The sequence below is a fragment of the Lepisosteus oculatus genome, chromosome 8 (assembly GCF_040954835.1).
Source record: "Lepisosteus oculatus isolate fLepOcu1 chromosome 8, fLepOcu1.hap2, whole genome shotgun sequence".
In the NCBI taxonomy this organism is placed as follows: Eukaryota; Metazoa; Chordata; class Actinopteri; order Semionotiformes; family Lepisosteidae; genus Lepisosteus; species Lepisosteus oculatus.
The window spans coordinates 13757563-13887506 of record NC_090703.1 but is presented as its reverse complement, the minus strand read 5'-3'; the positions used below and the strand labels follow the sequence as shown (position 1 = coordinate 13887506).

The following is a 129944-nucleotide window of genomic DNA, read 5'->3' as shown; positions in this document are numbered from 1 at the left end:
TAAATATATTACAAAATAATCAAGCTATGCATCTCCGTCTTCATCTCATCTTGCTTGGAATACGATTGGGTTACAGAGATGGAAGGACACAGTTTCAATTGAAAGGGAGATAGCAGTGGTCCCAGCAGGTAACAGACACAAGGCAGGATATACCCTGTAGAGGGAAGGCAGACAAACACAGACATCAACACACTCACATTAGAGACATTTCCCAGGAGCCAATTAACCTACCAGTATGTCTTTCGACTGAGAGGAAACCAGGGCACCCTACACCTGGAATCAAACCCAGAACCCCAGCACTGCCAGGCAGCAGTGCTAACCACTGCACCACTGTGTCCAGATAGGTTAGTTAAATTTCTTTTTACAGCAATGACGTTCCATGAAATTAATCAGCCAGTCTGAAACAGTGGAGTCCCTGGCCTAATTAAAAACTCAGTCTTCCTATCACGTAAAAGCACATAAAGAAACTGATAAGCAATTGACATGGTTTTCAATTAGCCTTTCAGTCAAACCTCACCATAATTATATCTCCAATTATCATCACAAACTGTCTATTTCTGGAAGCTATTTCCCTTTTCTTCTCCAAAAGTATCATTACTATGTAGAACCTCTCAGGGCTATGAGCATTATAATTACAGTACGGTTTCATTTTCAGTTCTCCACATAATTTCCACGAAGTACTGTATTAACTGCAGCAATTCCTCCATTTGTCATGCGGTAAACTACTTTGCTATCACCTTTATTGTTTTGCAGGTAAATAACCTTCAGTGCTCACTAATTTACTGGATCAATAGCCAGTTGCCAGGAGGATTAAACTAAGCTAAAGATCCAATTCTATTTTTAACTCCAATTTAGTCTTTTTAATTCAAGGGAGGGCCAAGAGCAGTCTGCTGTAGAAATGACTGAGTATTTTTCTCACAACGACACTGCAGACATTAATATCGGGGGCAGTCTGAGTTTAGAGACAGCTAGTCAAAAAAGACATGAATAATGTGCAAACGAAATGCTGCCATATGTTACTGTTCTTGGTGCATGTAATTTTGTTTTGTTTTTTAACACTTCAGAGATGGAAAGGCTTCATAAACAAGCTTCAATGTAAATTCCTTTTGCAACTGGGAAAACAAAAACATTGTAACAGAAGCACAAAATTATACATGTTTGGGTTAATAAATTACCATGCAGTTGAGACACTTCTTATAGCGGCTTCTTTCTTCTCCATTTCCAAATAAAACAGTGGTACTGTGGAAAACTGTGAATATGAATCCATCCCTCTGTTTCATTAGTAGGCAAATATCTTAAATAGCCTAAATAATTCACTTGTGAATTCCTTGGGTCTTTTCTAGTCTTTAGAACATTTATTATGCAACAGTGTGTACTATGCTCAACTGTGATAGTAGAGAAGCTTGTGTACATACTGAATTATAATACTACAGTCCTAAGAGGCTGTATCCGGGTAAGACTTTAATGCATAGTATCATCTGTTCAAAGGATGGAGATCCAATTATTTTCAGTCCTGAAATGTACTAATGAAGACAACTCAATGCACTACTTCAGTTTTGACAATAAAACATGAACCCAAGGAAACAAGTAGAAATTAAGTGGAGCATTAAATTAAGGGTTGAAACAAGAGGAATGTCTTTACACAGTTTTGTGGCAGTAAGAATAAACCAGCCATATCATTGAAGTAGACCGATTCCAGGGGATCTTTCTAGAAATGGCCACATTGTGTCCATTTGGTTGTAGTCTTTTGGAAAAGTTCAGAAGTTGTTCTCCCCATTTTAAGTTTATCCTGTCAAAAATAAAGAACTTACACGATGATACTGATCGTGACAAACAATGTTCACTACAAACGTTATATAGTATGCCTCTTCTTCCAGGAATTGAAACATTGCAGAGCAATCATAACACATGGTTTATTACATGGATTCAAAATTTTGAATAGGAAATTCAGGTTTTGCTGTGAAAGCACACTGTTTAACATACAGTTCAAAGTATCTCTGGGTTTCCTGCTCAGAGAAAGACATATGGAAGCACCATAATAGTGATTGTAATTATCATAAACTTGTCTTTGCTGGCTTCTGGCACACTGAAGAATTCAGTTTCATGAATCTGCTCATTTACTGCTTGCAGAAACATGGGCATATCTATGCTATGACAACAAAGTGACAACGCCTCCATAATTTCTGTCAACATACCTACACTGCTGAAGAAATGAAGTGTGAAAATGTTTACCTGATTCAGTCTTGTAATCTGTGCAATGTGTCAGACTCTAATTGCTATTGTCGATCCTTACTAAAAGCACCAGAAACGACCTGAGCAAATGATGCATTCACAAGAGATTTCAGGGAGATAATAGCATTTTAAGGTGTTGAATATTTAAAGAAAGCAATTGTCACTATCTTGTTTATACATTTATGTTTTTTTAGTTTTTTTTCCATTTAAGTCTACATTGACAGCTCAAAATGGCTAGTGAATCAAATTTTCCTTCTCAAGCTAGAAATTGCAGAGCTTTGCTTTATGCATTCAATCCTGGAGAAATTCAGCTATAACTGAGACTTGCTATAGTTTTTTTAATATTCACTTTTATTGTGGACACATCCCTCTGCAGTCTGACAAGCTTTGTATTACTAACTTAATCACCAGTTTACTTTTATTGGAGGATGCAGTAGTTCCCAGCCATAATAATGATAGCCGGCACCCATCATCATCCTGCAACTTACAACTAGTAACCCCCTGAAGCTCAGCAGGTGTGAGCCTGGTCAGCACCTGGATGGGAGACCTCCCGCGAAAACTAAGGTTGCTGCTGGAAGAGGTGACAGTGGGGCCAGCAGGGGGTGCTGAAGTCCTGACTCTCTGTGGTCATTAAAAATCTCAGGATGTTTCTCGAAAAAAGTAGGAGTGTTACTCCAGTGTCATGTGTAAATTCTCCCTGGCCTTTACCGACCACGGCCTCCTAATAATCCCAATCAACTCTATGAATCGACTTCATCACTATGTTCTCCTCCCTATTGAGAGATGGTGTGGTGAGCATACTGGCACACTATGACTGCTGTTTCATCATCCAGGTGGGGCTGCATACTGGTGGTGGTGGAGGAGAGTCCCCATTAATTATAAAGAGCTTTGAGTGGAGTGTCCAGAAAAGCACTATATAACTGTAAGGAATGATTAATAACTATGGCCTATTATCACATATACTTATTTGCTGCAAAAGTGGTTTTCAATCCTAGTAAGAATTATAAGATGTTAACTGTGATGTAACAACACTGTTACAAAACTTTAAATAAAAATGTTTATTGAAATAATAAATTAGAAATAATGCATGCATGCTCAGTCTATAGCTTTCTTCTGAAAAGTAAACTTATACAGACTGTTGTTAAAATAATCCTTATGTCTACACTTGCAACATTTTTAAGTTTTAAGTTAAGTTTTAAGAACAAAAAGATTTCTTACAACCTTCTCACTATAAAACAGATGTTTTTTGGTGTGAATCTGAAAACACCAAGAGTATTTTTCCTCCAGTTTGTAACACTTTCTTATTTTAAAGCAAAGTCAACATGGTAAGTGCTGACTTACCCATATGATGTTCTATAACTTTTGTGATACTTAGCAGAGAACGAGAGACATGCAGTTCAGCAACCCAATCACCCAAACTTATTTCCAAGATGTTTTTTTTTTACCTTTTTAACCATGCAATTATATTTTCCTCTACATCTACAAATCTGTCCTGGTATGGGACTCCTCATTTGCATTTTCAAGATGCAGTGGTGGAGTAATTCTGAAACCTATCATTTAGCAGGTAAATGGGCCTCCTCTTCAGGGTGCTAAGTTGAAATTCAGTATCTGTGTTTGAGCTCAGTGCACTCTGAGTGAGAGCACACTGTCCTTTCCAAGAGATAGGAATATACAATGCCCTTTCAGGTTAAGATGATCTAGTATTAGAATAAATCCTTTATTACACATTAGGAATATCATGAATATACTGTGCCTAGGTCTGGGAAATATAGTCTGCCCTGTGCCTTTTTGTTTTAGCTCTTAAAGATCCCCAATTATGCAGTTCTAGGTGCTTGAAATATGAAAAGGGCAGTGTTTCCTTAAGCTGTTCTATATACCAACAAGAACAGTCAGGCTATAAGTGCATGCAGGGGAGATTCTAGCACAGCACCTAAAGAAATATATAAAACATGTAGCAAAGAAAAAAGGAGGTTACAGTATGTTAACTAGCACTTTGGCATCCCACGACTGAAGAATTATTTTGGAAATCTTTGAAGCAAAAGGGACTTTGTAATCTATATTGTTCCTCTATTACAATCGCGAGCAGCAGTTGGGATGTGGTCCTTATGAGTGGATTTTTTTTGTCAAAGTGCACATTTACACTACACTTTAGATACTGCAATTCACTCATTCCTCTAGTGCACATAGTGCATAGTGATCAATTATATTCTGTGGAAAAAATTAACCTAATTTTTGTAAGAGTTATGAACAAATTACAGTGATTGTGTTCTTTATAGAGCTAGATACATTCCATACTTTTTTCCACTGTTTGTTTTCTTACAATTGTAACTGCAGTCTTTGTATTCGCACAAGAGCATTAGAGTTTGTATTGTTAAGCTTCTCACTCAGATACTGAAAGAAAGCTACAGTCTTAAAGATCCTCTGCAAATATCTCTGGTTTCAGATTTGTTTGTGCTCCTAAATGGGGTACTGTACTGTACCCAGGGAAAAAATGGGTAAGATCCAAGCCTTTCTAGAAGTTGCAGTCATTTTTTCCTTTCTCAGTTGAGATAGTTACCACTTCAACCCTGAAGGCTTCACATTCCATATTGAACTTGTCTGTTAGAAGATTGGTAATCAATGGCTTTTTACAGATCCTAACTGCTTCCTCTAGTTTTAAAATGTTAAGAGGATGTGTAATGTCCAACCCAGTTTTCCTTTCTCTTAAAGCCAAAGTGATTTCCTTTTATACTTTAAATGTACATGCAGAATCAAAAATTCACTTAATTGTCTACAAGTCCAATTATATGCAGAAAATGTTGTGAATGCATTAGATTTTCAGGTACAGAATGTGGGAAATATCATATTGTTGCAAATAGAGGCTCTGAAAATAGTCCCCAGATTGCAAAGATTTTGCCAAGAATACACCAGAGTGGTTGGTATAATTAGAGGCAATAGAGTTCTTTGTTCTCTCGCAAGCCTTTGGTGAAAAGAGTAATAAGTCAGACACACTGGTTAAACAAATATTTATCAATAATGACACGCAACATGCAAGTTATGCCATTTACAAACAGGGCTTCCCAGAGGCCTATGTCCCGACCAACCAGAAAAACCCAAACTGCTTCCAAGTATTCAAATCATACGCAACACCTACACAATCCATCGAGAATTTTGGCTTCTGGACATAACAGAATACAATTAGGTTTCCCGTTCCTTTTATAGCATCTGGGTTTACCCATCTCCCACTACCAGGAGAGACCGTTTATAACCTAGGGATTCTCTAGACAGGAAATCAGTTTCCTAAGAAGAGAATGGCAAGCTTTCTTAAAGTTCAAATACTTAATGAAAATCTGGTCTTTAGGGATGATCTAGACAAAGTGTCTGCCAGGTGAGAGGTCCTTCTCCTCTATGTCCTCCTCTCGCTCCACTCCTTTTCTAATATCCTTCCTTTCTCTTTCCATGTCCTCCTTTCTCTGCCTGCCCACCTGTTTTTATTCTCTGTTCCTAATAATATTGATGACTTAACCACTAAGCCAGGTCCTAACTAACCAAGGTAAGCCAGGTAGTGAGACACTTTGATTAGTGTCTCAGACCCTCTTCCACTCAGTAGACACCCCAGTTACTTTTTTCGTCCTGAAGCTCTTGAGATTAAATGTTGATAGGCCAGGTGTTAATTGCCTCTAGATTAAGACTCTTCAATAGTCACTTTCAATATCTGTAACAATATTCTGGTCACATTTTCCTAGAGAGCCATAGTACTTCCAACACAAGTTGAAAATGTCCATGTTCAGTAAAAATATTTATTAATAAGGATACGTTATACCAATTTAAACCAAAATGCAATTGAAATTTAGGGAGGTTTAATTTTAAAAAAGCCTGAAAGAGAAGGTTAAGTATTGCTCAGTTTGGTTGAAGTAAAAAGATATATGAAAAAACAATAAATGATACAAATTTTACATGTAAAGCAGGCAGCTTCTAAGAATCTGCAGTCTAAGTAGAGCAAACAGTATATCATCTGGTATTTGCCAAGGAAACCTACTAACAGAAGGCAAGCATATGGCTCTGAGGTGTTAAAGTTTGAAAGTCCTCGGCTGTCTAAAAAAACTACTCTGACAGTAGCTCATTTTCTCCCTCCTGGCATAAATGTAACATTACATCAGCAGCTTCACATACAGAAGCAAGCCGACAAAAGCATTGAAAATTCATCTGCGTCACTTCCCAGTGCTTTTACTTGATGTAGCCATTTCACCCACACATCCATGCTGTCAAATTCCAAATCTAGTTAAGATCCCTCGCATCTCACGACTGGTATTGCGCCAAGACGCATTAGTATCAGAAGATAGTCTAATTAATTGTTTCAAATTGAAGTCAACAACAGACAGCTCTCTGGCAACTGAGCATGAGAGCTGGTTGGAGGGATTCAGCTGTGGCAAACACAAAAAAGGATCAAAAACAGAACTATCAAGCTTCATTTGCAAGCCTTTAATAGGAAGATTCCTTAAGAATTAATAGCTTCCTGTACAAAATCACCAGAAATCGGGTTTTGTCACTAGTAGAAGGTAACCAACATTTACTCAAGGCCTTTATATTCAGTCGTGAAGAAAAAAAACAGAAAACGAAGTGATGTGTCCCATAGTCATGACGGACAAATTTCCATTGGTTCATGAGACGACAGTGCTATTTAAACTGGAATCAGTTTAAACTCAATTACTGTAGGTGCTGAACACAGTGCTCTATGAAAAAAACAGTGAAAATGGCCTAGTCATTTGGGACAACCAGATGTATGTTTACTTAACACATTGAGATTGAACAGTGCTATTCCAAAATGGGATAGAAAACAGTGTTAATAAACACCTATAATCATGAAGACTTGTTACCCACCTAGTAAGTGATGAGAACGTTGGTCCCGGCACGTTTCCCCACCACAGACAAAACATGCAGAGTGTTGTAAAATGAAAGACCAACTGAAGGCAAATTATTGCAGAAGTTAAGAAACTTTTTATGCTTTTCTAACATCTTGTCAGCTGAAGATGTAAGCGTCAGGTCACAATGAAAACCATTTCAAAATGAACCATAAAAAATATACTATGACAAACTATTAAAGACTGCTGTTCTTCTACAATTGCTTAAGAATAAATGAAAGCAAGATGTCAAGATCTGAATGGAGCCCCCCCCCCCACTCAGACTGCTACTGCCAGGTGACTTATGTTGATTTTTCTTTTCTTCTGCACCTGCATTCTTTAAAGAGACCCAGAATTTACTATAGCATGTTCAGAGTAATAGTTATCAACTGGTTTAAATTTTCTTTTAATATCTAAAAACACCCCCCAAGATATTGTAGTAAGGGGATTCAAAATCATCAGCCTTGATCACAGGACCTTTTCCCTCTGATCTTGATTTAATTGAACTGATTAGGATAAGATGTCTCCTGTTACTTGAAACCTACAGGAATCCCATCCTCGGCGATAAGTTACCCATTTGTGTAATCATATTGGAATTGCTAAACCTCAATTTAATATAACAAGTTACAGGAAAAACAGGTTTTATACCAAAGGTAATGACTTATTGTTTAAGCCTTCCCTCCTGTTCTTTGAATTTTCTAAAAAATAGTTCTCAGATTTCATCATGACTCACATGGGGTGGTCTGGTGTTGAGAAATAGCAAGGCAGGTTGCAGCAAGTATCTCTACTAGCCACCTACAATGCCATGGTAATGGTACCAGGTCTAACACCTCCTAGATCTACCATATAAAGGAATATGACATCTCAGTATGCAGGACACAGAAGCCTCAAGGAACACACTGACCCCCCAAAACTATAAGGCATTAAGCAATAATATGAACAGGAGTTCCAAATAAAATCAGGAGTACTTAAAATAAGAGCTTCTGCCTTCAAGATGGTATTGATGACGCCATAGCACCCCAGCGTTCATAAATACACCCACCAATCCCTGGCAGAAATCCTTCAGCTGACAGCACACCACTGAAATCATACCTGGGTCTTCCATTGTAAGAGGATGGTTTGAAAGCAAAGGCTCTCAACGTGCTCTGATAATGCCAACAATCATTTGCAATAAGAATCCTCGCTTTTAACAAGAAGTGGAATCAAATGTGATACTAACAGCATTACAAAGTTAACAAATGCACAAATATTAATAGGAATTCAAGATCAACGTCGGGAGACTGAAGACGTAGGGCTTTCAGAGAGTCGTACGAACTGGTAAACGTACGCAGAGACTGCAAACAAAAACACTGTAAATGTTTCTCAAGTGCATCCTGCACAAAAGTTACTTTAAAAAAACTACTTCTTCCACAGCTCCACTTCTATCATTATTATAAAGGTCAGAGATTTACAGTTTTACAGGCAAAGCAATATTTCCTTATAAGGCTCTACAGTCATTCCACTGGGAAAACAGGACAATCGCATACTGCTCCCTGCTGGCTGAGAGTACCATTGCACAAAAAAGTCCTAGTATGAAAATGAATGACTCTTTAACCACATTCTAATAAGCTGTTTTGGACAATTCAGCCAGCACACCAATTCAATAACCAATTTAATTTTATTGTCAAATTATTCCATAGCAACAAACCACATTGAAAAAAAATGAATGTCGATTTCAGGGATTCTCTTGGCAGACTAATACTGTCTATGGCTCGATCACCCGTAATATTCAAAGGAGACTGCCTTGGTAAGATTAGTGCCATGTTAAGACACCACAAAAGCTTAATACTGTATTTCTGCATCTCAAAAATAAAGCACCTAAAACATAAATAAAAATTATTTTTTATTTTTTAAAATAATGCATTTTTACAGTCTAAAAACAGGCCATGCCTTACTGTCCTGAACATCCAAGGCACAAAACTAATGGGTTATAAAGAGGAAAACACTAAAGAGGCAAAGCTTGCAATTTTTTTACTTCATTCTATGGCATGAAGTCTCAAACTCCAGGGATAAACAAAAAAGCTCCTTCATGCTTTTGTATTCTGGTGAGCATACAGCTTCCAATAAAAAAAAAATGCTACCCAATGGTGCTATGAAAAAACAATGAACTGTCAGAGAATAAGGCAAGAGTGTTTGAACAAAAGGAGAAGCTTTTCTCAATTTAAAACACTTAGTTAGGAACAAGAGTGTGTGAGGAGGAATTATACAATTTGAGAGCCAAATGCAAGACATGCATACAATGAAGCCTGACATACTACGATCTCGAAGAGTAATGGAAGAGTAGGTGCCAGTTCCAGAATGCAAAGATAAATACAGATACCCTACATAAAAAAGTTATTATAAAAATATGGGGAAATATCTAGACCTGGAGTTTGAGACCAGCATTTTAATATATTTATATATACTTTAAAAAAAAAAACTTCATAAGACCTTAACATTGGCAGGCACAGAACTTCATATTACACAAAACCAAAGGCTACTCTTGTCCTCTGTGAAACTATACTTCAAAAAAAGACTGTACAATTATATAAAACTTGTGTTTTTACATTAGTTACACAAAACGAATACTTCATTTAGCGTTCCTTCATATAGAGAATAAAATGGACTTTGCATATTTCTTCTTAAAACTGGTGACACTGCTGGTGAGTAATACAATGATGTTGCATAATACTATACGGTGTAAAATAAGTATGGCTAGGAAAAATTAATAGGTCAACGAGCTTAAACAAAAAGAGAAACCCTTCACAATCCAGTTTGAGCAATGCTCTAATATTTGTAGTAACAGCCGCTTAGAACACACAACTGGGGAAGCATCTGAACCATAAATCTCTCAGACCACCACTGGAGACCTTTGGCATCTTCTCTAGGAGGACATCAGGGACGATGCCTGGTGGATATGGTAAGTAATCACTGTCCTAGAGATCCAAAGTCATGCAGATTTTTACATGCTTAGTGAAAAACCATTAGGGGAAGGAAAGAGGAAAACAAGACAAGTTCAGCTGAGGTCACAGAAGCTTGATGGAATGGACAAACTGGAATTGTAGTTGTTCTGACAAACATCAGTAACATTGTTGTGTTCGGGAATAACTGGTGACTCAGGTCCACTCATACCATCATCTCCAAAGTTAGGCTGATGTTTGCAGGTACACAGAAAGGTCTGGTCATTCATTAAAGGGCAGGGGTGGATTAAAAAAAGCTATTTAAAAGGCTAGAATCTCTACTGAGCTGTAGCAGAGCAACTGTGAAGCTAAATAAAGAACTCTGATGTTTATAGCTCACATTCTTAGAATACTCCTCTTTCCAAGATCCACTGTGACAAAGGCCTGGAAAATGTGGTAGTGATGTTTTTCAATTCGAACTGCTACAATGGGGTTTTAAGCCCATAGATTCCAAGCTACAGTTGTCAATTTCAACTAATCCCAATGAATATTAAAATTTTTAAATAGTTTTAGTATGTTTTTGACCTAAACAGAATGAGTTTAGAGCTTAAAAAGAGGATAGGGAGAAAAGCCTCAAGTGCAGGAACAATGGCCTGGAGAGAGAGGAATTTTTGCTGCCATAAATCAATGCAGACATTAAAACATAACCTGGAAAGATTCAACAATTTAACTGGACATGTGTAGTTACTTTATACAGGCAGTATAAAAAGCACTAACAAAACAAAAACACAGCCAAAAAGATATCTTTAACTAGCAGGGACTGGTTAATTTCTGGCTATATAAAGATATAAGAACAGTGAGATGGGTACTGGCAACATTTCTCTGTATTAATCTGTCATTTGGGCAAATAAATGTAATTATATAATGGTTGCAAATCAAATTAAACTGTCCTGCAAATCAAAGAACTGCGAATCAAAAAACGATGACAATTCTGGAGCACACAAGAGTTAACAGTTCTCCGACGTGTCACACAGCAGAAGCTTTGCCGAGAGCTGGCGAGAGGCTATTTTATTTTCAACAGCAGGCTCCACCTGTTGGTCAATCACTGCACCTGCTACTGAAACCATGGGAGGTCTGAGTATTCCCAGCTGTCATCTGTTCATCTGGACTGTGACAGAGTATGATTAGTGTTTAAATACATGTCAAGTTAACGCAATGGCTTCATTTTGAAGTGAATGGCCCAACCATGCCGGATCCTTCGCACGGTAGAACCCCACTTCCACTTCCACCCTGCTCCTCTTCCCTTAACCCTCCTGGATCAGACCCATCCGCTGGTGAGCTTGTAGAACATCTCCTCATCCAGGCTCTCGTTCTGATCCTTGGCACGCGTCGAGAGGAAGATGTACCCACCGATGAACTCGTGCACGACCTTGCAGTCCACCTCCGTGCAGATGAAAGAGAGGCTAGGCTCATCCGCAAACTCCACCGTCACCTGGGAACCAGGAAGAAACAACCGTTACAACAGAGGCACTCACTGCTCTGACTGACCTCACATCTGAATACGATGACAAAGCAAATGGAATCGTAAAAAAAAAAAGTGATTCACTACTGTAGATACCCAGATAATTCTAATATTTCAGTAATAGTGCTCAGGTACTGATGGCTATGTTCTAAACAGGCAGAAGGTGGAAACTCTGAGAAGTTTAGGTTCTGAAGAAAGTTTCATTTACACAGAAATAATATTTCTCCATGAAAAGCTTTTAGACAACCAAAATAAGCCCCTTTTAAGACATCTGGAAAATGTTGACATATGTTTGTACTCATTATAAACAGGATGTGAACTGTACTTCACTTTAAAAAAACTCTACACTAGCTGAAAATGAATACCACTGACAGTCTACTGAAGCTAAGCTGGTGTGAGCCTGGTCAGTACCTGGATGGGAGGCCTCCTGGGAAAGCTAAGGTTGTTGCTGGAAGAGGTGTTAGTGAAATCCCTAGAGAGGCATTCACCCTATGGACTGTGGGGGTCCGAATGCCCCAGTATAGTGACGGGAACATTATACTTTAAAAAAAGAGGTGCTGTCCTTGTTTGGATGGGATGTAAAACTAAGGCCCTGACACTCCGTGGTCATTCAAAATCCCAAGGAGGGTTTTTGGGGGAACGAGTACAGATGTTTTCCCTGCCAAATTTCCCCCTGCCTTTACCACTCATAGCCTCCTAATAATCTATGAACTGGCTTCATCACTCTGTTCTCCTCCAAACTGCTAGCTGGTGTGTGGGGAGCGTACTGGTGCATTATGGCTACCGTCAAATCATCCAGGTGGGGCTGCACATTGGTGGTGGAGGAGAGTCCTCATGTAAAGCGCTTTGAGTGAAGTGTCCAGAAAAGCACCTTAAACTTAAGTATAAGGATTATAATTACTTCAATTACTGGATATTTAGCCATAAGCACCAGTAACATACCATTTTTATCTCCCAGTTAACGTTCCACTGCTTCATGTTGCTGAATCGCCAAGTCTTGATGGCATCTCCCGTGCTCGCATCCATGCGGATCAGCCTGTTGTAGGTAATTCCTATCAGCTCCTCTCTCTTCCCACCCTGGAACCTGAGGCAGTGAGACATTTCCTTTTAAAGCCTAAACAAAAGCAGCACAAAACTCACAGCTATTTTATATGAACTGACTCTGAGACCAACCACCAAAATGTTGTTTGTGCATAAATTCTGCAAGATGTTCAGGTAGCATCCTATCGTAGTTAAAAACCGCCACAAATGTGAGAACTGGAATAGAGCAATTCAACGTGTTGACCTCAGACCGTTCATGTCTTCAGCTCACGGATGTTCTCTTTACAAACATACTCTTTCACAAAGCCTCATTTGGCAGAAACTTACTTAGCAAGGAAGTGCGTAATGCCAAATTCGGGAAGCGACTGCCAGGCTTGGATGAATCTCATTTTGGCTTCAATGAGGCTCATCTGGGCAACATTCTGGTGAGCCTCCAGGATCCTGGCAGATATCTGCAAAGGAAGCACAGGCAGCATCACAAACCCCTGCTCCGCAGCTGAGGGAACCCCCACATAGCCAATTCCAGCAAAGGAGCATCAAAGCTCAACTGTGAGGAATGTACACCGGTTTTCTCAGGATTGCAGTGTGGTGTCACAATAGGACAAGAAGGAACGGGTCTTTACAATATACCAAGACAGCGGCAATAGCAGCGTACCTATTAAAATACTATGGCCACACAAATAAGCACGTGAATCTCATAGTTCTCACACCTTCGGTTCTGAACCCATGGTAAACCACAGTGTCGCAGTCCCATTTTAATCGTTAAAATACCACAGAAGACTGCAGTTTTGGTCAGTTTACACTGACACCAAGTTCTGTGCAATGACTTAACACTATCTCATTTGAAGTTGCTCAAACTATAAACATTTTAACCCACGAAGCGGGTTTTTGGAACTGCTTCAATGGTGGCTTTTTGACAGTGCCACTTTAATCCGATGACTTCACTTACCAAGTCCCTTATATAGCCTGGCTGAAGATGGCAGGATGAGCAGAAAGGAGGGGAGGAGCAGAAAGAAAGAAAAAAGCAGTGAGAACAAGGCAATCAAGCAGAGAAACTGCTGCAAAACAAATAGCAGAAACAAAACAAGATGTTCAAGCCAGGACTCATGCATTTGATTTCAGCAAGAAAAGGAAGCAGCAAATATAGCCTACTGTGACCAAGCAGATTCCAACATGGCCATAGCCTAACCCACTTAACAGCTCAGAGTAGGACCTTCCCTGGAAATGCACTTGAAATACCCTTTTAACACTCATAACCCATGCTGTGCAAATTCTTTAAGGATGTCGGTACATCGATGTAGTCATTTGGTCCCTGAGATGGTCAGCCATTGAAGGCGCTTACCCGAGAACAGGTTAAGCTATATAATTCAGGCATCATGGGTTCAAGCGTGGATCATGTCACCTGCCAAATGTAACCTGAATTTCCCAAGCTTTGGAATAACTGGCCAATAGTGCAGAAGGGAAAGTGGGAATAGTTGGACATGACTCTGGTTTGGTTCCACCCAACACAAGGACCTCTGTGACTTCCCTGGCACTTTCAGGGTTGCAGTGTTGTCAGTGATGGATGTGCCTCTCCTCCTCTGAGCGCTGAGCCTCCTGCATGGAGCCATGTGGTCTGTGATGTGTCAAGAGCTGGATGGCTCGTATGTGGGCAAACTGGAGCAGTCTATCTGAAATTCCTCATTTTCCTGTGTGTGGTTTAAGAGCTCTTTGACGTGAGCCTAGAAAAAAATGTGAATTTGTGCAACGGTTTACAATTTAGTGATATGTTCTGAAAGAATATATAACATTTTAAAAAAGTGTAGCATGTTAAAACGATGAATCAATTGTTTTCTGGGTCAAAATTTTAAAACAAGCAATATATCGAAACAAGGAGCTCCCTGCTTACTTCCAGTATGACTCCATATTGCTTATTGTCCTCTAGTGAAATATAACACTCCAATCCACAGCTCATTTGATGGTCTAGTTCTTTACAAGTCTAATAATTGTGCTTCAGTGTTTTTAGAAAACAACACTAATGTGGACAAAATCAGAAACTTTCTCAGCCTTTAAACCACTTTGGTCAATGTTGTGATGCTATCTTCCAGCAGAGGGCAGTATGAACTAAGGCATCACAGACCTCTTAAGTGCACTGCAGTCTGAAGTGGGTATTTAAAAGTAAAGCTGTGAATACCCTATCTAGTTCATAAGGATGTTTGTTTAAGAACGTGATCTCAATGCTCCTGCTTCCTTTCTGGCATTGAAAGTAAAATCAATAGAAGACAGCAAGAACTAAGTAAATAATAGGACACTTTGCAGGCAGCTGATAGTTGCTGTTCATTTTCCCAGGCTAATTTGAAGAGCCACATTCCAAGAGCAGCTCATTTCCTGATGGTCTCCCCCTGCCCCCTTTGCAGTCCCCAGCATTCTACGATCTGATGTTTCCAGTGCTTTCATGTCGTGGCTGCATGCCCTCTCCAGAAGATCAACTGCAAATAAACCTGGAGCCGTGCCAACTGCACAGTACACTGACTGTACTTTACTCTGTTCTATAGCACTCAAAGGCAGGAAATGGAAAAACAGCCACAATTGTCCATTGGTTTTTTCTCAGATGTTAAGTGCTGACTAATCACTTTCCATTTGTTGCTGTGATATGGACACCAGACTATCAATTTTTTCTTTTGTGCAAAGACTCGGTCATTGTCTGTAAACTCATTACAATCTTCGTAGCAGCAGAAACACCGTTGTCCCACTGACTTACCATAAGTTTGCTCATTTAAAAACCCCACATTCCATCAACTACCAGTATTAACATCACTCAGAAGCAGTGCATAACAAAATTAAACCAATTTTTGTCTCTGTGTATAAAGTTTTGTTACATTAGCCAGCTAAAGGGTTTTGCTTTTGGTTTGACTAGTTGGTAAGTTATTTCCTCCCACAAAATTGGAGACCTTCAAATTTATTCATCTTTAGCTCGTTTCCCCATTTCAGGTTTTGTGAGAACCCTCCATGTTCTGTTGTGTTGGCCTGACAATTTATGATTTTATGCCCTGGTTACAGCTCAAAGGCTTAAAACCCTGTTTAAATTTCATTGAAATCCATGTATCAAAAAGAACATTCTAGAAGCTTAATCAGAAATGCTTCGGCTGAAATAAAATTGACCCTGTTACTCCTATCAGTTGAGCCAAGAACAAAAAGATCTGACTATATAAGCTTCCGTGTTGATCTCTGTCTTCATACTGTGTATACCAACACTAACAAACTTTCCGTAATTAACTGCTCTTGATCAGCAAGAACTATGCAAACCTTTCTGACCTGCAGGACACATTAGCCCTATGTCTTGCGTGGGACAAAACAAACCCAGCTGAGTTCTTAGGCACAGTGGGATTCCTCACTCCTCCCAGAAAATGGCATTTTTTGGCACTGCATTCTTTCAGAGGAGAGACAGATGTTACACATCCAAATATGATGGGGCGGCTGCAGCTGGGAGCCATCAAACAGACTCCAGTGTAAACAACTTCCCGCCTCACAGTCTTCATCGTCATGCTGACCTGCAGTCTTTCTTCAGAAAGACTGTGCAGTTACAGCAAGACGTACTTCACTCCTATATAAGGCTGCAGGACTCTGTGACCCTCTGGAGCTGGGGGGAAGAGAGTGGATTTATCAGCCTGTTTAAAAACTCAGTTCTTATGGCAATTCCCCTTACTCTCTTCAAACCTCAGTAGTTTAGGGATACCTGTGCGCCAAAGATCTCGAACAGCCGTGTATGAACGCTTGGTTAGCCAGGGTCACCTCTTTATACCCAGCGACGTTGTAGTGGCATCTCCATCCATGATTACCTGCTTGTTCTTGTACTTCTTGAGATAGCGTGGCGACACCAGGCACTCTGGATTGATGTCAGTGTTGATTGGTTCAGCAATCATCTGAGGGTCAGGATTCATATGCTGCATCTTGAGGAAGGACAGGATGTTCTGGACCTCCAGATTGTAAGAGCTGTCTGCCATCGTCTTCCCTTTAGATGCCAGTCGGCAAGCTGCCATCCAGCTGGCATACTGCTTTTCCTGTCATCAAACAGAACATTGTTTGAAGTTTAAAAACCATTATTCCAAACATTCCCTTCCTCGAGAGATGATGCCCTCATGCAGTTTACTGAAACCAAAACCAGAAACGTTTGGAGGAGTTTACAAGGCCAGGCCATCAAAACTGCAAAATGAGCACAAAATTGCGAAACCTGTGACTGTAATCAAGCAGGCAGCAAGGAGAGTCCAGAACAGCTCCGAGCAGCTCAAGATTACTGAAGTGAGATTACTGAAGTGTTATGCTCACATTGTCACAGCGCAGCCAAATCTCATTCATGCCGTCAGCCACAGGGATCAGCAGCTTGATGTTGAACTTCTGTCCAGAGATGTTGACATCTGGTGTCACCTCACAACCTGGGTAAATAAGGGAGAATATTAAACAAGGATGACGTGTAAAAGCTACTGACAATTCCACAGATAGCCAGTTAGTCAAGATACTAAACAGTTTTAAGAGCGAGAAATGGAGACCAAATGAAGAAGGATGCACTATGATGAAGCCTTAAACAAAACCCAGTACAGAACATATAACCATAAGATGTTTCCATTAATAATTATTGGGGAGAAGCTTATAGATGAGTGGTGTATAAAATTAACCACAACTACTGACGCTTTATATAACCGTCTACTTAAAATGGGAGGAAATGACTTTGACTGTCCACAAAACGTGGATTAGTCTAAAAAAACAGAAGAACATACAAAAATGGAAGTCTGACTGTAGATGCAACATGCAGGTTAGTTTAATCATGTAAATTAGCAGATCAAATGAAGACTGGTTGCAATGTGACCTTTTGCACTCACCTTAATGAATTTAATTTAAAAATGTAAAAACATTTGATTAACTAGAGGGGTGGAAACCACATAAATCTCCCGTATTTGAAGGTTTTAGACAACCACTCAGTAAGCCGACATGAATGGAGGATTCAAGTTGCGTTATATGGTTTCTCTACCATGCAAATAAGGTATATTCCACATTTCTCTGCCGTTCTAGATAATCAATATAGATCGATATTAAATTCACCACTCATTTGTGTTATTGCAGTAATTTGGCTCATCCACAAGTTGAATGGCTTGGAGTATGTGGATCTCTTGCTGATAAACTGCAAAAGTACAAGGTATGGGCTTCAATACTGCAATGGTGCCAGAAAAACGTGTCTCTTGGAGAAAACATTACTTCTATCTTCACAACTGCAAAAAGAGATGTTAGTACTAAATGCTTGTAGATTCTACTTTAAAAGGAGCAGCTAAATAGGCTTTTTCAGGATAGCCATGTACTTTGCATATAAGGTTTACCGAATACTCTATATAGAGTTCGTGGAAGCCAAGTTCTTGAACAGCCCCAAAACAAATTTGCTCTCACCTCTTAGATTCATTTGGTGTGCTGGTGTCCCATGAGCCTCCTCCCTGCTCTTATAACAGGAAATTGTAATGTCCTTAAAAGTGCACCAGTACTGTTTATAGCCTTTTAGTGTCAGCTTCTTTGGTCTGAAACGAAAAAAAAAAACCTATTAGGCCACTACAGGAAACTGCTCCTTCAGTTTGAGCCAAGAAAAAGGCACTAAAAAAAAATCTTCACTAGTTTTTATAGCTCAGGAGACAAATATCTTGAGTCAGCATAGAAATGAAAGGGAACTCACTACTGAGTGGATGTGTAAGCTGGCAGTGAAGAAAATCTTGAAAAGGGAAGAGATCTAATGTTAAAGGAATGTTCCTCAAAATAACTTAAAAGGGAACAATCCCCCTTCCCATTCAACCAGAAACTCCAGTTCCAGTTGTTACCTGACTAAGTACTTAAAGTACTCAAAGCTGAAGATGTCATGGCCTCTGATGTCTTTAAAATCACAATAGCATGACTCAAATGTCTTATGCTAGATTCATGGCAAACATGTAACAATGGTATAACAACTGCCCAGACTCATAAATGCTGCTCATACTCAATAGGGAATACATAAGTGAGTTCTCCGATTACAATTTCCCTCCACTGGTATTAGTCTGGAAGAGTTATGCATTTAATTTTTATAATATCTGCCTCCAACAGCTGGCTGCACTTCAAGCCCAGCATATAACTGGTTGCCTGGTTTCTGATAAAAACATTCATTGAATTAAAATTACACCATAGAAAAACCCTAATCAGTTCTGGCCTCTGAAAGACTTTATACTTACTTGAAAACTTTGACATAATCAGCAAGTTCAGGAATAGACGTGATATCTCCCTAAAAAACAAAATAAATTAAGCCTTTCAAGAAAATGTCAATCTTTCACACACCATTCATAATGGTAATAATTACACCTTGCAAGAACACAAAATAACACTATTAAGATGTTCTTCCTTCTTGTAGGCATTTGAAGCACCTGAAGAGCACAATTCCTAGCACTAACTTACGTTACACACTTATGTCCGTAAGGAGTGTGTTTAGGTTTGCTTTGAAAATTTTTTGACAAGAGGGGGATTAAACATGAACCTGTGACTATTACCAAAAATAATTCACAACAAGAAATACAGATATCATTCATCATCACTGTAAATGGGAAAAAAAATACTAGAGCATGTTGCCTGTAACACTGTGTACAGTAAAATGGAAGCACACGCATCATTGATAAGTCAGTGGTTTCTACAGATTTGGCAATATCAAAATGTATATCTCGGGAGGAAAAAAGTAGTTTCTTGCTCTTAAACCTTTCCCCGAGATGTGCTCTGAAGAGGATCATTGTTCATCAGAAAAAGCGTAATCCAACAATTTTGTATGAATGGAAAGTTTTAGTAATTCAGCAATGCCCTGGCTAAAACGCTTTAAGAACAAAGCTCCTTTGTAATAAAATGTGTTTTTTTGAAAATTTCTGAAGGTTTTACGAATTACGTAACAAGATTCAAAATACAATTGTTCAAAATGTGCAATCGGGGAACAAGGTGTGGGCCTCACCTGGCCCTATCTGCAGTTTTTCACCTGTATTCGCTATAAAAATGTAAACTGCATGAATACAAAAATATAAATATGGTCAAATAAATATGGTTAAGAAGGACAGATGAGTGAAGAGGCCGCTTATTTGGATTAGCACAGTTGACCTTAAAAGACTTTTTTAAACCAGACTAATGACTTGACTGCCACTAACACGCACATGAATCAATTATGGAGAAAATGGTAAGTGTTTGAGTGGACAGTGTGACGCAGCGCCAGTTCCACTCAGCCAGGCACCGATAATGCACAAGGCACTGAGTGTATGCAACCTTAATGTTTTCTAAAAATATCTATGTAGAGTGTATATTTCATGGTGTCTTATGATATTTTACTACTGCACAGCCCTTCTCTGAAGACCTCGAACACATCATATGTTATTTCTGCCTTTGGTAAAGACGTTTCCGATAGCAAAGCGATATCATGGAACACATCTGCTTCACTGGCTGAAATATTCCTGTACTTCATTTTTCATGGTTACATGTTTGATACCGAAACCCACACTACCTATGCCCTTTAAATTTAAAACTTAAATATGTATAACAGATGTGATACAGTCCTCTCATAGCCAGTGTTGGAACGAACAATCGATGCATCTTAATAAAGAAACATTACCAGTGTGTTAGAGGTCTTTCCCCCTTCGAGTGTAATCTCCAGGTCAGACAGGGCTGCGTCAACCTCGTCTACTTCTTTCTCGCTGTTGTTCATATGATTGTCTGAAGACATGATGGACAGCTTATTGATGTGGTACTGCAGGAAAGAGGCAGAGCAGAGGTTTTTGAGAGGTACCATTTTAGCACTATCCACAAAAATGTAAAAACTGCAACTAAAGCCTGCCAAACAAAACAGCTTTTTAACGTGTTGATTTGATTAAGAAACTTGTCTGAAAATAACCACAATCCCCCGAGAACGGTGAAAGGCACATTTGAACATTTTTATGCCATATTGTCTTACACAGTTGCATCATTGTGGACTCTGACAATGCCAGTCAGTTTGAGGCATTTCTTCCTTTTAGACATTCAAAAGTCGCAGGACATTTCTCTGACAATCATTTAAAAGAATGCTGTCATACTTCTCCCACCTGAAAAGTCACAGCGGGAACAGAGAGGGGAAGACAGCGGTAAGGCTGAAACCAAGGCAGACTCCCTGGCTGCCTTCTGGTAAAAAAAGCACCTTTACTGCAGTAAATGCCAGGCTAATTGCTATACTTAGCTGTGCTGACATTTCCAGGTGAAAGGTGCTCAGATACACATTGCAATGGCAGCTGTACCCAGTGAAACCTAATCCAGATTGTGGCGTTAACTCACAGGAAGCGACAGTCTTCAATGCATTTGTACGCATTAAAGAAAATAAAAAATTGGGAACTTTAGAAGAAAAAAGGCCACCGAATAAAGAAAACCTAAAATCAAACCTTCCTAAGTTCAGAGTTAAATTTGTCCATGCAGTCCGCAATGTAAACACACGCGTACACAAGTGAGGACAGCCAGGCGTCTCAAGGTCTTGTCATTCAGTTTTATGAGCTTCTGAAATAGCACTGCCAAGCCCAGCAGGAGCTCAGATCACCAACACTGCAGGAAACTCTCCTTGTTGTCACGTCGTTACAAATGGGACAGGCAGTTAACTGAAATCCCGTCAGTCCCCGAGAAAACCAACAGTACACCGAGATAAACAGTACATAGAGAAAACATTGGCTTTGACATTCCTAGAATGCTAAGCAGATCTGTCTCATTAGCAAGCTCTCCATTCACATTCAGCCTTTGTGCTGCTCCTCACCTGCAAGGCAGCAAACATCATCATCTCCTCCTCAGTGCACTCTATTTCCTCCAGTAGAATAGCCCACTTGGCTTGCTCATAGAGCTGGTTCACACGGATAGCATCATACTGTTGAGGCAAAAGAAATGACCTTTACACCGCGATTCCACCTCACAGCTGAGAAAACAATTGACACAGGAACACTTACTGCAATCCAGCACTTCCTCTCCTGCATCAAAACTTTAAGCACCTTTTAAAAAGTAGATGTTTCCACAGCTTTACCTTGGTTTAGTATTATATGACTAATGGCGTTTCAAAGCATGCTTTGAGCACGTAAACTAGGATTGACCTGAAGTTACAGTAGATGCATTATTTTACAGGCTTTAAAAGACCTTTAAGAACAAGGCAAGATTAATGTGCTTTAATTAAGAAGATGAAGTTACTCTAGACCTGTGATAGGAAATTTTAAGGCCAGTTTATGGTGGACTAACTAAAATAATGAAAATTCAGCAGCTAGTGAACGTGTCAGAAAAGGATTTGTTGCTTGTACCTTGGGATTGAGGTCAAAGAAACTGTGATATTTGAACCGAAGGAGCAGCACCTCATTTTCTTTCACGTCTTGTTCCATCAGAGACCTGGACGAGTCCAGCCACCTTAAAAAAAAAATATCAGATTCTCTGCAAACTTTCCAAACTCAAGCAAAACAAAAGATCTTGACCTGGTTTAGATCTTTAATGTGGCCACAGACCCATACTAACCCCTGGTTAATCTTTGCCTTGTCCAGGAGGCTCTGAGGCTTGTAAAGCTTGGCAAGGACTTCAGGTGAAGAGATGGGCTGGCTGACAGCAAGGATGCTGGGATTGCCCTCGGACAGAGGGCTGTCTCCAAACCAGGCAGAGGTAGGGGAAAGTGGGCTCCCATCTCGAGAGTCATAGGTGGGCGTCATGGTCTTACTGTAAAGTCCAGGGCTAGAGTAGATGCTCCCTAAAAAAAGAGGCGAGACATAAACGTTGTTGGAGTTTTGCATATGGAATGAATGAAGTTGAAGCATAGCTCATAAACGCATTGATTGTTAGCATACAACTACAATTCAAACAAAAACTGTGCAAATTTTCACACAAAGCTTATTCATATTAGACCCTACTTTAGAACCAAGAAAAATTTAGCAGAAGTCCACCAGTGCATCTTCCATGAACTACAGTATTTCTGAAACATGCCATATATCAGTCAAAAGGTGTCAGACCCTCCTAATTATTTTCCAAATGGGACTATAGCAGTCAATATTACTAAGGTTAGTCTCGACCCAGCGACCGCAATATAACCAAGTTCAAGGTTTTATGACGCATGATGTACCACGTACAATTTTAATTTACTGAACAGTTTAAGCTGTTTACCCACCATTTTAGTCCATAGCAATTCAGTGAATCATTCTAATGTCTTTAGATGTGAAATCAATATACTAATTATGATAAGATGCAGTTGAGGGGGGAAAGGAAGCAAATTTAGAGAGCTAGAGGGAAAGTGAGGTTGCAAGAACTAGTTTTCAAAAAGTCTGGGGAAGGGTTTTGAGAATCCTGTGTACAGAGGATCGTCAGCTTAAGGTTCTTCAATAAGCTATTGTGGGGAAAAAAGTCAGAGAAAGCTCAAGACATTTGATGGTTTTAATGTATTGAACAAAAAAACAGGACAGGGCTAAGAAGACAATTATAAACTTAAAACAGATCACAAACCTAGATGTTTTGGCCAAACCGAAACCAAGAAGTACCCAGCTAAATCAACAATTTTGCACTAATGATCCAAGCAAATTAAATGCGCATTTTGACCTGCTATCATTTATATCTCCCAATTTCCCTTTTGTATCGACCAGACCACCTTTTCTCTGTTGGGGAAGGGCAGTAGAGGAAAAGTCTGGGAAATAGGACACCTTACCTTTGACAGGACCGATGTATATAACCTCAGAAGCTAGAAAAGTGGAAAGGAAGGAAGAAAAAGAAGCGACAGATTAAGAAATTCAAAGACAGAAAAGGTGAAAGAGATGGAAAATCAGACTGATCAGTCATGCAACCAATCTGATGTATACAGGTTACCAAATTGGAAAACAAAAAGATGAAAAGCAGACAGAACAGGAATTAAAAGGTAGAACAGTTATGTACATCACAAAGCCCCTTATTCCTTGTACATGTTGTGTAGAACTCAAAAGTATAAGGTGGAAGGTAGGACTACACCCTGGGTGGTATACCGGTACACTACAGGATGCATATAAAGGGACAAATTACAGATGCTACTCACAAGGCAAACCAGTCAAGAACTGAACCCAGGTCCCAAAGTAGCAACCTCTATAACATAGGGCTGCTCTAACTGCAGTGAATTATTTCCCCAAAAAGTATTTCAATAGAAAAATCAGATTCATTAATGCCATTATTTTGAAAAACCTAAATATGTTTGCCCACAGCAGGTGGATCAATCTCTACAGATGAGTTCTGCCCTTTTAACCTATGGCCAGGCTTCATAGACCTTAATTTACAGTAGCTCTGCCTAAATTAATATCCAGATATTCTAAATTAATCCAGACTGGCGTTTATGAAACTGTGATGAGTGACGGATTTGAAAAAGACGACAAAAAGTCCTTTCAAGTCCTTTGGAAACTAGGTTTTGCTGCTGAACGGCTATCGTGATCTGTGCTGTATTTTACATGCAAAGATGTTGCAGAACAGAAAAGTACATTTTCACACCTCCAGATGACACACCCTAGGAAAACTCCCATGTTGAGCCTTGCTCGTGGGATCAGTGTACAGGGGGCCCCAAGCTGCGCCACAGTGAGAATTCACATTATCCCAACCCCACACTGCTGGAGTCAGGCCAGCACTCTGACCCCACGCATCTGGACTGAGGCCAGCTCTCTTCCCCATGATGGGACACAGCTCCTAGAGTCCAATTTGAAAACCAGCTGGCAGTTCAATTTACCACAATACCATAACAATGCAACCTTTCCCCTCTTCAAAAGTTTTCTTGAATATACTCACAAAAGAAGATTGCGCCACACAAAATAAGTTACAAAGACACCCCTTCAAAGCACGTATGTTTCTCTTTTACCCTATACCAGCTTGCTCAAATCAGACTTTACCTTATAAATGCATGTTGGTTGTAACAGGAGGTCTATCATAAATTGCGTCCATACGGCATACCGAGAATTCCAAACAAATTAACATTTCAGATGAAAACCTAAAATTGGTAAAGATTCAACAATCTTTTTTTTATATTTTAACATTTGACCTCCACCACCACAAATTAAGGTGTAATGGAACTAACATGACTTAAAATGAAATTAATGAACAAAAACAAGAGCTGAATTCTTGGAAGTGTTTGGCTTCGTCTGTCATTTCTCCCCACCATCGCTTTCACCCTGAGGCAACAGGAATGTCCACAAAGTAGATGTTTGTTTGGCTCAGGATGGAAGGGAGGGGGTTGCATGTGAATGAGACTGTTCAAGACGATTTAATGTTTATCGAGGTTCAAATACGAGCAGGTTTGGAATGCGTTTAGAATCAGTTTACTTCATTACCACTGAGCAGGGCGTAACCCAACATACTAAAATGGCAAACTGGTAAGAACTTAAAGAAGCGTAAGAAGTGAAATAATTCAGTCAAAATACTGCATTCAATACCCATACCTTTGACGAGGTACCTGCTAAAGTTTTTAATTTAAAATGGAAGCATCATCTTTGGTGACAGAATTTAAAATCTTAATACGGACTCAGAACAATATTTCCACATTCATTTAGACAACCCAAGAAACAAATCTTCAGAGGAACGCATTGGTCATCTTACCTACTACACCTAACTGTGACCCAAGGAAAAAAGCACCTCTAAATTTGCAAGGTAACTATAAGACATCTGAGAGTACTCTAAGCACATATGCGTCTCTGCTGCCTTCAGAAAAACCCTGTGTTGCTTATGGCAACTCTTGGGCAAAACTACAGATACTACCACATGAGAGAAATGTCCTAAAAACAGATGTTTGTACCTGATCCTGGAGTTATGAGTGGCCCCTCCAACTCTAGTGTATCCTCTTCAGCGTCATCCAGCTTTTTCTTCTTCTTTTTCGGGTCCCTTGGTTTCCGGAGGAGAGACAGCTCTTCGGGATGGCGAATATCTGAGTGGGGAAGAGAAGGCAGCCCATCAGTACTGTGAACAGAAATCGGTCACACTGGCAACAGCAAATAGCAAACTGCACAAAGGTTACATGCTGTTCTCTGAGAAAGCCAGGAAGGATGAATAAGATTTTAATGCAAGTATACGGAAAACCTACAATTCACAATTGTATACTAAAGTGATTTAATTTATAATAGTTTAATTCTTTTTGATTAAAAAAAACGGATTCATGAGGCAAGGCCCCACTGCACATAAATCTGTGTGAAAGGGTTAGAGGGGGAAACAATTGGAAACAGCTGTACATGTGGGACGGAAAATCTTAAAATCCTGTGGTTCTCAGGGCCCCCAACAACCCTCTTCCAGTCTACAACATCCTCCATTCAGAGTGCCACCTGAAAACAAGACGTGCACAAATGCACATGCAAGCTCTGATGCGTTCACTTCTAGGCAGACTTACAAGGACTAGCATTCCAGCAGGGAAGCAGGGTTTAGTGGCTTGTATGACTCAGTGCCCACAGTTCTTGTCCTATAATGGTAACTCCTACAGAAAAAACAGCCAGAGCCCAAGATTCTGGCAAACCCCAATGTTTTTATATACTGCAGCCTGTACACTGGGATGCTGAATGCTGTATATCTACGAGTTCCAAAACGTTTCTACACATCAGTACAAAAGCTCTAAACTTAGGTATAGCAGTCACATGAAACAGTTTATAAGATATGTTTAATTCCCAATTTAAAAAGTTAATTAGCAGCACAGACTCACTCACCCTTTCAGTGACCTTTAAAAGAAATGGCCACCCCGAAAACAGTGTGGTACGTAACTTTGTATTTTTGAGGTACTGTACATCACGTTGACCACATTTTAGATAGAAATTAATAATTTGCCACACAGGAGCACATACCGAAGAGATAAATGTGGTCAGCCTTTAAAGAACATATTTCAATGCAATTAAACACAAACCCTTCATCTGCTTCAACAAATTAAATACTTAAGTAAACATGGTAAGTGTTTAAATTAAGCTCAAACACCTGTAAAAAAAGGTTTGTGATCTGTGGGCTCTTAAATTAGAACTCAACTTTCCCCGATTTTTCCTCCCCCACTGGATGCATTAGAAGGCACTTCATGTAATACGTACAATTTAATTTAAGGACATTTTGGACATGCCTTGCTAGTGTTTGGAACAATAAACCGTGAGATGTCAAACACATGCAATCAGATCTTCAGAAATTCCAGGCAGCGCCTCCCAAAAGTGAAGCCTCATCTCTCTCCTTAGTCCTTAAAAGTGCCTGGATGACTTTTGACTTTTTTTTTTAAATGTGCAACTATCCACTCCACACTGCTCTCAATCGGGATCCTGAAGCATGAAATGGGATTCTCATTTTTCCCAGAAATGGAGGAGGATAAAGTGCGAGAAGGAGAGAATAAGAGCTTGCTTCGTGTTGGCGAGGACGGCTTGTTTAGTTTGTGTTACTAAAGCAAAAGCATTCCAGGGGTTTTAAGGACTACCAGATGGCAGCTTGTTCCCTCCTTAAAACAGCACAACACTCTGTCCTTATACAGCAATAAGAGCAGCGGGCCTGCACACACCCATAACGCACTTGGGAGGAGGGGCTTTGCTCTACTGTAGCACAGGGCCGCGGAGGACAGGGGTAGAAGAGAGAGAAACCGTGGCTGACTGAATATGCCACTTGCAAAGTCTCGGGAATCTGTTTAAAAAAAATAGCTGATCTGCTTAAAAATGACAACGGACTGCCAAAGCGCTTTTCGAAAGTCAATTTCTGGTGCTGCTAGTGCTATTTGAGCAGATGAAAACTACAAATTCTTTTCATTAATCACATGAAAGGACTGCAAAGAAAAACGCAAGAAATGAGAAGAATGTAGCTTATGGCAGAGAAGGCCAATACCGGAAAGATCAGAGGTGAAATATACATTGCAGGTGTTGCAGCTGGAATATTACAAGGGTGGGAAAAAAAAAACAAGACATTGATATCCTATCCTGAGGCTACGAAGAGCAACATCTGTGGATATACTTATTAAATTAGGATGCAGCAGTCAGGGAGAGTGTGCTTCTCATCAATAAATCAAATATTTTTACTTTCAATTTCAGAGGGTGAAAAAAATAACTAACTGTAGCACAATGCAGCAAAGGAAATACTTTCAAGGCTGTGATTGCCAGCTAAGATTTGAAAAGCAGTCTGTGAGCCAGTCACAAAATAATTTAGACATTTCTGCATCAGGTCTTGGTGTGCAGTTAAGTGCTGTGAGTTTTAATCAGTGCTTTAAAAATGGCCTTTAGTTGCCTCAATCATCTTGCTCCTTGCACAAGTTGCAATATGCTTCCCAAAGCTCATGCTGGGCAATCAGCATGCCTCAAAGGTTCTTAGACCGAGGAGAGATTATGGGTAGAAAAAAACATTTTGTTAGGGGGTACAGAACAACTTATTTCCACCTTGAAACCTTGAAGTGGTTACTGCAGAAGAGTAAAGAATTTATCCAATTATTTTTATACCATCCCAACACAGGATTGCCAAGTGTATGTTGTGGCTCGTAGCTACAAACCCCACCACCATGCACATGGGAGAATAAGGAAGCATAGGCCTTCAAATCATTTAACTCTGAATGTGACAGAAGGAACAGCTCTGTGCTGTCTGGAGTAGAAGCGAGTCTACACAAGGACCTGGGAGGCTGGAGAGTCAAGGTCATGGGGTTCCTTGGTCACTTAAGCCCAAGCCTCCTCTATTTCTCAAGATGGTAGAGCGCTTTTAATGCCATGAGAGTTGGAAGCAACTACTGTTTCTACACTTCTCTCGGGTCAAACAAGAATGGTAGCAGAGGAAATGCACATTACAGGCTATATTGTACCACCACTGACTTATGTGGCAAATGTTGAAAAGAGAAGGATTATCTAAGCTCTGTTACAAAACTGTGGCAGTGGACAGGACCACATGCATGCACTCAATGCAGTGAAGGCTAGTTTATGTAACCTTACAGGCCTTCTTGGCAACACCTGTATCTGTACCTAATTGTTTAATTCTCCGACTGCTGTCGTTTCATTATTTTATTCTCAGTATTTATTGAGGTGATCAAAATTTAAAATGAAAGCGCAAGAAAATGAAATATTAAAGTTTCCACAATGTCAAAGAAGATGTGCCCAAGACAAAATGCTGTCCTAGTTTAGTCAAACTATGTAAACATCAATGACATTAGCACAGCCAAATGGCCAAGCAGTCATAAATGCCCCAAAGCAGTGTTTGCTTTTAAAAAAAAATGCACATGCAGAAGCCACAAGTCATGCACGAGTAATTCCCTTGATCTAGTTTTTAATACACTAGAGTCGCACACAACTCAAAACGTCCATGGCTTGAAAAGTAAGTGACAGTCAAGAAGTCTTCACCCACATCAGAAGTGACACAGCACTGTAATTAACTTCTTGTAACACACTGAATAATGTTCTGTATCTTCAGATATTTGTAAGAGGTCATTGCAAAGATAAAAAATGATATTGCTTGTCTTTGAAATCATAGAACAGTGTAAAAAAAGTTAAATAATCCAAATAATATGCTAAAGAAGCTTGTGCAATAGTTACAAAGCAATAGCTAAAAGGGCAGAATCCTTGAGCACAGTACTAGGTTGCCGGTACTGAGCAAAATCAACATCTTGAGAAAGATATTAAAAACAGCAAATGCCACGAACACAAGCATTTATTGTGGGAAGCAACAACCACAGACACACAAGCAATCCATAATTCCTTCACAGCCTACATTTAATTCACAAAAGCAGACAATCCTTAGCAACTCATAAACAAGCCCCCACATTTTGGGCGTCTGACTATCTTCTGAAGCCACCCACTCTACGGAACACCATTTCCACCCTTCAGTCCACACAAGGGAAACGAGCTTTGTACATTTGGCATAACGTAACTACTCAAACTCAATTGCTATTATGTGCTAAATAGAAAAGGCCAGCTCCTTGCCTTACCAGTGAGCACTATCAAGTGTTAGTCTGAAACACAAGTACTAGTCAGGGAACTTAAACTCTGTAGAAAGAATGACCATTCTTAAGCTATGCAGCTTTACATTTGCAATATTAGGATGTTATATAGAACATCTTTTGAGCCCCCAAAAACAGTATTTTCCTACATGGTCTTCATTTCTCTTAACACCACTTTCGTAAGTAATAAGCCTACATACAGCACAGATGTATTCGTGGACTAGAATGTTTTTTTTTTTTACTAATGCCTTGTTACTAGAATCCAGACAGGTGAAAGTGTAATGCCACATCAACTGCACTTTGTACCTCTTGACAAGTCAAAACTCACTTTTCAAACTCGAGACCTATCATTTAAGTAATGTTTTTATTTTGTACAATAGTCTTTTGGTTTCACCAGGTGAATTTACTGTACTTCTACTATCACTGCTTGTTTTGGGTACTACTATAAAGCAATGGCAATACATTTTCTTGACCCAATCAAAATAAAACTATTTCAGTATATACCAAGACTAGGATTCCCTAAGTGTTGGTGGACAAGTGTCTGATTGGTGTGAAATTTCAATAACATGGCAAGGTTTATGACAACACTGGTGTCAGTTGAACTCATTCTGCAATTTTGCAAGGGATTGCCTAAAGATTTAGATTGATTTCTTCACTAATACTATTCTGACAGTTACTTATTCATGTTAATAATACTTATAGAGGGGATCACGGGTTAAATTTATTCAAACAGAAAATATCAAACTCCTGTATACAAATCTATCCTTGCATTTTGGAATAACGTATCAAAGATAATCTGGACTGTACCAGCACCAGAAGAGGCTATCGCATGACCAAATTATTTGACTGAAACACAGGTCCCTTTCCAGAGAAAATCGATCATTCAGCAGAGGAAAAAATAAATCTTGATTTCAGACTGAAGGCTTATTGTCTCTCCCGCAGCTGCTAAAACACTGCAAAGAGTACTCAGCTCCCTGTCTGGAACTGCTGCCAATCAGTCTGGATGAAAAGCGGTCCTGTTTTGATTTTATATTTCAAGTTCAGTGGGGAGAAAAAGCAAACCATCGAAAAAAATCTAATTGAATTTGATGTTCTAAAAAAATCTTTAAAGCACAACATTGAGAAAAATCCATAGTTTAACCCGGGGGGGGGGGGGGGGGGGACACATATCCTTGTAGCATTGTCACATATCTAAAAAAAGATAAGCAAACAGATCAATGATAATTAACATTGATTTCTTAGGGTTTTTTCCACCCTTAAGAGCTAATCAGTAAAGACTTTACCAAAGCCAATACCCGGCACCTTATAAATACTACAAAACTGTAGCAAGTTCTAAAACAAAGTTCAAAAGTAAAAATGATGAATCCAGCACCACTAAATCACCCATTGACAATCTGGCATGCGCCAAGACAGCCAAGAGCAATTTGTACCAAATTTCTCTGAAACTAAAATGGATTTATTAGTGCAGTGGTAAAAGCAGTCATCCAGCTGCTTGAAATGCTGCCTTCAGCTCTTGTCAAGAAAGCCTGCTAACTGCATTATATTCAGGGGAGGGGATCTTTGCATCTTATTCCTTTACTTCAGGAAATTAATTTGGACTTTAATGTGTTTATTTCTTTTGCACAGGTTTAAAAAAAAAAGCAAAGGAAAAAAAAAATGCCTGTAAAGGTTTTTGTCCTTTTGTCAGGCTAACATGAGTCTTAAGGTAGCTAAGGCACATCTTGAATTTATGGCTTTTCTACCTGACAACTGAGGCAGCTGTAAAGGTCAGGTGTCCGTAAGACTACTGGTTTAGAGTTACCGGAGTCTTACATAAGAACATGCATACAGATTACAGACCACCAAACTATCTGACTGCTAACAGCTACGAGCTTGAAGGATTGAGGAGAAATGCAAGCTTTCAGCTTTATGAGGTAAACAAGGCTAACGTGGTATATTTAGTTACACCGGCTTTCTTGCGAAGCTCAATAAGTTCCTGCAGAAATCTGCCCAAGAGTCTGTCAAGGCTACATCGATAGCACAAAACATGGAACACGCAATAGAACCTTTCAGCTCCTCAGGGTTTCCAGCTCCATTGCTACATAGCTGGCTCCTCATTTAAAGAGCAAGGGCACATTTTCAAGGTTGCCAACACAGCCTTTACATATTGTATATAAAAACATTATAAACATCAAGAACTCCAAACGAGAATCTGAAAGGGTATGGTATTGGTTTACTAAATGTAATTTTCACTACCTCAACAACCCAGATTTGAAACACAAAACCTCAAAATTAGAAAGGAGTTTTGTAACTTATACTTAGCAGCCAGCCCCAGAAAAAAACAACTGGTTTCTGCTTGAAAGGAAATCCAAAATTCAAGTGTGCCAAATGTCAAGTCAGTGAAAAAATTAATTTGCAGATAAACATTCAATAAATAAAGAGCAGCCTTTGTACATACATACTTTAAAAGCCACCAATTCAGTATGCACAAATAGCTTGGTCTGGATTCTGAGAAAATCTAATCGAGAACATGGTGTGATTTCTTTTTTCCTGAATAAATCACCGTTCACTGGTCATTCCACCTGATTATTAAATCAGACAGAGGGATAAATGGTGTCTGAAATGACGCTAACAGCTAGCAGCATGGAAACAATATGACTATGACACACTTGTAATTTCATCAATTTCTGAATTAGCCCAAGTCAGGAAAGGTCTGAAAAGAGAGTCAGCCAAGGCTATAGTCCATGCCTCAAGACCTCTGACCTTACAATCCAAGTTCAACAGTCTGTGCAGGATATTAGTTTTGCAATCCACTGAACACCAAACCCTGAGCAAGAAATGGCTACAAAAGCACATGACTTACTGAAGGTCTTGCAAATGTCAGACACGGCCTTGAAGACTCGGTCGGAGAAGTTGACCTTGACCTTCATGTGCTTCATGTTGGGGAGCTGAAGGCGCAGGATCTTGTGCTGGGGGGTGAAGAGCAGCCGCGCGTCCGCCTGGATCCCATACTTGTCCAACGTCCAGTGGGTCTTCAAAAGCCAAGTCTTCTTTTTCTCCCACCACAGGGCGTGGTCTGACCAGTCCTTCTTCACATCTGCAGCCAATGAGAGATCACGTTGGACATGGGAATCCACAGCGCATACAATTTCTTATATCCATAAGCAACCTTTTACAACATTATTCCAATTCAGGTTTTATATATTGCGTCATACAGAGGCATAATGACTAAACCCTGGATTGAACAACTGCTCGTTTCACAGACCAAGATAAAAATAAAAATATTTTAAAGGCCCTTCAAGCCTAATACCAGCAAACTCCGAAACTTTGTACATACACATTTAAGACTACCATACAGATAGACACATTTGCTAAAAGTATAAAGTGACAGGTCACATGACCAACAACACACACCAGAAAAGCCAGTCGAGCCACGGACTGACTGTTCAGACCGAGTTTGACAGGGGGGGCCTCATGTTTACAGGACAATGGTGAAAGTAAATGACAGAGCGAGAGGTGCGCTTTAAACCAAATCGTTCAGCATGCACTACCTAGAGTATCAAGTTCAGCACTTGGTTCTCAAATCGAGTTTTAACCATTCAACACTAATCCAGTCCTTTTTCATTGTCACCTCAGGACTACAATGATGGGAAACTTAAGTAACTGGCTGAAGCAGCAGCTTCTTTGAAACTTTGTTTAAAGGTTTCCCAACTGAGAGATTAACAGAACTTGAAGCAGCCAGTTTACTGCAATCTTTAAACAAAACTAGCAAAGAAATGGGGTGTTGGGTTTCAAGTAGTGAACCAACTCTTAAGATTGGATTTACAATTGGAAAGTTCAGTTTTATATAAAACAAGCACAGTACATAGTATTTTTTTTAAAGAAAACAGCAGGAGGAATGCCAAGTTTCTGGATCTGATGAATGCGCCTTTCCCCAGCAAAAATGAAGTGTAGTTTGTGGGGGAGTTGGGATTTGTGGCTGTCTAATGTATTCGGTATCCGTTTAGTTATGATGGAGACTATCCGCCTCAGAGGCACAGTGGCCATGCAACTGGAGAAAACGTCTTGCTCAGGGGGCCATTAATAAACAATAAAAGATGTCGGGATCAGTCAAACCTTTACGCAGCGTCTTTTCCAGTTTCCTCTGTGGTGATGTCAGCCTGCAGGCATGTGGCCAGAGCAAGAGAGACGAACACTTCCACTGGTGTCCAGTTACATATCCTACCAAGCGCCAGTATGTTCTGAACCACACTCCCACCTACCCTGACTCAGTGACTCACATTTTCTACTTCTTCGAGTTCCTATTTGGCTTTTTCTAGGCTTATTTTAGTCTGTTTTGAGCCAGAAGTGCCCTTTTATAAAAAAAACACAAATGTTACTATGGATTAGGGGACGACCACTTAACGCAGATATTACTCAACCATATATCACTCGATAAAGAAAGTAATTCCCTGTATGGATATAGAAACATGACTTTTTGGGGGGAACTTTTCACAAGCTGTTTCACACTCCTCAACTGTCAGCTCAAGAAAAGAGAGAAATAGCCCAATATTATAGCTACACAGAACTCATTATACTTCAGTATTAAGAGCTCAGAAGAGGCTATGAAAAGTCTTTCCAATGCCTCTCTATGTTTCATGAAGAAGTCAAACATTTGGATTTTGAAAGTGAATTAGAATGGTCAGTCACGTCGACACCACATTCAGCCTTCATTTTTGTAAGCAGGGAGAGGCCTTGCACCTCACGTCACTAAACTGACGCAGGCCTGCAGGGCTCAATCTATTACACATCAGCATTAAAGCCAAATGACAGCAGGTGTTCATACAAACAGGAAACAGTCAAGGCTGCCAGACACTCTGTTCTGTTGACAACAGTAATCCCAGGAATAACCAAGAAATGCTAACTCATTCTATTTAGTCTACACAGCTCAGCTCAAGCCCTATTGATACATTACCGTTTTTGGTCTCTACAGAGCCAAGCATCAAGAGGATGTCCCTAAATACCTTTAAATGCAGACTGCAGTTTATTTATACGATATAACACAATATTGGCTTCATAAACTCATTTAAAATGGAAAAAATACCAGATCACAGAAATGACAGTGCATTCCTGGCAGGTTACTTATAAAGAAATTCCGATAAGAGGAACTTTCACACTCTCTACTTCAAATTATCAGGACAGCACATAACCCGGCAAAAAAAGTCTGCTGAACTAAAAATCCCTGTCACCCTAGCAACAAGTATAAATGATTTAAACGGTGTAGGGTGAAGTGCTATATTGGGTTAGGTCAGATCCAGAGCCGGGGCTGGAGGAAACCGGTTTATGCCCTCTCCCCTCCACAGTGATTTACTACAGCAGTGGTTCTCTTGTTAGTTACGTGACAGCAACTCCCTCAGTGTCCCCTTCAGGGATGTTCACATTCTGCCTGGCCCCTGTAGTTCACTGTTGGAGTACAGTCCAAAGGATACATACAATCGGCAGAAAGGAAGAAGTAAAGGGGCTTCCTCCCCCCTCGATAAGCTGAGGGCTGGTTCGCAGTCAAGAAGGGGGAAACGCAAAGGTAGTTAAAAAAGGAATCGGTTGTATCCTTATGGGCAGTTTTCCCCGAAACATTGTAATGTCTATGTGCGGGCATGTGTGATTCAGCTCTTGTCGCCTGTCCAGGGACTGCTGGGTACTGCCTACCTCGGCCGGCCAGACAGTGAAGCACGCTGCAGTTTTCGGGGGATTTGGTTCATTAATACTAGCAGTTAACTCCCCAAACATCCTGCCCCCCCATTGCTGTAGCCCACTGGCTGCTTCACAGGGCTTCACCATGACCTCACTGTTGTGTATAACTGCGCCGGCATCCATCCATCATGCGCTTCAATAAGGGCCGGTAATTCAATCTCCAAGATGCCAATAGCATCTCGCAAGCTAAAAATACAGCTTGCAAGGGTGACGTAATGCTGGAGCTAAATCAGAGGACTAAGTAATTGGTTGCATTTAATGCAGGCCTGGAGTCCTTGGAAGAACAGTGTCAGGAAGCAGAAGAAAATATCGCAACAATCCTCAAATACACTGCATAGAGATTAGACTGAAATCAGGAATGCCACATCACACAAAATACTGAAAACAAATAAAAAATAACTTCAATAAAAACCTAAGGATGATGGAGCTATGAACCTATAAAAAAAAGTGTTCTTTGGGAGTATCCCCTTTCAACTAAATATGTTCCTTACTGGTATTCAGAATTGTATATCGTACTATACACAATCCCCACCTTTTCACCCAAAAAAACTTTTCATCAAATAACGAAACACTTGCTAAACTTTCAGCCTGGTACAGTGGCTCCCCGTGTTGTGTCACCTGACAATAACAAAAGGTTGTTTTTTGGAAGTGAAGAAAAATCAATAGATTCATCATGGCCAATTTGTGTTTTTCTGATTGTGGTAGTGTCGAAAATGAATTGAGTTTGCAGTTTGGGGGGGCGGGACATCAGATAGAAGAATCATGAAAGTCAAATTCTGCAAGACACTATGATGGTCACTATCTATTTTGTAGTGCTGCGACACTCTCCCGCTGTGTGGAAATAGCACTGAAGAAGAGCTTGCAGACAAAAGCAACGGGTTCTGAAACAAAGCAAAACACCTGAAACTCCTGAAAGTCGCTGTCACATCCCATACAATTCAGAAGTTGACAATTTCATAAGTGCCTATTCTGCAAATAATCAGATCCTCATCTGAATTCATTCTCTGCAAGGCAATTTTATGGTGGTTAAAAGTAGCCAAGAACAGATATCTGATGTAAGCACTAAAATAAAATGCATTTTTTACAAGCCTGCCTCACACTTCAGTGTACATTTTTTTTTTAAAAGGCCATCTATCAAGAAATATAGTCTGGCAGTCCCGAGAAACAAAGAAACCAAGAACCTCATTTAGAATACATGTTCTTGTGCCATACCTGTACCTACACTGTTTTTATACCCAAGAAAACGTTTTCTAGCAGCCTCGTTTTTCACTAACTATACCCTAAATAAAGGGCCTGTTCCTTTAATCTCATTTGTAAATGCATTTCCGCTCTTCGCTAGACAATACATGCAAGGAGTAATATGATTAGTACCTGTCCATTATATAAGCAAGTGGTAGATTTTGATCTATAAATCCTAACAAAACCTTAAAGTGTCAGACCATAGATTTCTCCTAGAAAAGGGAGATCTGATGAATATACAGCTAAGAAATTGCTTTGATTTTTTTTAAGCAACCGTTGTAGAAACCATTACGTTATGAAAGCAAGCTATGAAATTATATTGGGTTGTGTCACATTGCAGCAAAAATAATAAACAAAACTGATATGAAATATTCTCCTGTTCCGTGTATTAAGCAACCCTTAGATTTTCAGTGGAAAAACATTTGCTTTCTAGCACATTAGGTTTCTAGCGAATTGTTTGGTTAATTCACATACAACTGAGCAGAGTAATTTCATTATACAAAAGTAACTATTATTAATGCTTTAATTTGTTGCTCCATTTAAAGGCCTGCATACTACTACATGAGGTCACAATTTGAAAATATCTTCTTGAGGATGTTCAAATACTGGACAAAACCGTGATCTTCCCTTCATCCTCCCTTTGCCTGCTTGTACGTCGCCATGTGTTCTTTACACAATTTTCCTTGGTGAGTTTGAAGTTACAATGGAGATTTACAGTTCTAATCATTAAATTGTTAGTCAGAAAAAAAGGCTGCTTCTATTTAGCGTTTCCTTGGTGACCACACTCTAAACACAACAAGGGTTAGGCCATGCCTTACTCCTTATTTCCAGAGCACATGCGCATTCTATCCTAAAACACTGCAGAAAACATCTTAAACATCTCATTCAGCGGATGGGCCAGGCCGAGCATATGACTGACCTCTACCTCTCCAAGATGACATCTTCTCTAACAAGAAACAGGCATCTGATAAAATACCAGGAAAAAAAGCACACACAGCAACCATACCAGCAATGAAAAGCAAGAGGAAACAAGTGCTCAATTACAGATAATGCCCACCATCCAAAAACATTTTTTCCACCCTCTTTCACAGGGCTTGTAATATCAACACCTGAACCATTTAAGCATCAGGCACATGTACCTGATAAAGGTTTACATTCACCGTTGACATAAGGGACAATTATCATGGTTTAATAAAACACTAAGGTCAATAACAAGGTTTGAAGAGTTTCATTTCACTTTTAATGATAGCTTGAATCAGCCTTACAATGGTCTAAGCAGAACCTAATAAAACTCTACACGTATTCAAGTGCAAGAAAAGCAGAGAGACCTGGACATTTGTCCACAGAAACGAATCCATGGACTGTCATGGTCAGGATGAGAGGTCAGCTCAATTACTACAGGCTGACTGATCTTATTAACAGAAACCAGAGACGGCCAGAGGGAAACAAGCAGTGGTGGGGGTTTAACGGCAGGGCACTTAACTTGATCATGCAAATAGAACAAAACAAAAAAGTCTAGTCACGTTAGGATGGTAACACCTCTACAAATCCTTCAGCGTCAAAACAAAACCAATCGGTAGCCAAGGGATTCAAGTGAAATGCAGGAAAATCCCTTCAAATCTTCAGACTCTAATCCTGCTGTTGTCTGAAGGTTTTGAGCTCCTGGGCAAAAAAAACAGAACTGAACTGAAGATTGGGAAATAGGGAACCAGGTGGATTGGAACTGAAGAACATCTTAAAAGCCCCTCTCTATCACTCTACATCCACTTAAACCGCAACAGTTGTCCAAGCTTGGGTGCCTTCAAGATGGGCTGTTCACTTCCCAAGTGTTTCTTTCACAAAATGTCAGAATTTCGGGACAGTGACACAGTAGTGATATTTCTCAAGTGCAATGTTAGACAGCCCTGAAACCTAGCTGGAACAGCAGTAAATCCCTCGGGCACACAGACACAGCCTTGTTTAAATGCAGGCTGCTCGTTTTCCAACAGCACGTGAGCTAGCAGTCTCAGAGGGATGCTTCCCAGACGCAGAAGACGGCGTGAGGATCTCGGAAACCCAGGCCACAGAAGCACACAGGTTACACGCTCTTCTTCAGTGAAGGGTTACTCAATTGAGGTCCTGAGAGCACTAACTTTTACAGACCTGTTCCCAGTGATAGTGTGGCAACAGCAAAAGAAAGGATGCAAGAACAGTCTTCTGATTTACTATATGCTCTCCAATATGGAATTAGGGTTTATAAAACACTTCTATGAATATTACAAAGAAAAATACAAGAAAACCTTTAAGTCACATAACGTTTGTTTATGCGTGGAGATTTGATTCCACAGAAGGGACATTTCAAACTAAAAACAGACAAGTCATACAGCGGCAGAGAGAATTGAGAATCTGGCCAACTAATCCATTAAAACTTGTAGGGAGTTATATCATTTCATCAAGCAGTGAAATGACCAGTTTATATGCAGCTATCCAGGAGACCTCTCTTACAATTACTCTCAGGATAGGCCATTCGGTCGTACAGCCAGAGCAGAATAATACCAAACAAAACTGCAACTCTTGAGCATGTTAACTATACCTACTGACTTAACTTGCAGTCCCAAAGGCTTGATCTACTATAAACCTCCACCAAATCAAAGATGATAATGCATGTACCTATTCATGCCCGTAAACCTTCCTGAGAAAAGCATCTGAAATTTTGACAGGAGCAAAGAGCTAAGAAGCCTGTATTAACCAATATAAATAATCTGAAACTAGACTCATACATCAATAACCCTGGAATCACACAGCACTTACTGGTAAGCATGAATGAGGTTTGTCTTATAAGAATCTAAATATTTGCCAGTAAAATAAATTAGAATGTTGAACATTAACTAAAGTGATATTAAATGCGTAGATAATTTCAAAGCAGTTATGATAAATTTGAAAAAGTCTATCCGTGAATATTCTGCATACCCAAGTGTCCAAAGCTACCCTTAAAGTGTAAACCCCCCATCTATTTAAGTAAATATTATTAAAGCTCCGTTCTAAAGACATCTGAACTATCATCCAGCTCATAAACAGTACTGCATCAACCTCTAAGTCACGGCCTGACTTTGTAATGATCTTTCACCAAAGGGGGAAACAGTCATAGAACAAATTTTCACAACTGAAACTCCAAGATTCCTTTAATAATGTATTCCAATTATGTTTATTCCCAACCAATTTGGAATCTCTAGTTGTATTTTCATGTCCCAGCTAACAGCTCACCTTATTTGGGCGAAGGACTCACATGTGAAAACAACAGACAGTACTCCATTAACTTATCTCTGAGCCATTCTTGCGTTAATGCGTCTCAAGGTTCAATGCTGACTGGAGGAGAGGCACTTGCAAGCCTGTTGCTGGCTGCGAGTCATGTTGCCATTTCACCAGGAGCTGAGAGCATCCTGGTCAACTCATCCTAAGCCTACCTCCAGCTCTGCTCAGCCAAATGTCCAAAATCAATTCAGTCAACTAGTGATATGACACAGGACATAAGATCTCAATGGTCTCCAATCATTTGTAACCTATCGGTTGAAACTAGCTAATGTTCCATGTAACAATCAACCAGATGCCTCTTGAAAGAAACAAGATTGGCAGTATCAGCAGCATGGCTCGGTAGTTTGTTCCAGTCTCCCACAAACTACCAAGTAAAAAGGCTCAGTCCCATAACCCCTGGATTACTGAACTCACTTTAGCCACTTAACCAGCACCAGGTACTTGGTAGACCCTAAAATCAAAGATTCCTCAAAGAACTCCTCCACCGCATTTTTACGATTCAATTGTTAAACTCCACCAACTTTGAACCACTATTTTCTCAAAAGCAATGAGAAATTTAGAAGTTGTTTGAGGCAAAGCAGCTTCAGGAGTGGAAATTCTGTTCAAGAGTTTGCCCTATTTCAACATAAGGGAATTATAAATCACTGCAAAGTCTAACCCAAGAAACAGGAAGCCACATGGCTGGGCAGGGCCCCTACTTAGCCAAACTACTTCCTGTACACAAGATTAAAGACTGTTAAGGATACAGGACTATCACACACTGGAACGGACCACATTTTCTGCCAAATGATGGAATCGGCAAAGCAAATGCGATTAATACTGTTCTTTAAAGAAAAAAAAGCAGGAAAACTCGCTATTCATTTACAGACTATAAGCACCACTGGCAGAGCACGAAAGACCATTAGCTTCACTCCCACCTACACTTAAGACAGGAGGACATGTTTACAAGAAGGATGAAGACCTTCATTATAGCTTGAGCCATTGTACTGTGCCTATTAATGTACTCACAAAACAAGCACATCCTAGAACACATCTGATGAGGCCAGTGCGCCGCAACCCAGACTTTGCATAAAAACCAAGAGAGATTCCTGGTTTTAGGATGTGAGCCACAAAAACAAGCCTAAGAATTCTGCAGAAGCAGTTCGACTGAGGTCCTAATTCTGTAGCTGAATTTGACAGAGCCTTTAAACCATCGGCACAAGCATTTTTTGTTCCTCAGTTATTAAAAATGCATTGAGAATTATCACATATATTCTTCTGTTCCTTCACGCTACATGACATCTTTCATCTACAAACACAAGCAGAACATGAATCCCTCAGATAGAGAGGGGCTCTATAAATCAGCAGGAAGTACGGCCTCCAGTCTCAGAGAAAGAGGTCAATCAGCACAGTGCGCCACCCCGCCCCCATCCTGCAGAGCACTCTGGGAGGAGATCTTGAATCCCAGCCTTCCCAGGCCACAGCCCCTCATCCCAGAGTAAAAAATTAAAATGAAAAAAAAAAAACCACACAGGAAGTTTCACATCCTGATCCGAATGGCTGCTGTTTCCTTCCAAACATCCCCTATTCTATTGTCAGCTCTGAGCCATCTTCCTCCAATTGCATCCCATCTCAACAAACTGTAGCGCAATCTGGTTCCAAAGTCACAAATCAGGTTCAAAAGTCTGCAAAACGTTTTATGGTGGAGATTTTTTATAGTGTTGCATCTTTATAACAGAAACAATACAGTACAATCTACACAGATGTGCTGTATTAAGTTGCCGATATGAACAGACTGCAACAATTAAGCTGAAGGATCCTTTTTTTGTGATGGGATTAGCACACAAGAGCTGCTGCTGCAGTGCCCCCCCCCCAGCTTCACAAAATTGGGGAAAGTCAGAAGTCATGGCTAGTCATTAAAACAAATACAAGAAGTTAAAGGTTTTAGAACCTGAAACCAAGAGGGAAAAAAATACTAAAATGACAACAGCAGAGACTGAACATGCCAAACCCTGGAAGTCATTTCCTGCTCCACAGAAGACTTTTATGGAATTCTAACAGCACGTCTCACGTCACACAATCCAGCCAGAGACCACCCCCTCCTGCTTACCCAGCAAACAGCAACATTATACAGCTGTCTGGTAGTGGCTGGAAGTCACACCACCTTCACAAAAATAGAACTAGCACAACCTACAATGGAAACATCCTAGCCTGACCCAAAAAATAAAGTTATTGTTGAATTACCCAAAAAGACAAGAAATTAGGTTACAGGAGATTTAGTACAAGATAAAGAATTCACTGCAGAGATGGTGTAATGATACTCCATACCTTATAGAATTCCGAGTATTGTTTTTGAATTCAACAATTTACAGTTTGCTTCCAACCCGATTTTTCTTGACGGGCGAGACGCTGAAGGCCAAAAACAAATTAATTTCTGCTGTTAAAAATCATCTGCAACATGACTCAAGTCAGCAGGGGAGGAAAAGTCTCTGCAGGCTGAAGAATACTTGCCATTACAGCAGACAGCACAAGAGAATTGCAAATTCATATCAAATCGACTGTCTGAACAAAATGTGCCTGGTTCTATTTAATCATCTTCTGTTACTGCATTGGAATCCAAATGACTACTTTCGCAGTAAGCTCCAGGAAACTCAGTATAGCCCATTTCAGCTAAAACACTAATACAACAAAGCTCAAACAGGCCACAGCCAAAATTACAAACAAGAGTATCACACACTAGCAACTGGCTTAGTACCTTGGAGATCTCAATGTAGGCACTGACTTCCACACCAGGACTTTGAACACAAGGCACTCCTTCTTTGAGTCAAGCAGCAATTAGCACAGTAAATGCGGTGGGATTTTTGTATCATACCCCCAATTTATCACACCTATACAACCCCTCAGACCCTTTGAACAGTCTTGCTTTCATCTCAAAATGTCAGAATTATTAGGTAATACTTGAGAGGAAAAAAAGAATTGTCAAAGAGATCAAACTGAAAAACAAACAGCTTTTCCATCCTAAGAACTTCAAGCTGTTGCAGAACTCAACAGGAAATGGGGTAATCAATAATGTGCGCTTTCCTGGCATTTCACATTTTAAGCCATTAAATGCACCATTAGTGCTTCAAATGCTAAAGGCAGCACTCCACCACTGCGAGTGCTGTCACTAGCAGCTAAGTGAAGTGAAATGAAGAGCTGGGTTATGCACAGCAAACATATTAAGCTTATGTGCCATTTGAACACGTTTTTTTCATGTTTACTTGATCTTGCACAGAACAGCCATGCTTCTTGCATGGATTCATGGAGCAAGACTACTGAACGTAACCATGTTCCAAAGTTACAGGGATCTCAAAACCAAGTCCTGGAGGGTCTAGAAGCATCTGCTTTCATTCCAATTTGAAAAGCCAAATAAATGTTTTAACCTATGATTAAAGAGCACATATATAGCAACAGCTTTGTAGTCTGTGAAAAATGTTAAATTCCACTCAGGACCCCTATGAAAAATAAAGGTTAGTGACCGATGGCTTCCCAAGGTGAGTTAGCAGTTTGCTATGCACTGAAAAAGGCCCAAGCACCTGCCTAGGCTATTGTACAGTTAATTACAGCATAACATAACTTACTGTAATATTTCCGTGTGTTACTGGGCCTTTCATATACAGTAGGTGATTATACGATGATCACGGGGGTACACGGTTTTAACTGCAATAAGATTCTTTTTTCATCCGTAAGGCCCTTAGACCGGAGATGTTGAGAGTAATTACAGGTCAATGTTTGAACATTTATAACATTTCTCTCTCTTCCCCGCCCCCCTTCAGGCAGGAGACAGCTTAAACAAACAATAAGGTCATAAACTAAAGTCAATAGTAATCAGTTCGGGAGAGGTACATTTCTTTGCAAAGAAGTCCACCAAGGTGGGTCATTCTGTTTGCAGGGATTGTTATTCCCTTTTCAGTACTCCAGGTCGCTCTGACTGATTTTGGTTTTCCTTTGACTGTCAATGCAGGAAATTTACCATTTACTTCGCCAGCCTTATCAATAGGTCAGTTTTGCCAAATAGCCTTTGCACAGACTTTCTCTTCTAAGTGCACAAACAGCAAGCTAATGGTTTTATTGAATGCTGAATTGTTCATTGCAAAGACTCCATTTTTAGTGACAGAATGGATATGTATACTGTGTGAATTAATGCTCACCAAAATATGAAACGGGGACATCCATTAACTTTCTGAATATCTACTGTAATTTGTCTCACTCATAATCTAGCTGAATACTATGGGCTATGACTTGACTACAGGTGTCAGTTTGAGGCACCTTTCATTTTACACCCAAGTTGTGTTGCCCACTATACTTGTTCAGTTAAGTCACTGAGGTCCGAGATGGAAATAAATGCATTTGCTGTTGGCTCACCTGAAGACTGAAGTCGCTGGTCCCTAACAAAGATCTGGGCAGTATGCATCTTTACACGCACATCCTGGAAACAAAGTTCTCAGAAGACCAATGCTTGTGGAAGTCTTTGAGACTACCAAGCCAGCAGCAAGACTTCATTGCAACACCACTAACACTGCAGGTTTTTCAGCCTGCAAAATAAACCATTTTGCCCCAGCACAAACCAGTTACCAATGTAATGTAAGCTCCACAGGTTACACTGCAGCAGTTTAATGCCTGAGAATATGTACTCTAAGTTAATGATTTGCAGTGTTTGTTATCTGGCAAGACCTCCTGCAAATTTACATGTGGTCAGCAATGTTTGGCTATTTATGGAATCTTCTCTTAAAAACCATGCATTATTTAATACTTCATACATTTCAGGTTTTCATCCAAGAAAAAAAACTTGGATGTTTTTACTAGTGAATCACTAGTAAAAGACTGCAGGAGTGTCATGTGATGCACTAAACATCTAAAATGTAAAAGCCTTATAGATCAAAGCAATATCAATTCAAAAGATACATTTATAATTGATTAATAGAAGAAATGCATTACTTAAATAGATCAGATTGTCTTGCAGAGTAATGAATCAGACAATTTCAGTAAATCATGTCCAGTTATAAGATGGAAACCAGAAGGTGAATCAGATCAGCTATTGATGGAGATCCTGGCCTATACTAATTTTTTTTGTATCCCTCAATGCCCGTCCATTCTCTAAACAGCAGATTCACACCATCCATGGGCACACTCCTTCTCCCCTACAAGGCAGAATCACTGGGAGAATCAAACACAGCAGATGCTCCACCCATATCCCTGCTGGGGTTTCAGACAATTTTCCCCAATACCAGTGAACTGAACTGTCTTCAGACATGCACTCACCTTAGCAAACTGACCACTCTGAGGTACCCAGCTCAAAGTTGCTTTCGTTTTAGTTTTTCTCCCCCAAGGTAATTGCTTGACAAATGAGCATGCTTGGAAAATACGACATTTGAAATAAGAACTGGTGGTTTATGACAGAACCCTTTAAGTCCACTGGTTTAGGAAAAGGGTGGGGTGTAATGGTTGAGTGTTTTACATAGCAGACCTCAGCTGATATAATTGGAAGCAGTGGCCCTAGTACAATGCCAGCAGAAAGCACTTTTTAAACTTGCATAAAGAGGCTGAACATATGAAATCACAACCCTTAGTCATGCCTTAACCTACTATCCCCATCCCGTAGGCTACATCCTCTCCCTTGCTCTACAAGATGAGTGTCTACTGTGCAACTGAAGAGATTCAAGAGCCCTTATCTACACACTGCTTTGACCCTATTGCACAGCTCCATCTGCTCATACTCCCAGCCTCAAGATGGTATGCATTAATACACCACACTTTCTCTGGAACTCAGTTCTGACAGAAAACAGCTAACTTCTGTTTCCAATGGCCCCTCCCCCTGCCTTCTGGTCTACAGATACAGCTCTGTGCAGCCAAGGATCTCAGACAGGAATAAAAGGCATTTCACTAGAATGAAGAAAGTCTTCTCCTCCCACACACAGCCCCTTCAATCCCAAGCAACTACAAAACATAAGGGCCTCGATTATATGAGGTCTAAGGGCAGAAAGACTAAATGCGAACCATGAAAACTTTGCGCAACAAAATAATTTGAAATATTTTAATTCATTTGAACGCATCAGCCAGAAGAGATGACATTTCTTACCTTTACACAGAGTTCAGTTCAAGTTTTTACTGAACAAAAGCAAAAGGCATTAGTGCAGACCTTAATTATGCGTTTGTGGTGAAATAGTGAAATTCAGTCCCTGGTATTAACCTTTTCCAGAGTCCAGCAGGAAACCCTATGACTGTCATACTGCAAGAAGAACACAGACAGTACAATTTAGCCTTTGCAAGAGGCAGAGAACAACAGTGCTAGTTTCTTCAGCAGATGACAATTACAATATATTTACTGTATTTAGGCCTACTCCATTCTAAGTTGCAAGTCCTTTAAGGAAAAAACAATGAGGCAATTGTGACTAGGATGAACTAAAAAAAAAAGTCAGTGCTGTATTCTAGAAAAACAGCTTCCCAATTTAAGGGCCACTGACAGAATGGCATAATTTGCAGAACTGCCCCTAAATGTGGATGCTGCACATTGGTGCTGGTGGAGGGGATCCCCACTACCTGTAAGCGCTTTAAGTGGAGTGTCCAGAAAAGTGCTATATAAGTGTAAGCAATTATTAAGTAAAGAATTCCCCCCAAATAAGTCTGACATGACCACTAAACCAGGGTGACCTAGTAATGCCGAAGGCAATATACACTTTAATAAGGATTACTCTATAACGGACCGGAGGTTCCTGAGGCTACTATGCCGAATATTGAAAACAACAGGACAGGAAAAACTATTTGGGGCAAGCAAATTTATTTTTAGTCAAGAGCTTCCAAATCTTTAGGGAATGCAAAAAGAACACAATACCCATCAGAAATGTAACTTCTGTGCATATTTTCATCGGGAACTTACACTAGAACCAAGCATACAAAGCCATTAACTAGAGCTGGAGAACCTAGGTTTACAGCATCCGTGACGCACAAACAAAATCACAAAACATATGGTGTGACTCTTAAACACTATATTCAGGCTTCCTAATTATAACACTGGTTACAGACACCTTTGTTTGGTCTTAGTGTTACAGCAAAAGGCTGGTGGCCGGTATAAGCAGAAGAACACTGTGGCACTACAGTACAGGCACAAACTGACCAGGCCTGCAACACTGTCCCATCCCAGAAAGTCTGGTCAGTCTTGGAACTGCAGTATTCCATATTATGGCTCAAGTGCACAAGCTTACAAATGCATTAGCTAATGAACTTTTTATTTTAGGAACCAATGCTAAAGGCAAGTAATTAAACACTTATTTGGAAAATTGATGGACTAACACATTCATTCCCAGACATCTTAAGTCTTAAAGGCATAGCCAGAACAGAAAGGATGGAAAACAAATTCTTACTGCTCAAGTATCAAAGTCAAAAATGAAAGTTTATTTACGTTTCAAAAAATGTAGTCATAGCCATAAGCAATGACTATAAAACACATTATACAATGTAGGTGCTGTAATAGCAACATCCGGGTTTAAAAGCACACCCTCCTCAGTAAGAAAAAGAGCATTAAAATGAAAAGAACTAAGCATATCGTTTATAATGTATTACCCACTATCAGAACACCATAATGGTAGACTGCTATAATCTTTAGTTTTCAATGAAAAAGGTAAAGCACTAGGTCCCCCAAAATAATACAATAGAGGAACACAAATTACTAACATCACTAACAAATTATTGTTTGTTAGGACCACACAAAAGTCAAGACTCAAAATGCAATAACGCATTTACTTGCCCTGTGACATTTAAGAGCAAAATCCAACGGGAAAGCCAAAGAAGTTGACCCAGGGCACGAAGGACAGATTGACAACAGCATTTATACCGCGCCCACACCTTGGGGAAGAGTTTGAGCATACAGCAGGCAAAACTACATGTGTGGATGTGCGTCACCCAACCACCCTCCCGGACACATCGACACGTCAGTGTTGGAAAGCCGTTAGCGACAGCATCCTACCGAGTTTCTCCACGAGTTTCAGCATGACCCCGCCGATGTGGATCTCCCCGGTGACCCTCAGGGAGACATCCCGATGAAGATCGGTCACATGCATCTTCAGCTCCCAGGTCCCGTCCGCGTAGCAGCCATCCGGCATTCGTATGCCATCCAGCGCCATCCTTCCAAGATAACTTTAAAATTGAAGCGGAGAAGAACGGGTTAAAAAAAACAGCACAGGAAACTCAAAAACGCAACCCTGCGTGGATATCTTCTATGCATTATCCAGAGCATTCCGTATCTCCGTGTAAATACCAACAGCAGATAAACAGAAATTTGCTTAAGCTATGCTTCGGTACAGAGTTAATTAATTTAAGAAAGCCAGAAAGGCGCAGTGACAAAGAACAGCATAGGGACTCCCCACCCCGAAAATTAGGCTCCACCATTGCAAACAACGAAGTTCAGGGGACTCTCATCATCTTAAAAGGTCGTGCATTCAGATTCTCGGAGTGCGTCACTCAACGAGGGTAAATTAAAAACGTTGTTACGGCAATGCCTGCTTTATTATTTAACCGCACTCAACAGCTTCGCCTGCAGCCGCGTAAAAAAAGGTAATGTGTAGCTGAAATGCTCAACTTCAGTGCGGTCCGTTTTGAGATAAGTGCGTCATTATAACCAATAAAACCAAGAACAAAGAAGATGAAAAAGTTACAGACATAAGCAGTGCTTTCCTGCCCTTTGGCGATGTCAATGTAAATTCACCTGCTCCACCTAACGGGAGAGGGCGACTAGATTATAGCATTGGAGCAGTTTACGTAATAGGTAAGTTCAGAATGTGTGCTTTTCATGAACTTACCCATGTTCATTTCGGACATGTACCGTGTTCTCCTCACAAAAAATGGCAATTAAACTAAGCTCAAACACACACACACACTCATAAACAAAAACAAGAGAAAATTAAAAAATGCCACAGAGTAAAAATCATGGAGAGGAAGATTTCTTAACACGTAGCAAACCGCAAAGCGGATTGCCTAGTTCAGAGTGCTAGAGCTTTTTTTCCCTTTCCTGCCACTCATGAACGAAAATGAAAACCAGTTGCTAGATCCACTCACCTTCACAAATCCAACCAACCCGACGCCGCAGTACCAACTTAAATTTATTATTTCTTTCCTGAAGTCTCTTTCTTTGTCTCACGTGCGTTTGCTCAGTAGAAAAACACAAAGAACTCGTCCAAGCGAAGTATCCCAAACTGCCTGCTCTGGGCTCTGCTAATGGAGTCCTGGTCTCTCCTTTTCTCCCTCCCTCTCTCTCTCTCGCTCGCTCCCTCTCCCAGCAGATAACGTCACTCACTCCTCCAACCCCACTTTTCCTTTCACACTCTCCCAGCTGGCCGACTCTCGCTGTTTCGCGTTAGTCCTATCTTTTTTTTGATTCCTTCATTACTGGCGGCCGCGTGTCCAGTTGCGTTTATTATTTTTCCTAATAATTATTTGACTCCCCCCCCCGCTCCCATAAGCTAGGCTTGTTGGAAGTTTTGCTTCAGCCGTGGTACACGCTGTCGCTTGCAGCGTAAACAGTGTTCCCCTCAACGCAGATTGCCGGGGAACTGCAAAGCCAGGGAGGACGGGCACTGCTGCCTTTTAAGGCAATAGAGCCGAGAGTGCGGTCAAACATCCGGGGCTCAATCCCTGTCCCAGGATAAATTATTATCCCCAATTAAATACCCCTCCGAGAGGCACCGATTGTTTCAGGCAAAGATTTCTCCTGTCATGCTTTGCAATATATGCGATGCATTTCTTTGTGCTGCTGAATTGTGAAATGCGCTGTTCACAAAATATCCTAATTAATGCTGATATATTTTAATATCCGGAGAATAAATACTGTGCTTTTATTTATATATTTATATATATATATTTGTCCAGCAGTAGTTGCTGGCTGTATGTATGAGTTGACAGAAAAAGCTTCGCTTTTCCTGCCCATATCAGCGAGCCTTTAGTCCTCCTTTTCTTTTTCATGGATCTGAATGTGTTGCTTTTTGTTTCATACTATTACAAAACCTAGCACACCTTCAGCCTTGTTCTAAAATAAATTCCATCGCTGGACAAAATTTCAGGGTTTAAAGGAGAGTAGGCAGTATATATACTCAATCAGTTTGTAAGCTTCGGTGTTTTAAGAAAACCGTTATCTCCAGAACTAAATCCACAAAACAAATGGTCCATTGTATCTCTGTTTATTTAAAGAGAAAACAAATACAGAATTCTTTTATCTCACACCGAGCCTATTCTCCCTTTACCACTCCTCACTCCTTCTGGGGGTTTCAGGAATTTCCAGGAAAGGATCGTTTTTATTTCACCACCAGAGGGTTATAGGTCAGTTCAGTTAAAGGCCACCCCCTAACTCTTAGCAATAAGCCCACAACTGTTTGTGTGCTTGTAGGCACTACAAGATTTATTCGTATTTTCCTTCCAGAAAAAAAGTATTTTTCAACTGAACAATTTTCTAATATTCTACATTTCCTTTCCTTAGGGTAAGAATGTGAGCATGGAGCCAAACATTTAGTCATATGGAAACATTTACCATAAACATTATTGGTATGAGTCATCAGACTATAGTTATTTTTGATCTGTTGCTTTAACACTTAAAACATTTGTATTACCCACTTTTACTTTTTTTATTCCTATATTATATTCTGATGCATGAAGTTAATTTTCCATCCATCCATTTTCCAACGATTTCATTAACTATTTCATCCAATTCAAGGTCTTTCGGAAGCCAGTTTCTATCCCAGCAAACAACTGGCGCAAGGCAGGGTACACAATGGGCAGGATGCCAGTCCATCTCAGACCATTATTTTAAACCTGCTAGTGTGAATTAAGAAGCATAACATTTTATGAGATTTGTAAATTTTATATTCCATTAACCTATTATGTGCCACTGTATTCTTACTTATAATGTGCTCTCAGTAAAAAATGTTTTTTTTTGCACCCAAACACACAATATTTTTATACCCAGAAGCTTTACTTTTGGAATTCCATCTTGTCCTATGCTTGACTTTATCTGGCTGAGTGAATAAAAACACTCCTTCAAAAATAATCCCTCGCCTCACCACGGCCAGCCTTTGCCTGCACAGTTTGAGAAACAAAATGAAATTCAAATTAAACATTTAAAAAGGCATTTACAGTATGTTCTTTAAAGTGGGGTGTTCATTTCTGAAAATATTATCAGACTATCTTGTTCATACAGACCACTGAAGTCTACCCAGCAAATATCCACTGTATGTGAAATGTGAAAAAGAAAAGAAATGTGAAAGAAAAGGAATGCTAGAAATGTGGAAAAAGTCACAATCATACTAAAAGAAAAAGCCTGATGGGAAAACACTTATTTTCCCACAACACAAAATTTACAGTAAACCTGACATAAAAAAAATTATAGAAAATTAGGGCAGACCATTTCAAAAGCACATTTGGCAACCCATATAACAAATGTTCCTTGTTAAGCCATACTTGTCTTTAATGAAGTTTTTGAGTTCTCGTTCATTCTAGCCACCAATGGTTAAGATGCGATTTATGATACAGGAGACGAATACTTGCATCTGAAGCTTTATAGATTTTTTTCCCCGAGTGTAGAAGAGGTAAAATATAAGTACCTTAGTAATCTATATGTGTTACAATTCATAAATTAGCCAGAAACTTTGTTCCAGTCTCTGAAATGTCAGGATTTAGTTTTAATTGTGCATTTCGCTAGGAAGGGGAATTTCTAGATCGGTATTTACAAATGTAAAGTGTCCATCCGTATTTCACATTAATTCTTGGTCACTCCAGAGAGAGAGTGAACATTCAGTGTAGAGATGTTAACCGAACATTTGGGATGCATCAGATCAATTTATAACTCTGCTCTCTACTCGCCCAGCCTGGAACTGCCTCTGGCAGCACCTCTATTGCCTTTTATAGACTCCTTTTTAATTAGGGTGTAAACATTTTGTCAGAAGAAGTGTATGAAAGTGAAATCAAGAGTATAGAACAGAACAGGGGCAGTCACAAAACGTGGTTAAGCACTAAGTCAGAACAAACACACTTCCCATTAGTAAAAGGGAAAAAAATCTACAAAAAAACTTTAGAAAACAAGAAAACCTTTTAAGATCATTCTGAACAATCATGCACATTTAGAATATTTCCACTTCTAGATTTGGAAAATTGTAATATTCCATTTTGAAAAGAACTGCTCTTTATCCAAACCTGTAAAAAAAATCAAACTTATGGGCATCCCAAGTGTCTCAACCCCTGCATGTGCAGTTTAAAAGCTTCTATCATAAATGATCTGCATAATAAATGCAGAAGTCCATCAAGGAGGATTGCGATTTATTGGGATCTTCCCAATAAACACATTTTCCTGTCCCATCATCCTATTGTTTCTCAACTGCATTGAGACGTACCCATCATCATAGCATTGGCTACCAGCAGTATGAGAATTTTAACTGTCATTAATATGTCCAACATACAGAAATATTCAAATATCCCAACCCTAAGTGGCTGATCATCGTTACGTCTTCTTAAGTAAACAAGAGTATCAAAAGAAAGGTATCACTTACAACTGCAGCAATTTTACAAAGGTTTCATATGAGGAAAATGAAAATCTTTTTTTTGTAACAGCCGCACTGACATTTTATTTGAACAAACACATGTAATTTAACATTAAGATTATGCTTAGTATTTCTCAACAACAGGGAGTCTGTTGTGCTAGTCACAGGCTAGTAGGTTGTGTGGCCCACAGTCTTGTATCCAAAACAGTAGCAATACAACTGGAACACATGCTTATCACAAGGTTTCAGATGCTATCCCATTCATGTTGTAGAGTCTGGACAAGCATGGGCCTGTTCTCTGGTCTTTGAGTTTTGTTTGCCAGTTTTTACCATGAACATTCAATGAGGCTTGTGTATGACAAATGGGATTCAACAGTCAGAAATGTCACATTCTTATCTTACAAAGAAACTTGTTGCGTGTTTTCCTGCTGGAATCAAGTGAGAGCTCAGGACTTGATCAATGTAGCACTGTACAATCAAAGACATAAATCGCTATAAGTGGAGTTCTGTAATGACTTGACACTTACAGTATGTCCAGACCATCACACATCCATCTCCCCATTGAATGTTCTGTTGTACACAACAATTAGTCTAACATTGTGCATGTCTGTGCAATGCTTGCCAAACGTGGTGGTTTACCTTGATTCATTACTTGTTTCCACTGCTGGGGAGTCCATTTGAGGTGTTGCTCCAACATAACTATAAAATGAAGGCATTGTTTTCTTGAGTAGCAGAATATATACAATTTACATATTTATATATATTTTTTAAATTGCATGCCTAGTAATAGATTTCTTTCAATGTTCAGCATATGATAGTCGTGTTCAATAAACCCAGATGTTTAACAACCAATGTGATATTTAGAGTTTCATTGTTGTGCCTGGCTGACCATTAATGGGTCCATGTGGAATCTAGTCCGTGTAGTACACCAAATAGAGAGTTGTGTTAGGGAGTAATAAAAGGTTATATCATAGTCAGGTACCATAGTCTTGCTAAAAGAACTGAGGGCGGTAGCTGTGAGTTTAAAAAAAAAGTAATGTCACAAAAAATAATCAAAAGATTTTAAATCAATCTTATAATCATAACAGGATGTAAATAACCTTAATATATATTAAAATGATTAAATCTTAATTCTTTAAAAAGAAAAAAAACAACTTGGCTTTTGAAAATCACAAGTTTGGTATTTGGCATTAAAAACAATATAATAGTAGGTACACTATTAAGTACGTTTTTAGATCTTTTTATTTGAAACGCCAAATACTAGCAAGATCATGATTAAGAGTGGTTTATGTTGCTATTAACTTTTAAAATGTTTTAATAGAACTGAAAATCACACCATAGTTTGTTCCTTACAGATAGGTGAAGTAATTTCATGTTACAAGATTCTATATCATGTTTTTGCTATTGTTAACAATATAATATTTGCATTCTTTGGTTTCTTCATATTTGACAAAATGATACCTCTACTCTTTCAAATAGTGCAAGGATGTTCCTTATCTATTTGTGGAGAAAGCATTTAAATGCCTGCTTTTTTTGAAACTCCAGATGAGTATACTGCATTGTGCTGACCCTAACTAAGAAACATAATTAAAGGGAATGTCTTTGTCATATTGTCATTCAGGTTAAAAACAACTAATCACCAGTGATGTCTGATGTAAGCTTCTGTTTGACCATGTTACAAATCACTTTCAACTACTGTTGTGGGACGGAAATTAATTTTTATACCAACTGTGCTTACAAAACCTTTAAATTACTCTCCAAACACAGTTAAGAGTCACTCAAAGGAGACATTTTAGCAAAAACTAAGAAGCAAGGAGGACCAACCTAAATTGTACCCTTATTTTCTTAATAACAAAATGCATTTATTCATATATGTATGTATTGTTCACTCAAAATAATTTGAGATTACTAGTTTTAGAAAAAAACGAAGTTTCCACAGGAATAAAATATATAGCAAGGGAAGTGGCATCTGAAAGGAAACCTTTAATATTACTTTTGAAGATTTAGCCTCTGACTTGTCAGTTTGGATTTCTTTGCCAGCAGTTCATGATGCATACAGTATCACAAGGGAAAGAAAATCTTAGATTCAAAGACAATTTGTGTCCCAACTGGTTGGGATTATTCTACTTCAAAGAACCCCCCACAATGCAAACACCTCATCCTCACACTTCATCATGTACATACCCTGATTACAGAAACAGGTCAACCCCTTTCCTGTAAAATCAGAAAGAGCACTTCAAAAGAGGAATTTACCAAATCAAACAATTTATATCACACAAGTTATGTCAAAAAGGAAATGTAGGTTTTTAATAAAAGAAAAAAATACAGCTATTTGAATGGCAGAGTTAATCCATTACAGGCATCAGTTATTGCACGTCTTAAAGAGTCAATAGTTTGTCAGCGTAGCGTTTTAATGTCAAGTTAAATAACAGTCTTTGAGAAGGTTTTAGAAATATGAGAGCCCAGTCAAATTTACACATTCTTGACTCAATAATCTTATTCAAGGTACATATTGAGATCACGGTCTATTTCACAGCACAGATTTCAAAATTAAAATGTAGCTTTCTGTGTTTCACTGCATTTTCACTTTATGGATCAACTATGGATGTTTCATAATTCAGTAGATCCCCAATATTTTCCATGTCTTTTTTTTTATTTCAGCAGCACATCAAACCCTAGGCTTTCAGGTTTACTTATTTAAAAAATGTAAGCATCTGAACACAAAGAAACTAGTAGGAAACAGTGCTACACTCAATTAACTTTGGTAAATGTGGCGCCAAGCATTTTCAATTTGCAAAGATCCTGAACATTGAGCAGATCAAAATCAAAATGATGAGTTTCTAAGAAGACTGACTCCTTAAAATCCTTGGCTGAACACTTCCCCTCCCTCAAGCCTCATTAATCTCTCCTTACTGAGAGAAATTCTACATTGACACTGCTTGAGGTTTACAGTAGTGATGCAAACTCCAGTCTGTGAAGGCTTGGATTCTGCCAGTTACATTCACATCAACTGCTTACAGAAATGATGCATTAATCATAGCAAGCGATTAATCAAATTTCAACTATAAAGTACGTAAGGACATACAGGGCCTCTGACCTTCAAAGACTGGAGAGAAGCTTTCCTGCTGTCTGGCAAAGTACAGACAGGTCCATTATGAAAACATACCTATATTTATAGATTGTAGGTGCCAGCAGCACTATTACAATTCAGGATACTTAAGCACAGTGATGCCAATGTACAGTATTTTCATTTGCACATAGTTTTGAGGATCAATTTCCCAGTTTTAAGTCCCCGAACTGTTAGCTCTTTGTTTGAAAGTAGAAATACTGACACCCAGTGGATGGAACACCTGCTGCTACTGCTATTAAAAAAAGGGCTTCCTTCAAAAAATAAACACAAACAAAAGGTACTGTATGCAACTCTGTAAACCCCTTTAATTTTCTGACAAAGTAGTTTTGCCAAGATGACATTGGTACCAATTGTTTTCTCTCCATATTTTTCATACATCAATCAAGTAGCTTTTTATCAACATTTTTTAATGTTTTAAAAATATCTGGGGAAGCCATGATACTTAACAAGAAATAATTTGGTAATGGCAATTGAGATTTAGATTGAAAGATTGAAAAAATATAATTTTTCTACTGTAAATAAAAATAAAACTGTTCGCTTGTCATGAACAGACCAAGAACGATTCATTTGAAAAGTTCTTGAATGTAAATGGAATGACTGTAACAACAAGTAATTTGTGGGACATAAGATGAGTACAATTCAATAATTAGTTGTATTTCAAAAACAGTAGTATTTATAAAAATAGTGAAAACAGACCACAAGAAAGTATGCTACATGAGGTTCTAAGAGATTATGGTACATTAATTTCTTTTTTTGTATTCCAAAACTTTCTACAGAAAACAAAGAGGTTTTCAGCATTCAACGTGTCGTTTTGAATTTTTGCTTTATAATTTTAAATCTATCATATGCTCCAAGTCTTGTGGTTTGTTAAAACTTCAATTTGTGTATCCCCCCCCCCCAAGGCTGAAGAATTGCCTTGGTTATCTTTATTTCCATGCTCTTTTCTTAAACAAAATTATCAGTCTGGTGAAAATCTGAAATATCTGGTGAAACAAACTAAAATATCAAAGCAAATCTATGCATATTGATTTCGCCAACCACTGGAATTATTATTTTCTCCCCAAAAAACAAACAAGCAAACACACAATATGTGGAAAAAATCAAATAAAACAATCTCCTACAGTGATTTGGTTTTAAATGTAAACATTACATCTACAAAATCTTCAGTTTTGTTCTAAGTATTTTATAGACATCAGCTGGAAGGAAGCTGAAGACAACTTAATTTACATGAGTTTTATCAAGCCAGTACGTGCAATGCAATGAAAGTCAAGATGATTTGCTTCAGTAGAGCATGAAATGACGGCAAAAAACCAATTCCATTTTGCCATGAAATTCTTTGTAAAAACTTTAGCCCTGCATTCCTATGATTTGGTTTGATTCAAAATAATCTATATATAATTTTAAAAAATCACAATAAAAAATATAAATTATAAAGGGAAGATGAGGTTGCGAGACAGCTGCATACTGTTTCTGGACAAAATAAACGTCATACAATGACTCATATAATCCTTTTAATTTTTAGGAAGGATTCAGATAAATTATTTTGAGGATAACTATCCTACTAAGGTTGTCAAATTTAAGGTTTTATTCTGTTTTAGACTGAAAATGTCACAAAAACTGAAGTAGTTTTGGGGCCTAGTTCTACTGGGTCTAGCTGTAGAGTTTACTCATGAAATGACTCAGTAGCTTGCTTCTGGGGTTTCCTCTAGGGTTGTGCTAATGTTTGACTTATTTTAAAAGGAAAGTGTTTTTTTTAAATACATTTTTAAAGTAAAATCATTCACAATTACACAAGGAAAGTCATGTATTTAAATTACCACTAACATTGCCCTACATTACTTTAATTCATGGAATGGCACTATATGGGTGGTCTGAATGCCCTTTCACTTTACGTTTTACCTTGATTACGTAAAGTTAAAGCAAGTAAAACAGACCATCTCTTTAAAGACCAAATTCAAACATTCAGCCACAACAATTAATTAGGCATTAGATTCCCTTTACTTCATATCACTGAAAGCAGACTGTCATTAGCATGGTAGACTGAATGTCCTAAAGTCCTCAATGACCTGAACTGGGAGACCTGTGCCAACAAATTCAAATACCTCATGCAATTCTTGTAAAGGTCACTGCATGCAAACACAGCTCATGACAGCTTCATACTTATAAATGTATGGTCTGACTGCCTCCTTTCCTCCTCAGTTTTCAAATAATTGTACTACATCTACTGGCCAAATACTGGCCCTTGTTTCCAACACATCCCAGCTAGGGATGTATTAGAATCCAGTAGTGAGGAAATAAATGATCATCACAGAAATAACTTGTAAAGGTGAAAAGTGGGAGTCAAAATCACAAATTAAGTACAGGAGCAGTAGTTTTGGTACAGCACACAACTTTCTCATTGTCTAAGACATAATGCATTCCACCCTGTCAATGGGAATGATAGCAGAAGAACTGATATAGTAGTACTTAGATGTACTTGATTATTAGATAAAACTGAAGTTTTATTTGTCGGTATTCATGCCAGATTTAATTCTGAAACTGCACTTTAGAAATAGATCTAATGAAGAAACAAAATTACAGCACCATTTTTTTACATACCAGTAGATTATAAAGCTGGATCATTTTTATTATAGCCAATATAGAAATGTGATATCTAGAGAAAGCCATTACAAAGGGAAAAATGACACTGGTGATTTCTAAGAATATTACAAATATTAATCAACATGAATTTATACACTACATCAAATGTTCAAAGGATTTCGTAAAATACATTTGCCATATTTGTTCAAATAAAAAGTGATTTAGCTTATCATCTCCTGGTATATTTCAACTATGAGTAATATGAAAGTGAAGGGAACCTATGCACGATAATATCTTGTTGCAGAAAAAAGTAAGAAAATAAATAGCACTAAAATAAATGCTTTTTTCTCCACTTTGTCCATTTTTAAACCTCCCCCCACAGGAAATTTTAATAAAAACAGTCTTCCAGTTTATGTTAAGTAGCTGTTAATACGTAATCATAACAATGAAGTTAAATATCTTTGAGAATTAAGCAAAATAATGAAGATTCCAGTTCTGACAAAGCTAGGCGATTGCTGCTACAAAGTGGATAAATGGGAATGCAAGGAACTGCATTGTATTAGCTCAGTGGTCCGAGGAATTACAGCAGAATGGTCTCCTGTTAAAAGTGTGGATGGCCCAAGCCTGAATGGGAAGGGCTTTAAGTCATTCTTGTGCGTGGAAAAACTCCCAAGTTTCCACGTGAGAATGTCATTCCACCAGTGCGGTCCTGTTGTTGGTCTGTGACATTTCCTCCACACTTGTGGCTTTATAAAGTTTCCAGTCTCAGTGAAAGTTCCATCTGATCTGGATTGACAGTTCTTCTTGTGCAGTGGATTCATGCGTCTTCAAGACTGAGACTTCCACAGGGTCAGTGCTGTTTGAACAAGGAGAAGGAAGGATGGAGGTCAGTGTGTGTGTGTACAAATGTGTGTGTTACACAGGGTCAGGACTTTCCTCAGTGCCTTCAGCCAGCTCTTGCTTGTACATGAAAGTCAGCAGGAATAATGCAACATCCAGGGAGGACCAGTAAGCTGTATGCGATGTCACAGCGGACCAGTATCGGCTTTCCACCAAACCCTCACGCAGTTCAAAGTCAATCCGGTGCTCCAATTCCACTGAAACCCAAACAGAACAAACTGTTATTGAAGTTACCGATGTCACTGTCAGACTTCAACTGGACAAATTTGAGGTTGTATGTGTGCTTCCATTTTTTTATTCCCTTAACCTAATGAACATAGTATTTAAGAGCCCATATACCCAGGAGGTCTGAATCTATATTTAATAAAACACTCTTTACATCACTTCACACTGAATAAAAGAGGACCAAATTAAAAATCTAATCAAAACCTCTTTAACCAGCCACAACTTTAAAATCACAGACCTTGCAGAAAACAAAAACATTCTCCAACCTTTCTTTTAATAATGCTTACACTAATGAAACTGGAAACATCACATATTATTTACTACTTTTTTTTTACCACACAGTGATTTCTGACATGTAGTAACTGTAAATAAATACGAAAACCTTTCATATTTTTCATACAGGTTTGATAAACCTCTATTCATCCACGAGGAACTACATGCTAATGGAAACACAAGATACTGACATGTTGTGTCGACTACTGTGGAGCTGGATTGAGAGAGGCTGGAAAGACCATAGGATGACTGAGTGTCCACTGGCCTCTTGTCCTCGCCCTCTGCAGCAGTGCCCTCAGCTGTGGATACCTGGCTACTAGACCGTGCAAACCGAGAAAACAGGATTCCTCCAATGCCCTTCCCAATGCTTGCAGCACCTGTTCATTAAACACATAGCACAGAGCCTTAAGCATCAAGCACACAACAATCAAAACGTCTTGAGATGTTTGGCAATACTACAATGCTCTCTTCAACTCCCATTACACTCAAAATAAGGAGCTTTAGTTGTTTTAACCCTAGGTGCCACTTCACATGAAGATGTAGCACACACCTTGTCTCATATAAAGGCATAAATAAAAAAAAAATAAAGGCATAAGAGAAATATCACATGATGGTTAGTTTATTGGCTTACAAGATGTGTTTACCCAAAGCATCTTGCAACACTAAAAATAAAGAAAATTAATAATAATAACATAAAGAAAATAAAAATGGAATAACTCAAACACAGCAGGAAAAAGTAAAAATCTAAATGACAAGAACATTCCTGTGCAGCTCAGAACAGTGAAAACAACGGCCATCAAACAGTCAATAACATACAGGAATCACAGAATACTGTAAAGAAGGATTGCCATTTAGCAGAACACGTTATCAGCTAGTGGTAAATGTTCAACCAACAGGGTAACACTTTGAAGGTTCTTTTCTCAGCTCATTTTGTATCAAACTTCTATCATATCAAGAAGCTTACTCAAGACTCCAATACTGCAAGATCTCAGAGAAAACTCTGGAACAAAGTACAAGACTGATCTACGAAAGCTGGGGTGCCTTTCTCTTTTTATGTATGTGGTCATGAGTGTGGTAGGTGCATGTGTTTCTCAACAGGAGTCTACAAAAGTCAAGAAGTCCAGTGGTCAGAGAACTCAGGCCCCATCCTGTCTCTGTTCTGATATCATACTGATGCCAACTGCCAAAAAAAAGCATCTTTATGGCTTGCTATTCTAAAATTGTTGTTGTAGCACAAAACATCCCCACACAGCATTTTTAATAATAATCTCTACAAAGCTCTTTCATGTACATAAGCTGCTTTCTCCTCCAAGATAATTATCTCTCATTTAACTCTGATATTATGCATCTCAGCTACTGTATATTTTAACTATCCATGTTTAAGTGCTTTTGATAAAGTGGTTATTATACTTTTTTTTTATTCAATCCTGTTAATGTTTTGTGCTTTTACAACAGTTTTAGAAAGCATTGATAAAATAAATACCTGTACAATATTTTAGGCAATTGAAATACAGTTTAAATTGTGTATGTAGCATGTAAAGTAACAATACTTTATTAAACTTAGCAATGAATGGTAATTGCATATTCTTTGCTTAAACAAATACCTAGGTTATAGCTTATTAAAAAAACAGCTATGACTAACTGGACAGAATGTATTGTTTTCTTAAGCTAACAAACTCCGCTACATTTTAACTTTTCTGAATACAATGATGAGGTCGTCATTTACAGGTTATTTAAATATGCAATCAGTGGAAAAATGGAAATAAAAGATAAAACGAAACAGGACAAAAAGAAAAACTTTATTCATCACACTCCTGGTTTCACAACAACACATCATTAAGTTCTCAAGAGGAGGATGATGAGAGCAAGTCAGGAGGAGCAAAAGAAAACAAAGACTTTTATGCATTTGCTATCTCATCATGCAGCAATGCAAACCCTGTCCAGGCCTCTTTTGCAGAAATGCCATGGGCACCCCCTCAAGGAAAAAGACAAGGACAAATCTCTTGTCAGTTTTAAGAACAGACTTCTAATCCAAAATCCAGCTGCATTTCTTTGAAAAGAATAAGTAAAATGAGCAAACATACAGTATGTTTCTATTGCACACTTCTCTACACATTACATTTTAATAAAAATATGAATAATTGCATACTACACACAAAATAAAAAAGCACTAAACAGAAACAGAAAATCTCAGAGAATATTTCAGAAAAGGGTTTGCTACTGGCTCAGTGTGTCTTCACAGCATTAACATCCCTAATCCTTACACATTGAACTGTTTGTAAATTAAGCCTTAAATATTCCCTTCCTTTGTCACTACATAGCGATTGCCACAATCTTGTGATTCTGCATTGTTCAAGGTGCATATAAAATTATCTGCTTGTACTATTTAGACTTTTTTTAGACATTAACTTAATTCTTAAACTTAGAACGAAGCATGTACTGTAAGTGAAGATCAGACTGTGATGTAGATAAAAAATAATCACAATATACAATGTATTACCATTTAAGCATTTTTTTATCTATATATATTTCTATAGAAGACACTATAAAATCTTATGTTAAATGTAGACTGAGAAAATGTCTACTTCCTTACACTTAAAAAAATCAGTCACTAAATACCAATCCTGCATTCCTTGTTTTGAACATAAAGACTGACTGGTTGTGTGGTCAATCTTTGAGCAGATTATGAGTGCTGTGGCCAAAGCAGAGAAAGGGTAGTAAAAACAGCAAATCTGGAAACTTAAAGCAAACATGAATATGTTTGCTATTACCACCAGATGGCAGTACCCATACACAGGTTATGAGGAATGGAGAATAAAAAAAAAAACACATTGCCTGGGTTACATCCAGTAACCATTTTACTTTACTTCTAAGATGTTTATGTATGAAAATACTTTTTTGATAAAACATAAGGTTAATATAGCTGTTGATGACTAGGAATCATATGGGGAAAAGAATGACATTTACACTATTTTGCTAAAAAAAAATTGCAATATGCTGGACTGGACTCTTTGGCATTTCTTAATGAGGATGCACAGGCTCCTCTCACCTAGGATGCTGGCTTTCCCAAGGTTGGTGATAGATTCTCCATAGTGACGTCTTGCCATGACTGGAGAGGTGCTGGGACTGGGGATGCTCTCGGAGTCTGAGGCTGAGGTAGTCTCTTTAATGGGGTTGATGAACGTAGGTCTTATCTGGTCATAAGGAGTAGGGTTGGTAGTGTTACACCTGCAATGTAGAAGCAACTCCACTAAGTCTATTCAATACTCATTTTTAATTTTACTGGCAACACACAAACATAGAAGTAGAAGGTAGAAATGTTAATTTTAATACTAATGATAAATGTCACAAGAATATCTATTAAACCTTTACCACGAAGAAATACAAAAAGATACCCACCAGTGTATTTGGACGGGTGCAATGTTGCTGTAGTGCTTTAGAATAAGAGGTTCCAGCCTGTAAGCCTGTGAACAGGAAAAAAAAGGATAAAACCAGGGCCAGGATTGTATTTTGATTGCATGAACAAAGAGATCTACACTTACACATATAACTAAATAATCTAAAGTGGATGAATTATTGTATCTATACATTTTAACAATAATATCAGAAGTTATGCATGTTATGTAACCAAAACGAATATTTGCATGCACTGAATATTTCATTTTCAAAGAAATTCTATAAACAGCAGGGACACATTTCACACCACAACTTTACATTTAAAAGGAACTGGTTTTTAACAATTTTTTGACAATCTTGTTAAAAAAAATCAAAACAAATGTTAATGCCTTGCTCTGTAAACATAAAAGCAACTGCACTATGGTTAGCAAAGCACATAGCTAAGATGAAGGCAAAAGCAACACAGCTTTTTTAGAAACCAAAACATGACAGGCCATCAGCAGGGGAAGGCACTTTGGATACACCTCTGGGCGCTCTGTACTCAAAGACTGAAATTCCACTGCTTTTTTTATTTCTATCTGTAAACGCAGGGCAAGATGTGGCTGACTTACCACAGGGTCAGTTGGATGGAAGATGTTGAAGAGGCGCTGGCAGATAGACTTGGGCAGTATGTGGTCCTGACACCCATTGTTTTCGGGTCTGATACCCCGCAAAGCCAAGAACACTGCCATTGGAGATCCCATACAGAAGAAATTCTCAACCTGCAGTAGCCAAAGCAGAGCATTAATCAACAACCAGCCTCTATACACCTTCAAAATGATAATTTCCCTACTTCAAGAAGTCGATATGCATCTTTTACTTTTACATTGCCAAGTGGCAACATTGAAATGGTAGAGATACAACTCTTTATTGTTTACTATACAGGTTCTGAATGATTAATAATTAGGTAGGGAACTACAGATACTGTACACTTACCAAATGGTTCTTTAACTATCAAAAGATTTAGATAACTTTGATATCGTAACAAAAGGGTCACAATTCTCCACAACAGTGGTATTCATGCATTCATCATATCATTTAATTTTTATATTAAGTACATTTATGTATTCATAAATTTTCTTCCTTAAACTTTCATTTTCCACCTTTCCCGTTCTAATTCACATTGGTGGGTATATAGTTATTAATATCATATTATATGAAATGTATTTCTTAGATCCTAACATTTGTTATTATACATTTTGAGGTGCATTTCAGCTTTTTCAGTAGGACTGACATGGTCAAGACCCCATAGATGTAAAATAAATGTAGTACACATAACAGATTCATCTGACAGGTTACAATAAGATACTTTTTTACAAAGTAACCTTTTTAATGATTTTAAAATAACTATAAACCAGCACTGATAACTTTGAAACACTGCTCTTACATAAAAACAGATAAGAAGGATAGAACATTTTATTAAACATTTCTTGTTCATAATGCATAGAAATATTCAAATAAAGTAGGTCTTTGCATGTGATGAAAGGTTTATATTAAAATGTTGAAATTGTGTTTATGTGCAATAATCTGAAAATTGGAATTCCATACCTTAAATTTTAAAGCTGGTGAGGCCAGTGCCTTAGAGGTTTCCAACCCCTGAAGTTGTTCCTCCAGATCTCTTAGCCTAGAGCATGAAAATGCCAAGACAATACACAGGAGAGAGGGTGGAGAGTGAGTTATCAGGTTCAGACTAAACCTAGGATTGCAGCTTCTTGAAAACAAGACAAATGATGGAGAAATACTAAGCAACAGGCTTTTAGGATTCCATTTCCATCTTGTATATGCAAACAAATTCATCAGATTGCCAATGAATTTAACAAAACATTAAATTATTACAATACATATTAAGAAAGACAAGAATCACCATTGTAAATCACATTGAATAAATATCTAAATTGTGAATAAAGGAGTACATCCATTTCTTAGGTGCCTCAATTCAAGATTACAGAGATTTATTACATCTATTTCTTAAAGGACAGGAGACAGTAGTGTTGTAAAGGTCAGGCCAACACAATAAAACACTGATGAATAACTGAGGCAGCAACAGCCAAGTATATTCATTAGGCAGGAAGTCTTCTGTACCTCCGCTTAGTGAGCTGCAGCTGTTCCAGAAGATGGCGTTCCTCATAATTCAGCCAACTCATGTCCACCTCCTCCAGCTCCTGATGCTCCTGCTGATACATCCTCACAGGGTCCCAGCCAGTCATAATATCGAAGGTGATGACACAGCCCAGTGAATGGGAAACAATGGACACTTTACCTCCCTTCTCTTCAAAGTCTGGGTTTCGGGTGCAAAAGAGCGAATACAGGCGATTCAACTCCTGAGTCAGGCCCTTAGTGATCTGCATCAGAAAAAGACATTCTGATCTGACATCTCTGCTGAAAAAACAAAGCTGCATCAACACAAACTGCTTCCATTTCCGTCCTGTGTAATCCTCATGAATATGCATTTATCCTGACTTCTGCTTATTGTGGGGCAATCAGTTTTCATACTTTAAATAATCAGAATGGCAATTTATTACTCGCTCATTAAATCTGAAATCTGATTACAAGTTTAAGCGAAATATTGTTTAAAAAGAAAGATTAATGCGATACAAACCTGTGACGAAACGGAAATATGAGGACAATCACATTTCTGTCACAGCTTGAAAAGACATCAAAATGTTGTGTTAATGCTCACACTGATGTATTGAAATCATTTTCAGCATTTTAATCCTAAAATTCCATACATTGTTTTTATGTGATATAGTCACCCACTTTGATATAGCCAATTGTGTGTTTGCAGGTTGTGGCGTGCACCTACAGATTCCATGACTATGTACAGGAGTAAAAGAGGAAGTCTTCTTCAACCAGCACCCCTGCTGCCAACTCGCACGTCACAGGGAACACTGCCCTATATCGGAGGTTCAGAGCATTCCTCAGATGCCACATCACTGCGGGGTTCATGATGTTGCCGAGAGCCGAAAAAGACCTTGCCAACCCTACCCCCAGCTTCGTTGAGTCACTCAGGAGGTCCCATAAAATTATAATAGCATACATTTTAATATATATATAAATATATTATCATAACGTTTTAACTATTAAACAAGTAGGTTTTGTCATTATAGGAACACATTTTGCTAGTTGTTTGAAGCTGACTTAGCAATAAATGAATGTAGGTTTTCCCAGAAAGAAATCTAATCAAGCAGTCCTGTTGATTACTAGAAGCACTGACCTCATCTCTGTACAGAGGGCTGGTGTAGTACATAATGTCCATGGCACTGCTGTTGAGCATGTCTCTAAGTCCACGCACTTTGTCTGGTGTGATGGAATCCACAGTATCTACAACAACAACATTACGCAGCACCTCAGCATACAGGTTTGATTACCAGATTTATTAAGAAGGGCACAACGATACAATAAACTATAAATTCTCTTGAATTTATAGTCTAGTAAAGTTTGGGCCTGGAAACATAATGACCAGAAAAAAGGCAAAACAATTTGGCATTTTCTAAATCATAGCCATGAGCTGTTAACGATTCAGAATTGGTACAAATTATATTATCTTTCCACCAGTTAAACTTTCTTTTCCAAAAAATAACTTGGCATTAATTATTATTGTAACTTCCATCATCATGCTTGTTATGCGGTCATCACAATACATCAGTGCATGTCCTAGAAAAGTAAACTCATTAGGTAACACAGTTTCAGCTCTCCTAACTTCTCAACCATGATACTGGCTGACAATGAGCTCTTGTTGTGAAAAGTCTGTTGAATACAACAGTCCTACCTCCATCCAGAGATAGTTTTGACCTCCATTCCACAGGCAGAAACTCCACATGTTCCGATGCATGATCATAAAAATGCTTTTCTTCCATTTTTCGTGCTGCATCTCTCATCCTTAAAATAGACAACATTTAGTGTTCTGATTAATATATTTAATTCCTATGCCCCCTCTTGTAAAGAATATTGCTCTAAACAAAGCTAGCACAAGTCCAGAGATGCATTTATACATGTACAGTGTTGTGCAGTAACATCTTCAGAGTAAACCTTATATTCTATACTATATAAATCTTATATTATTTGATATAGTAACACATCTGACAAAATTCTTAAGACACATTGCATGTTTTTTTTTCTTCTCTACACAGAAACATGGTTCTACAGCAATCACCTATGGACATTCTAGTTATTTGGTTTTAAGCTAAGAGTTCATCCCGAGAGATCTGTGTTTTGAATCACAAAAGGTACCTTTTTGGTATTTATTGGTGTTCCATAAAGGAAATTTTTTTAAACAAAAGTTTATACATGAGTTATTAACCAGACATCATAATAGCTGCACATAGTGTACCTTTAGTCGTTGTGATCACATTTCTGATTAATGTGCATTGACATTTGCTGAACAATTTTGTTTTTGTCACTGAAAGTAAGCAGGATTAATAAAATTGCAACAATAATAATAATTTCTTACACTTATATAGCGCTTTTCTGGACACTCCAATCAAAGAGCTTTACAGGTAATGGGGACACCCCTCCACCACCACCAATGTGCAGCATCCACCTGGATGATGCAACGGCAGCCATAGTGGGCCAGAACGCTCACCATACATTAGCTACCATTGGGGAGCAGAGTAATGTAGCCAATTCATACATGGGGATTATTAGGAGGCCATGATTGGTAAGGGACAATGGGAAATTTGGCCAGGACGCCGGGGTTGCACCCCTACTCTTTTCGAGAAACGCCCTGGGATTTTTAATGACCACAGAGAGTCAGGACCTCGTCTCATCCAAAGGACGGCGCCTGTTTACAGTATAGTGTCCCTGTCACTATACTGGGGCATTAGGATCTACATGGACCGCAGGGTGAGCGCCCCCTGCTGGCCCCACTAACACCTCTTCCAGCAGCAACCTTGGTTTTTCCCAGGAGGTCTCCCATCCAGGTACTGACCAGGCTCACACCTGCTTAGCTTCAGTGGGTTACCAGTTGTGAGTTGCAGGGTGATATGGCTGCTGGCTGGCAATAGCAGAAATCACTAATGTGGTTTGATTGTTCATGGACATAAATATATATGCACTATAATTTCTGAATTTACTGAATACTTATACGTTGTCTGCAAGCAGTGACGGGGAATGAACTATTACCAATGTATTTAGCATCAGTGAAAAACAAAATCTACAAGTGTCTGGTAGTCACTATTTCCTAGTAATCTAGTAAAGTAACCATATAATAAAACAAACTAAAATTGTATAATATTCAGGATCCTCAAAGGAAATACAAAAATGTACCATATTTATCCAAGATCAAAAGTGTTATGTCCATGATTTTTTGTGTAAGTGCCATTTATGTGGAAAAATCCTTTTAAGAAACAGGTTTATATTAAGAACAAAATATTAAAATTACACTGCCTGAAGACCAAAATCCAAAGACTTTACCATCAGTACAGTAAGGGAGGAAGCTTGGAGACTTATGTTCCTGAGAAGCAGTAGAGTAGAGGTCCTAATCTGTTCTGAGAAGCTGAGTTTACAGCTGTCTACTTTAGTCTGCTTTACCCTTCTTAACGTACTAAGCCTCTGGCGGTACCAGGGATCGGCTGTCGTATGTCAGTGTGCAGGAAAGAAGAACGCTAAGAAAAGTCATGGCTCTTGCTCTTCCCATACTATAGAAAAAAGCACAAACCATGGAAAATCCTACCAACAAATTGGCAGCAACAAACAAACACTTCATAACAGACATCTGCAGTGTACAGTCAACCTTATACTCTTTATATATACAGTATCTAATAAATGTTTTACCAGTTAATGGAATTTTATCAACTCTTCAAGTGTCAAGACAGTAGTACATTCATACTATCCATTACTCACATCACTTTCATGACTTCAAATGTCATTTCTTTAATGTTGAAGACATAAAACTGTGTAGCAGTTATCAATTTAAAATATGTTAAAGGGGTCTTGCTGAATGTAAGCACCAACCTAAAACTAAAACTTAGAGCTAAGAAAGTTAGGATAGGACCTGCACATACTGTACTTACATCAAAATCTAAAGGTATCAAATAACAGGAACAATTCAAATTAAGGACTACTGCACACTATGAAACTTGTAAATTGCTGCCACCCACAACTAAAGGTCTTCTGGAGCTCAGCCAGCAAAACCACTGTTGAGCAACGTAGGAGACCCGGGTTCGAGCCCATGTGGTGCAGGATGAACCAGGACAGGAGCAGAGAGAGCGCAAGCCCAGGAACCTGAATTAGTTACAATATTATTAATGGCGGCGCGGTGGCTCTGTGGCTAAGGATCTGCGCCTGTGGCTGGAAGGTTGCTGGTTTGTATCCCGCGGGTTGCAGAATATCCTACTCTGTTGAGCCCCCGAACAAGGCCCTTCACCCCAACTGCTCCAGGGGTGCCGTATAAATGGCTGACCCTGTGCTCTGACCCCGAGCTTCTCTCCCTGTCTGTGTGTCTCATGGAGAGCAAGCTGGGGTATGCGAAAAGACAAATTCCTAATACAAGGCATTGTATACAGCCAATAAAGTGATCTTATCTTGTATAACAGCTAGGCACTGGTAACTACAGAGAAAATAATTACATAGATCAAGTCATTTCAAATGCTCAATATCTAAAATATTCTTTTTTTTAATTTACTTCTGGTATTCCTCCTAATTCCAAACAGAGAATTCTATACGTTTCCTACATATTAGTAATTAATATACAGACGTTGACAGAACTAGGTTTATAATTAATGTAATTATTCCATCTTTTGGCAAGATGGCGATAACTAAGTATTCATCAACATATTGCTGAACATGTAAAATGTCTAATCAACAGAAAACAATAATCATTACAATAATCATTATGTCTAAAAATATTAAAGTTCCTTGTATATAATAAAATAGATCACTCCCATTCATCTGCTACATTTAGCAGCATAGCACCATTATGTCTCCATACAAGTCATGGTAAAACCTTATTTCTGTGCTTGTGTGCAGGATCAGAAAGACAATGCCAGGTGCACTCACCTTAAAGCCACACAAATTCAACCACTTATTATTCACAAACAGAAAAATGCAAATTCCACTGACTAAGAAACTTAGTCTGCTCCCAATAATGTATGAGGTGTGTAAATGCTTATTGAACCTTAGCACTAAATAACTAAGTGATATGTAAGTGTCTGTTGCTACACAAGGTGAAAATGAGCAATGTCATTTCAATTAGCAAACAAATTTGGAATTCAATGGTTTTCATAACAACGCACAAAATCCTGCCCCAAAAAAACTTCCCAATGCTAAGAGCAAAGCGATCTTTCCATAACACACACTGTTATTCTATCAAATTGACGAGGGCTCTACAGAAAGTGAAAAGACAAGATCATTCAGCAATTACAAAGTAAATGAAGGCTCTGCAGAAAGATGGGATAATTCAATGTAAAATATATACCTTTTCCTGTCAAAATGGCACTGAAGTGGCTCAGTGGGTTCAAATATTTGTATGATTCTTCCTCAATTTAGATCCATGTTTGTTTGGGCAGGTAAGTATCGACTTACATGCCAGTGTTCTTTATGATGCGTCCTTGGTCCATCTTCTGTCCAATCCCATGAACGACAAACACAATGTGTGTAGTCCGAGGTGGCTTGTCTTCAAGGGAGGCCTCTTCGACATACCCACGGTGAAGACGTGTCCCACTACTTGATGCTACAAATTTACAAAAGACTGATTCAGGAGCCATATCACAGAATCATTTTAACTGGCAAATATAACATTTAATTAGATATGAAGTACCTTAAGATAAACATTTAAGAAAATGTATATTACAGAACAGTATTTTCCAAACAACTTTTAACATCTAAAGCTTGCACTACATCATTCATAATTCATACTTTTTCCCCTAACATTTAAGAGTGGAAGAAAAGATTCCTATGTGATAGTTTGAAAACAAAAACTTTACATTCTTAATGGGAGGAATATGCTTTTTAGATAAAGGAAATAAAAAAGCACAACTGGAAGCAAGCATATGGATTCAAACCTACTTAACACTTCCTTTCAAACTCTATAAATATTTAAAAACATGCAAATAACCATTAAAAAATTAACTACAATTAGATCATCCTTGTGAGCACACTGCTAGCTAGCATATATCTGTAAGGGATACCATTGAACAAGTTAGTTTTAGTATGAGTGGAATTTATCAGTTGATATTTATTTACTTCTTTGGGGAGATTCGCAGTGGCTTGACCTCAATTGGCCTGACCACGGAAAGCGTTTTGTCTTTCAAATCCATGATTCTCAGCCCATGGTCTCTGAACCAATGCTGATCAGCCTCTGATGTGACAGAGAGTCAGGGTGACACAGCTATAATGGATTAATTCTATTTTTTTTCTTCTGTTGTTTGCTTTTAGCCTTAGCAGTCCTGAAATGAGGAGGAACGTAGGCATTATAGCTGAACAGTCCTTTTCCCCAAAATTCTGTTTTTAGAAGTTGTTAACAATGCCTGTAACAAAGGGTATATCCACCATTTTCTGTCCAAAGACGATATCTAAAATTCCCTAAATAATACTCTTTACTCCGTCACCAACAAATTGCTTTCCTTGCTTCTAAAATCTAAAGCCATTTTTTGCCATTGCTGTTTTGTATTTCATATAAGCAACAATTCAGTTATACAACAATCACAAGTCATTTTTTGTTTGTTTACTATTATGTATAGTGTTAGATTCCAAACCAGAAATCAGAGACTTGAGTGAGGAATGTACACAGAGACAGCTTTGTTCGACCTGCATAGCAAGAGAACTAAATTCTAAAGCAGCTGCTTATGCACAGATTTTTTTAATCACATAAGGTCCTTCACTTTATAAAAAGCTCTTCATTTTAACAGTTGTTTTTACTATTGATTATCATTTCTCCAGAACCCAATCAAGAACTCACTTTTGTCGTTTTCTACCCTCTATTGTATGCATACACGTCAGTTATTCTGGTAAGCAACCTTTTCCAGCCTTTGTGCGATTAGCTTACTGTATGCGAGTCACAACCAAGTGTTTGTTCTTTAAAGCCTGTGTGTCGATAGTTAAACACAAGTAGTGAAGGTTCCAACTGGATCCAGATTCAATCAATTAATATATATGGTTAATCCGCAACATATAACAGGATTTAAGACCTTAAACTGAAATGTCCCATCAGAATAAAGCATTTCAGAAATGTTAGATACTTTGGAAGTTTCTGTAATGCCAGCATAGAAATGTTTAAAAAGATATTATTTTATTCCCATAAATCTAAGCATTTATCAATTTTTATTCCATCAGTCAGTTTGAATAAGTACACAAACTGGACATTAACTGCATAAATCATCTCAAGTGGATTTTCTGGTGTATGCATTTAAAATGAATGAAAATTAAAGACCTGCTGTACTTCAGTTAAAATACTGCTTTCTGCATAACAGAATACTAACAGTTTCATACTTGGGTATCTGAAATTTCTGAAAAACAAGCAAATCAATATCTTAGGTTTAGGTCTCTTTTAAGTATGCTAATGACTACATGCAAGCAGTGCAAGGACATTTCAGATAGTCCTTTGAAATTTTCTATCACAAGGGTTTGCTTATCAGGGTACTTAAAATTAGCCATCTTTGATCTATCCACATGATATTGAAACCTAAAATCACACTCAAAATATCATTTTTTGGTATAATAAAACTTACACATGGTATTAGCATGCAACACTAACCTTTGGAGAAGCCTAGCTTTTGTGTGACTGTGCGGGCTATTTTGGAGGTGGTGGCATCGCTGTAAAGGTACACCTCATCCACACTGTGCCAGTCAACATGACTGCGGCTCAGTTTTAGGCTGTGAATAGCTGCAGACAGAGGGAGGACAGAGACACATACAGAGAGACACAGAAAAGTAGACATACAAGGAGAGACGTGTCAGCAATAAAACACTTTGAATTCACATTCACAAACAGAAACAGAAATGTCATTGTAAATTCACATTTTGTTTTCATTTACTGTAGGTTGAAGGTTGATGATTAATCCGGTTATAGTTTGCTTTTCATCAATCTGAATCTCAAATTCCAGTTTGATTAGATAGATACTGCATTATTTAAGCAAATTAGAATTTTATGCTACTTAAAGATTTAAGAGAGAACTGGACATCATCTAAATTTGCCTTATATTTCAATTCATTTAATGTTCTACAAGTGTGTATTATTCTGTTTTTCTTAAACTGTAATTTAACCTGCTAACTATTCTAATATAAACAGGTTCTGAAAATATTCTCCCACATTAAAACAGAGATGAGTGGTATCTTAAGTATATCAGGGAAACAAGCTTTGCTTAAATTCTCTAGAGCATTTTAAGATCCTAATTAACATCTCATAGATAGGATACAAAACAAGAAAGACTTTTAATATTGGAGGTAGAAGGCACAGCAAAAGTAGGTGATATGAATGATTTGTAAGAGAAAAACTACATTACTACTCTTTTAGTTAAATAAGTTGAATGCTCCCCCTTAGTATATGAAAATCATCTTGTACAGTATGTAGAGTTACAGTAGGTTACTACATGAAAAAAAAATCCTTAGCCACTGTTTTTCAAGTTTTAACCTGGTAAGTTGAACACTTGTGCTTTCAGTTTATGTCTTTCTTCCTGCTATGTCTATTACCTGTATTGCAAAATCTACTCGATTCTATGTGCAAAAGACTAGCCTGTCTCATCACAGAGATCAAGAAAAAATGGGTTCACAGTGAGGTCTTTTCATTCCTCGTTTTTGCGTCCTTTCATGACGTTCATTTGCATTTTCTTAGCAGCAATTACTAGTTAAACCAAACAATGCGATGCTTCAGCTTTGACAGAGGAAATCCCCACCACTACTAATTCACAACTGTAGCGTTTCATCAATGAATCCAAATCATTTGATTGGAAAACATGGCAAGGAGACCATGCAAAACACGAATACTAATCTATACATCACTCTGTCTTAAAAGTAAACAAAGGAACATTTTGCAGATTTTGAATTTTTAGTTGCATATATTTTAAAATCATTTAAATTATTCTGTGAGACTAAGTCCACGTTGTACGTCTACACTTGTCACTTGTAATGCTGACTCTGCATACAATGAAAGTCCCTGAAGAAAATGTACAAGCTTGTTAAAACACTCTCTCTTCTTGGCAATCCAATACCATACCCCCACACAGCAATGACAGAAAAAGAAAGGGAGTCATTTACTCCAGGCAGCTGTTTTCAAATAGAACCTCAAACATGCATAAGTTGTCTAGTTGACAGGTTCTCAATTCTCTGTAATTTCAGTGATTACAGCACTTACTTTTCCACTGCAAAACATACAATTCAGTTTCAGAAAAACATGCAATGATGTTCAGTCATTCAAAACTTTCACTTAATTCTAAATAGAGAAATTAAAGAAAGCATAAGTCACACAGCAGTCTATTGCATGAAGGATCTTTAAATGTACTGTGTAGTATTCATCCACCCAAGGCATAACACAATTTGACAAAAGAAGCTACAAATTATCTGTGCTTGAAAACAATATTAGGTGATTTACCACAAATGAGTGGCATAAAAACTGAAAGTAAGAACAGCTTAAATTCTAGCATCTGTAGTAAGAACAAGATTGAAGCAATGGAAGTAAGACCTTCAGCAAATTCCTTCTACCAAAACAGATAAAAGATATACTTAAGATACAAAAAATGCAGAAAAGGGAAAACAGTCAATATGGAGGGAGCAGATCTAAGCATAAACAGAGATTCAGCAAGTAAAACGGCAGAACAAAAAGATTTCCTAAGGATTTTGGGAAATCGGATTAACTCAGGAAGCATCTTTGGTCTTAGACGAAGAAATGACCATCTTGATCACTGCAAATTTTCCTTATATTAACTAGCTACACTCGTATACTTAAATGATTCACAGTTAAATGTTTTAGATCTTGATTGGGAGTCTCCCCCCTTTACTTCTGTATCAGCAGTTAGCCCCTTCCATTAAATGTTTCTAAATCCTTTAAAATAGGAGTCATTTTTGTGTAGCGCCCAACAAAACCGATTTATTCTAAATATTCCTAACAGAAATGTGCTGCACTTTGTCCTCCACGGCTCTCACCCAGCATTATATTTAACAAATTCAGAGTAAGTACAGCATAGTGCCACTTGTACTCATATTTAATAACAAAAAGACATGGGGAAACGTAATCGAAACATGGGCCACAGAACCCTATCTTTCTAAACACAAGCAATGTGTTAAGCAATGTGTATAAATGAGAGCAGGCCATTTAGCCCAATTAGTAGTTAATAGATTGAAGAAATCCAGGATCTCAGCTTCAACAACATGGCTGGATAGCTTGTGCATACTCCCAACCCTTCGGATAAAAAAGTACCGGTTGTTCTCAGAGTTTTCAACGCAACACAAACACTCTCCATGTTCACTAACTACATTGAAGCCTGATGTAGACAAATATTTGAATTTCTAAAATTTTCCTGACATTTTGTATTGGATCTCTCAATGCTGCCTAATGGTTCTGAGCAATGACAAGATGCATCTATTGCTTTACATGAATAAGACCAGGAATGATAGATTTTATGATCAATAGGATACTGAAGTAGAAAAAAGCAGCAGTGACTAGGCAGAAGAATAGGAGTGCAAAACTAATCAGGCTCAATCTAGGATAGCAGTAGTTAAAACAGCCATTTAGGGAGAAGAAGAATGAGGCATGTTAATAAAGTATATTGTTACTGTACCTTGGCAACGTTTTCGCTTGTGACATGCAGTTTTAGCATTCGGCTGATATCCTCTCCATTTGAACAGAAAGGGGAGGTAGAAAGGGGGCAGATGGGAGAGAACTAACAAATTAAGAAACAGTGAGTGTCATGGCAGTGGTGGGCAAGGCTAGTCAGCAAAATGTGCTCTCCATCACAGTCCTCTGAACAACTAATTACAAAAGTCTTTCTTTGTAACAATGCTGAATGTGTACTTTAAAATCTTAATTTTACACATCACACAAAAAACAGAGCACATGTCAACAACACAGCCAGACTTAAGGTAAATCTACTGTTAGTGCTCTTAGACAATCAGGATTTTGAATCCCTTTGGCAACTTTATGGCAATCAATTAGCTGCCAAGTGAAATCAGTCTCATTTTAAATTTACCAGTGACACTCATGGTGATTCAGAAGGATTTCTGATCTCTCTCATTCTATGCATATTTCTCAATGCTTGTACACAAAACTATTTGCCCAAATGAAAATGAGATTACATCACGGCCATAAAGGGAACAACAGCAAGAGAATTGACTAATCATAAATTCAGAGAGGACATTTAAGTGAAAAGCCATTTTGCACTCTTTGTACATAAAAAGACGAGGCAAAAAAATCATTTAAAAAGGACTGTTCCATGATGCTTTGCAAATTTCTGAATTTCCTCATCTAGTTGTATTTTCTAATAAAAATAAAGATGTTCTGTTATCCTACTTTTATTAAAATTATATATTAATATTTTGACAATAAAAGGCTCTTGTACAGTCATTTGTATGCCATTTGTACCATTATAAAAAGCATGCCTTAAGTAGCCAAGGAATTTCTTCAAATAGTAAACAGAAAAAGCAGGAAGGTCAGACTTGTTACTGATTAAACAGTTCTTAAAAAGCAATCATTAGGAAAACTGCTTTTTTAATTTGCTGGCAAAAAATTCAAGTAAAAATTCAGACAGCAGATGTTTTCCTTAGACAGATTGAATTGTAAAAGGACTGCAATGGTATGATGTCCAGGTTTGATGTGAGCTTTTCACAAGGTTGCAGGTAGTAGGATTTTCTGGAATGATTATAAGCAAACCAATAGTGGTTTAAATACAGTTTCATTCAAGATTCCATTGCAGAGTTTGGTACCCTTACCAAATTGAATTGATCAAAATGCTCATATATTTTTTTACAGAAATTGTATATGTAAAATAGTGTGCTAGAAATGCACGAGAAGTCTAAATGACTTGTGCTGAACTGCACAAAGTTATTGTAACCTTTTCCCTCCAATTCCTGGAAGTTCAGATATGCTAGTTTGCGATTATTTGAACCTTAGCCATTCCTGGTCATTGCTCTTGCTGCTACAACCTTGATGGCAAAACCTCAGAGGGTAAAAGTTTTGGAGCGTGCGTGTATCAAAGACAAAGTGAACTATTGGCAAATAATACCAAAAAAAGGAGAAAATTTAAACAGGTAAAAATATTCTATAAAACACTCGTAATAGATTATAATAATTGAATACAAAAGTGTTTTAAAAATGTCTTGTAAAATCCTCAATTGTCCTGTTAAATAAATGTGATCCCTTGATGGAAGGCTTCCCATTTAACAAAACCTTATAATGCTGCCATTTAATCTTATTTATAAGATTATAACAAACAATAGCGGTATTAGCATCCCACATGAACACTTAATCATGGAGATGACATGGAGCCAGTCCTCTTTAATCACCTCAGATATTCCATGTAATCCCAGAGGTTACATTCCTCTCTGCACAGTTATTAATTTTCTTTGTTCAAGATTAAATATATTTTACTGCCACGTTAAACGACAAAGTGTGTGAGTCAAGTTTTAAAATATTGGTCACCTTTTTGTATACATATATTGCATTTTTTATCTTAAAATAAATATTTAATACATTGGATATATCACCACAACATACTGAGACAAATTAAATATGTCCTTCACAACGAGGTATTTCACACATTACTTGGCATCTCTGGGCAAGATTGAAAATCTATTGATTAGGCAACTCCTTTCCAGAAGAGCCCAGATCTAACTTATGGGCAGAAATGTAAAACAGCACTACATTAACATCCTTCTTTCACAGCAGAGTAACACAATGTAAATGGAAAGTGAAAACGATTATTATTACAGAGATTATATTAATGTAAAGATATGGGAAATGAAATGTGTGCTATTATATAAATGTATATATATATATCAATTGCATTTTATCTAATATGAAATAAATCTTAACTGATTTACTGTTGCTCTCTAAAACGAAAATTCATAACAGATTCACTGTAAAATTCCAATCACAAATGGGGTAGAATTATATCTGCTGAAAGGTTTAGATTTTTTTTATGGTAAACTCACAGTTATCTAATGTAATCAGGTTGATCAAATCCTGGGATATCTTAATAATATATTTTCTTTATCCTAATTTTGTTTGCCACTGTACTATACTGATTTGCGGCACATCATGAAGTAAGTTTGTACGTTTAAGATACGCTGATGCTTTTGGATTAAAAGTCCCCAGGTAGTTACACTTGCTGCTCAACATTTAACACATCAATACATATCATACACCAAGTTTCAAAAACTCAAAAGAAAGGAAAAAATAAATGATTTAAAATACATTCTACGGTATTAAAAAGGACCAACAGGTAAACCACAGTGCCATTCCTTTAATGTGTTAAATATTCTACAATTTGCTTCGCTTGGGATAATTCTGTTATTAATATGTTCTGTAACCAAACTGGAAAGCATCCTGAACTGTGAAGTTTACAAACCATGTGCCAGGATCAAAGACTACTCTCAAATAAGCAGTACGTCTGAGGTGACTTCTCAGTTAATTACAATCTTTCCCCACAGCCTTTTTAACAGGATGTATTCAAAACTATCATTGATAATTCTATGTCTCAAATTTGTTCCATTTCCTGCTGTAAAGAAGAATGGAAATAATTTTGGGGAGATCAAGATTTTCATTGATAACTGGAGATCATGTTTTTCTTTCAATAGGCACCAGGGCCTAAGTATGTTGTTTTCACTGCTTCACAGAATAAGCATATTACAGCACTGCAATGTTTTGCAGGTGCAAGGTCATTAGGATGACCCAGAAAAAACTACAGCTAATCATAAAAATTACAGCACTTATTTCCATTCAAATATTGATACATATTCTTTCTCACCAGGGCCATGTCTGTGCACTAAGCCAATGTTTCAAAAAAAGTAATGTTCACTGCTATTTGTTCCTATTGTTCCACAGTTACCTTAGACACACAATCTGAAATTAAACCAATCTAACAGACCAAATCATAAAGAGGGAACTGATGTTTCTGGCATTTAAAATGAGATAGTTAAACTTGTTTCACTTGTAACTTAAGAACGATTTTGACCCAGCCATTAAAATAGTATCTGAATGAAGTGCCATAGCTCACACAGGACACCATCACCATTTTGATATAGCCTTTTCATCACTCACTGTCAGATTTTTATAGTGATTCATCCTTCCTTAAAAGAAGAGAAGACGGGGAACACTGTAGTAGTTATTACACTGATCTAATGTTTGTGATATACACCAACAATTCTATAAAAGTACTAACATCTTTAAACATTTTGAACGCTGCTGAGGGTAACTGTTGGTTTGAAATTCTGCTTTAGTTTATCCAATCTTATTACATTCAAAAATGCTTTATATCTTATTACAGCTTCAAACCTTTTTTTTACCCATCTATGGCTTCCCTCTTTCAATCACTTTAACGATATGTAAAATAGCATTACATTTTCACAGCAAAGCAGCATCTCCTGTTTTGCTAGCACTTTTCTAATGACTGACTTCAAAGTAGTATTGCTCATGTGAATCATATTCACAGCATTACCATTTCACCACGCTCTTGATTACACTTACATTTGACTTTATCAGAACTGAATTATTTCCATCTCAAGAATTCTGAGCCACACAGGGAGGCTTCGAATCTTGTTCCTATTATTGTACTGGTAAAAGACAATTTCCACTCAAAAAAGACTCAGTGCATCTTGAATTTCATTAGGGAAATCCAATTGCAAAGGGAACAAGGTTTGCTACAGCAACACGTACACAATGATTAAATACAAGACATTCAAGATCTAGAAATACTCTTATATCTCAAACAATTACAAGGTGATTAACATTAACACTATGTATAGTACATGATACACACCATTAAAAAGTTTAACTATCTAATTTTGATGTTTTCTACAAATACCTTCTCCTTCATCTCCCTCATCTCCCCTGTGTATATAGAATGGGGAATATACTTATATATTCAACCAGTTACTGGCGCAAGATCAATGCCTAGCATTCGCAGGCCACTCAATGGCAGTTTTCTATTAGGATTTATTTTAGTCTAATACAATAGAAGAAACAAATATTGATTTTAAAATAGTTGAGCAGTTCTTTGTCTGCAATTTTCAGCGAAATGTTTACCTCACTAATATATTTCAATTGGATTTAGAAAATGTGTAGTTTAGACTATGTTCAGTAAAAAATACTTTCACAATGATTACACTCATAATTTACTGAATATGAACTAGCTATATAATGCTGTTCAAATGCTGCTTAAGACTGTAGGCTACTGCTGGCTGTCCTTCTCTTTGACAGTTCTCAGAATATCTGATAAAACTGCTGATTTGGACTATTGGACAATTTAGCTGAATCTTCAGTGACAGGTTTCACTGAAGTCATGGGAAAAAAAGCATTGCGCACTTAAATCGTTCACTGAAAGGATGCAACATAAGTATATATAGAAGTGCCTTTTCACTTAAACCACACTAAAAATCCATTCAACATATTTTTTCCACCCCCTTGGTACATGCTGAATGACTGTCTTGGAAATTCTTCATAGACCATGGACAGTTTTCAATTCACCTCCTCCATGAGGTACAAGCTTTGTGCACTCACCGTCCTTGCTGTCGACTGTCTTAGCCACAACATCAGTGTCGAAACTGTTTTGCATCTGGTGTCCACGGAAGCAGCTCAAGTGTTCCAGCTCAATGAGGTCACTCTCCTCTTCCTCTAGTGGAAGCCATGTGCCATCAATGAACCACTGTCCCCTCATCACTGGGATCCTGTCCTGCTCTACAATGGTAAGAAAAGACAGAGCAGTATTATAATACAAGAGGAGACCTGCTCAGCCACCTTTCTGTAGGATCAAAAGACACTGAAGAAGAAAGAAATATTTTCCTGCAAATGACAAACCCAAAGTACTTGTTATGTTATGCATTAAAATCAAAATATATCATTAGATTCTAAAACTTTATAAATGACATTTTGTTGCAAGTTCAGAAAAGGCGGTCTTCTTTAATCTGGTAGATCTTCTACCTATTAATCTCATTTTAGCCATTAAAAATGTATTTTATTGAAAAATGCTTACAAATTAAATGTTTGCAGACCCCTACATCAACATGAACCAATATAAATTTGTTTTCAGATGCTCATATTTAACCTATTAATGCAAATGTGATTTTTTTATGCAAGTCAATCATTTAAACTCTTTTGGTGCAGCTTGGTTTAACTTACATCAAGCACTACCCTGATCTGTAATGAGATATAATGCACAGATAAGGAGCTACTCAGATCACAATTCAGATCACAGATCATTCTTCCTTCAGGTATCATTTTTTATTCCAAGCACTTGCATGATGAGTTATTTTAAGACTTCGCAGGAGAAATCCCTTCTCAATCTGGATGTATAGTCATGCCTTACATGACAGACTATTAATGAGAAGAGAACAAAATACAGTATACAGTATGTTCTACTCATTAACCAATGCTACACAAAAGATAAAACGCACAAATCAAAACACTGACGAGGTTATGGCACATGTAGATGGTACAATGTTGTCACACACTAAAGAGTTCAGTTCATAAAAGGAAAGAAAATCATTCTATATATATATATAGCCAGCAGCCATATCACCCTGCAACACACAAGTGGCAATCCACTGAAGCTCAGCAGGTGTGAGCCTGGTCAGTACCTGGATGGGAGACCTCCTGGGAAAAACTAAGGTTGCTGCTGGAAGAGGTGTTAGTGGGGCCAGCAGGGGGTGCTCACTCTGCAGTCCATGTGGGTCCTAATGCCCCAGTATAGTGACGGGGACACTATACTGTAAACAGGCGCCATCCTTCTGATGAGACGTAAAACCGTCCTGACTCTCTGTGGTCATTAAAAATCCCAGGGCGTTTCTCGAAAAGAGTAGGGGTACAACCCCAGCGTCCTGGCCAAATTTCCCATTGGCCCTTACCAATCATGGCCTCCTAATAATCCCCATCTATGAATTGGCTTCATTACTCTGCTCTCCTCCCCACTGATAGCTGCACATTGGTGGAGGGGAGTCCCCATTACCTGTAAAGTGCTTTGTTTCTGCAATTCTTTTCCCTACAGAATACAAAATCAACAATCAACAAAAGAAAAAAAGTAGATCTAAAGACACAAGTCAAACCTACTTAGCACCATACACTGTGATAATGGAAACAATACACCAGGGGAGCAGATGCTCAGTAGTACAATAGAGTTGAAAACTCAATACCGGCCAAGGCATTCAGGAAGAAACAGCCCTTTCAAGATTAATGGACAAGGATTTCCTGAATCCCCTGCCAGTACTGCACTCAGGTAAATTAATTCACACTTTGCATCACGCAATCTTATACATTATTAACAGGGTGCAGCAAAAGAGAAGATTGGGGGGAAGGAGATTATGGGATTCACCCTCATTGACACAGTATTCTCCCATAAAAGCTAATTCACTCTGAACAGGGCAGGGCATAACAGACCTTAAGAGAACAACTAGCCAATTCCGTAGCAGACACCATTTCATAGCATCCTAAAAGTACAACAGATTACAAACTGTGAATGTGGAAACAAAAATGTGGAAGCAAAATCAAAAACAGGAACAAAAAGTGCTACATTACGTTTTTTTTTTCTTTTGGATTAACAGTGTGCATCATACATAAATAAAAAGGGAATTTCAAAGTGATTCTTGAGCTATAAAAATTAATCACTGACTTGGAAAAGAGCAGATAGTCTTCATCTCCCTTTCCTTGTCTTGTGTTTCAGGATCATAATCCGGTATAGAGTGAATGCCAAATCTTGCATTGTTCAAAGGAAGCCACCTGTACCTCTACTAAATTGAGGGAAAAATGCTAACAAACGCTTCCCTGAGCCTAATGAGCCAGCTATTTTTAACGAAGGTTGATTTCCCAGTGTTAAGATCATAACAAGTGATGCAGTTATGTGGTCTTAAGTATTTAAGGATTTCTATTTATAATGATATATTATTAATGCACAATCATTAGTCAACAAAGGCGACATATAATACGAAAAATACAAAGGTCAGATGCATTTTGCTGCTGATTAATATAGTTACTGTTGAAACCAATATCAAGCTTCAAGAATTTGAATATAAAATGCAGAGTTCAATAGGATAACCACAAACTCAGAATCACAAGCCCAACTTCAAGGTGTAAATGAAATATTTTGATAGATGATAATGACGGTAATTAGGGCGATGTTATTAAAATGTTATTAAAATGGAAGTACCACTACCCGGTCCCCACCAACTTAAAATCTAATAACCAAAGAAAATAAAGGAATGTGATGTATTTAGCAGTGATCATTACATGGGTAAGAAAAATTAAACATTCTGAATATTTAGACAACATATTTAAAGCAGTTGCCCCGAGGTTATAAACTACAGACGGCAAACCCTGCAATGTTAAATTTGTCTTTCGGCCACAATCCCTTGTTAGAGGAGACTCAGTCTGTGTTAATAAAATACACTGACAGGAGAAGGGATATAAGCAAATTTTGGCAAATGTTAAAACAAGCTCAGACCCAGAGGCCATAACCTGATTGTGAGACTACTTTGCATTCAACTTGCAGAATAAATAGCAGCAGTAAAGCAGTAAGGCAACTTTACAATTTTGCTCTTCTTTGGTCTGTATGATTTCATTCAGCGATGCGGTTTAGGATTTGGGTGCAACTATCAGTTGCCCAGGAAGTGATTAGAGGTTAAGGCCTGATTACAGGCAGTTTACAGAAACATCTGGCAGTGCAGGAGCAAGACAAGTAAATACAACCTTGAAACCATGATGTATTTATAGGTACTTGCTATTTTAAGTTTTTAAGTGGATGATTTTTGAAGAAAGTAAGCCTCGGCTTCAAATAATGTTACTGTTAAACTTTTAATGACGTGGAATTTTACACATAAAAGAAACTTGACGTCACGTAAAACCTGTTTGCCATGTCATAGGCTGTTTTGCACTGCGGGTGTGAGTCCTGATTTTCTGAAAAAAAGTGCATCTCCAAATTTCAACACTGATAACATGGAAGTGCTTGCATGAAACGTCCCTTTATATACTCTTTCCATCACTTACACTGCACTGAGATAGGTCATTTGACTTCCCCAATACCTGTCAAAAGCATGACCAGACCACGAGACTGCATGTCTATGCATTCATGTAAATGAACCTGCGGTTTGAGATGAACCCCTGATTTATTACTTAAATGTCACAAAGAAGGGTTGTCTTGGAAGTTAAAGAGCCTATAATGTTCTGGATTTCTAAAGCCGCGTGTCTCTATTATCCCCAAAATAAAGTTCCAATGCGCAAGAAAGCAGAAGTGGTGTGATCACGTTTTTAAAAAAAAAAAACAGGACGCAACGTAAAACACGCAAAGCACTAGTTTACCCCTTAGGTCAAAAATACTTACGGTTCCAGTACACCGGATAGCACTCCTTCTCTTTAACGTCCACCTCGTACAGTCCACCTCTAACGCAGACGGGCTCGACATTGATGATAATCGAATCGAGGTCTCTCTCCCTGGTGTCTGCTCCGTCGTCGGTCCCTCGGTCTGCACTTCCGCTGCTGGCTTGCTCTACGGACACCTGTCCCTCGCCTTCAACATCCCGTGTCTCACCCACGGATACCTCTGACCCAGCTGCTGCCTCTTCGCCCTCCTCCGAACCGGCGACCCCCAGGCGCCTGGCCTTGCTGGGGTTCAGCTCGAGGAACTTGCGGTACATCACTTCGATTTTCAGAGAGTCGTAGCCGACAAAGTGTTTCCAGGTTTTCTTGTCCTCCTTGTAAAACCAGCGGACCTCCTCGGGCCCCAGCTCGGTGACGACCTCGTACCGGTGTCTCGAACTGCTGGAGCGGTTCCGCTTCCTCGTTTCCATCACCGGGGCGACATTCCCGTCGCTCTCGCTGTAGTCCGGCTCCCCTGTTTCCAGATAGGCAGCGCCCGAGTCGGAACCACTGTGGAAACCAGGATACGGGTCTTCCACTAGGCCCAACATCATACCGTCTTGGGAGGGCCGGTGCCGAGCCCGTACAAGCGGCAGTCTGTCCAAGCCTGCCTGGACCGATCGCATCCCTCCATGGATCCGCTCCCCGCCCATCGGCTCTTCATAGCAGCGCACGAACACGTCGCTTCCCAAATCCCATTCACTGTCTCCGACCGAGGTACCGCTTTTCTCCGGGCTTTCAGGTGGACTAAGTAGAGACGCCTTGTCTGAGTATTTGCTCATGCCTGTTTTATATTAATTCAATCCTGTACGTTTCGGGATTTAGTCCAAATATTTTCTAACATGCATATGGCTGCATCTCTGATACCTACGGTTCATTATTCTGATAAAGTCCTTGGGATCCTAGCAGCCCTGGCTCTCCCTTCTCCCTTCTCCCTCTCCCTCCCACGACAAGCACCACCAGCAGCGGCGCCGGCTAGGAACAACTTCCCTTCTGTAGCCGGACATAGAACCCAGCGGGCCCGGCTGCCCTGTTTTTAAATCCCCCTCAGGTTCCTGTCTCTCTAGCAGCTTGTCAGCTGAGCTCGATCTCTCTCGTTTCAAAACATCTAGCCGGTTTGCAGGGTAACACGAGCACGCGCCCGGCCACAACTTCTCTACGTCACCGCAGACGCAGGCGAAGCTGGCTAGCCGCGTACCACCTGTGGACGCGCACGCACACGGGGCGCTCCGCAGTATTTTTTTTTTCAAATCGCGATTTATTATTGCGTTTGGTTCAAATAGCAATTAATGACTACAGCTTTGATTTGGGGATTCCTTGTCGTTTCATGTTGTGCATAGTTCATAGTGTGAGCTGTGTTTGATAAAAGCAAATAAAATGGTATTTTTAAAAAGTACATTTCAGTTCACCCGCTTATTTGCAACCTATATTAAACTAAACAACTGTATTGTGTTTACGAATGAGGACAGGATAGGTTAGATCAGCTTCCCATGATTTACGTAGGCGTTAAAAAACGGGGAAGAGAAGTGTGTACATCCGAACCATACTATATACCCTTGGAGAGTTCAGACAGAAGTCTGCTTCGGGTGTTTCATATGCTGTGTAAATACAGACGGCACGTGTCAGTGACCATTAAAAAGTAACTCATTAGATTGTAAATAGCTTTTCTATAGCTTTATAAATTAAGTATATTTCCACATAAAGATAATATTAAATAATATCTACTGTAGAGTAAAAAGTTGTTAATAACAAACCTTAACCCTTATCATAACCAGAATTGTCCCCCAAGCTACCTAATATGTGTTTTGTTAACATTACTAATGTTAACAGTTCGTTCATAGAGACAGACACAGCAGACAAGACAATGAGACATCTTCATGGACAGCCTTTAACAGATAACTAAACTAACATGTTACCCTTTTAATTGCAATATTCTATATTTGCGCTCAAAATTCCAAAATATAGTGCTCCTATTCAAATTGCAATGAGGATAGACAGGTGTCATAAACTTTTTACTGGTCTGTTCAATCCCCAGACTTTATTGAAAGTTAGGGGAAAACGCAGTACAATCCCAGACACCGTTTCCGTCATCACTTTCTCATCTAAAGCCAATTCTGTTAGAAAAATGGAATGAGGACAGGGCTGTAATTTCTCATGAAGGAGTGCAATAAATTCTCTGCTGCTTGTGTAAACATTTGCATGGCTTTGCACCTCTGAGAAATAAAATAATTTTTTGCCATCAAACAATCATCTTTATAAGATGAAATTGGATATTAGACTATGGAAAGAACAGTTTGAGTTCTGACCTGTCGCATCGCGGGGTTATTGGTGAGTCCCCATCACCTGTAAAGAGCTTTGAGTGAACTGTCCAGAATATATGAGTGTAAGGAGTTATTATTAACCAGTTTAGAATCTTAACATGTATTGGTATGAAAATTTACTATTCATGATACTTGGAGCGGGGCGCAGTGGCTCTGTGGCTAAGGATCTGCACCTGTGGCTGGAAGGTTACAGGTTTGTATCCCGCGGCCGGCAGAGGAATCCTACTCTGTTGGGCCCCTGAGCAAGGCCCTTAACCCCAACTGCTCCAGGGGTGCTGTATAAATGCCTCACCCTGTGCTCTGACCCCAGGCTTCTCTCCCTGTCTGTGTGTCTCATGGAGAGCAAGCTGGGTTATGTGAAAAGACAAATTCCTAACACAAGAAATTGCATATGGCCAATAAAGTGATCTTATCTTATATAACAGCTAGGCACTGGTAACTACAGAGAAAATAATTACATAAATCAAGCCATTTCAAATGCTCAACATCTAAAATATTCTTTAATTTCTTTTTTTTTATTTACTTCTGGTATTCCTCCTAATTCCAACTAGAGAATTCTATATGTTTCCTACATATTAGTAAATAATATACAGAAGCTGACAGAACTAGGTTTTTAATTAATGTAATTATTCCATCTTTTGGCCAATAAAGTGATCTCATCTTACTAAGGTGTACAGACCTACTGCATGTGCATGCCAGTGTCCTTTAATAACCTGTTTCATTTATTGTTTTCAATTTTCAATGTATTATTTTTTATTTAATGAATTGGTCATCTAGCTCTCCTATCGTCCTCTTCCACGGGACTTTCTGTAACCCCTCTTCATTCTTTGAACCTTGGCCCTCAGTGATGGAGTGAACTCCACCATATAATCAAAACTTCCCAGTCACCAACCACCTTTCAGAGTGCCAAAGACATATCTGTGTGGAAAGCACCTGGGAGCTCCCAGAATTCAACTACCTCCTTCATTAGGCACTTTTAAATCTACTGTAGCATTATTGTAAATTTGTTTATTGTTAATTATTATTCATTAAATTGGTTAGCTTTGCTGCCTTACACCACTTGGGCCTTGGGTTCAGTTTCTGGGGTGCACTCTGCATTGAGTTGTGTGTTCTCCTTGTGTTTGCATGGGTTTCCTCTGGATATTCCAGTTCCCTCCCACAGTTCAAAGGCATACAGGGAGGTTATAGGCTTCTGGGAAAACTGGCCTCAATGTGAGTGTGTAAATGTTTGTGTCTATGTGTGCCTCGCGATGGACTGGCATCCTATCCAGGGTGAATCCTGCCTTGTGCCCATTGCTTGCCAGGACAGGCTCCGGCACCCCTGTGCCCCTGTATTGGAATTAATGTATTAATTTGTTTCCTTTGTACTTGCACCTAACTCAAGTTTGCATTCATTTTAAGTTTCCCTGGATAAGGACATCTGCTAAGCAAATAATAATATTGAAAAGAAGAAGAACTTCCCAGCTCGCACATACAGTAACTGCAGCGCATAGAATGTGTAAGAATGAAACAAATATTTAAAATTCATTATTGAGCTGCTGAAAACAAAGACACCTAATTCCTCCTCCAACATCTTCTTCAGAAATTATTTTATTTTCATACCCAGTATGGTTTTCTGTCCTCTTGAGTTCTTGCACATTGTTTGAGCTGCTGGGGGGCTACCCTGTTCTTTCCTGTGCTTTAGATTATTGGCAGCAGTAACAGAGCCCACATGGCAAGCATTTCTACATTACAGGATGGAAAACAGATCACAACAGCCATTTTCCCCACAGTGAGTCTTTAATAAATAGTACTTATTACTTACCACACAAAATAACCCAAGTGTTGGCAATGTAATAAAACCTTCTTTACTATTTTAATAGATTTTGAGGAACTTCTCAAGTCTTGTCTCAGGAGGAGCACAAGACTTTGCAGACTCATCTGTTATCATGGAGTGTTGAAAATCCAGATGTGTTTTTATCCACAGTGTATTCAGCCAGAAACTATAGAGTTTCAGTCTCTTGGCATTTGCGAAATGCAAGAGCAATTGTCTTTTGTAGCTCTTCATTTTCTTTTTTGAACGCAGTGTTTTCCTGAACATCACAACAAAGTGGTCATGCAGACCAAGCCTGTTTATCTTACTGTTCAAGTTTTTCCATGTAAGCTTCTTTCAAAACAAATTGATTTTATTTTGCATATATCTTCTTTTTTGCAATTTTTCTAGAAAGTTACTAAGAGTTACTAAGGGAAAATGGTATCTGTTTTTGCACAACCGTGAATGTAATTAAATTAAACCACATAAAATTCATATTCTATGTAAACAGAAGCACAGATGTTATGCCACAACTGCTCCAGCTTTCATTCCAAAATCAGGCTTGATCAAAAAGGTACTGTTCCTATACCCTTTCTTTTCTGATTTTTGAGTGAAATGCATACCTATGATGTTTGATTTCAGGACATGATTATTCATAGAAGTACATAAAACAACATACAGTATAGAACAGCACAGAGAAGAATTATTGCCCATTGACCATTGTCACGTTTTCTGGTTGTCCCAGTCATATTAATTAAACTTCAGAGAATGCAAAAGACATCAGCTAGATTTCAAATGTCCTAAAACTAATTGGAAAGCATTAACACAGCTACCAGGTAAATGGTATTTTACCAGGTATGCAAGTTGAGATTCTTTTTCAGATTCTTTTTTACAGTGACAACCTGAAGAACTGCTTATACTGCAGGACATTTACGAGAGCAATTTTAATTGACACACCTTGTTTAAAGACACAACAGAAGAATCCCAACAGAAATTTAAACACACAACCTTTTCATGAGTCCTGACCGCTAATCTAAGCTACTTTGGGGCACTCAAGAGCTTCATTAAGTTGAAAAGAGGGAAATATTCCTCTTGGTCCACAATTGCATCTGTTAAGATAGGTATATAATCCAAGTCAGTACCTAGAATAATGGTTCCTGGCTGGCTGGCTTTCGTCCTTGTTGGTCTTTACTGATTAATTACTTTAATTAACCTGCGATTTGTATAGACTTTTGTTTACTCATTTATGAATTCAGTCCTTAGTTTAAGAAAATACAACCCATTTAAACATATTATTCCAAACAATTACGCAGATAAAAAAATGTCACTTCTAAACTTGGTTTTAAACGTTTTCCCCCCCTTATTTCTATAACTAACAGTTCTCAGTAAGTGCTCACTTTATGAACAGAGGTGGAAATAACAATGTATCAGACACTCCCAAAATAACCTTTTTTATCTTTAACGAAAGTCCAGTTAATTAATTTGAGGTCTGAAACTTCGTAATTACAAATTCCGTTCAACCTTTTTAAGAGCTAAAACAGTTTTAGTTATACGGTACAGGAACATGTAGAGGTTAGTGCCGTGCTGAAAAGTAAAAAGAAAGAAAAATATTTTCTCTCTGTTTCATTGTGGAATGATTCTCTACTCATTCCTTTTCAAAGTCTCACTCCGACAGTTCATTTTTAAATCTCATTTTAAACTATACCTAAAACAAAAAAATGATATCAATAAAGCTGTGATTATAAATTTAACAGAAACAAGAAACAGAATACAGGGAGTTCCCAAAATCAGGGTCTAAAAACCATTAAAAGAGTAGGTTGTTACATCCTAGCTCTGGGGAGTAGTCTGGTTTCAGACTGTCATTCATGTTCTGCTAAATCAGGTTCTTAACTTATTCAAATGAACAAATTTAACAGCTTCTGCCAGCTCTTCAGGTGTCCCTGCTTTAAACAGACCTAGACAACCTACAGACACATCAGGTCTCCTTTTCCCTAATTTCCCAGAATTTGAGGAAACTTCAGCAGTAAACATGTATTCATCCACAAGGTGGCAGTATTGATTCGTGTTGGCTTTTGTTTTCCTGAAGCATCAGTTTTGGGGTTTTGAGGAGTATTATGACCCCCAAAAAATGTATTAAATGTTAGAGAAGGTATCTAATATTATAAGTAGCAAATTCAGGTGTGTTAGAAGCTGATTTCAGAAAGCACAACCTGAAAGCTTGTGTATGTTTGCAGTCCAGTCCAGGTCCAAATTAAAAACATAAATTCTAAAACTAGCTCTACATGGGGCCAAAACAAGCGATATTTGGATCTACACATCTGAGTACTGCAAATGTAAATGTAAAGTCATGAAATCAAAGAGAAACAGCTCCAGAGGAGTAGCTCCTGCAGGCACAGCGCAGCAGGAAGATCAGGGGCGAGCTATGGAATGAAGTTTGCGAGGCTCCTCTCTCAGGGCTCATGGGCTGTCCATGCAGCTTGTGATGACTGCCCTACATAAACACTTCCACATCTGGGGGTCGGCTCCTCTGGAGGATTAATAGGAGGATTGTGTGCGATGTGTAAACTGAGGGAGCTCCAGCAGGCTGTTGTCAAGTGGCCATGTTCTTGGCGGCTTTTCTAAGGAGGCAAAAGATCTGTCCAAAACTAGAAACATCCTTCTGCTTTTTCTGTCCACAGTTTTGTGTTTTTTTTACATACACATATGGTTACATTTTGTGTTATCTTTCTGACACACAGCCATTTCAATCTAGGAGCTAAAAATTCACTGATAACCAACAGTACCAGGAGATAAAAAAGATTTTTAAAAAGAAACTCAAACAGGTTGTCTAACGCTGAGATCCCAAAGATCACAGATTTGTGGGCCACCAATATATCATACAATTCCCTTCTCTGCGTGTTTTCACCTAATAAACTAATGGTTGCAGAAGGAGAGGTCTGCTAACTGGTGGCAGCGGTAGTGTGCACAGCAGGTGTCTGCTTGTTTAGAGCTAAGGCTGTTATGTACTTCTGGGTGTGCAGGTTGTGTTAGAGTGTGTGCGTGCATCTGTGTGTGCACAGACATTTGATCCGGTGCTCGCCGCACGCCACGCTTGCTCGCAGGTGGTCCGTCCACGCTCGGGGCCAGCAGCAGATTTAATATTTCATATGAACGCACAACGTCCTGGATGGAATCATTGAGTCCACATGGCAGGCAGGAAATTGACTCTGTGAACACTTTGCTGAAATATGCAGCCTCTCAGCCCCCCTCTGACAAGCTGCACATTCGCAGGGCCTCCCAATTACAAGCAAGTCATGGCTCTACAGATGTTGGCAGCTGTCTTTAACCCTCGGGCCTTTGCTTCTTTGCTTTTACCTTTACTCCCTAAGCATTTGTGTGTTAAAAAATTGTTAGAAAGTGCGTAATACTTAAGCAGCAATGAAAAGGCAGTGACAGGAAGAATTTCATTGCCGAGCACTTTGGATTTTCCTGAAAGTATTTCATGGACAGCGTTCTAGTTATTGGGCTAGCTAGAAACATGAGTTTCTGTTTTTCATTTTAATGAAGTTAACTTGCATAGCACAGAAAAGGCTTTATCTAACGCTGAGCCAGAGCCCTCTGTCCCCCCACAAGATCAGCACTAACTCTTGTGAGTCGTTCGGTGATCGAAATTGTATTATATGGAGCAAATTCACTGCTGACATAAAAGATTGAAGAAGGGACATTCTGCTGTAACTAGCCTCACGCTGGAGAGATATGTGCCTATAAAATATCCATGTTTGGGTAACAATCCTTCCTCAAGGTCCTACTGTAGGTAATGAAAAGTGTAAAAATGTAGTGCAGGAACTACAACAGGGTTAACTCTTAAGTTCAGAACAGTTTTCAGATACAGAATGCTGTTTTACATCAGAGAATGAGGTTTAGAAAGAAGAAATCAATTGATTGGCAAGATAAAGAGAAAGGTTGATGTGTTGATACTGCCGGTAGTTTCTTTTTAGCCAGTTGGTGATACTTCAAAGATACCTAGGCCTGACTGGGAATAAGTTTTACTCAAACATCTGTATGTTTTTCAAAGGTTTATGGTTTGGTGAGATGAGGCATGACTTTTAAGAGGTTTTAACAGTCACAATAAAAGTACCCTTCTTTAATTTGTGCTTAATAAAACTTGTTGCACATACAGTAGTTATCTTTTTAAAAACAACAAATCCAAATGATTAAAAAATGTGATGTACAGTAATTAAGAATGTTATCCATATAATTATTAAATGGTGTTGTCATAAAAAATGCAAATAGAAAATGTCTATAAATGCTATGTGCCAGCTTTATTAGGTGTTAAAGGTAGGATAGGATTGTTAAAAAAACTCAAAATGAAACAGTTGTGCAGATTAATAGTTAATGAAGTTATTATTTTTCATGAACACGCTACATACATTAATAACCCATATGAATCTCATGAATGGGATAGAAACAATTAGTATTGCCTCCATCATGTTTATATTGCCAGTCTCAATTAAAATAAGAATGAAATAAACAATGTAGCATCTTTCATTAGTAAGGAAAACATACCAGGTCTTAAATGGTCCAGTGTACCTGCCTAATTACACATAAGCTTGTATGAAACACATAGTTTAGTCAGGTTCATTTAAATACTGGGCTTTTTAAGCATTGATAGTTAATGGTGCAAGTATTCCTGTGTAGTAGTTATGAAGGGGCATGAAGACTGTAGTACACGGTAGGGCTAGAAATTCAAATTTAAATTCCAAATAATTTTTAAATCACTAATGTTTAGTAGGTGTGTCCATCTTACATATTCCATGTAGATTTTGTGGTTTATTAAGATCCAATAAAATGTTAATAACCAAAAAATATGAATAATTTAAAGCAGCCTGCTTAGAAATGGCTTTAAAAACAGTAATGCCATATCATTGACTTACTTTCTGTAATTAAATAACATAATTAGAGGAAATGTTTATCTTTCCTTTCTCAGTTATCTGGTTCATTTCAAGATCAAAATGAAACAGTTAAAGCTGAGGCATCAAAAGATACTTCACCAGACGTCTGAAAAATTCTGACCAGAATTCTCATCAAGTAAAAGTTGAAGGCTGCAAAATTTAATGAAGTATTTAGTGGTTCTGTATATAACTTAACACCCAGAATGGTTTGGCATACTCACGGTTAAGCCTGCAATGAGCTTTCAAGTCAGATATGGGCTTGCAATGGCTTGCTGTGAGGTTGTGTAAGTTCTTGGTCATCTTGCATGATCTGTAGGGGCTCTGAGGCCAACACAAGCAGGTGTCTGATGATCCCAAGCGAAAAGGTACTTCAGTCCACTGTTCCATTGCCAAGGATCCCACAGCATTCATGTGCTTTTATAATTAGGGAAGTTATCATATTCTTGGCAGGGCTGCAGTATTTATTCTTGACAGTTGCTCAAGCTGCTGAAAGCTCACAGCTGCAATCTCACATGGGTTTGTACAAAGCATGTTTAACTTTCTGCAGTCTCAGTGTATGAGGTATGTGAATTGCTGGTTGCTTTGTTTGATCCCTGACACTTATAGTTAATAATGGCAATATGTCTCTTTTTTGCAGCACCAGGAGAAAATTAAAATAAGGGATTTGTTTTTAGAGAGAATATGATTTTTTGTCTGAAAAGTAGCCCGACAATAGTTCCCAATAAACCCAGAACCATTCTTAAGAAGCAAATTATATGAACAGAATTTATGTAGAGACCCTTTTACACTGGTCATCAGAATAAGCAAGATATTTCCATTTCGGTAATACTGACATTTTGGACAAAAATAGCACAGTAAAAAATACGAGAATAGAAACATAAAGCAATAAGGGTCTCCTGCTAAGGCATTAATTATGAAAGGAGCTGCCACTAGAGGGCAGTACATTCAAGGGAGTTGAATTGTCCTTTAGATACATTGGAGACCTTTGCCCATTGATTATCATTTAAATTTGGACTTAAGAGTGAAAAGGTGCAAGCGGATAACAGAAAATAGCTGGGATTCTACAGTGTGGTTTACTGAAGAAAAAAGCTTTTAAACATAGAGTTCCTGTTCTTGGGCTTAGCCCAAGTTATTAAGACCCTGAGACAGCCCTTAGCTAAGAATGGATGGCCAGACAAGTGAGTTCTTGCAGAGGACAGTCTGTTTTCAGTAGACTAGTGGGAGTGATACACAGATAGAACCAAAAATCTGGTGGCCACATGTCCCCCTTGCACTCTCCATGGTTATTCCCGGGTAGGATTTCGTGCTAAACAGCCATAGGAAGCTCCCAGGGCTTTGCAGGCAAGCATATGAGAAAGCTGGAAATAAACGCTTAACAAAGCCAAGGTTCTGTTGGGGACAGAATCAGCTGAAGTCAAACGGGCCTTCGAACTACACTAAGAGACCACTGTTTTATTTCACAGCACATGTCACACTTCTCTCCCTTCTTACTTTTTTATAACGCCTTCTAGCTTTTCTTAACCCATCTTTTACTCGACTTAAAATGCAGTAGGATATGGATTTATTGGACTTTTATTAATGTTATTTTTTTTAGGCTGCTTTGGGTCTGCGGTGTGAAACATACTAATGTAGGGTCTCCACTCATCCTACTTCCAAGACTGAACACATAATCTAGTACATTTGCTTCTACAGTAATGTTATTATTATGCTGGGCTGCATGCAAGAACCAAATTGTATGGGGGACTGAAGCACTATCTTACTGTGTAATTTGTTGGATCTGTAAAAAATTGGAACACTTCTATCTCCTAAAGTAATCACCCAAGAGTCTTCTCCCTCTTTAGATAATAAAGTTAATCTGAAGTGTCTCATTGCAACCTGAGATTACTGTCCCTTTCTGAAGGGTCCTATAATGATTGCTAGTAAGAATTCCATCTCATAGTTTATTTTAAATCTCTACAACACACACACAATGGCATTTAACAGGTAGTAGCTAAGACATATTGTGTGCAGTTAACAGCTTATAAAAACATGAAACGAGGTTGTTAATTGTCAATCATTTGTTAAAATAAACCCACATTTTTGAATAACATCCTCTTGCCAAAAAGTAGCCAAATTATGAAGAGAGTGGAAAACCACATCAAACAGGCAACGTGTATTAATCTGTCAGCAATGAAAAGCTATTACTCCACCAGTACAGTTAAGCCTGAGGCTGAGTCCTGTCGATTCATTAATTACAACCTTACCTGTGCACAATGAACACATCAGTACAGCGGAACTCCATGACTGGTTGCATTTGCTTTATGTACTATTTTAAATGCTTCCTTCGTTTTTGCGTGTGGACTGGCGAGATGAAAAAAAACCTCACAAAATATTTTATGGAAACCTTTGGAACATGTGTAAAAACATAAAACTGAGAGCTTTAATCCCACAGAAACTTGAATCTAGCTGTCACAAAGGGAATGCTACATTTAACATATAGATTCACCATTATCCTTTTAATTGCTGTATTATTCTGGGGGGGAGGTGGAGGTCACCATGGGTTCCCACCAGCTTCAGTTGTTTCACAGTACATTTCACAGAAAGTTCCAGGCAGCCATTACCTAACTCACTCAGCAAGCGAGTGTTATGAATGTGATGTAAAGGCAAGGACTGTGTAACAAACTGTCTGAGAGTCATGAACCTGTCTGTCATGTGTAGAACTGCTGTTATAAACATATTTACCCCCATTGACATCAATATTACCCATATGCCTGCACTGAACACACATGTTTTCATTGCTGACAGGCGTGTCAGGAGTCAAGTAGAGCCTCTTAAAATGTGGCCTATGGGTCAGAGGTCACCTGCTAATGAGTAAAAGCTTTTTTTGTGTGTGTGCTTCAGAGAGTGAGGAAATGTCTGTTTCTGTGGGGGCACCCTTCTTCAGAGGAATGTGTCAGGGGATGGTTGTTGGCAGGGGGCTACGTTTTTCACAGGAAGCGGGGGGCAGGAGAGTGGAACTTTCAGGTGAGGCTTGTTTTCCATTGAAGCATTACAGAATTAGTTGTAGAAATGCAGTGTAATAATTCAGCCCTGGCCATGCATTTCTCAGTTCCAATTTCATCTTTTCTAGGAGCTCATTTGATTAATGCTTAACATGAATGAATATTTGGGAAGTCTAAACTGTGAAGCTAAGGGAAAGAAACAGCCCACAACCAAGACTTCAGGCCTAATCTTCCAAATGTATCTAAAATACAATTAACCAGGAATTCTCTGTTCTGTATTGGCTACTTTCCACCCTCCCATATCTCCCAATCACTGCCCTTGTATCCCCCACTGGGTTCTCTTGACTTGGTCTGAGTCCCTATGTGAATGTACTCACTCAGGCTGACATCCTTTCAGTAATGACATTGCTTCACAGTTCAAATGGAAATGAGGTGAAACTTCTGACTGCTTTAAAGTTGACGTTAGCAAAGTTCATAACGTGCGATTTCTACTCTGATAATCTTTTTTTCTGACAACTAAAAATCCCTTTCAAACCCCCCTGTGCTATTTCCAGAAATCCAGACTGAAGCACCACTCTGTTTTGTATGTCAGTATGCAGTTGATCCCATGCATATTTATCTGAAATAGTCTTTGCTGTGTGACACTTTCCCACTTTGAGACCAGCAGCGCAGCTTGACACCAATTGCTACCCCTTGACTGGGAAATATATTTCTGCATTTTGTGAATTCCCCCAGAGGTTGTCATATTTATTTTTGAAGCCATGTTTAAATTAGCAATGGCAAAGTGTTGCTTTCAAATAAACTAAACCAAACATTTACAATCGTCTTACCTTTGCTTTTTGCTCACATACACATTTTAAGGGATGCTTCCACTTGGAGTCCCAAAACTTCTTACTGCAAAAGACTAGGTGAAGACAGCTGGTAGCTTAAAAGCCATTATGATATTTGCTTCACTTTACTCTCTTCCATAGATTTGTGGCTGTGGATGACAGCATTACAAATACATACTGTACAAGACGATGCAATATTCCTAGTTACAAAGAGAGTGGATGACATATATGATACATACTGTATATATCTGCATACGTAATATCAGGGTTTCTCTCCCACAGGCTACCATACATAATACAATATCTGATCCCAGATAGCACTCTTCCTGCTGCTCATCATCCTGTCTGCTTTCTGCTGCTCATAGGGGCAGAAGCATCCCGGAATACAAATGCTTTCGACAATTAGGATCAAACGTTCTTCCTCTGATTGTTGATGTTCTATGATGTTCTGTGCTTCATTAAGCTGCTTCATCTCCGGAAAGCTCCAATAATATTAATTCCACTGCTAATTGGCTGAGGGAGGGCACAGAGTCACAATAACAGGAAACTATTCACCCTCTGCCCTCCACGTTGCATCTGACCTAGGGTTTGCTAATTGCTAGTCTATTGACTACTTCACTATCTCAGCCAATCAGAGGGCCTCATTTTAGTTTAACTATATTGTGTCGATCTCTTTTCCATATTGACAGCTACGTTCCCCGTGGATTTCAGAATAAATTTCAAGTTAGTGCTGCTCATTTTAAAGACTTGAATATTTAGGATCCCAAGTACATTAAACTGTTATGTCCCTGTACACCAGTATATTTTTTGCTCTCTGGACCCTGTCCTGCCTATTCTCAAAACTTTTAGAAAACATTGCTTTTTGTTCTCTTCTTCCAAGACTGCTTAATATGCTATTAATTCCTCTGTAAATTTATGGTGTTAAAGTGTATTTACAAACTTTTAGTTATTTTGCTTTGTTTTACTGTAAAGTATGGCGAGATGATGGGATGAGACAATGAAAACTGTAACATAAAATAAAGATCATGATATATTTTTTTAAAATGCATTCTTCAGATGGAAGGCATGATGATCTCTCACAAAGAACTGAGGATGAGGCAGCACTATGCTAGGATGTGTAGAAAACAAGCTGTAGCAGTAGCCCAGTGTGTCTCTACTGTATATACAGCTTCTCGTTAACATTCAGAGACATAATATGACGAATGAAATACATCTGAGTACCTTTGCTGTCACAATCCATGCTTAGCAAAAAAGGAAGTAACCCATTTGCAAGTAGAATAAATTCTAAACAAATAATAATTTTCTTATTTTCTTATTATTTTCTCAAATAATAATGGAGAATGGAGGGAGGGGCTTTGGTTAGGACACAATACTAATGGCCACTTGTTAAAATAAATCCTGTCATATAAAATATGTCATTTATTGTGAGGTGACTGTAATGTTCTCACAGAAAGCACATTAACAAGGGAATTTGCTTTTCTATTTGGATGTCAAAGATGTTATACTGTTAAGAATAATTGAACACATACTGATTGTCATAATAAAATCTGCATCACTTTCTTCCACAAATCCAACACAATGGATCCAGAAATCACTGGCAACTCCTTGCCATTACGCTTCGTCACCCAATTTCATCTGGGTTTTTAACTTCACATCGTCATCTGACATTTGTTTTAATCTCCCAACATAGTTTAGCCAGAAACTGCTGAATGACATCCTCTTAACCTTCCAAAAATGCTCAACACGGAGCTGAAATTTCAGCTCATTCAACTGACAAGATGATCAAAGCCAATAAAAATCTTTTTAATTCTCTCTGGAGGGTTTTCTTCTTTTTGTCTTCCCTCTGCATTGGGTGGGTTTCCTTCATGCACTATTACCTACTATCAGCTGAGCAGATGGGAGCTCTCAAGTGAAAATATGTTCATCATTTGATTGTATGGCCAGTTTCCCTGATGCCAGAATCCTTGTTCAAAAGACCAAAGTGAACACTGCAAAGAACATAAAGGCCACTTAACTTTAAGCAGACCACATCCACTAATGCACTCTATAGGCTGTATGATAAAAGGCATTTCTCACACTGTAACTGGCCAAGATCATCCATGGGGTTTCTTATTTGTGCGAATGAGAAACCCAAAAAACATCAGCATGGCCTCCTCAGCCTTCAAAGATGCCTTTCGGTGTACCTCAGATTGTACTGACACAGACAGACTCTTGCCCAACCTGGCACTGGGCGTATTCTCACCATAAAACCCCTGTGGAAGCACTTCCTTGCAACAACATGGTTCCTGTGAGTTAGGAAAGAAAAACAAAGTAAACTGGTTTTCACTTCCAAAAACGGATTTAAACCTCCAAATGGGAAAGGCCTGTGCAAGTTCAAAATTCAGCAGTTTCAGTAATTTGTGTGTGATCACTTTCAAAAGTAAAGCTTGTCACAGGTCTGTATAATTATACACTTGCATATAGACTTAAGATCATAAGAAGTATGATTTTTTGTATTCTCGTAAACATACAGTATGAGATTAATTAAATCCCCAGTTTAACATTCCTTCTTTAATATACAAACTCATACACAAAATGTACTGGTGATGTAATGAGTCATTTATTAAATTAATATTGTTTTCCATTCGTTTTCCAACATAGGATACAGACATCAACCCCACAATCCAGCTGTGGGTGTCTGCATGCTCCAGTAAAAATAAAGGCACATTACGATCCAACAATGACAACTGCTCTCTCCTCTGCTTCAACAGCATACAATATTTACTGTATTTACTGTATTTACAATCTGGAATTCTCATCGTTTTCTGTTTGAGGGAAACTTTAGTCTTTATTAAAATATAATTGCGGTCTATGTAACAGTAAGATCTCATAATATTGCATATATTCTGTAAATTGAATAGAGTATTATGTTATTTATTATATTTCACTGATATAGCTTTTCTTTTTAATTAAGTGCAACACTGTCATTTATTTTCTTATATAGACTACTGCCACTATCATGTGACCTACAAGAAACATATTTTCCTCTGTTTTACCCTTTTACTGATCTTTAACTGAGTCATATCAAATTAAGTTTTCTTTGGCCTCACAATAGCAACAGCTGTCTGATGATATTGATTGATATCTGTAAAATGTGAGAACAGTTAAATTGTAATTTACTATAGTACAAATGGAACTAGAATTGCTTTTGTTTTAGAGAGAACTAGTAATTTGCCTTTTAGGAGTGTGTGTATGGTTAGAAGTGAGCACAGGCCTGTATAATTAGTTTGTGTAATTAGAAAACTTTTGTCTCATTCTCGTTTCTTTTTCATTTTTAAAATATTTTCTTTGCCCTAAAGAGTGACACATTACCATGAGAGACTGTACACGTCAGTGTCTGTTTTTTTTTTTGGCAGGTGTGTGTACACTGAGGATCAGAGTGTGTGCGTGCGGGTGTCTCCAAGCAAAAGGAATTTTGATCTCCTTATTCCCATAGAGAGCCACACTTGAGCTGTGACCTCATTCGTAAACAGAGCACCTGTGGAGTGCTACCAATTATCCTATTAGTGCCTAAAACCCCCCTCCTTCTTTGAGAGGGCTTTGACTGTCGCTCCCAGCTTACAGATCTAAGCTTTCATGGCTGGTGGATGGTGGGAGTCTGAGATCAATGCTCTTCCCTTGGTTGACAGCGTCCAGACAAAAAGCTCTTTCAGGTGGCTGGTCCACCCCTCACACACCTGGACGGCTAGAAACTCCACAAGCAGCTGAGCGGCTCTTCAAAGCCAGAGCTCCACCTGGAACTGCGAGCGTGTCCGTCTACAGTACACTGTATAGACAGATTCACAGCAGCCCTCATTAACTTTAGTCCCTATATTTCAACTTTCTCATATGATCCTTCTCCAGAAGAAAAGATTAGAAAAAAAGATTTTGTTACTGACTTTGGCTAAATAAACCAATGCATTTCGTCGTGACACCAACTACACCACACCCACCTTCTCCAATGACAATGTCCCATGGCTTGGAAATTTACTGTAAAGCTACCATAGAAGCTGTCTGAAGCCAGCTGTCACAACCTCTCTGGCTGTTGTTTTAGAGGCCTTTTGTATGGCTGAGGGGCCAAAACAGAGAAAAACAACACCAGGAATGCATACAAGTCAGGACCCAACAGTAAATCCTTCGTCCGTTTCCTCTCTCTTTGCAGACGAAAGGCAAGAAGGTGGAGGGGGTAGAGATGGGGGCTGTGGGAGCCGACACTCAGCTGGGCAATGAGACCCTCTTGTGCTGTTCTCTCCAAACCCCACCTTCCCTAATGTATGCTTCTGGCCTGTGGGTCTCGAGAAGGACCAGATGGGTAACTGCTCATCACAGCTTCAGAACTGCCAGCAAATCTACTAATTTTTCTTTCAAAGTGACTTCTAAATACTTATCTATTTTACTGTAGCGTTTCTGGTGAAGTGCATTGTTCAAGGATACAACAGCTGAGTGCCACTTGGGACTCCACATCTTCCCAACTGCAAGTCCAGAGCCCTAACTGTTATTTCAGACTGCTGCCCCTTTGATCCAATAAACTCAGTGCAGAAACGAATCCATCTTCCATATCTTAAAAAAGTCCAAACATTCCAAACTCAGACTTTGACAGTGAAATGCATCATGTTTCCTAAACTGTGCTTAACTCTGCTGCTATAAAGCCCTATTCTAGATCAAGCTGTTACCTGAACGGTGCAGTGCACACTGTGCATACACATCGAAGCTATGCGTGATTGCAGTCAGTTGGAATTGTGACATCTATATACCCTTTGTCTGCTTTAACAATCACTGTTGTAACAATTTACTGTTGAAATGGGACATCATTGGTGCATTTCATTCTCTACAGCATGACAAAATCAGCAATAATGAAAATCAGCACCAGCTTTGTGGTGAAACTTTATAAGGCTCTCAATGGAAAAATAAACAAGATGTTTATGTTTTGTATTTATTTTAGTTTATTTTGTGGGTTGCACTCAGTGATACTGAATTTTTCATGACTCTCGTTTATTGCTGACTATTGAATTTTCAAATGCTCAAACCTTTGCATGCTTTTGCCAAACGTTATTGCGGGCATGATCTGTATTCTTAAAACAACAGAGGGCTTTTCGTTTCACTATAAGAGCTATAAATTGTATGAAACAATAAATGTGGGTTTTAGGTTTAGCAGCTGATTACTTTATATATGGATTAGCCTCATAAACAAGCCACAGAATGTTTTCAAGGTCCCGTGCAGTGTCCACATGTAAAAGAATTCTGCTACCATAAAGGATGTTGAATCTAACTGGCCTTTTTCATGTCTGATTTAATTAGAAGTATGCTCTGACTTGTGCATGAGTACTGAGGGAGAGGAAATTCATAGGTAAATACAATGGCCTAATTGGTACATTCCACATACATGAAAATCAGCCCCTAAGCTACAATGTATTGTATAAACAGTTTGTTCTCTGTCTGGGTGCTCCTGGATAGCTGATCAGGGCCGTGGAAAATCACAATGTTTATAACAAGGCCTGTGGGTGGGTTAGACCTCCATTTTTTTTATTGTTCCGAATTAGTGGTGGTCGGGGGCGGGAGTGGGGGTAGTGGTAGTTGAGGGGGGGGGGGGACTTGACTGTGAGAGCTCAACATGTGTTCTTCTGACACGGCAGGAAATTAGGGATCAGCACACCGTTTCAATGAACTTGTTCCCAATTCTTTCCTGTTAACCCAAGATGACATCTGGAAGTAAAACAATCTCCCCACTCACTCTTTCACCCTCTCCTTTGTTTACACTGCCCTCCCTCCCCTGTCTGCACCACTGCCACCTCCCTGTCCCTCCAATAAGCATCTGCAAATCACAATCAACTGCAGGGTTTAAGACGGAGCCCATTGACGAGCTTTCAAGCTGGTGAACTTTGCCAAAGCAATGTTACCTAGATAAGCCTAATGGCAAAATGTTTTTGCTAGTTTTGACTAAACAACTGAAAGACCCAGTGAAGAATGTCAATTTAAACAATTCAGATTTTGCACAGGATCACAGACTTTAAAGATGCCTGTTATAAGCGGAACTGAATAAAAATCAATAAATGCCTACAAAGGTCATTCACTGTCGTTTCTTACTTTTCATTTGTTCTGGAGACTGTTCCCTTCGATCTCGCTCTTTCTCCTTTGTCTCGTCTCTTCATTAGAGCATGTAGCGTTAAAAGAACCCTTGACTCGCTTCTAAAGGAAATTTGACCTATTGGAGTTTCACTGCTTGAAAAAGTTTTGCTGAATCTGTGTCTTTAATCCACACTTCCACTACAGAATCCCATTACTAGTGTCTTGAGCACCCCAGCTGTTTAAACACACTGATTAATTAAAGGAATTCTGTTTGAAAAATAATACTCACCTCTCAGTCCGTCTGCAAATATTTGGCATTATCAAGAGCTGGAACACAAAAGAGGCAGGGGTGTCTGTTCAGCAAGTCTCCACGCATTAAAGGCAAATTTTTCAAGGTATCTTACATTAGCAAGACAAACATTCTGATTGAGCTGAAGGTCTTGAGGAAGCAGAAGGAGGGGTTTTACTGCACTGTGCCTAAGCAGGTGAGCTCTCATGTTGCTGTTTTGATTTGAGCTTTCTCTGTGCACTGCAGGTGCATGCCATTTATCATTTCAAGACAGACACTTAAAATCCCATTACAACACTCAGTATACTGTGTGCCTGCTAACATAAAAGTATGGCATTAAGCTTATATAAGGATCATGGCCACTCAAACAACATTAAATCTGTTTGTAACGGAATCACTGCATGTTTAAAAAAATGAAGTTAACCAGTCCAACACATCTAAACATTAGCCACCTAACCGCTTCTGCCACTGTACATAATTAAATATATGCAAATTGTACAGTTGATTTTTTTTAAGAAAAAAAACAAGGCTGGGAAAAAAGAGCTAAATTCAAATCTTCCAATGCTTCTGAGAGTCAATGTGTTTTTTCAAATATTGTTTTAAATAAACTTGGAAACCCAGATAACAAAAACACATTAATTCTTTTTGCTTAGAGGCTGAACATATTTTATTTCATATTGAAAATACAAAAGCTAAACAAAGGCAATACTGTATTGGAAAGCTGCACAGAATGAATGTGTATTTAACAAATTAAAGTAGCTTCATATATATCAGTTCTTGACTGATGGAACGTGCTTCTGAAAGCAGTTTCAGGAAATTAATTTAACAAAAATCTCACATTAAAACAAGGCATTGATTATAAGAAAAAAATATTTAAAAATTATATTCAATGGGGTGTTAACAATTACTTGTGTTTTGTGATTGATTTGACCTTTCCAGGCAGCTGAAAAAATCCACCCTTTTATTTCCTTAACGTGCAAAGTGCCAAGACCAGTCTCTGAGCTTAACACTAAGCTGAAGGACTTTAATTCTGAGAGGTAAAACTGCAGGGAATTAAATTGTTCTAGAGCAGCTTACCAGCACACTTTCTCCTCCAGAATTCATTCCTCTGCAGTATTAAAGGCTAGAAACAGTAATCTCATATTCATGACTTTAAACAGCTTGTGTTCTATAATCACAATATGGGTGGCATGTACTGCAGATCTTTTTAGCATTCAAATGCATCCAAAGTATTTGTAATGCTTCCTTGGCACAGGGCTGGCATGAGAAGGGACAGCTCCAAGTTTAACAAATTTCCTTTCAGCTTTCCTGGATTGTGGGCGGAATTTTTCCAACTGTAAGAACCTTTCCTGAATAATGTTCTTTTTATTAAGATTTTGATTGATTCAGTCCAGAGCATCCAATTTTAAACAACAAAGCAGCAATTTAAACATTTTGGTTTGCCTGCACGGCACTGTTTGGCATATTAACTGTTTACCGCTTTGAATACAGAATTGAAAGGGACCAGGGTTTTAGTACTTACCAACAGCACAGAAGTATTGTATTATTACTGGAAATAGCATTCTACAGTTATAAGTGTGCAACTATCCACTTTTATAGGCTTCCAATAAAGCCTGCTGTGGCATAGTCATGGTTACATCTGCTATTACTTACCTACATGCCTTCCCTTTGTCATATGATAGCATAGGGTTACTGAAGAAAGTCTAGCAATCACCATCACCAACAGAATTCCTTGAATGTTTTAAAATGACTAACTTTATCCAGATTTCCCCCACCCCCCAAAAATAGCAATAAAATACCTCCTGAAGTACATAGATTACTCTTTCATTCAACACACTGGTTTTTAGCATGGGGTTAATCTACATTCAAGTTCAGCATAATGGTCTATGATGAGTGTTGACGTCATGGCAACGTTCGTACTTCCGACTACCACTCGCTCATTTTGAACTCAATGGAACGATTCGTCATAACAATCCTGACATAGTTCAGAAAACGGAGAGCTCCACACAGAGACATTGCCCCCCCGCCCCAGCTTATCTCTGAGAGAAAAACAGTGTTGACGTCAGGGAGTTTAAGGGGAGGGGGTCAGTAATATTCCTTAGACGTGACCACCCCAACACACACACACGAAACGTACATTCCACAGTGTGTTTCTTCCACAGAAGATGTTGTTTTAGTAACGAGGCTGTAATCACATTATTGCACACATGGTGATTTTGACAAGGAGAAAGAGTCATGTGTTAGAGATTTGGCAGCACTAGTGTCCAGCTTCCCAGCTGTGAGCTCATTCTCCTGACAATGTACTGTACGATGCTAACTATGATTGTTCTTGGGGATGTCAGAGTTCGTATACCTAACGAACTTGAGAGGCTTAGAAAGTGAACCAGCATGTGTGTGGATCAGCCTGACTGTGTCTGTGAGAGCAGGAAGGACAATAATATAACGACCATGAGGTGGCCTTCTGTAAGATATATGTATAGGAGCTTGCTTGTCCAACACAAAGTGCTTCCGAATGGGTATGCATGTTTATATGTGTATTAGTAAATATACTTATTTTTACTGGCATACGTTGGGCCAACATCCATGTGCACTTGTATGTTCACATAGGATGCATGCTTAAAAAATAGTTTTCCAAGTTACATAGACTCCCTGTGAAGGATGCACAAGCTGAAACTTTTCCTTCACCATCTCACATTGTTTAAAGGTTTGTTTTTGCTTGTCTTCCCCCCACCCAGCATTTAAAACGGAAGTATTAAGTAGAAGTGCCAGAGGCCGTTAGCTGGAGAACAGCAATGATGTGCGGCTGAAATTGCGTAAAAGAAAGGTTTATGATCCAAATGCTTCCCTTATTATCCCCAGATGGCCACAACTCCCTGCGATGGCTGGCAACTTTACACTGTAATGAGCACCAGCTCCTGCCTTAACAGAGAGAAGAGTCTGTGCTCTCAGACTGCTTTAACCCACAGCACAGCGCAGACCCCTCAATGGTGGAAAACCCAAACATGTTATTCTGCTGAAACACACGGCTCTCTGAGGAAATGTGCAATCATTTTATCCTTCAAATTTAAGTGCCTTTGCAACTGTTTGAGAGGATAATCAGGTACCTTTTACTGTCAGTACCGAGCTTGGGTCCAAAATCCTTGAGTTATTTAGTTGTGTCCTTTAAAAAATAATAAAACGCTCTGAAGGTCTACTTTTTAGAACATAGACATGCACTGTAATAACAGTAGAAAGTAACTTCAGTTTTAAGACTGACACAGACTGTACTTAGGAGATTTTGAGGTGTGGCCATTTACTATAAGCTGCTAACTAGATCAGGCTGGATTCACGCCACAGACCATCTGTGTGTCTAAAGCAGAGCTTTCAGCTCTAGTGCCTTGCTGCACTGGAATCAACACTGGACTTTCATCCGGATTGCTGGACGGCCAGCAAAGAATTCCTTTCACCAACATGAGAACAGTGAAACAGAGGTCATATAGTCTGAGCTGTCATCTGAGACCACAAGCATTGTTTCTGTTTTTTATTTGTTTCAGTTTCTGGCTTGTGATTTATGGCTGGGAAAGTGAATTCAGCCTGTAAAGCAAGTTCTTTTTTTTTTTTGCCAGGAGTCCCCAGTGATTTCCTCTCAGCACTGCCTGACTGTATTGTTATGGTTGTCAGAAGGATCTAAGTGCTTACCAGGATGGACTATCTTTTAAATAAAGAAAGCAGATGTACTGAGGCAGAAATGTCAACAAAGTGTAATTCCTAGCTCTTTCAGCTGGCACATGCAATATGGCATGATGATAATTAGGATCCACACTGCACAAGTGTGCTATTGTTTTAGTACTTATTAATTTATTTTTGGTTTGTTTGTTTTTTTGCAGCTCATGAACCTGAAAAGTTAACAAAAGCAACAAAATGTATTTTATTATAATATATTATCATCTCATGAGTTTAAACAAGGCTAATTTAACCTGAACTTTACTGTCTCAATTAATCAACGGGTTAATGTATTGTACAACAGCTTCAAAGACAACATCTTTACTCAACTAACTAAACCAAGACTGACTGAATTTGCAATATGTTTATTTTGACAAGTCATTTGGCTAAAGCCTTTTTTAGTACCTTTTTAGACTTTTCAAAGATGATTCTATTTAATTGTACATCATATAAAGCACTACATACATTTTCAATGTAAGGAATGTGTAGAGTTAGTTCACCTGAGTCTTGTACCGAAAGTTAAGAAGAAATATATTGTGACAGGTGATAGAAATATGATACACATATTTTCTTCATATCTGTCTAATTACCAATGGGCCTGAACCTACACATTCTGCTATCTGGTGTAATAAGTTATCAGATAAAGCCCACATCTTTGGCACAGTTAGTCTATAGAATGTCTATTAAAACCAGCATTGAAGAATCTTATCTTGTCTTTTCCACATAATTGCTGCAGAGTATGTGACTAGTCTTTGATAACATAAAGCATTTCTCAGGTATAATGATAAGCCTTGAATCACAGCTCCTTATCTCAATATGTGGGTTGGGTTTGATAGAAATGAAAGATTAACATTAAGAGAGTTTTCTTTAATGTCCTTTTTTAAGGGCACATTACTACCAATCAGCTACTTAATGTTATTTTATGTAAGATGGACGTTATGTTCCAAGTTATATATCTACTGCAGTTCCAAAATATGGATATGTTCCACGGTAGTGACCCATCCATCCTCTCAAAAGTGGAAAAGGCACAGCACATGGTAGATCCCATCACTGAGGCAGAGTGTAAAGTAATAGCAAATCAGTATTTGGTGCATTATGTTTAAATATGGAAAAGAATATGGAAAAGAATGCTAATTTAACTCCCAAGAGACATGGCTGTTGAAATGTGGTCTCTGGTCTTTCTCTGAAGGCATCAACAGATCTAGGTTATGTGTCAATTCAGACAGCCATAAGGGTTTATTGATGGCTAACAAGCACAATTCAAGTCATAAGAAGTTAGTCTTGTAAGAGGTTACCTACATCCCACGCATAACTACTGTACTGTACAACTGCTGTTAGCTGGATAATCGCAAGTTGTAATCTCTCCCTTGACATCCATGAACATCTGATGAAAGGATTGTGTCTTCAGGCTTTCAAAGGTCTCTTTGAAGTAGCAGCACCTGAAGAGCTGGGAGGAGCTGTCAAATTAGTTCAGTTAAGCCAGCAACCAACTGGTTTAGTTCGTTAAGAGCTGTGCTAAAACAAAAATCAACAGCACCAGAATTGGATGCTCATTATTTTATGGGATCAGTACTGCAGTATGTTGCTGTTGTTGTCGCTGGAAGTGAACCAACCCACTATTATTTGATTTGATGTGGTTAGGTGCGTGTAATTACAGTAAATGGCATATAAGCTCTTAATACATTGTTTCAGTATTGAATGATATGGCATTGAAGGTCAATAAAAACAATGCTGTGCATTCTAAAAGTGCAATGTTTGATTATGCATTGACATGATTCTGGTGTGGAAAACCACCTTTTTTTACCAGATTTTCCAGGTTTGCCCTTCCTTATTACATGAGTGATACTCTGCACTCCTTAAACAGTGCAGTAGTCACATTCTGCCAGGTTCCCATTTTGGACAAAAACTGTCATTTCATTTTCTTTTGATCTGTTAAGAAGATCAGTGCAGGATAACATTCAGGTAAATGAATAATCCAGGCCCTAGTCTCTTCGGTGGCCTCAGACAGCCCATATAATAAAAACTCTCAGTTTTAGTCCTACAGGTGGTACAGGAGAATAAAGTAGTCCCGCAGATCACTGCATACACATCTTTCTCACAAAACCCCTGCGTTTGCTGAGTTCCAGCTTCTGCCCCACCACCAAGGGAGGGAGTCATTAAGAAGCTACCCCATCATCTCTTCAAGTATGTTCCGACATAATTAACACAAGCCGTTCCACAGATGGTTTCCTTCCTGTCAGCAAGTACCAGGAATTTAATGATCTGTGCTGGATTGCTTAACTCCAAACTAGGAAATGGGAGCGCAAAGTAAGCTGTTTATATGATGGGTGTGGGCTGGTGGTGAGAAGCGTTTCACCACTCCTTGGGTCTGCTGTTTTGGCACGACTGTCCCTGCTTCTTCTCAAAATCACAAAATTACAGTCTGGCCATGAGATGATTTTGCAATGTAGTCAGATCACTTGAAGCCACTATCAGATTGCTGTCAGGTACTGTACCTTCTGCAGGAAAGCCATCTTATTTCACACTCCAAAGTAGTGCTGCATCTTGCGTCTTCTCCAAAAAATGCTGCACATCTCCTATGTAGCCATAGATCCAAGGCCTGAATCTACTTTTCAGGTGAAAGAAAGTGACATAAACCTACTTGTTCACTATAGGCTACTGTTAGGTGTTGTCTATCACCATGGTTCTCTGCTGTGTTATTTTAGGCAGAGCTCATCGATCATATGCGAAGGCATTTTTCATCTTCATCTCATTTCTTTTGAGAATCATATAATTGAGTTATGCTGGATGGGGAGGATAACTGGATTTGGAGAGGAGATGGGACTGATGTCACTAGAGAGCTAGAAGGGAATTGAAGATTTGAGATTTCTTAGTTTCTGTTTATGATATGGTATACTATTTCCTTGCGTCTGGTGGGTTTTTTGTTCTCTTAATCCTATTGTTCTTTAATGATGAATGGTGTGTGAACGTTGTTGAAAATTAATAAAAATGAATCATATTATTTCATCATATGCCGTTAACTGGGAACACTTTTGGATACACTTAACACATTGTTTAGTCATTTTTCAAGTTTCATGCAATTCAAGTTTGGGAATATTTTCTGTAATTAAAGTATGAATAGTAGCTGAGCAATACACAGTATAGATAATCCATCACAAAATAATTACTCTAATTTAGTTACCATGAAGGTGAACGTAATCCAGGTTTAAGCCTAGTGGAATTGATTCTTTTTTCAAACACACAACTAAAATGCTCAATGGAAAGTAACATCTTTACAAGGAATTTTAAAAAGGAATCCCATGCTATTACTCACACCATCCAGTGTACGTTTGACCGAAGCTGGGAACAAACATTCATGCATCCCTGCCACGAAAAGTAAAAAAAACATCTCAGATTCACAAGATTACAGTCTAACTTCTTCAGCGCGTGACCTTGGAGCTGATAAACGGTTTGCAAAAGGAGAGAATAACATTTTTGTCAGCAGACCGTGAAACTGTTACGTGACAAGAAACCATCTTTCGGGAGGGGGGGTGGGGTGAATGATGTGTAACTGATCCTCAAAGGAGTCTGGAAGATTAGGATCTCATCTTCATAAGCAACATCTTCAAACACTTCATAATCATCGTTTGAAAGACTTCCTATTTATTGCAGAGGTATTATTGTTTTATTCAAAAGTTGCTGAGAGTGGACTTTGGATCCAAGGGCCACATAATAACCAAAAGCCAGAGGAAGAGGAAGCTGTAGGCTATTGAGGAGCTCCACACCAGCTGATGGAATAAGACCGTCATTCCACAGTATCTTCTATGAATTTGTTTTTCTTCTGAAAGTGTGGCATCTTGTTTTCAAATCATGCTTCGCTTTGATCGTGTTTTTAAATCTTATTCTCCCATTTGTTCACAACCAAAGTTTCTCAACACTGTCTTACTAAGTGTGGCATTTCTCAGCTCTGCGTTTTATCAGTGCTTTTGATCACTTATCTCCTGATGTGAACTTAGGGTGGCTCATCTCATCACAAGATGTAACACGAGGACCACAGTGAACACACAAGAGCCTTCAGCAGATAAAAACAGAGACTTTTGGCTGGCATCAGGTTGTTCCAACTGTGTGTACAGACATGGAACTAATGGACAGCTGACTATTTTATTGAGTGAGACACCATGGCAGGTCACTGGTTTGTCTGATCAGAGGTGAAATTCACAAGCACAAATTTTTCAGCCACTGTATTCCAGTACAGAACTTTAGTGTAAACTCTACCAAATGAATTCTAGAATGCATCCTCAAAATTAGGTCATTGATACAGTCAGAAAACTTATTAGTATAAATACACAGAGGATATATACTGGAACAATGAAAGAAATTCCCTTTCCAAAACTCAATCTGGCAATAGAATTCAAAGACAGAACACAAACAAGAAAATAGTTTCAACTTGGATGTCATACTGTGAAAAAAATAAAGTCTGTTTTATAGCATTTTTTATATAATAATGTCATTAAATCCCTTTGTATTTATGTTTGGCATTTGTGCTCAATGATGCTGTCATACACCACAGAGTCAGCAGGTCTTCAATATAAGCACTTCTTTGGATTAGAAAATACACGTTTATGGCTCTTCTTCCTGAGGAAAATCATCCTCCTGTTTCATACAAGTGTAAACAAACCATTTAAGAACAGACTTATACTGGGAAAAGTCTGGTAGAATCCAAATTAGCCAGGATTGCAATTACAAACACATCTTATAACAATACCAATACCAATAATAATAATTTGTATTTATAAAACACCTTTTTGAACCCTAGGACATTGTAGATAGTCATGAAGAAGAAAAAATAAATGAAAACAGAAATAAAGTACACACAGCAACAAGTGTAACTAGTTTTAATTATATCATTAACAGTGAAAAGGGGATTAAAATTAACAAAAGGTCTGGTTCCTTTAACATTTACAGGGTCAGGGTAGTGTGGTAAAGCCTAGGTCTGAGAGTTCACTCTCACTGAGCAGGAATTCTGCCCAGACTCCATGTTTATCCTGGGATGTGACCACAGATTGGATGGCTGCCTCTCTTATTTTGCCCAGGGCAGACACTTCCAAGAATGGTTTGCAAGGATATCACATGACTACTCCTGGCACTATTGAGATATCCACTACAGGGCTCACAGCTGCTGGAGTGTCTGAAACCAAATAAAACTCTTTTTGCAAAAGCCCACACAGTTCTCAATGTGTTTTGTTGTATGCCCAACAAACAAGCTTGATGTGAATAATGGGAGCTGGGCTTAATTTTTGATTTTTATATCCTATTTTGTAGGATTAAGTAACAAAGAGCACTCAGAGACAATGAATTGAACATGTTGTACGAAGTCTACTCATTCTTTTTATGAGGTAGACTTTAATTAATAAGACTTCTACTGCAGTGAGACAATACTGCAGACACTGAAAATATTATGGAAGAGAAACATGTAATTCAGCTGAAAAGAAACTTACCACACCCTCAAATACACAATCCTACTTATGGTCTGCGATATATGCTAAATGCAGAAAAGTATGATCTTCCAATTCAAAAACTGAATTTTAGGACAGCAGAATTTCTGAAACTCAGTTGTGACTCCTTCAGGGAGAGACATGAAAAATAGAAAGATTATGATATGAGTCAATATGGTATGGTAGAACACAAAATGGTGGAACAAAAACAGGAAGCTCCCATATGCCTCCTAGTGGCTATCCTAGTTGATTTAGTTAAGCACAAAAGCATTTTAGAGACTGGTACAATGTACCGTGTTTAGCTAATGGTACTTGTTCTAGCACTAATCATGCTTCCAGTGGAAACCTGTAAGGTTGATGGTTCCCACCAGCTGGTGAAGTATCAAAACAGTAGCATATGCAGAACAAACAGCCTCCACCCTTCCACTTTTATTTGCTTCTGCTGCAGATGTGGTCAAAGAGGGAAAAAAAATTCTATAAAGTTATAATTATCCACATCAATGCCGATAAAAATAAAAAGTTATATAAGCACACAGGCGGAACCCTGAGTAATCTTGTCTGTGTGTTATTAAAAATCCAGAAAACAGCAACATTTATCTGTATAAGGCTTATTGCAAAAAAGACTGATCAATGACGTGTGGAATCAAGTAATCCACAAATAAAATATGAAGTTTACAGGCTTGACTGTGGCTTCTCTGTCAGCCCTTATTGAGTTGTAATTTTCTGCTTCATAGCTGCTATTATTGAGCAGAAATTTTTATATGTACATTATAGGACTGGACCACTGAAATGCATGTTAATAGAGAAAGAGCAAAGCTTATCACACAATAAAACATCCCCCTGAAGACTTTTCTCTATTTTGTGCACACATTGCCTAATCTTCTGTGCCTTTGAATGACACCGAACACCAATACCTTCAGAAGCCCTCTGCTTTAATTGAACTGTAGATGTTTTTAGGATCAAAACATCTAAGGCTGTGCAATTCTATGACAAAAACAGTAACCTCAGAAATCAGGGAATGTCAAATGGCATCCTCTCACTAATCAATTCACTGAAAGTTTGACTTGGCATTTGAGCTTCTGTACAACTACAGAGCATGATTCTTCAATACATAATAATAATAATAATAATAATAATAATAATAATAATAATAATAATAATAATAATAATTGCCTACACTTATATAGCGCTTTTCTGGGCACTCCACTCAATGCGCTTTACAGGTAATGGGGACTCCCCTCCACCACCACCAATGTGCAGCATCCACCCGGATGATGCGACGGCAGCCATAGTGCGCCAGAACGCTCACCACACATCAGCTATCAGTGGGGAGGAGAGCAGAGTAATGAAGCCAGTTCATAGATGGGGATTATAAGGAGGCCATGATTGGTAAGGGCCAATGGGAAATTTGGCCAGGACACTGGGGTTACACCCCTACTCTTTTCGAGAAGCACCCTGGGATTTTTAATGACCACAGAAAGTCACAGAGAGGACCTCGGTTTTACGTCTCATCCAAAGGACGGCACCTGTTTACAGTATAGTGTCCCCGTCACTATACTGGAGCATTAGGACCCCCATGGACCGCAGGGTGAGCTCCTGGATGCCTCAAATTCATTCAGATACACTGTGTGGACAGAGTGTGGAGCAGAGTTAGGCTTTGTAAAGATCTGTTGTCTGAAGACTGTTCTTTGTAGTCTGGAGATGACCCTGCTGGTGTATTTCACATCATGTTTTGTAATGTTTTGAATATCTGAATGAATGCAATCTGTTTGTAAATTAATTCCTTTCACATGTAATGTTAGCGTAGATCAATCACCTTCAGAAACATGACATGTTATCAATGCTGGTCAAAGACTGCCTTTTAGAAATAAAAGAGAAATAAAAATAAGAAAAGCACTATAAAAGGATCCAGAAATGTTTTTCACAAAATGTACGTGTCACATAGTTATCGAAACCAAACCTGCTTTTCCAAACAAGGGTAGAAATGTTTTATATTGCCTGCATTTCGAAACTGGTTAAAAATTGTTTACTACTTCTATTACACAACTGGTTTATATCAGCATCAGTACAGGTCAATGTATTACACTTCAGGACATTCTGAGAGATAACCAGAAAATCCTTTCACCAAAGAGCAGCCCTTGAAGCTGCCAGTATCATGCCACTGCTGATTTCCTGAACTCAAGCTTGTTTCTGGGCTGGGGTCTCATCTCTTCCTCAAGTCAATGTAGTAGGAGGGAGAACAGCCAGGAAACAGGATTCACAGGATAAAAAATAAAAAAAACAGCTCAATAAATCCTATGCTTGACATGCTGCCCAGAAGAGTCCACCAAGAATTCAAACAACATTTCTTCTCAGATGTCACACTTCCTCTTGTAAAGTGCTGGAATTCTTTCATGTTACAAGTGCTTTGTTTTATTACTATGGCTCAGTAATCGACTCCCTGCCTGGTGCTTCACTGATTCCTGCAAAGACTAAGCTACTTAGAATATAGACGCTGTTTCGCTTGTTGTTTGAGCCTGTCCTTTTGTGGGTGTTTTCCTCCATCAGTCCTGTTATCTGTTTTCAGCCAATTTCCCTGTTTTAAAGCAGGATTTGTCCTGTACAGGATGAACCTGGTATTTATCTTCATGACCACAATTTCTGGTTCAATGTACATACTGATAACCCGTTTTCAGAACCCGCTGACTTTTTTTTTGTTACATTGAAACGATAAGTTTGAACAGAAAGTCAGACTCAGGTCAGAAGATTGCTTAACTTCCTATGGTGTCCAAGTCTATCTAAAGGTATGCAACTCTGCCTCAGCTTCATACGTAGAAACTCTGAGATTGTCACAATATAATCTTTGTGTTGAAACAAAAATCTTTATTACTTTGCTCTCTTTGCTAACAATTATGTTCACGGTGCGGTCGATGAAAGAATAAAAGGAAATGCCAAATAAATGGACTCCCGCTTGAATGTCCAGAATACATGAATTACATGAATCTAAGATAAAACTAAACCACGGGTTCCCGGGCGCTGAAAACTTGCTTCTTTGGAGCAAAGAGGCATTGAAAAGGGGTAGCTCTCATCACTTGTCTAGTAGAGTACACAGAACAAGACATGTCTGCGCCTTGTATGTCATTTTAATAGGGAAAGGCTGAGAAACGCACTTGGCTTTAAAAGTTCAGGCACATACCAGAGAGCAATGTAAGTCAGTAATGAAATCTGGCAAGCACAAAAGTAGCCCATGAGGAAGAGGATGTTATGGTTGGCAGCTACTGCAACGCAGGACAATTTCTTAACATCTCCGTAGGTGCTCAACAGGAAAACAGAAGTACTCAAAACCGTCTGCTCTAATTTATCACCCTTAAAGTCATGCTCTGCTTTTTCTATTGTGAACCAGTCCTCACCAGACTACTGTTGTATTTGAGCTTCAGTCTGCTCAGGCCGAGGAAGCAGCAACCTGATAAGCACCTTGCCTTTTACTACTGTTGACTGCTCGGAGAATGCACACATGCCAGTTTCAGAATCCAGACACCTGGCCAACACTGCAGTGTTGATACATTTTTTTATCCAGGCACTGTCAATTTCATTTCCAGATATTAAAGAAAGGAAGTCTGACACTCTTAAGAGAATATTGAGAAAAGTTTTTGTCTGATGTGCACGGTCTATGTACACAGCTCTGAAATGTAGTACTCGCAGAGTAGTGTCCCTCCAGTATTAATTTTGTGTGGGTAACAGACTGTTTTACTTGTCAGTGGCAATCTCCCATCCTCTTCATTAGCTGATAAATTACTGTCCATGCAGCGCAGTTAAGGTACACAGTAAGTTCCCAGGAAACTCATTTAAAACGTTAGTTGATTCCTGAACCCCAATAGAATAGGTTATTTACACTTTACAAAATATAACAATATGAATATGAACCATTTTTTTTTTGTTTTGTGCCATGCCTCATATCGCCTGTCTAGGTCCTTGTATGTGAGAGTGATTTTTTGTCATTTATTTCTAAGAGGTGATACGGAAGCTTCTGGAGCTCTAAAAAGGAGAATCAAAACAGGTGTCACCAGAAGTTACATGTAGGGGTTCCAGCAAATGTTCTTTGGGCCCTAAATCATTAAATGCATTAGAAAAAGAATGATGAAAAGCAACCTCAAGATGGTGTACCTGCAGCCACATCCATTATTGCAAAGGGCCTTATTAAAACTTATTTTTGTGTCATGTTGACCTACAGCCAGAACCACAGTACTGCAGCAGCATTAGAATACAGTCACTCTCCTTCCCCCTCCTAACATTAACTTGTTTGTCTTACGCAAAATTGAATTTGCCAAGTGCCAAGCCTTCATGCTACAGTGGGCCAGCAGCGCAGCCCAGTGGGACAAGGCAAAGTGGTTATTAGCAAGCTTGACTGACAGTCGGGACCTGGCTGGTTTCTGCTTCCTCCTCTGTCTTTGATTAGCTAGGGAATGGGAGGAATGTAATGGAAAAGGGCTGTATGTCTGAGGGCAAGAGCACACTGCGAGCGGGGGATAGCCTCTTCCACCTCCCAAGAGCAGCAAGCATGGGGCGAAGGAAACGCAAAGAAAACAGCCCCAGCAAAAACCCATTGTGGTACTCTTATCTTCAAAGTGTTTTGATACTTGCTATCATCTGCCAGTTTCTTTGATCTTCAGTAATATACATTCTCAACTCAACAGACCAGGGATGACTCCTTTTTTATTGCCTCCTTTGAGAGCACCTCTCCAAAGGTGTTAAAATTGAGGGAGGCTGATGACACTACAGACCTCTCTATGATTCATTCGCCAGAAACAAGAGATTAGGGAATAAAGGACATATCTTTAGCATAACATAGTTTCTACTGCTTTCACTCCCTACTGCTTGCACTGGACGAGTACACAACTACCTTTACTATTTTTCACATGGTTCAGGTTACACAGTAATTATCCCAATTTCAGTTGTGCTGCACATTAACTGCCGAGCAAGTGAGGATTCTGCATTCAGAATTTCTGGCCAACGGTTTTAGTGGAGTGTATGCAGAGTAAGCAGGCACAGGTGCTTTGCCAGGCACACTGGTGCCAGGCTTTCCTCTGAGTGCCAAGGTTTTCTGGATGTACTGACATAGTGTAGAAGTGTGACTCAGATCCAGAAGATCCCAGTTAATTTAACAGTCACTGCTTTCAATTACAGGAAATTGCAGTTCATTATATCCTTATCAATGTGGGAAAAGGATGATGCACTATAGAGAACCAACATTACAAGTAGAATTTGGGTAAAAGTGCACATATGGCACACTAAAAGTTTTTTTTAATGGACCTAATCAGTTTACCCTGGTCACACTCCAGAACTACACATCTATAAAGTAAACAAGACACCAGTGTCAGTACAGATATCGCCAAGCTTTCCAGTGCAATTGAAAAAAATACTTTAATTTTACCTGTCCTCCTTACCTTTTAATTCCCGTGGTTGGTCATTTCTTCCAAAGTGTGCCACGGAGATCGCGCCCATCTGCTGACAGTGAAACACCTCAAAGAAAGGAGGAGAGCACAAGAAACCGTAAATGTTTTAAGAATAGAGTGGTAAAGGGAGACTCCTTTTCTTGTAGGAAACAATTCCCTTTTGTTTCAGTGCAATACACACACATTTTAGAACCATTTCATAAAACATGCAGACAAAAGAGGTTGTGTTAAAGGCATCCATCCACATCTGTGACAGGCTACATATATGCATTTTTTAAAATACGCCCTTGCTTGTCTTGTTCGGTTCAGAGCAAAGGCCCCCTTATGGAAGTCACTTTGGTTGAATTTGGGATGGCTGTGTTTTTCAAAGCTTCAATATATTATTTTTCTTCTTAGAATTGCTACCAGCCTGTTCTGTAGGAGTTATTGTACCCTGTGCCTAATTCACTCCAGACGGCTTGACTTCCTAACAGCTAGATGTGCTCGGAGCCTTTCCGGGTGTGGCTGTGGCCCATGTTGACCAGTCAGAGGGCTCTGCTGGAGCTGACCTGCTCCCCGCCTGTTTCTCCGCACAGCTGCTGTGCCTGGGGATCTGCACGAGAAGCAGCATACGAGTCTTGTGTATGATACAGCTTGACGTTCAATATCTGTATTCCCCAAGTGAGTCTGAACCTATGCACAGAGTACGCAAGATAAGCTAGCAACATCTTTAGAGCTATATTTTTTCAGCATTGTTTTTTTTTACATTCTTTTATGGCCTGCAAATGCTGCAGTCTCATCATAAAGCTACTTCTTCAAAATCCCTCAATCAATATTGTCTTCGTGGCTCACTAATTACTTCTCTGCCCCTGCTAACAAAGCTGTAACTTGGTGTACTGCTACACCAGCTGCAGTTTCTTCTGTCTTGCAGGCTGATTTAGTTAAAGCAGCTTGTGTTGTCATTGGTAACAGACTTGTTTGCTTGGTCTGTTTTTTTTTTTATGACCTGCTGGATTGCTTAATCAAGAGCTTGTGTTTGATTCCCCCTTCATGGGTTGCCATTTAAATATCCACTCAAAAGGAAATAGCAGACCTCAACTACAACGAGGAGCATGTTCTGTGAAGACAACAAGTCCGTACATTAAATATCATTTTTGACTTCCTATGTATTAGATAAAAGTGAACCATGCTTAAATAAGATGAAGCTCAAAGCAATTATAAATGGTTTGTAATTCAATTTGTTATAGAATGTTAAATACGTCTGATTCAAACTTCAATGCAGATACAATGAATGGTTTTTAAAATAAAGGTTTTTGTTCATAAATGGTCTACATCTCTTTTAATAGTTTTTGTCATTCTCAGAGATGCACATTTGTTCTCATGTTGAAAGAAACAAAGCAACCCGCTGTTTGTTGATTGAACAGTTATGTTGATTACTTTTGTTTCATCACAATTTCTGATTTTCTCCAATCATTATGAATTTGCCATTTTCTACTGTTGTGCCCATTTTATGAATAATATCTTCAGTTCAATTTGGACTTCAGATTTGGAAATGTTTAAGCCTTTTAGCCCCCTTCCTAAAGTCAAGCTATCGATAAACACTCGTTATAAACTGTTTGCTGTTGATCTTGGCAGGTTACTGGCTTTGAGTACTGATCACTGTTGACATTAGAAAACTTAACTATGCTTCTTGAATATAGTAACAATTGTGGACTCACTTGGCAGATTAAGTATTGATCTGCATCCTTAGCTCAGACAGAGAAAGAGGACACAAAGGTACACTTATTCCTTTGATAGCATGTAAAATAGCAAATGATTCATCTCCATCTCACCCCAATCACAGGTAGCAGTTTTTTCATATTTTACCAACAGATGGCTCAGCACATATCACAGCCTAAAAGGACATAAACATCAGATACCATAAATATGATACTTGGTTACAAGACATTGCTTCACAACAATGTATCAGCAAACCAAAAGATGAATATGGCTGAACAGTATTTTTGGAACTTAAAAAAGTTATAACTAGTGGAAGCTATTCGGCCTCTACAACTTGTTTGGCTGCTAGTAGTTCATTGATTGGCTTCGACAATACAGTTGAGAAGCTTGAAATGGGGTCATGTGACGTAGATACCTTAAACAGTGAAAGTGCAGTGTGCAGTATGTGTAGCTTTCCAAAAAAAGCATCAGATGCCCATCCATTAATAAAATACCTTTCTTACAATTTATATTCATGTGATCACACAGCCAGATGTCTCTTGGTAAAAAGACCCGAATGATCTGAATCTTCTGTGTGGGGTTTGTTTCTTTATCTAGTTTGTTTTTTTCCTCTTCCATTAAAATTCTTTGGATTTGTATCATATTTGGCTGCTGTGATACAAAGCAAACATCTGTTTGTTCCTCAGGGGAGTTGAAACAAAATTAGCTGACCATCGCTCTAGTTGAGACCCACACAACACTGCTGTCTTAGTGGTACCCCGTCTTATAACAATCCTACTGCTACTGGAAATTGGTATGGGACACCTGCCTCATCCATAAAGGTTTCTTCCCTGTTGAGTTTACAGTGCTTAGATTTGGTAACTGAAGGAATTGCTCCACGTTAGCAAGGAGCAGGACATAGTGAAAATAGTGAACTGATCAATTAAGGAAAGAAATGCTGTTTCTGCAGTGACGATGGCCTTATTTATTCAAGTTCTTGATTGGTTTTAGTCTTCTTAGAAGTTATAATGAGAACACATACTGTGAAATGACCGTGGAAGACCACCATCTCCGTCCATACCGATACTCTAATATTGTTAATGAAGTGAAACAATAAAATCAAGCTGTATGTTCAACACATTGTGGCATGTTTCATCTACTCCCTAATTGCACAGGCTAAACAATCCACAGGAAAGGGCCAGTATAAGGAAAGAGTGTCTAGTCGTAACACCTAATAGTGAATTGTGATCAAAAAGGTATTGTTCACTTCACAATTAAGTGCACTAGTGTTTTACAAGTTCCACCACGAAGGACAATGTTTATTGCAGCACAAAAGCAAATTAGGGAAGACTTGGACAGCAGTCACTCTATACAAATAAAACCTCTGCTTCACACAGTGCTTTTTTTAGTTTCTTTGCAAATTCCAATTTCTGTCTCAGAGCCTTATGAGTAGAACAAAATTTTCTTTCTAGAAATTCGAGGAGTGAAACAGAAAGAAAGCCAGAATGGATCCTTAAGGTGAGAAGCACTAAGTGTCTCACAGATGACAGATATAAATCCTAGTTTTCAGATGCTCTCTCTTCAGTTCTGCAGTTCAGTTCTCCTACATCTTTCTTCCCCAAAAAATAATGACCAGAGAAACTCTAAAAGGCTTTCAAACCCCCCCAAAAAGAAATAGCACCAAAACCGGCATGCAGAAACCAGTTAGGTTTCTGTGCTGGGCAAGTACCCGTCAGTATACTCAAAAGAAATATGTAAATTCCCAAGTCAGTTGGTGAAAATCCCAACCTTGCGGTTTGGTTTCCTTTTTCCTTTCTTATTTTGAAGAAGACTCTCAGTCCCCCTGCCTGGCTTTGCTCTCGATGACACTCGGGCCTGTGGTTCAACTCAGACAGCACGAGAGGAGGCTTTCTTTCTCGCCAGGCCCTTTCCTTGCAGATCAAAGCCACGGGGCCCTCAGCAAGGCCCAGGGAATCAAGGGAGACAAAGGAAGCGATTAAGAGATAAGGATCAGTCTGTGATATGACATTTCATCCCAGGCAGATCCGGTACACACACTCCATTGAGAGCGGAGAGGGAGAAGAATACATTGCTAAAGAGCAGGGTCAGTAGCCTGGCTCTTTTTGGCTCGCTGGTCCCTACGCTCCTTCTGTTTCTGTCTGCAAACATGGGAAAAGGCTCACTGCATTCCCACAAACAATCCCCATTAACTGCCGCCCCCCCCTTCCATCACTCCAAAAAAACAAAGTGACACTTCAAAGAGTTATGAAGCCAAAGTTTGTCCCCATGGCAATTTGAAGCAAGACACTACACAGGTCCTCACTAATCTTCTCTCTTCCCTTCACCGGAATGGTCTTTTGCTTTATTGGAATATAAATGGACATTTTCTTCTTAAACTTTAATGCAAAACCCATTCCAACATGAAGAAATCCCTGATTGTTCTGTAATTACCTTCACAAGATCAGGTTACATCTCTTATTACATGGCTATTCTTTCAGAAAGTGGTGCCCATAACTTTGAATAAAATCCACCTGCCACTGGTTCTCCTTGTATCAGTAAAAATCACCCTGTCTCAATTTTTTTGTTTCTTGAAAGTAAACCCTGTAGTCACAGTATCACTCAATCATGGTTGTGCTGCTGGAAAGGGTTTTCATGGGTCATCAGTAACTCTCATGAACTGTGAACAGAATTTAGGTGTTTAAAAGTTTATTAAACACTGCAAACAAATGCTTCTGAACAGATCGGGAAATATTAAAATGTTAGGAAATCTTCACCATGAATCATGAATTTTGAAATCACATATCTTCCCAAACCAATGTAGGCTTAGATAACTGATGAGTGTTATGTCAAAACGGTCATTTTCTATTTAATGATTTTGAAGTTCTACACAAAATATTTTCAACACTGGCTTATTTATTTTCTGTTGGAGGCCTTGTGCCCGATGGAATGTCCCAAAATGTCACAATGGGCACAGAAAGGTCAGGTTCTTTCTTTTTTATGGCTAACAATTGCCACAATTACCTCCTTGTTAGACCTTTAACCATGGGAATATTCGGAGAGGAAGAAGATGGGTTGCTGTAATTTGGCTTCTTGTAAAATTCCTCCCGTCACTAGATGAGAGACGGCGCTGTACCCAATCTCAGAGCACACCTGCTGGAGTGCTCCAGAGCTGCTGCTCTTAAACACAAGGCTGCCGTGCAGGTGTGGTACCGGGATGACTGGGAACCTCTTTTCAATTAAGTTCTCCTAATGAAATTGCAGGGCAATTGTAAAGTTTAACCGTGACTTCCAGCCCTCAAAATTACCATCTTTTCAACAACAAAAGGGATCTCAGTCTGGCCGGCCGAGAACAAAAAGGATCTCGAAAAGCAAGTGGCCCCAGGTCTCTCTTCCCCAACATTAGCAAACAGAACTGTCAGTACATTTGTTACTGTAGCTGTTATATTCTGTTGGTTTTATGTTTTTTTTATTTCTTTCTGAACCACTGAAGAAGGACTTGGGCACTGAAATGTCCAGAAACAATTGATTTAATCGTTTAATGCATATGTACAACATAAAAATGTCTGTTTCGTTTTCATTTATCTGTGGACTGCAGCCTGCACTAAAAACTGTTAGGATTCTGTGGTAGAATTAAATCTCAAGACCCCTTGTCAAAGTTACTCCCATCAGTTTCCATGTCTCTGCTGCAGAGCTATTAATTGAAGGAGTTTGCCATATCTGTCTGGCTACCAGATTGCTATGGAAACAGTTCTGGTAGAAGTTTCCATGCTTCATAACAGTGTTTTACATTACAGAATATCAACGTCCTTAAGGCCTATCATGATCACCATCAGGTGGGAATTTCATGTAATTAGGTCCTTGAAAACACCTAATACTTTGTTTATTGAAGTAATGAATGCCTGATTATACCTAACACTCGCCTAATTAACAAGTTTTGTTTCTGGTATTAGAATTTATTAGCAGCAACCATGGTTACAAAAGCACAATAGCAATCGTGCATGTGAGCGCTTAGGCAAAAAAAATCACACAGAAGCACATAAGTATCACATAGCAGGCATAGGAGGGAGAACTACAGCAAATAAACATTTATAAAGGCCTTCAAAATTGGATTCTAACATTATTTCACAACAAAGGTATGCGGAAACATAGAGCACTAATTACCTATAAGTAAAGCCTTGTAGTGGATTCTGTGCTCAACGACATCTATGCCATAATAAACAAATCACAACAAGCAATTATCTGTTTTGCAAATCACAGATATAAGCAAATATATATGGCAGAGGCACAAGCTCCTGACTGAAAGAACATCATGTCCACTGTCAGTGGTCAGAGCACAGAGACGCACTGGATTCTAAGAACCAATTTTATCAAACCAAAATATAGGTCTTACATATTTTATATTTTTTTCCTTCCTCACGGGTAGAGCTGTGTATAACACACATGGAGGCAAGGAAAGACTCAAATAAAGGATAGGTGACAATATGTCAAGATTCTGCTGTGGCATCTGTGTACAGCTATCAACACTGAAAGAGATTAAGAAGTGCAGAACCCCATTTAATCATTGTATTTAACATACAAATACAAAAACAACCAGGGATGAGGAAAAATATGATAACAAAGGCCTGATAATCGCATAGACCTTGTAGTAAGAATCCAAATTAGTATCAAGTTTTTTCACTGTACGATGAGATGACACTTAACAATATACAGTAGCTGTCACTGTCACTATGTGGAATATTTCATATATCTGTGATGTAGGCCACAGCAGCTTATATGATTCCACATTTTCATAAAGACAAAACTAAGTTTTTTCTGAAGACGTTCAAGTAGGCTTTTCTGGCTAGTTGACATTTTTATAAGATTTACCTATATTTCAAAATATTCAAAACCAAAAGAAGGTTGTATTAGTAAATTGATTTCGAAGTACTCAGTTGATCACATATTTTGTCTTACTCGTAATGGTGAAACACACATTTCATGTAAGTGTGGGAATTAACTTTCTATTTTTTGCATGTACTTTAGAACTCTTAAAGAAGTAAAAGAATTCAGATATTCTCCCTCCAGATTGAATTATCAATGTCAGTGTTTCTGAGATCAATAATTTTACGGGGGGGGCATTAAACAGGTCACAATTACATTTTTAAGTTCTCTGGGCATGGAAAACAAAATTAGTCCCTACAGCTATTCATGTGCCCCAGCAGGGCTGCACCCAGACATTTTGAAGCCCAAGACAATGCCCTTGAGATGCCCTCCATCTCAGTCAAGCTTGAACATTTTGACAGGAACTGCAATTTGAAAGTTTAAAGTTTGCAGTATTCTTCAGACACATACAAAGGTGTAGAACGAGAAAAGATTTGCATTACATAAAAGAAAGTGCTTTGTCAATACAACGATAACACATGTAGCAAAAGTAACGTTGTAACAAGTCCACCCCTTCCTCTGCAGCCTCAGCCTGGTACAACTTTATTTTGACTATATTTGTGATGACTCTATTGACAAAACTCTTGCTCTATGGATTGTAAACATTTCCATACTCTACATGTCAACTGCCTGTGTGCTTCCACTGAATGTGTCCTTCTGTCCCACACCTGAAACCCTGGTCCTCCCAACCCTTATGGGCTGCCTCCTCCCCGAAACAGCTCTTGCAGGCAGACGTCAGATCTTCTGCCGCTGCGGAGACAGGGCCGTCACACACAGAGCTCAAGAAGCAGCTCTCGAGTAATAACAGGGCAGTGTCGTGTGCGGAGTCGAATGAACCCAATGACATTATATGCTTCTTTCATCCCCCTGCTTTTTAAGAAAATACATTTCAGAATGTAATGAAACATCAGTGCAGAAATTAACCCAGCCCCATACAACATTGCCTGTTAATATCTAGACAGCAGAGCCATCACTGCATGCCCCTGTTTTGAACAGATACTTTGTATGATATAAAAATCCAAAGTATCCCAGTACAGTGGGGGTGATGGGGACTGTAACCAAGTGGTGCGGATGTGAGGAAAACTAACCTTACTCAGGTCATGTCACAGAGCAGGCAGCTCCTATACTGAACGATGTGCTTTACCGCTTTGAAGAAAAACCCGTCTTCTCTGGGTTTTGAATGGTGCAAAATAAGTGGGATATTGAAACGAGAAGCTCTGACCCCCAGCTGCACTGACACAGGCTGTCAGCACCCAGTCCTGATAACAGGGGTGGTGGAGAGTGGACGATGAAACCGATTAAATCGACAGACCCCACAGGCTGACACCCCCTAGACAACAGGAGCTTTTGAATGAGCAATCTAGCACGAGAAAACCTGCTCCTTTCATCTGGAACTACTGCTTTCAAAAATCAAATGCCTTATTAAGACAGCCAACCCAGGTGTACGAGGGCATTCACCCCAGCAAATAAGCAGCCTGCCATGGAAAAAGAGAGAGGGGGAGCAAAGGGGGATTTTGCACAAGTTAAAAACAGCAGGGGATCTGCAGACAGGACCAGCAGCAAAATTCTTAAATTAAAACTGGAAATACTTTGCCAAGCAGACCCAGAGATCTCTTTGCAGAAACAGATGGGCTCTCAACTAGTTTTAAGGTTAGATAAATTGAGAAGGAATCTGCTTTCTCCTTTATCTCCTGTTTAAAATGCAGTTTACAGCCCCAAGGCAGTACGAATTCCCAACAGAAAGACAGTTCAGAGTTCAGAGCAAAGATAACGTCTTCCTTGGTGGTCTTTGGTAAATCACTTTGATATGTGTCAGTACATGAGAATTACAATAATAATAATACTGAAACATTTTCACATAAAAAAGAATATACATTCAAGAGTGAATACAGGAGGCACATCCTGACTATACAACAAGAGAATTTCTACAATAAAACACTTAGCCATGCGGTTGAAGCTCACAATGAGAATTCTCAAGAAATGAGTAGGTGAGTGTCTTAGATTGATTATCTGCTAGCAAGCAAACAAGCAAGACAACTGAGAATAGCTTTCTCTTGTGTTTAAGCTTTCTTTTGACTCATTTTCATAGTTTGGAAAATAGCACTGACTTTAAAATAGCTACTTAAATTAATGAGAACACTCAGGCACCAAAGCCAACCATGCTATATTAAGTCATATGGTAATAATACCAAGCTCCAGCTGCGAAAGACATTTCGATTTAAATCTAGTGCAATGAGAGAGGTCAGTTCCTCAATTGTCGTGAATTGTTTAATGGAGAGTTTGTGGCCTATAAACACCATATTTCAAAGTAAACTGCTGAAGCAAATTTCGGTAACCCCACACTACACAATACACATGCAAACAAACACACACAACCAACCTATGATCAATTAGGCAGGTAGTGTCAACACACCTAATACCAAGTGAGTCACCTCTAATTGCAGGGAGAATAATGGTAGTTCATAGGTGACAATAGTCATGCATTTGAATCACAACATTCACAATCAAATTTCTTCACTGGCTGTTAATGTCCCAAAATTGCCACTCCAAAATCAACAGTATATCTATTAAAACAGATTCCCTACTTCCAGATAACCATGCCTTTTAACTGGTTTTATTTTTATTAATTATAATAATTTATTCATGTATCCGATGAATTCCTCAACAGTTACGTCGAGTGGGACTGTACGGCTATACAGTTCATGTGTTCTTAGCGAAATGCGTTAGATGCATTTATAATAGGCAAAGACATGATGAAATAAACGGGTTTGAAAAATCGCATCTCCACGCTTAGAAGAATACCAAAAGCTCTGTTGTGGGCATCTGCGGCTCACAGGAAAATGTTATGACTGAAGTCGGGCTTCTCTTCAGGCGTTTTAATAAAGCGCATCTTTCTCTTTGTAGAGGGTAGGCGGGATAATGAGGTAGCAGACAATTACCATAGCTCGCTGATGTTATCTAAATGCAGGGAGATCAGTTGAAATGTGTGTAATTGCACTGTCAGGCAGCTGAAAAGAACTCCCCTCCTGCCTGTAGCCACTTCAAAATGAAATTCTTTTCTTTTTCTCTGTGGCACGGCTGTGCCTGATATGCATGCATCAAAGAACCAGCAAACTGCCGCCTCTTTCCCCGAGGCTATGATAACCACTTTTAGTGAAGTACACAACACTGTGCAAAGCGGAGGGAAAAATATTGTGCGATACCCCTGGTCTTCAAACCACAAAACAGCCACAAGTGTGCCACTGTCGTTATTATCGTTATTGAAGATCTGGAGTTGTCGATCAGTTAACGAATGTACTAAACATTTATAATAACCTCAATCATTTAACGTAGCAACATTTAATTAACACATATATACAATATAAATGCGGAGGCTTAGGGCATTTTCTTTCAAATGGTGATGCTATTGTGCATAGCATTCATAGCGGGAAACAAAGACCAGGTGCTCACAATGGGCCATTTAATATGCACAAAGACTGGTTACACAAAAAAAGACCTTCGAAGGTCATGACCCCGTTTAATTCTGTTAAACAAGCCCACTATTTTATTAATTAAATTGAACAGACAACCAATTAAATACGTTACTTTCATTCAAGGCGATCTGAGCCTGAGCTAAATTGGAGTAAACTTGTACATTCCCATCATCCCGCCTTGAAACACTTCACTAGTTAAGCGAAAGTCAATTACGAGTTTTTTTTCTGTACATAGGTCCAAAGGTTTCTCTATGCCGAGTGTTTAATTATTTACAAAATAGAGCAAGATGTGTAGATATCCTAAAACGCATAACGCGAAAACATTTAATACTAATTTCTACTCAAATTGTTTAATGCAGACGTGAACTGACTGATCGACTGAATGGGCCAGCGTTAATAGTAGACATGTCTTGCAAATCATTGTACTAGTTTGCATGCAATTTAATCTACAGTCTTTGTCAGTATAACGACCTAAACACTTGGTTTTAGATAGGCAGTTAAAAAAGAAGTGTGCGAATTAAAGCAATTAAGAATTCACACTTCCAACCGTATCTGACTAAAACGCATTACACGAATCACTACTAATATATTAAATTCTCCTACAATACTAAACGTTATGTTTCTACGGCGAATTGATTAGTTGTATTATACTTTTTTTTTTCTTTTTGGAACCCTTTTTAAGTTGAACAGATAATGTACAGTCTTTCGCTGTCCCCGAGTCCCCCGGTACCGCCGCAAACTGAAAAGGATCAAAAGCAGATGAAATATTACGCAGCACCAGATTCTGCTTTTCTAGGGCAATCCCACAACATCCCTGCTCTGAACAGAAGAATACGGGTCCCCGGATTTACAACGTAAAAAAGCAAATCATTTCAAGTTACTTCTTCAATTTATTTGAAAGCTGGGAAATCCTACATTCCGTCATCGTCCGGCTTTTTTATCTCCTTCTCGGTTCATTGTCATAATCATTATCTTTTTTTTTTCCTTAAAAAATACAGAATTCTGGAACTTTCGAAACTTTCTTATTCCAGATCTCCTGATCTGTTATTAGGATACGCTTTCTCGGAATTGCAGAAAATGCATTTTAAACTATTCAGTTAAGCGGCGTCAATAAAGATACCTTTGCATACCGTTCCAGTTATCATGGCCTAGTTTATTTGTTGGCATTTATGGTGTTACTCCTGTTCAGCTTCTTGAGACACCCAGGTCTGTAGGTAAATCATTCCAGTCTAGAAGGTGAAATGTGAGACTGAGAGAAACCATTTTATTGTCAGGGGGTGGGATAGTAAAACCTAGAATTTCATTTAGGTACGGTAATCAACTCTTGTAACCAGAATCGCCACAGACCAAGGTCATGTCTCAGGGGGTTTACTATAACTTTGCATGGACAAATATTCTCTTAAAAACGTAAAAGGTGTCTATTTTCTCATTTATATAAAAGGACAAATTTATATAACAGTTTTCATCTAACCTCTGACTTGTGTTTGTCCTTTTGCATGTTGTTTTGTGTGATTTTACATTTTGTTTCTTCCCAGAACAGGTCTGAAACCGTTTTTAATGCTATTTAACACTGCCAAAAAGATGCAAATCACTGCCACGCTCAGAAAAATGCGCTGAAAATGTTTTTTGAGGTACAGTAGAAACATTTACCGCCAGCGTTTCAAACGCGTAGAATTGTTTTGTCCATTTTTGTTTCTGCTCTTCTTTCTGTAAGGACACACACTGCTTAATATTAAC

The 129944-nt window shown here is 38.7% G+C and overlaps 2 protein-coding genes across 8 annotated transcripts; both read right to left on the bottom strand.

Annotated features, from left to right (window-relative positions):
* Positions 1 to 8977: 8977 nt before the first annotated feature.
* fermt2 (FERM domain containing kindlin 2) lies at positions 8978 to 49304 on the bottom strand. 4 transcript variants are annotated; one of them, XM_015350744.2, is made up of 17 exons: positions 48805 to 49304; positions 47717 to 47886; positions 32339 to 32572; positions 25378 to 25506; positions 23284 to 23316; positions 22113 to 22338; positions 21905 to 22007; positions 21376 to 21483; positions 20218 to 20352; positions 18812 to 18861; positions 18009 to 18133; positions 16899 to 17005; positions 16412 to 16633; positions 13543 to 13563; positions 12921 to 13045; positions 12495 to 12636; positions 8978 to 11522 (listed from the first exon to the last, which is right to left on the bottom strand). In XM_015350744.2, exons 2-17 carry the CDS (start codon positions 47871 to 47873, stop codon positions 11349 to 11351), a joined length of 2091 nt encoding a protein of 696 aa, XP_015206230.1. In that variant the 5' UTR covers positions 47874 to 47886; positions 48805 to 49304; the 3' UTR covers positions 8978 to 11348. The 4 variants fall into 4 exon arrangements, with proteins under 4 accessions (XP_015206230.1, XP_015206231.1, XP_006632480.1 ...); XM_015350745.2 differs by lacking the exon at positions 13543 to 13563; XM_006632417.3 differs by lacking the exon at positions 23284 to 23316.
* A 5247-nt stretch (positions 49305 to 54551) lies between these two features.
* LOC102682572 (phospholipase DDHD1) lies at positions 54552 to 85442 on the bottom strand. 4 transcript variants are annotated; one of them, XM_015350741.2, is made up of 14 exons: positions 84267 to 85441; positions 80459 to 80635; positions 75525 to 75626; positions 72506 to 72634; positions 70336 to 70483; positions 66584 to 66693; positions 66029 to 66135; positions 64897 to 65156; positions 64363 to 64438; positions 63387 to 63536; positions 62779 to 62843; positions 62429 to 62607; positions 59571 to 59756; positions 54552 to 59078 (listed from the first exon to the last, which is right to left on the bottom strand). In XM_015350741.2, exons 1-14 carry the CDS (start codon positions 85081 to 85083, stop codon positions 58897 to 58899), a joined length of 2688 nt encoding a protein of 895 aa, XP_015206227.1. In that variant the 5' UTR covers positions 85084 to 85441; the 3' UTR covers positions 54552 to 58896. The 4 variants fall into 4 exon arrangements, with proteins under 4 accessions (XP_015206227.1, XP_006632557.1, XP_015206228.1 ...); XM_006632494.3 differs by lacking the exon at positions 75525 to 75626; XM_015350743.2 differs by lacking the exons at positions 54552 to 59078; positions 59571 to 59756 and adding an exon at positions 61160 to 61354 and having other exon boundaries at positions 84267 to 85442.
* Positions 85443 to 129944: the final 44502 nt, after the last annotated feature.

Excerpts from the sequence above, each read along its gene's own strand:
- fermt2 (XM_015350744.2), bottom strand. The coding sequence starts at position 47,873 with ATGGCGCTGGATGGCATACGAATGCCGGATGGCTGCTACGCGGACGGG. Across the intron at positions 23,317-25,377 it reads ACTCATAACTCCAGGATCAG|CTTCTGAGGTTATATACATC; the intron begins GTACAAACATCT and ends CCACTTTTCTAG. Across the intron at positions 13,046-13,542 it reads CAGGCTATATAAGGGACTTG|ATATCTGCCAGGATCCTGGA; the intron begins GTAAGTGAAGTC and ends CTTCCTTTGCAG.
- LOC102682572 (XM_015350741.2), bottom strand. The coding sequence starts at position 85,083 with ATGAGCAAATACTCAGACAAGGCGTCTCTACTTAGTCCACCTGAAAGC. Across the intron at positions 70,484-72,505 it reads AAAGCTAGGCTTCTCCAAAG|CATCAAGTAGTGGGACACGT; the intron begins GTTAGTGTTGCA and ends GTAAATTTGTAG. Across the intron at positions 64,439-64,896 it reads CTGCAGCTCACTAAGCGGAG|GCTAAGAGATCTGGAGGAAC; the intron begins GTACAGAAGACT and ends TTCATGCTCTAG.